At 36.9% G+C, this 121,896-nt stretch overlaps 1 protein-coding gene across 6 annotated transcripts; it reads left to right on the top strand.

Annotated features, from left to right (window-relative positions):
* The first annotated feature begins 317 nt into the window (after positions 1 to 317).
* On the top strand, positions 318 to 108,681 carry R3HDM1 (R3H domain containing 1). Of its 6 annotated transcripts, XM_081141869.1 has the most exons (26): positions 318 to 407; positions 1,759 to 1,969; positions 14,747 to 14,788; positions 15,248 to 15,337; positions 19,596 to 19,710; positions 21,196 to 21,274; positions 25,505 to 25,564; positions 25,649 to 25,789; positions 30,070 to 30,178; positions 30,269 to 30,364; positions 32,318 to 32,355; positions 32,439 to 32,489; positions 32,598 to 32,824; positions 35,344 to 35,598; positions 38,289 to 38,440; positions 41,956 to 42,057; positions 44,473 to 44,781; positions 50,569 to 50,692; positions 69,668 to 69,822; positions 74,214 to 74,365; positions 88,549 to 88,652; positions 90,658 to 90,827; positions 96,600 to 96,744; positions 105,439 to 105,521; positions 105,969 to 106,053; positions 107,338 to 108,681. In XM_081141869.1, exons 2-26 carry the CDS (start codon positions 1,799 to 1,801, stop codon positions 107,697 to 107,699), a joined length of 3,417 nt encoding a protein of 1,138 aa, XP_080997995.1. In that variant the 5' UTR covers positions 318 to 407; positions 1,759 to 1,798; the 3' UTR covers positions 107,700 to 108,681. The 6 variants fall into 6 exon arrangements, with proteins under 6 accessions (XP_080997995.1, XP_080997992.1, XP_080997990.1 ...); XM_081141866.1 differs by lacking the exon at positions 41,956 to 42,057 and having other exon boundaries at positions 35,344 to 35,412; XM_081141864.1 differs by lacking the exon at positions 41,956 to 42,057.
* Positions 108,682 to 121,896: the final 13,215 nt, after the last annotated feature.

Here is a 121,896-nt window from a genome sequence, read left to right as displayed (position 1 = left end):
TACTCTCTAGGTGGCCTCTGTGACTTACTCAGGCTCACAGAACCAATACATGTCAAAATTAGTTGAAACTAAGCCTTCTGACTCTTGTTTAGGACAAGAAAATAAAATCACCAACAGTAATGTCTTTAATTTTCAAATTGCTGTACAGTGATCCATTTTACTGGGCTATTTTGTTAAAATGTTTTCTTTTCATTTTAGGCTGCTGAAAGGTATGATATATTTGATCCACGACAGTTTATTTCAGTCCAGGAATCTACAGTGGTGACAAGGACATGGGACTCCTCCTGCCAGATTCCAGATGGTTCAATACAATTGACATCCTGGCTGACAACTGTGAAAAAGAACCTTGGATTATTTTATTTTATTTTTGTGGGACACCACAATCCAAAATCCACAGAACACATCAGGTAACCTCTCCTGTCACTTGAGAAAAACACCCCATTTTCTTTTAAAATCTTACATATAAAAAGCAAGGAGCCAGGGTATTTTAGGTAACCTTTTCCTCCTTAGTTAGCTTATTGTTTTAAGAATGAAACAGTTAACCTTGGTAACAGAATATGACCAAGGAAGATTTGTTCTTTATTCACTCGAGTCTACCTGTGACTTTAGAATTTATTTCTCTCTTTCTTTTTAAAAACTTTTCAGATGTATTTGCCCTCTCAAGGTTTTATCATGGGATTTTCTTAAATACAAAAAAGTTGAAAAAATTTTACAGTGAGCAACCATAAAACCACTCCTTGATTCTACCATTAACATTTTATCATACTTACTTTAACCTGTACCTGTCCATCTATATCCATTCCTCTTTCTAGCTGTTAGTGTATCTTAATTTTTTTGATGCGTTTCAAAATAAGTTGTCCTTGTTCTCACCACACAAAAAATTATAATTATGTAAGGTGATGGATTATGGTAATCATTTAGCAATACATACTTGTGTCAGATCATCATGTCACATACCTTAGACTTACACATGATTATAAAGCTAGAAAGAAAAAGTTGTTAACATCAACTTCTCTTCAAGTTCACATTTTTCTAAAATGACAGCTATCTCTCATACATTTCTATTTGATAGTCAATGTAAAGTCCCCAGTGTTTTCTTAAACTCACTAAAAACATGAAATATATCAGCATCTTATGTATTTGCTCTCCTAGGGAGACCATATACTAGACTGTCTTGTAATATGTGTTGTTTGGCATTGAATCACATAAGTCAGGAGAGTTTTAAATGCTTGATTCATAAAGCCAAACAATCCATATGTGCAACTGTGGTTTGTATAAAATATGGCTGTTTATTTTTTAAATTATTTCCTTTTGGAATTGCAGGGTAATTTAAGAAATTTGGAATTTTAGAAATCTAGATACAAGCTATGATAGGAAAATATTTTTCTCACAAGATGATATTTATAATGTCCCTTTATAGAAAAATTCTAATGTGTCTAAATATACATTTATCATACCCCAGCCATTGCCTCCTATCTCAATATGGCTCACGTTTCTTAAGAACTTTCACAAGTGGTCTGTGCATGAAAATCACCTCAAACCCTTATTGTAGTTCTTATCTCATTGTATTATTATTTTTCCTTTAATTTTAACTGGCCTACCACTAAACTGTATATTCTTTGAAACCCACAATTTTGCTTCTATCTGGGTATACTCAGCATTGTTTCTGGAACACAGAAAGTACTTAGTCAATATTATGTGGTAACTGAATATAAGAAATGTTTTGGGCTAAATCAAATTTTTTTCTTTTTTCCTAAGGCTTCAAGTTCCCTGTAGAATTCTATAATAACCTTTGCTGATGAGGATGTCTGATACTGTTACTGTAAAAAATGAAACTGAAACAATGAAGGATTTGGAGGCAGAAGTGAAAGATACAAACAGAGTTGAAAATCTTACCAAATCAGAGAACTATGGGAAGATTTTGGCAGAGAAGAATGAACATTGTATTGACAACAATATTGATTTTCAGGTAAACAGAATTTTTCTCTCTGGATACAAATACTGAATATTTAATATATAATTATCCTCTTCATACAAAAATCACTTTCAGAATTCTAAAAGGATAAGTTGACCCATTGAGACATGCTTATCAGCTGGTTTTTGAACCATCTGGACTAGCTTATTAAGTCTAGCTCTTTGATTTGCTTGTATCATGTAATATAATTCTTTTTATTTCTATGTGGCCAATACTTTTTTATTAGCTTTCTACTTTTTCATTCCATTCTGCACCTTACCAGTATTATGAGAGTTCAGAATTTAACCTCAGAGCTCTTATAGAAGAACAGAGAGGTGGAAACTGCAGAGCTCTTTTGGCAAAAACAGCCTTCAGGGGAAGCACTCAACCTTGCCTGAGAAAAAAGATTGGGGAGGACAAAAAAGTCTCTTAAGGCTTTTGATGCTACAGGTATATGATGACTAGAACTAATTAACCACTGAGAAGGCTTTAATTCCAGGTATAGAAGGAAACTGAGGAGTTGGTCAACTGATTCAAGATAGGTAAAAACTGTTTCAAGTAGTACTTATAGTACTTACTTCTGAGTGTTCCGGCAAAGGGCCAGCAATTTACTAGCACTCTATTTGTTTTATTTTTTAATATCTCATGATTTGTGAGTTGGAAAATAGAACAGGGCTTGGCTGAGTGCAGTTTCTATTGCACAAGGAGTCAGAAAAAAGGCCCTCACTAGTATTTAACTGGTGGATGGGCTGGCCTGGAAGATCCAAAGCTGTTTCACTTGCGTTTCTGGCACTTTGGTGCGAATGTCTGGAATGTAGTCTAGCTAAAACTGGGAACACCTACCTATAGTCCCTACAGCATGTAGGCCTCAGGGAAGTCAGACTTATTATGGTGACTCAGAGGTCCCAGAAAGAATGTTCAAGGAGCCAAGCACAGCTGCAAGGTCTCTTTTGACTAGGATCAGAAGTCCCAGGATGTCATTTCCACCGTTGTCTTTTAATGATGTCAGTAAAGCCAGTCAAGATTCAAAGAAAGAGGAATTGGACCCTGTCTATCAGTAGGAAAGACAATCAACCATAGAAAGTTATCTTCAAATACTATCTTTAACACTTCTGCTTTAGTTTAACTCTGTGAATAAAGAATTCTGCTTCTGGCAGAAATATTCTTTTTATACCCTAAAGACCCTCATGGCTACATGCTAAAAATTATACCTGCATTTTTAATGATAAGTAAAAACGGCTCTTTTTAGTTATTTCATTCAGTCAGTCATAAACTTTTTTTATTACCCATTATGTGCCAGAAATGTGTTAGAAAATGATAGCATCTCATACACTTATAAAAAAAACATTTAGGCCCTACTGGTTAAGTATATATAGTCAATTGGTAATTATCAAAGAAATTGGGAGGAATACTATGTATTTTTTTCTAGTCAGTTTTAATAATAGCACTTTTTAAAACAAAAAAATCGCCGTGCCTCCAATCAGTACACTCAGTGATGGCACCATGCCAGGATCCTGATTGAATCAGAGAAAATCTGCTAAAATTCTATTGCATTCGTGGTTGAAATACTAAAAGACTTTTTTTAGTCTCTTTCCTATACTTGTTCACTCTTCTACATTATGCTTATCAATCAAGCTATTAATTTGGGTTATTGCATTTCCTACCGTCTGTTGTGTTGCTCTTGTTAATAAGTAAAAAAAAGTTCTGATGACCACTTTCAGATGGACCACTATACTATGGCCCAGTTGTTCAAACTATAGGAAAATTTCATGCAGCCTCCAAACACTTATTGAAAATGTATTCTGTGCCAAGGAAATACTGTAGTAAGCAAAAATGAGCATGGTCTTTGACATTTTCCTTATGGTTCCATGTAAAGTTGGAAAGGAGAAACAGAGAATATGAAAATTCACTTTATGTTTAATCCATTGAATGCCATATGAATGGCTTATTCAAATGTTTATTAAGAATGTACTACAGGACACAATAAAGTTGGAACTAGATTCCAAGATAGCGGCAGATTGAGTGGAAGCTACACTGTAACACACTTCCAGGACCAACTGGAATTACAACTAAAATATAGAAAAACCATCCTGAATAATCACCTGCAACTGATCACTAGCTGGAGAGCACTCTCATAACCAAGGACGAAAAGTGGAGACTGCATAGATACTAGAAGGAAATATGGAGGCATGAGAGGGCTGGCTGGGCTCCCACAGGCAGCAGCTGAAGGTCCTGAGGGATATCTCAGCTATGGAGAGTTCTCACTGAGAACTCTGGGGTCTAAACTCCAAGCTGGGCTTCCCAGCCCAAAGCACCTGAAAGAAAGGAAACCACATATCATCTGGCTGTGAAAAGCAGCCAGGTTTCTGTCTGCCAGGGAGAGATGGCTGGAAATGCAGGCACCCTCTTAAAGCACAAAGTTTCCTGTGTAGTCACTCACCTTGGGCTCCAGCAGAGGGAGGGCACAGTGGACTAGAGCATTGTGAGGAGAGTCTGGGATTGCTGGCTTTGGGGAGTAGCGCTAAGAGAGCAGCCACCTGGATTCGTGTGTTGAGTCATTTCCCCAAAAGGCAGAAGATATCTTTCTCGGGCAGACATTTACCTTACCTGACAGCTTTTGCCTGGGGATAGGGGTTGAGAAGCAATTGCCCCACCTGGTAAAAACCTCTCGCCCCACCCTGTGGAGTTTCTACAGCCTGAAGCTCATTAAGAGACTGAATAACAGCCTCTGGGTGCTTTGAGTCTTTGCCTGATTTGCTTCTGGACCCAGGGCTTGGAAAAGCGGACCTTGGCACTCATCTTGGTCCTGTCCAAACACACCCAGCCCCAGCAGAGGAAACCACAAGCTGTGACATGAGGAAAACTTCAAACAGGCTACTCCAGGCCAGTCACAAACAGCGTCTGACATTAGTCTGTACCAAAGACCATCCAAAAGACTGGGAGAGATCCACCAAATACATAGAAACAACCCAAATAGGCAGCCAAAATGGGGAGACAAAAAAGCCTCAAATGAAAGAACAAAAGAATTCTCCAGAAGAAGAGCTAACTGAAATGGAGATAAGCAATCTATCAGATACAGAGTTCGGAATACTGATCATAAGGATGCTCAACAGCATGAGAAAAGATATGGATACTATGAAGGAAATTAAGAATAACATAGTAGAAATAAGAAAAGCATTGGAAGGAATAAACAGATAGGTGAAGCTGAGGATTGGATTAGCAAACTAGAAGACAAGGTAGAAAAAAATCACTTGGAACCAAAAAAAAAAAACCAACAAAAACAAGAAACAGGAGGGCAGTTTAAGGGCGCTCTGGGACAGCATGAAATGTAACAAAATATGCATCATAGGAATGCCAGAAGATGTAGAAGGTAAGCTAGGGTTAGAGAACCTGTTTGAAAAAATAATGGCAGAAAACTTCCCTAACCTTGTGAAGGCAAAGACACAAGTTCAGGAGAGAGTCCCAAGCAAGAAGAACCCAGAGAGGCCCACGCCCAGGCACATCATAGTTAAAATGCCAAGAATTCAAGACAGAGAATCTTAAAGGTAGGAAGAGAAAAGCAAGCTGTTACCTACAAAGGAGCTCTCATAAGGCTGTCAGCTGATTGCTCATCAGAAACTCTACAGGCCGGGAGGGAATGGTATGAAGTATTCAAGGTAATGCAAAACAGGTATCTGAAATCAAGACTATATCCAGCAAGGGTATCATTCAAAATGGTGAAATAAAGAGCTTCCCAGACAAAAAAAGGCTAAAGGAGTTTATCACCACCAAACCAGTATTGCAGGAAATGTTAAAGGGACTGCTGTAATAAGTTGAAGTAGAGAAACATAGACATAAAGAAATAAAATGGCAGTAGATAAGTACCTATCAATAATAACCTTAAATATAAATGAATTAAGTTCTCCAATCAAAGGACATAGGGTAGCTGAATGGATAAGAAAACATGACCCAAATACATGCTGTCTACAAGAGACCCACCTCAGAACAAAAGACTCACGCAGCATGAAAAAAAAAACAACAAACTTCTGGAGGACTTTAAAGGAGGGATCAACAGCAGTAGAGTCACAGTTGGGGACTTCAACACCCCACTGACTTTACTGGATAGATCTACCAGACAAAAAAACAAGGAAACAGTAATTCTAAATGACACACTTGATCAGATTGATTTAATTGACATTTACAGAACATTTCACCCCAAAACTGCAGAATATGCATTCTCCTCAAGTGTGCATGGGACATTCTCAAAGATAGACCACATTAGGACACAAAACAAGTCTCTACAAGTTCAATAAGTTTGAAATCATCAAGCATCTTCTTGGACATTTATACTATGCAACTGTAAAAACGAAAGATCCCTTACCCTTTGAGACAACATGGTGGAACCTGTCGGGTATTATGCTAAGCGAAATAAGCCAGTCAGAGAAGAACAAGTATCACATGATCTTACTCATGTGGAATTTAATGAACAAAATAAACCAGTGAACAAAATAGATCCAGAGACATAGAAGCATGGAACAGACTGAGGGATCTCAATTGGAATGCAGGGATGGGTGGATGGGGAGAAATTAACCTAAAAACTTATATGCATTTATGCATAACCCGTGGACGCAGACAATAGTGTGGTGAAGGCTGGGGGGAGGGGTGCAGTGTGGAGGGAATCAATGGGGGGTAAGAGGGTATTTGTTATACTTTCAACAATAAAGATAAATGTTTTTTAAAAAGTAATATGCATGTGGCACTAGTTACTCTGCTTGGAGCCTTTTGAGGTCCAAGATGCCTCCATGCCAGCTGTCTGGCAAGGGACTTAGAGTTGAAATAACTTATACAGAAGAGATTTAAGTAATGGATATTAGGAATGGAAGTAGAAAAAACTAGAAATTTTTTTTTTACCTAATGTAAAATAAAGTCAACCAAAATTACCTTTCAACTGGCTATGGAGTTACCTATTATAAAATGTCTTTTTTTAACATACTACTAGGTATTTCATCTTTCTTTGGTACCTCTAAGATACTGCCTAAAAGTTTAATTTTAAATAGGAACTATTCTTTTTACTCAAATTTAGATGTGCGTGCCAATTAATGTAGGTTTCCTGTTAAGAATTTTTAATAAACCAAGTATTTCTCTCCTGTCACTCCTGAAAGTCAGCTACCGTGAATATGACCTGTATCTGTTGTCTTGCTTTCAACATAATAATATTTAAAGTGATTTAGGATAATGGAAATGTTTTCCTAAAGAACCATCCATTTCATCCATTTCCAAGTCTTAATTTCATGACCATCCCCTTAGTATTTATTTATTTATTTATTTTTAGAAAAACTCATTTTTAAATGAGCGGTTGTGCTAGCTTCTTTTAATACTCTAAAGAAATCTTATGATTTTCTACTATCTGTTAAGGATAGCATTTACATAAAAATAATTTCTTCAAATGAGAGAATCCAGCAAACATTAGACATCACTTTGGATGGTTCCAACTAGAGATTATCTCGTAGAGCTTCTTGACCTTTTCTCTTATAAATAATTCAACTGTATGATGCTTTACTCTTTAAATATTAGTTGTCTTTTATATAAGTTTTAGGACTACTTTCCTAAGAATTTCTTAAGAATACTTTAGAGCTAATTTTAGAAGCCTGTATGTTAATGTCAAGAAGGTAACTTTCCCACATACTTGCTGTGAAGTTGTTCTAAATTGTTGATGATGGTCCCAATTAATTGTGAAAGGATTTTTGCTTAGTAACTTTTCCACTGCCGCACACTATTTCTATTGCAAATCTTAAGTTATGTGTTAGACTTTCTGTGATCATTAAGTATTTGGAATTTTGGGGTGGTGAGGTGTCAGGTTTCTAAATCCAGAAAAAAATTAATATTTTAGACTACTACTGATCTTTAGTATAGGATAAATGGGGCACGGATTGCTTTGTTTCCTTTTGTATAACTTACTGATTTTTCTGAGGGATAGATTGCTCAGATTAAATTTAGATAAATTGGTGATTTTTACTGTCATTTATTTGAAATACAAAATTAGGAATCTTGTGTTCTGCTTACTTATTAAAGATTCAAACTCAACTTTCCCATTTTTTTTTACAGTTGTAACTTTGTACTTGACAATTGTTTTGCCTAGGGGTATTCATATGTATATATATGCATATAAACACAATTCAAAACATACTTTGGAAAAATTCAAACAACAACCCCTCTCCCCATAAACTATTCATTGAACAGTAGGATGGCCAGTCCAAATTGTGTTGGTAACCCTTGTTGTGGAGGGAAAAAGAGAACTGATTTTTGTTAGCTAGGCTTTATGTGCCAGTATGCATGAACAACTTTTGATATGAGTAAATTTTCCATATATATATATATCATCTGTTGAAGTAGGTGTTTAGTATATTCTCAGTTTCTATAATGACCCCTTTGATAATTAAGATGAGACTTTTACATCTTAATATCCCCCAAGTTCTTTTGCATTTCTTTTTAAAGGGGAGAATAGGGCAAGTAAGGAGTAAGAAAGCGGTAGCAGTCCAATAGTATTATCAGAAAAACTGAGGGTACCCGCCACACTTTTCTTACAGTGAGGTAAATGGCCATCATATTCCTTAATTGATGAAACATACAAAGAAGTTTCTGTTTAAACGGTTGAATAAAAGTCTGTCTATATAAAAAACATCTATTTTCCTATTAGTCTAACTTGAACGGGTGGGGAACGTCTGGCCTAAGGGCCTTATATGGCCTTTAAAATCACTTGGTCTGGCCCTGCCAAGGCAACTGCAGGTGGGACTCAAAATTCAATAAATCTAGGAGCTTAAGTTGATAATTTTGTATGGCCCTCAAATGGTGTTATAAATATCTAAATGACCCTTGACAGAGAAGAGGTTCCCCGCCCTTGTCAAGAACAAGGCAAGGATGCCTGCTTTCACCACTTCTATTTAACATAGTACTGAAAATTCTAGCCAGAGCAGTTAAGAAAAAGAAATAAAAATATCCAAATTGGAAAGAAAGAAGTAAAATTAATTCTTTTTTGAAGATGACAATCGTATGTGTAGAAAACCCTTAAGATTCCACAAAAATACTGTTGCAACTAATAAACGAATTTAGTAAAGTTGCCAAGTACAGAGTCAACACACAAAAACACAGTTGCATTTCTCTACAACAGTGAACAATCAGAAGAGGAAATTACAAAAGCAATAGCATTTACAATGGCATCTGAAAGAATAAAATACTTAGGAATAAACTTTAATCAAGGAGATGGAAGACTTATATAATGAAAATTATAAAACATTGCTGAAAGAAATTAAAGATAGCATAACTAAATGGAAACACATTCCATGTTCATGGATTAGAAGACTTAATATTGTTTAAATGTCAATAGTACCCAAAGAAATCTACAGATTCAGTAAAATCCCTATCAAAATCCAAATGACATTTTTTGCAGAAATAGAAAAACCTATCCTAAAATTCATATGGAATCTCAAGGGACCTGGAGTAGCCAAAACAGCCTTTAAAAAGAACAAAACTAGGGGAGTCACACTTCCTGATTTCAAACTACAAAGCTACAGTAAGCAAAACAGTGTGGTGCTAGCATAAATACAGACATATAGACTAATAGAATAGAAAGCCCAGAAATAAACCCATGCATATATGGTCAGATGAAATTTGAGAAGGATGCCAAAAAGATGGAGAAAGGACACCCTTTTCAACAGATGGTGCTGGGAAAACTGTATATCCATGTGCAAAAGAATGAAGTTGGACCCTTACCTAGTACCATATACAAAAATTAACACAAAATTGATCAAAGACTTAAACATAAGAGCTCAAATAAAAGTCTTAGAAGAAAATATATGGAAGAAATTTTATGACATTGGATTTGACAATGATTTCTCAAAGGAGCTAGCCAGAAGGACTTTCTCAGTCCCAGGCCCCACCTCCAAGACACCCCTACCTCACCGGAGTATCTCCTATAAACTGCACACCCACAAGGAAAGGGGCCAAGGAGTCAGAGCTGCCAGAGCCATTTAAAGTTGACAACTTTAAGAAGGGCTAAGGAGGTAGACTGCAAAACTACAAAACACACTGAAGAAGGTGGGTGAGAACCTCCAAATTCTTCATCTCAACAAGCTCCCAGGTGATGCCCATGGTTCCCATTGGCAGTGGGCAGTACTTTGAACATTGAGGATGTAAGATGCCTAAGAGAAACGCAGCAGTACTGGTGAAGGAAAACAACCATTATTCAAATGATTAGGGAAACTGGATTCCCTGCCCCTTGGCCATCTTCCAAAAGCACAAGCCCTCTGTCACATGACAGCAGAAACATACAGCCAAGAGCAGTGACAGGCTGGTTGTGGCCCCACAGACAATGGGAAGAAAGCCACTGAGAGGGACTGGCATTTCCAAGAAAAGTCAACACCGAGGTCTGAGGCATGACCATTAGTGGGCTCCATACCTAGTGCCATACCTAGTCCTTGGGAATTAAAGGTGTGGATTTCCATTTGAAAACCAAGGACATCTGTGGAGGTTATCTTCACTACCATCACCTTTCATGGAAGAAGAACCTGAGGAAGAAATGCCACGACAGGAATGCCCTCTGTCGTTAATCCACCTGATGACATTTCTTCCAAAAAAGATTCTGAGTTGGCAAGAGGAGCTCAAGGTAATGATCAACCATTTTAGTGTTAGATTTATGGAATCTATCAGAGTCACAGCTAAAAAGTTTTCAAAGTTGATCTGAGCAATCCTTCCATTTTCCAGAGACCTGCACTCATAGAAGTGAATTGCCAAGATCACCTAGAGAGCCAGTGGCAAAACCAGGACTCAGTCCTAGCCTACCCTCCTTGTGCTTTTTCCAGAGCACCGTGCTGCTTCAATCATGACCTTTCCCAGCCTCATTTGACCTGACTACCCTAAAAGCAGCATCTGTGTTTCAGTGCATATTACAATAAACTCAAACTCTTTTTGCTGAGTCTTGTAGATGCTAAAATAGTTGCTGAAATCTGGAAGAGATATTTATACATCCATGTTCATAGAAGCATTACTCACAATAGCTAAAACATGGAATCAACCCAAATGCATCCAACAAATGAATGGATATTTCATTGTATTGAACATTATCCAATAATACTCACCTTCCAATATGCAATATTATTTAGCCTTAAAAAGGAAGGAAATTCTGCAGTATGGTACAACATGGGTGAACCTTGAGGTCACTGGGCTAAGTGAAATAAGCCAGTCACAAAAAGACATATATTATATGATTTGACTTATATCAGATATTTAGAGTAGTCAAAATCATAGAGACAGAGAGTAGAATGGTGGTTGCCAAGGCTTGGGGGAAGAGGAAAATGGGAATTATGTTTAATGGGTTCAGAGTTTAAGTTTTATAAGATGAAAAGAGTTATGGATAGTGGTAATGCATACAACATTATGAATGTACTTAATGCCAGTGAACTATACATTTGAAAATGGTTAAGATATTAAATTTTATGTTGTGCATATTTTTCCACAATAAAAAAAAAAGAGGAAAAGTGAAAGGTGTGGTTTAAATAATAAAATTTGTTTTAAAAATAATTTTATTTTTATTTAAAGCCAAATCTAGCTATCAAGTTGACATCAAAAATATAAAACAAAGGCTATTTTCTTTAATAAACTGAACTTGTTTTCTCTTCTTTATTGTGTGTGCAATGTGTATATAGTAAGTTTTCTGGTATATATTATGTAATTTCAGTTCTTTGCTATTTAAAATGAAATAATGTGACTTTTATTCAATAATGCCACTTTGGCAGTTTATACTTTACCTGTGTAGTAGTGTATTGGTTTTCTAATGCTGCATATCATATTACCACAAACTTAGAGGTATAACAATACCCAATTATCAACTCAATTGTAGATATCAGATCTGTAGATTAGAAGTTAGTTTAGACTCAGATAAGTTCTCTGTTTAGGGTTTCACAAGGCTGAAGTCAAAGGTGTTGGCTGAACCAGGCCTTTATCTGAAGACTGGAGAAGAATTTGCTTCTGGGCTCCTTCCAGGTGTTGGCAGAACTCAGTTCCTTGCAGGTGTAGCTCTGAGGTCCACAATTTTCTGACTGACTGTTGGCCCAAGGGCCACTGTGCTCCTAGAAGCTACCTGCAGCCTTCTCACACAGCCAGTCCCTCCATCTTCAAAGCCAGCAATGGTGTATCAGTTCCTTCTCACCCTTTGAATCTGGCTTGTCTTTAATGCTCCCAAATGAAGAATACAATCAGCTTTTAAAGGGCCCACTTGGTTGGGTCAGACCCAGCTGAATTATCCATGTATCTTATGACCAATTGACCTGGGACTTTAATTACATATTTGAAATCCGTTCCATCCTCACTTAGATTAGTGTTTAAGTAAATAACCAGGAGATTGGAGTGTTGGGAGGCTATCTTTGGAATTCTCTCTACCATAAGTAGTATTTGATCCACAAGAACGTTTTTATAGGTAAGTGATGTAAAGTGCACTGGGCTAAGATTCTGAAGGTCTTGGGTTCTGTTTGACCGTTTAGTAATTCTGAGCCTGGACTGGGAGGTTCTTGAAACCAGAAACTGTCTTATTCATCTTTATAGCCTCAGTACTGGTACAGTGTCTGGTGTATAGTAGGAACTCATAACATATTAATTACATAAAGTTCACGTTGAAATGATTTTCCCTTTCTGTCTTTTTTAACCTTCATTTTCATCACAGGCTTCTTATGAATTAATACTGAGGCTGTTAAATGCATGTGCAAATCTATTAAAATTCTAAACTATTACTATAGAAACAATGTACAGCATCCCCACTTCATAGATTTTTTTTTAAAGTTAAATCTCATACTAAGCAGAAGTGGGACATTGGTCTTCTGACTTACTAGGTGTCTAACATTTAACAACCTATTTATATAGTGCTTTACTTTTTACCAAGCCCTTTAATCTGCCCTTTCATTGAATCTTTTCAAGAAACTTGAGAATTAGTACAAATAGTATGAACTTTTATACAAATAAGAGTAAACTGAAATAACTTGACCAGGGTCACCTACTAATAAGAAGCAAAACCAGAAATTTAAATCCAGTTCTACATATGAATAGGGTTTTTACTTGTCAGTTAATCATCTCTTTTATTTTAAAAAATTTTAATAGAAAGTTTTGTACCCTTGATATTTTCAATTGTAAGGAATTAAAGCAGAAAATGGGAGTCAGTTGCAAATTCTCTTCCCTTCTGCTGCCTTTTTGGTAGCATTCATCTATTGATTTTCTCCCAACTTTTCTTCCTTTACATCTTTACTCTATGTAGCATAACTCTTTTCATTCTATTTTTGGATATGAGTTACGATTAGAAATTTTCTTGAACAGATTAGAGAATAAATAGAAATAGAAGACAATACCAACCTGCAAAAGCTCTTAGGCAACTTGGCTGTGCATATGTGTGTGTATACGAGCCATTTTCTTCACTGTAAGAAAAAGAAAGTCATTTTTCTTTATTTTTTCTACTTTCCTTTTGTGTTTGTTACTGCTAATTTGTATGTAGTGTGCGTAACCCAGGGTCAAAATCCCAAAAATACAATGCTTCTTATCTCAAGAACTTTGGGCTCAAAACGAGGCCCAGGACACACTGGTACTGCAGATTCTCATTTCTGTTGGTTTTTCAAGGAAGGCTCTTTTGGATGTTAGAGTGACATGATGACTTTTTTTCATATGTGAATCACACTAATCTATATATTAAGGACTTAACTGTTTTATGTTTGATACGAAACTGGCTCCCTGGCTTTAATGAGTATAAATGATAGGTATCTGGACCTAGTACTGTTTGGGATTGGGATTAGAGAGATAGATGTGAAGGACGCTGGAGGAAGGAAAGCGTGTTTAAGACCTATCTGGCTCTGGTCCACAGGCACTTCAGCTGCTTTCCCAAGCCAAAGCGTAGGATCACACACTAGAGCTTTTGCCCTGGTGGGTTCACCAGTCATGTGGTTGATGATTTGACAATCGTGTTGAATATGTGTATTGGAACTTTGACTTCTTTTCTTTATATCTGCTTCATTGCCTTACCTTAGACCAGGCAAACAGGGTTCTGTGACTGATAAACTGGTGATGAACTGCATACAGTGTTGAAAAGGGTCAGTCAATAGGTAGTTGTACTCTGACTCAGTGTGCATTTGCCACATTCTTAGTATATTTGGAACTTTGCTGAGCATAGCTACTTAAAATTCCTCAGGCCCAGCCTGGCGTGGCTCAGTGGTTGAGCGTCAACCTAGGATCCAGGCGATCGGGGTTCGATTCCTGGTCAGGGCACATGCCCAGGTTGGGTGCTCGATCCCCATTCGGGGGCGTGCAGGGGGCAGCCGATCAGTGACTCTCTCATCACTGATGTTTCTATCTCTCTCTCTCTCTCTCCCTTCCTCTCTCTGAAATCAATAAAAATATATTTTAAAAAAAAAAAATTCCTCAGGATTTTTTTGGGGGTTTTCCCTCCTAACTTTGCCTAAAGCGTAATATGTTATAAAATACTGAAGAAGTATATTGTATTTTGCTGCTACCTAAGAAGTTACCTTATAAGTTCATTTAGCTCAATTAGCACAGAAATTGTGGTAATTTGCTCACAGAAAATGCCAATCCACTGAAGGATTTTAGAGAATCTTCTACAGGTGTGCTTTTGGGAGAAATCAGTACTTTTTTATTTAAAACTAGCTTTGATTTCCTTGTTTTCTATTCTTTGTGCAGTTAGTTTCTCTGTGGTTTAGAATTATGAATTAAGAAAACTTTCCGTTTCAGTATGAAATTTAATACAAATCTTTCTTGTGTATTCAGCGGCCATTGCAGTCCTTTGGACAGACAGGAAAAAGGTCCAAGGTATAGTAAATATTTTGTGCTGGCATGCCAAGGGCCGTCCTTCATGCTTGATGAATCCTTGTTTTCATATAGCGCTGCATCAGTTTAGTTTTGTCATATTTTGTTTGGGGCAGAAAGCTTATTTTGTTTTATTTGGGGTTTTGCCTTGCCTAGTTGCTTTTGTGCATTGCTTTTGTATCTTTAATGGTTCTTTACAGAGAAAATGGCTTTCTCACCATTCTTTGGGTTTTGAAATTGGAATTATTCCCATTCTTGCTATCGCTGTAATTTTCAAAACTGCACTTGTTTGTTTTCCCTCTTAACAAAGAGTTTTAGGGGTAATTGATATATTTAACTTTCACATTTCACCTACGCCTGTATGTGGCAGAAACTACAAAGACTTAAGAAACTCTAGGGGGCTTTTGGATATACACCCTAGATTTGTGAAATGTAGTGTTAATTTTAAATACTTTTCTTTAGTCAAGCTCAAAGTTAAAGCTAGTACGGAGCCTTGCAGTATGTGAAGAATCTCCACCACCCCCTACAGCAGAGATATCACAGGAGAACCAGGTAAAAAAAAATTATTATTTACAGACATGGTGGAATAACCTGCCTCCTGGAGAATATTTTTTTCATAAGGTTAAGTAAAAGTTGTATGTGCACTCTGAAATCAGTTTTTTTTTTAAAAATGTGCGTGTGTGTGTTATATATGTTTTTACTAAGAGAACTGATTTTATAATACTTGCACCCAAGATACACATGAAAAGTGGGAAAATCTTGTCACATCAGTCTAAGGTTTAGTATAATGATTTCTCTCTGGAAAAACTTAGAGATAATATAATTAACTGGGAATATGGCTTTAAGGGAGTTAAAAGTTATTTTGGAAAAGTAATAAAATTGTATTTTCATTTAATGTAATTGTGATGAAATTTGCACTTTTGATTTTGGCCTTTATAAGTTTGTCAAATACCAACTTGTGTGTGAAGAGGAGAGTACCCAAGACTTCTGCTTGATAAATTATTTTACTTAAACCTAAATGTATGGTGAAGCCAATTCTCATATTAGCTTGGCTCTAATAGTTGTCTAAAACCTCTAATTCCTTTTCTGTCTATGCTTATAAAATATAGAATTACTGAGGTTCAAGCAGTTTGTTTTGCCTTTTGTATTTTTAATGCTATGACTACTTTTCTGTTAATCTTAGTGTGGATTGATCTTTGTTGTATGTTATATTTGGGCATTTTATACTAAATATGTTTGGACATTTTACCAGTGTTTGTGATGATAACTTTGGCTGTTAGTGGCTTGTTCTACTTTTTATGAGTTTAAACAACATAAAACCCCCCTATATCCCAACAATTAGTTTCCAAAGAATTGAGGCAAGTTTTTGGTTATTTAAGAAGTATGACTAAAGAAAAAAAAGGCCATGAGAGAAGTTGTATATTTTTTAAAATAAATGGCAATTGTATATTTATTGATTCAAGCAAAGACTTATGCTTAACCTTGATTTAGAAGATGATGCTCTTAAAAGCCTACTGTAAATATAGAAGATAGTTGTTACATATTTAGAATATGTTCTCTACACACCTTTGTTTCCAAAATGCACGAAGAGGAACGTTTTTAAAATAGATTATTTGTCAGTTAAAAATACCTAAAAATCAGTTTCTTTTGAACTGTGTTCAAGTGTCAGAAACATAGGGTTCAAAATTATTTATAATTTACCTAAACAGAAGAGAGCTATATATATTCTATAAAGTAGATATTTTTTAACAATAAAATAACAATTTTCTAAGACAAAGTAGAAATACAGTCAAAATATTTTACTAAGAACTATTGCCTGAGAACATTTTCAAATGTTAACCTTTGTTTTTTTCATGTTTGTTGATGAGGCTGAAGAGTAATGATACACTCTGAAAGAAATTCAATAAAATTGTTTTGGAAATAACAATTTTAAAAAGTTCTTTTGTACAAATCAGAGTAAAGAATATGCCTGTTCAGGGTGGAGCGGAGGACAATATAATGTGGGTTTTTTTTATTTATTTATTTCTTCTGTTGTCCAAAATGTTACACCGCCTTAGCCCCATGGAATAATTAGTCCAAGGAGATTGAGAAAATGAGAGGGGTCAGGCATTCATAAGACTGTTAATACTGAAAAATGCATTCTTTTTGAGAAAAATTGTAATGTGATTTTTTTTTTCCTAGTACATTTTACCTATCTGAAAAATATTGGGGTGACATTCTTACAGTGCTACATAAATTTAGCTAATGAAAATTTATATGAGAAAAAAATAATATCAGGAGTATATGTTGTAAATTAATGTATATACTATTGATCTCATATCATTTTTGCATTTATAGATCAAAGAGCTGTTATTCCATTTATTACATTCATTCTCAATTTCTCCTGAATACAGTCACTTTTTTCTTTTGGGATAATAACCACTTTTACCCTTACTGAACAAAAGATACTCCTTTTCAAAGTCTTGAGTTAAGTAAATTGCACCTGAATAGGAATAGGAAAATAAATTATTTCTCATGAAACATACTAGTATCTAATCCTTGATGTAGAGACACTTTCCAACTAATCATGCTTGCTTTAGATTTTTGAGGAATTAATCCAGAATAAAACCCATTATTCAAAAGGTTGAGAGGCAATAAAAGAGATATTACTTGTGTCTGATGAGCACTTATGAGAGGGAAGTGACCTCAGTAACAAATGTCAATGGCGGAGTGAAGAAGGGTAAAACATCTCTGTGGAGATGTTGCTTGTTTATAGTTGGAAGAATTTGTGAATACGGACCTCAGCATTTAAAATATGCCTTGTTTATTTGCTAATGAAAACAAGTTCTCAGTATCAACTCAAGACAGACCTCAATACATTAAGCCTACTAGATTTTTACATACAGTTCATCTTGATAAAATAGTTTAATGTCTGTAATTATAATGTACAACTGTAAGAGGAAAATGTAGAAATGAAACCTGATAGTCATTGGAAGTGCCTTTTCTGATGGTCTAAATGTAAAATCTTTTCTTCCAACCTGGATTTCATAGATTATCCTTGAGCATCAGGAATAGAAGCTGTAAGTCAGTAAAACTTCCAGTATTATACTTCCAAAACGTACTTCTGGGATTTGTTTGTAAATATCTACCTTAAAATTATTTTAAAAATAAGGAAAGTAGATTAGAAAATGAGTCATAAGACAACATGGATAGATCTTGAGAGTATTATGTAAATGAGATAAGTCAAATGGGAAAGGACAAGAACCATATCATTTCACAAAAAAGCAACAAACAGAAACTCTCTGCAGTAAACAGTGACGGCTCCAGGGGAGAGCCAGGACAAAGGGTGAAGAGGAACAGATAGACGGGGACTGGCCGGAGGAGACTAGATTTCCTGTGGTGAGCGCAGTAGAGAATACAGATACAAAGCTGCACACCTGAAATTTAGATCATTTTCTTAATCAATGTTACCCTGATAAATTTAATTAAAATAAAGGAAAATTAGTCATAATGAAAGAAATGATTTTCTAGTTGATGAATGTATGAAGTTTGGCAAGCAAGACAAAAGAGGGCATAAAGCAAGTTAAGTGTTCATTGTTTTAGTGAAAATTGCCAGTGTATAGCTTTTCCCTATATTCTGAGCACAAATCTGAACTGAGGTGGAAGGGTAAGCAGAATTGAAGAGATTAAAGTAGCAGTCAGCAACCCTATAGGAAAAATACTGTATTTGATATGAAATTTTTCTACCAATTACTATTTCAAATGAATTTATATGGTGTGGGGGGAGAGGATGTTTAATAGAAATCCTGGTGGCTGCAAGTTTAAGAACCCTGAAATTTATATTCCCTTTCATATTGACTTACTGCATTTACTACCACCACCAACCATCTCCCAGAGAAGAGAAGTAATTGTCTGATTGATGTTTTTCATCACTGCGGAACCACAGTATAACTTAGTCTACAACGAAGCTACACCTTTATCTTTAGTAGAAATGGTCTGGAAGTTATTCTACTTTTCTTTATTACTTTTACCTTTCTTTATGCCTTTGAATAAACAGAGCTATGTGACGTTTACCTTTTTAGGCCATATGAGTTAATTTTCAGTAATTCCTTTGGGTTCTGAAATTGCATGTAATGACATTGTTTTAAAAATGAAATGTAGAATTAGTTCTCATTTTCAGTCTTATACAGTATGGTTACTTTACAGTGAATTACTACATATCAGTAAGGAAAGCAATCTTTTCTAAAATCTTTCTAAACTTTGTGGTGATTGAGGAAGAACAGTGATATATAAATCTCAAGTAGGAAATAATGAAAGTCATGTAAATTTGGTTTTGGATATTTTGTACTTAGTTTTTTTATATGTCAAGAGAGTGAAGGAATATGAGATTATAGTGACTACTCAAAAAAAGTACTTTTTACCAAGTGTTGACTTCACACTTAATGTGTTCCTGTTGTAATGATTGATAATAATTATTAACCCCTTTGCTTGGCATCTCCATTGCAAAAATAGGTTAAGAAGACCTTGGTTATGATTCTCCAGGGCTTTTGCAAGTAGATACATTTAAACTATTATAGAAAACATTTATTTTCTCTAAAATAATTGTCAGGATATGTTTCAACTGATATATTCAACATTTTAACACATGCTATCTAGACTTTGATAAAAATGCTAAAAATATTTTTAAATTGTATTCTACTTTGAAAAATCTAACTTGATAAAATAATCTTTTTCTCTTTTTTCCTCCATACACTTTTGTGTTACTACAAATGTGTGGTATTAACTGAATTGCTTTATATTTTTATTTAAACTGATTTTTACCTTCCAACAGGAAAAAATTCAGATCCAGTTAACACAATCATTTGAAAAAGAGGAGAAGCCCTCAAAAGATGAAGCAGAAAAAGAAAAAGCCAGTGATAAGTTACCCAGAAAAATGTTATCAAGAGGTTTGCAATTTATTTTTGTTTTTTAAACAAAAGCTTAGTGTCACTGTTGGTAATTCTATCCTTTACCCCTCAAATAATCGTATATGTAGGATATCCTTATTATAAATGATACAGAACAGACTGAGGGATAATATAGTATTTGCTCATCCGGGCAAAATGGAATAACACAGTTCTGAACATTAATCAGTAAGACACTGTAGCTAAAAGAAACTGAAGCACATTCCGGAGTCACTGAGGAAGGTAACTGTCTTTATCTTTTATTGGTCTGTCTCATATTGAAATAATGGAATTACTATAATGTGAATATACTGATTTCACTAAAAATATGATTATTTAATTCCTTATAATACAAAGAACTAATGCCCTGGCCAGGTAGCTCAGTTGTTTGGAGTGTCATCTGGTTCACCAAAAGGTGGCAGGTTCAGTTCCCAGTCAGGGCACATACCTGGTTTTGGGTTCAATTTCCAGTCAGGGTGCATACGGGAGGCAAAACTCAATTATGCTGATCAGTATTATAAACAGCATAAGGGGAAGAAATAAACATGAATTTTTGGAGACATGTATTGAAAGCAAACCGTTAGTGATAGACCTGATCAAACCTAATTAAATTAATGTTCTTTCAGAACTAAAATTTCTGTGTACCTCTAAATAATTTTTTTCCACCTATGTTTACAACTGAACTAAGCTGTCTTAATTTGCTACCAATATAGTTAATTGTATAAATCGTTCTAATTTTTTACTTAAGCATTTTTTTTATTCTTTTTTTTAATATATCTTTATTGATTTCAGAGAGAGGAAAGGAGAGGGAGAGAGAGAGAGATAGAAACATCAATGATGAGAGAGTCATCGATCGGCCGCCTCCTGCACGCCCCCGACCAGGGATCAAGCCCGCAACCCGGGCATGTGCCCTGACCGGGAATCGAACCCCGATCGCCTGGATCCCAGGTCGACGCTCAACCGCTGAGCCACGCCCGGCCGGGCACTTAAGCATTTTAGAAAATGAGGATTATGGTAAGTATATAAAAGGATCTTTAAAGGATTCAGAGTAAATTAAACTGTCACGTTTGAGAGATAAGGTTTTTTTTTAACCCTCACCTGAAGACATGCTTAGAGAAAGTAAGGGGGAGAGAGAGGGAAAGAGAAACATCGAGCCGTTGCTTTCCATATGCTCCCTGACTGGTAATCAAACCACCTTTCGGTGCATGGGACAATGCCCAACTAACTGAGCCATTCCAGCTGGGCAAAAGATAAATTTTTTTATAAGAATGTTTCATGTACATGCAAGTTATATAAACCCATGTCTGTTCATTATATGGGAATAGAAAAATTGTGGCCATCTGAGTTCATCATAAATTTCCTTTTCCTACTTTGTTGATGTTTTTCAATGTGAGCCATCTCATTTTATTTAAGATACATATCGTGTGAAAGAAAAAGGGATTTATTTTCAAACAACTTTATACTACGTTTTTGTGTTGTTTTTTTTAGATTCCAGTCAAGAATACACTGATTCAACTGGCATAGATCTACATGAATTTTTAGTAAATACATTAAAAAACAATCCCAGGTAAAAATTAAATTTATAAGGTTTACATTGTTTCTGGAGTTCTATAATTTGCTATATAAGCTTTCCATTATGGAGTTAGAATATTAGAATAAGATTGCAGTATCTGAAGTACACCAGAAACATTGTAGATTCTTAGGGCTGTGATGTTGGCCTACTGTATGTACCTGTGTAAATATCTTTTTGCATTATGTATGTCACCACGATATAAAAATAATTTATGCTCTATAGGAATTTTGGGAAACACAGAATTACCAAGAAATTTTTACTCAATTACAGAGGTAATGTTAATCATGAAAAAAAAGAGAGAGAGAAAAATATTTTCACAATAATGAACTGAAAGGAATAAGAACTTAGTGTATTCATTCATGACTTTTTAAACTTGGTTAAACTCAGAATATTTGTTCCTTCTTTCTTAGTTTATAAACCTTCAACCCAAAGATTTTTAAAGTGCTTATTTGAGACACTACTTTAACTAATTGTGATGTCCTTTGTTTTACCATGGTAGTAGATAAGTAGATTTTAACTTTTTGGCAGGTCATTGACCCCTTTGAGGTATTTCCCCACAGAAAGGCTCGTCCACAAAATATTTTACCAGTGCTTTCATGAGGTACAAGACTCCCAGATTAGGAATCCATCCTCTAAATGCTAGCTTCCCAGAGTGGTATTTTACATGCATTGCAATAAAACGAAAACAGTTTTGTTGGGTATGTGCACATGAAAGAAAACATGAACAGCTGTTTAGTCTTCACTTAGACTTAGTCATACCTCAAGATAAACCTTTATTTTAATCCAGGATTTATTGTATTCAGTACCATCTTGATTTGCTAGTTTACATTTAAGATAAACCTCCAAAGCAGAATTTCCAAAATGAAAAGTGATCTCCCTGTAATATTGATTGAAGGAGAGTATAGGTATGAGTGAGGAAGAAGATAGTCAACTTTGCCTGACTTTTTTGTTTTAAGTTTAAGCTTATTCCTTTCAAAAGAAACATGAAGTCACTAGTCCATTAAACAGGCATTTTCCCCCCCATTTTCATTTATCCCCTCTATGCCCTCTTCCACCTCCACCCCCCCCACACACAGTCACCACACTGTTATCTATGTCTAAGAGTTCTCTTTTTTTTCCTTTTTTGCTCAAACACTCCACCAACACCCCAGCCCCTATCAGAGCTGTCTACCTGCTCTTTATCTGTGAGTCTGTCTCTGTTTTGCTTAGTAGTTCAGTTCATTAAATTCCAGAAAATTTTATCCTTTGCAACAGCATGGATACACCTGGAGTCCTAGTAACTATGGGATGCTACTGGGAAGTCAGAGTTGCTAAAACAACCTTTAAGACAGCAGTGAGCAATGAAAAGTAGTCTTACTTGAAATGCCAGTAGTGCTCCATTTGAGAAGTACTGAATATGGCATGTTGAGGAGTAATTAAGAGGATTTGAATGCCATAATCAGATTTGTATTTTAGAAAAGTTGTTTTAGCAGTGAGGGACCAAGATCATAAGCAAGGAGTACTGAGACAACACCATAGAAAAAACTAGAGGAGAAATGACACATTTGGAAGATTTTCAGGAAGCGCCATGGCAGAACTTGGTGATCATTTCGATATAGAAGGGTATTGGGACTGTAGAGTAGAACAGAGTAGCTCCTAGGTTTCTGGCTGCGCTGACAGCTAGTCTCATTAACAGACTAAGTAAATAAGGGGCAAGCCTGAATGGAATAGATCAAGTTCTGTTATAAATTAGTATAGCTTGAGGTGCTGGAGGAAAGCAAGAAGATGAGGTCTGTTGGCAGTTTAGTAAACTGAGAAGGGGAACTTAATTTAAATAGTAAGTGGTCCAAATAATAATAGAAAATCCTCTGCGACTCATAGATCGGGGGGGGGGGGTGCTGCTTGTATATCAATGGCTAGTAAAAGTGATAGATTTCGGGGGTTTTCATTGACACAACAGGAATTTTTTTCAATGGCAATACATTCACTGAAGAACGTATCACATATTTTATGCCTGCTGTTTAGGTCAGACATAGGAAACCAATTTAATGCACTGTTTTGTGAATGCTGAATAAGTTGCCTGCCTCAGATTCCTTTTTTTTTTTTTCCTCCCCACAATAAATGTATAATATATATCAGGAAAGTCACTGAAAATTATATCACCTCAAGACAAATTGACCCCTAAAAGTTAGATGAAAAAGAGGGTCTTATAGCTAAGTAAGTCATTTTGGGGGGGAAACCCTATGAGGTAAAAATCCCCCTTCCTTCCCCAAAAAATTTAAGGAAAAAATATTAGAAGACATTTTGGATGAATTTCATTAATTCCATGCAAATACATTTGTTGAACCTCCCCTATATAGTCCATATAACTATTATATAATGATCATTGTGATAAATGCTATTAAAGAAAAGTATGAAAGAACCAGAGTCTAAGGAAGAATATAAGAAGTTTTAAGCAAAGGAAACAGCATGTTCAAGGAAGCTAAGAAAGGAAGGAGCTTGACAGTGCAGGGATAAACCAAGGTGATGAGTTTTGTGAGGAAGAGGCAGGTGATGAGGCTAAGAAAGTGACAAAGACCAGACTATGCCTGCCTGGTGGGCCACATAACAGATGCTCAGTTCTCACCCAAGCAGTGGGGACCCTGTGGGAGTATTTAACCAAGGCGATGGCGTATGTTCACGTGTATTTTTATAAGATGATTACAGATGCTTTAGGTAGAATAGATTTGGAAGGGGACAAGGGAAGATACGGAGAGACAATAAACTACTCTTGTATTATAGTTAAGCCACTGATCCTGATTGCTTGGATCCAGGGTACTGGCAGTGGAAACAGAAGAAAAATAGGTAGAAGGTAGATAAAATTTGCAGTAGTAATTAACTGCATAGGAGTATTAGAAAAAAGGACTATAACAGGCCAAAAATACTTAAAGTACAATATGCTGGGTGAGAGGTGTTGCCACTTACTGGAGTGGGGAATACTAAATGAAAACCAGATTTGGGGGCAGAATTGAATGTTGCTAGAATTTGTGTTAAAATGTAATCCTGTATTCAGCTTTAGATTTGAAATCACCACGCTGGCATGTTTTTCTCTTGATTTTCCAACTAGTACTTTAAAATGCACGGTCAGATCGTACTCAGTTTTATGAGACTTCCTTTATAATCAGAGGGAGGATCAGACTCGGGCTGGTATCTGGACTTTCAGGCAACTTAAGCAGGGAGCATCCTCTCCTCTATTAGAATTTGGGAGGAGAACAGTAACCTCTCGGCCTAGTTTTATTGATCTGTAAAATTGCAGGAACACAATTGAATGATCTGTAAAGCTACTTCCAGCTTTAAGGTTCTATGAGTTATTCTTTTTGTTTGTTTTGCTCCCACATGTACATGAAATTTGTAATGAGCACAAGAGTACTCTCTTGAGCCAAGTTCCTGGTGTGTCAGCAAGGAAGTCCTTAGGGGAGGGGTGCCATTAATTTGTTACAGCCTAAGTGCACTAAATAGGTCCCTAGTAATAAAGGAGTACCATGCAGGTATTCCCTAGAGTCATTTATTTTACCTGTTTGAGGCTTTTGATTCATTTTTATTTTTATGGGGAAAATTCCCAGTCTTAAAAATACATAATAGCAATTTACAGAATGACTTAAAAAGTCCTATCCTTCTGAGTTAAAGTTAGTAATGTAGTGCATACTTCTCTGCTATAGTTCCATCCATATACTAGCTTTGGATTCCCATAGGAGTATTCCTGTTGTTACTGGCATTGCATGCTCTTTAGAGTACTGTTTCTATGGAGTTCTGCATGCCAAAGTCATGAGTCTAAAGATGTTTATTTTCCTGCTTCCACCTCTCAGCTTTAATGAGTAAGGAAGTGAAAACTAATATACTCTTATTATCCATATATATTTACAGAACAGACTCCAATACAGTGATACTTAGTAGATCAAAATCTATTTTAAGAACGACAACATGTTAATAGTTATTGAAGTTGGATGATGGCTATATTGAGGTTCATTACACTGTTCCCTCTATGTTTGTGTATGTGTGACATTTTCCATAATAAAAATTTAAACTAAGTCCTTTTATTTTTTAAAAACATTACTTTTTTTAGAAAGCATGTAAATATTCTAGCGTCAAGCTTGTGATAGTCCTCGATGTACAGTTTTAAGACAAATATTTAACAGTATAAATTCAACATTTATGATTGTTTCAGTGTTAAGTTTTACCTATAAAAGTCTTCATATTTTGTTTCAGGGACAGAATGATGCTGTTGAAATTGGAACAAGAAATTTTAGATTTCATTGGTAATAATGAGTAAGTCCTGACATTTAACACGAAAAGAAATTGTCATCACATTTCTCCTTGATTTGCTAAATTAGTTTTTTTTCCTACTTCTAGGTCTCCACGTAAGAAATTCCCCCCCATGACATCTTACCATAGGATGCTGTTACACAGAGTAGCCGCTTACTTTGGATTAGACCACAATGTTGATCAGAGTGGGAAGTCTGTCATAGTAAACAAAACTAGCAATACAAGAATGTAAGTGTTAAGAAATGTAGGTACATGTTGTATGTGTGTGTAACAGTGCTTTCTCTTCTTACAGCACCTTTTATCTGAAGTCTGTAACATTTTAGCAACCTAATTAAGCTCCATAATAACCTTACGTGATTGGATCAAACATACTTTTAGCTCACTAGGTTCAAAATGCACCATCCCTAGCTGGTTTGGCTCAGTGGTTAGAGCATCGGCCTGCTGACTAAAGGGTCCCGGGTTCTGTTGTAGCCAAGGGCACGAACCTCGGTTGCACGCTTGGTCCCTGGCTCCAGTCAGGGATCCAACTAGTGGGAGACGCCACCTATCAATGTGTCTCTCTCACATTGATGTTTCTCTCTCTCTTTCTCTCTTTTCCCCCTCCCTCCCTTCCTCCCTCCCCCTTTCACTCTCTGAAAAGCAATGGAAAAAATATCCTTGGGTGAGGATTAGGGGAAAAAATGCACCAGTGTAAACTAAAATGAGGTGGATGAATGAGGACTGGTTCAAAAATACAAAAGCAAAAATGCCCTTAGAGGTCATAGTATCAGTGATGTTTGATACCATTCTCTTATGATTTTTAAATTAATGTAATTTAGATAGCTATGACCAACCTCAGGCAAATTATGGGTCGGGGGGTAGCAGATTTTGACACCATCACCTTTGATCTTCTGTCTGTTCACTCTCCTTTCCACCTCTGCTTTTGCTCATTTTTTGCTACAAATTTCCAGATGAGCCTATTGGTTAATACACTATTAACCATAATGTTGTGTCCACCTTCTGGGCTATATGTAATTTACTGAGGACAATTTTTAAGGAGTTAGGAGAAGTCATTTCCTTTTAAAAGTGATAGCTCTGTACTATTGGTGAAATAGATCATCAATGCTAGCATTTGGGAGCAAAAGGCCCAATGCATAAAATTCACTAAAATTATAGCATGTACGCAACACCTCCTCTGCCTATTTTTAAAGCTGATCCTAAAACAACTAGTTGAGTTCAGCTAAAATTTATACTTTGGTGGTGGTCTGCCTATCAGTAGACTTTTCTATATCAATTTGTGTGTGACAGCAATGAATCTGTGGTATTGAGCAGCAGTCAACTTTGGAATCCATAAATAATGCTTTTCAATTCATTATTTTTTGCTTCTTGAAGCTAGACTTCGCTCAGGGTCTTATCTATGAACCATTCAGTTTGCATGGTTATATTTAATTCACTGATGTCCTTTCTGTTATAATGACCTTTACCTTTATAGCTGCCATTTTGTTTGCTGCAACTAAGTTGTTTTTTTTCTATTTTAAATAGGATGTATATTGATGGAACCTAGTATTTTTAAATGATTGTTCCTACAAAGATTAAATTAATGAAGATAAATGTCTTTGAAAAGGATCCTGTCTTTCTTTAGGAATTAAATTTTACCTGCAAACATGAATCTGATTTAATTTTCCTCTGCCCATCCCTTAGTCTTTTTAAAATATCCCCATCGATTAGTCTCTTCCTAATTAGTTACATCATGGCTAAAGTAGGATAGTAACCATAACATATGAGTTGAACTGAAGGTGAACAGAACTCTAATTAATCTAACCAGTACCTTACAACATTACTCAGAGATGCTGGATACCCAAGCACATGCACATTAGCAGGCATTTTGACTAACATTTCGACTGGTGACTCTCTAAGGTTTTCAATACAGTGTAACCTCAGTTATTTGAATGCTATGGATGATGTCAGAAAGCTTTAGGGTTCTCTTCATCAAGGTTGTCAAAAGTTTAGCTAAACACAGGTGTTTATGAAGTGCTAAAAGAAGAATGGATCAATAGCATAATTATAACTAGACATTTCGAATCACTGAAGTTACACTGTATTCTTGTATCTTCTGCAATATGAAGAAGGTTGTAAATCAGAAAACCTTAGAGATCTGCTACACATTGAATAAAAACAAACTTACCTTTTCCTCATAGGCAGATTACCCGCTCCAGCCTTGAACCAGTGGTGTTGTGGATGTCAACAACCCGGTGTCCACTGGGGTATGTGAATGGAGCGGGAAGTTGGCGATTGCAGGGCAATAAATTCAGGCATCTATAAAAGAAAGAGGTAAGACAGTCTTAAGGTTAGCTGAAATGCCTGCTAGCGCTATTTGGTGTGGGAATCCAGCTGCTCTTAGAAAAGTTGCCAGGCCCTTGGTTATACCTTATAGTTCACTTTGGAATAACAGTCTCTCGCCCAAATACAAACTCCTTGAGTAAGAAAATGTGACTTTAAATAGCTACAAAAATAGTTGATGTAAGTAAACAGGGTAATCATGTGACAGAAATAGCGACTTGCTGCCATTGTCAGAACTGCATAGATAATCTTTTAAACTACTAAAGAAAGCAGTCTTTTTCTCATCAGTTTGGTCATGAAAGTGTTTTTGCTCTGTTTTTCTCTGTACTGTATATAGTTTTATGTGGAGATCTGCTCTCTGTTTCACTTATCTAGTCTAGTACATTTTAAAATAGAGATTTCTTCAGCTTACTTAGATAATTCTCATTTTAACTCTTTTTTGCATGATTTGACAGGAGGTAGTTACAGTACTTTATTAAAAATTCACTAGGTTAAAACAAATATTTAGAAGTGTTACTTGAGTACCATGTACAATGAAATATCTGGTCAGTTTGGTGAAAATGTCATTATTCAGATTTATTTGGTTTAGAAATTTCCTTAATGGAATTCATAATATATTATGTGACTGTATAATATATTTTGTAACTATATGTAAAAAAAAAACTACCTGGGGGTTCAATTGGACTTCCTTTATAATCTCTAAATATATTTTTATATGTCATGTATTTCAAACGAGTAATTCCAATTTTGTGAGAGGATAATATTAAGCCAAAAGAGTGTTAGTGCTAGCCAGGTAGCTCAGTTGGATAGAGTGTTGTCCTGATATGCCAAGGTTGTGGGTTTGATCCCTGGTCAGGGAACATATAAGAATCAAACAATGAATGTATAAATAAGCAGAACAACAAATCTATGTTGCACTCTCTCTCTAAAATCAATAAATTGGGGCGGGGGGGAATTATTTTCCAGTGCTGAATGAATTAATTTAGGGAACTGAAATTTTACATAATTGTAGTTTTCCAGGGGCCACAGTCTTATGTCTGTCTTCTGGACCTCAGGAGAACTTGCAACATTTCCATAGAGGAAAGACCAATTAGTCATAAATATATTAAGATTTTATAATCATTACTTTAGGTTACAACATTAACCTCCAGTAAGAACTCTTTTGGCCCTATCCAGTTTGGTTCACTGGTCAGAGCGTTGGCCCATGGACTGAAGGGTCCCAGGTTTGATTCCGGCCAAGGACACATACCTGGGTTGCAGGCTCGATCCCCACGTGCAGGAGGCAACCAATAGATATATCTCTCACACGTCGATGTTTCTCTCGCCCTCCCTCCCTCCCTTTCACTCTCTCTGAAAAGCAATGGAAAAAAGTGTCCTCTGGTGAGGATTAAAAAAAAAAAAAAAAGAATTCTTTTGTAAATAGTTTCAGTTAACATAAAACAAAGAGGTACCCTGCTGTAATTAAGAATTCTTAATAACTTGGTTGCATTTTGAAGTAGTCTTTTAAGTTGTCAATTCAACCACAAAACATTTGATTACTTTCAATTGTATAACACCAAACCTGGTATTATAGGAGTGTAACATGATACTGTGTTATACTTTTTTCTTTGTCCCAGAATTTTCTCTTAAATTTAGAAGAGGCAGTGCAAAGAAGACATATAGTCTTTGGGTCTTACATACCAGGGCTCCAACTATGGCTCAGTCACGTACTTGCCCTTTGACCTTCAACAATTGCTTAAGCTATTTGAATCTATTTTCTAAGAAATATTTATAATAATAAACTTCTAGTGGGTTTTTACTGTTTTAAGTTCTGTTTATTAATTCATCTTCAGAATAGCCCTATGAAGTATACACATAATAATTACCAAATACAAATAAGGAAACTAGGGAATATTTTAAAAAGTTAAGTAACTGCAAGTCTAAAAGCAACTAAATTGGTAAAGGTGAATATTTGAACCCAAGCAGTCTGATTCCAGAGCCCACACTGTATTTCATATGGTCTTTCACACATAACATAGGATGGTTATTTTCTTAGAATATTATCATAAGAAATAAGCGAAATATCATAAATATTTATTAATGGTACCAGTGTCTTTTATTTATTATGTTACTTTTCATAAAATGTTATATTTACCTTTTCTATAAATATTGGGTATTATCTTTTTTGTTCCCTTGTTTTTGTTTTCTAGACCTGATCAGAAATTTAATGAACATATTAAGGATGATAAAGGTGAAGACTTTCAGAAACGATATATCCTCAAGAGAGATAACTCTAGCTTTGACAAAGATGATAACCAGGTAATCTAGTGTAATTAGAGCATTTTTATACATGCAGGACTTAAACCAGCAGATTATTTCCCCAAGAATTAATTGTTCTCTTTTCTTCAGATAAGAATACGTTTGAAAGATGACAGAAGAAGCAAATCTATAGAAGAAAGAGAAGAAGAGTACCAGAGAGCTAGAGACCGTATATTTTCCCAAGATGTATGTCTTGTTATATTTAGCTCTTCATGTTAGAATATACACTAATTGCATTACAGGGGCTCACTCCTCCCTTAATCTACTGATCACATTTTTAACCACATTCATTACATATCAAGTCACCTTTTAGAAATGTTGAGATCTGTTTTGTTCATGTTAGTAATTTAAGAGTGTATAAAATACTATATTGCAGCAGTTAAATAAGTTTTTCAAAAGTCAGTAGCAGATTAACTATAGGAGTAATATACTGAACTGAGTATATAGTCTTTGTAATATTTTTTTTCTTCCAGGCCTGAGATTTTTGTAGAACATTGGTCACTGTCTACAAAATCATGTATACTCTAAATCCTGCTTATTAGTGGAATTTTCTTGATAAATAACTTGTATTTTTTAAAATAAAGCTAATTGAATTTTTTTAGGTTAATATTTGTTTTCCACTTTGTAAGTGATCATATGAAAGAGATCTTCTAAGTGGTTAATTATTTTATGCATATATTCGAGAAGAGAATCGGTTTGGTTTTACTGATACCTGTTAAGCATCTGTTCTCTGCAGTGCTACTTACTGTTCAAGGATATATAAACATATGTAGTTTGTATAAACACTGCCAGAGATAGAAATTTCCTCTCTATTAAAAAAATAGTAAATGACATTAAAATCTAGGCTATCAGTTAAGAATTTATAATACTCATTCAACAAATTTTTGCTGGACACGGTAGAACATACCTATGGATAGTTACAGTAATTTATCCCCCAAACAGCTTTTATATGGTAGATACTATCATTGTTTTTATTTTATAGGTAAGGAAACTGAGGCTCCAGGAGACTAAGTAAAATAGCCAAAGATCATACAGCTAGAAAATGACAGAGGTGGGATTTCAACCCAGGTCTTCTGAACTCAGAACCTAAACAAGATGTATTTTTCTCTAGTTTCTAAGATAGATAAAGTCTCTACCTCTGATGAGTAGCCAGACAATGATGCTATGGTGTGTGATTTGTGTAGAGACATAAAGGTAAAATAAGGACACAACAGTGAAGCACCACAGAACAAAGCTAAGGAATGAGAGTTAGCTTCCAAGAGGAGACCTAACAGACTGAAATGATCGAGTAGAAGGAACAGTATTTGTAGAGGCCCAGAGATAAAGGACAATTTGACAATGAGGAACTGAGAGATTCCGAGTACCTGGATTATAGCTAGGTGACATAGGAAATAAGGGAAGTTTAGATTAGAAAAATAAGCAGGGGGCAGATGACTTGACCCTGAAAGCTAGTTAAGGTAGGTGACCTTTTACCTAGAGCAGGGGCAGCAAACTTTTTCTTATAAAGGGCCAGATCATAAATATTTTGGACTTTTTCAAGCCATATAGTCTTTATTGCAACAACTGAATTCTGCCTTTTCAGTGTGAAAGCAGCCGTAGGCAATACATAAATGAATGGGCATGGCTGTGTTTATTTGCAAAAAACAACAACAAACAGTTCTGGCCATAATTTAGTGACTCCTCATGTCTGGAAAAGTAGTTAGAAGACTGTTGTAATAATAATACAAGCTGTGTTGATGCATAGCTGCTTGTCCACTGCTACAGCCACAGCCAAAGTATAAGTGATCAAAATACTTGTTGAGTGAATGAGGTGGAATCTACAGACTGGTGTATATTTCCAATGTATAATAATAATTATGGGTTCACTTGTTTGGAAGATAATATTTTAATTTCGGATTAATTTGTACCACAAAAATGAATGGCTTCAAGATGCATATCTGTTAAAAGTAAGCATGTGTGTCTCCAAGCCAAAATAAATTCCATTATCATTTATTTGTATACTTTTACAACCATGTGGATTTGGGGATGGGGATGCTTTTTAAATATTATTACATATGACTTTTATAGTCCTCATTGGTTTACAGGTGGCATTGTTTATTTGACAAAAGCTCAACTTTTTGTATCTATTCTTTTTTCTAGTCCCTGTGTTCCCAAGAGAATTATATTATTGACAAAAGGTGAGGGAATTTTTAACATTTGTTTTGGTAACTGTCTGACTGATGCTAATAGAAATAAGAATGTCTTATTAAAATGCCAACAGAATCCAAGATGAGGATGCTAGTAGTACCCAGCAGAGGCGCCAGATATTTAGGTATCGTAAACATGCTTTCACGCAGTATTGAAAAATTAAAGCATCTTTTCTTTATTCTTTTTGTTTTTGTCTCTATTCGCTTTTCAAAGTTTTCTTTCTAAATTCTAGGGTTAATAAAGATGCTTCAGGGAGATCAACAAATAGCCATCAAAGCAGCACTGAGAATGAGCTGAAGTACTCTGAGCCACGACCCTGGAGCAGCACCGATTCAGACAGCTCTCTCCGAAACTTCAAGCCCGCTGTAACCAAAGCCAGCAGCTTCAGTGGAATTTCAGTCCTGACAAGAGGTGATAGTTCTGGAAGCAGCAAAAGCATAAGCAGACTTTCAAAAACAGGTATAAATATCTGTCTAGAACTGTGCAGTCCAAACATTAGTTTTCCTAATGTTGTCTGAGCTCTTTATGTTTCATATGGCTTACGTAATTATCCTAAAATATAAAATTCCTATCATAAGTGCATTGAGCACTTCCAGAGTACTTAAAAGAAAATGTTTATTGACATCACAGTTCATTCTCTACATGAGAGATATTTACAAACATCAGTTAAAATAGGAATTCTCTGTTATGACATAAACTTAATGATGTTGGCTCAATGAAATATCATCTCTCTTTTGAGTACCCAAAGATGGTTGGGAATTCTTCTTTGCCTATAGTTGGAAGGCATGGTTTCTCACCTAGGATTATTTAACAGTGATTGCTTTTTCAGCTAATACAATCAGTTATTGATTGTATTTTTTCATGATAAAGTTCTTCATTTGCCACTCAAAAATGAATAAAATTGCTGAGAAGTTTTTGAGGAACTTAAAAATTAAAGAAAAATAATATAATTATTGCGAATGAGTGGAAATTAATAACACCCTCATTCTCTTAGCTTCTTTGCATTTCGAGTACATAATATTTATGCTTATAACATTTTCTCTTTTTACTTTCACATACTGGCTTCAGTACTAAAAAAAGCTCATGTTTCTTCAGGATCCTTGTAGATCCTAGTTTTTATCCCAAAATAAACATCAGCAGAAGTGGCTCCCTCTTTTTGGCCTATTTGGGTCAGCCTACACATTTGGTGGTGTACAGAAAACAGTTGAAGGGAGAGATAAGAATTTGAAGATGACAGGGTTGTTTTTTTTGTTTGTTTTAAATATATGTTTATTGATTTCAGAGAGAGGAAGGGAGAGAGAGAAACATCAATGATGAGAAAGTCATCACTGATCGGCTGCCTCCTGCATGCCGCCGACTGGGAATGGAGCCCACAACCAGGGCATGTGCCCTGACCGGGAATCGAATCACAATGTCCTGGATCCTAGGCCAGTGCTCAACCACTGAGCCACCCCCGGCCGGGCGATAGGGTATTTTTTTAATCCCTGACTATAGTCAATGAGTTAAATACTAAGACTTGCACTTGTCACATTTTTAACTTATATTGTAGCTATTAAAAATGTCTTGGTGTATATGATAGAATATTGCTAAAAATAGGTAAGCTTTATGAATGTAAAAAATATGCATATGTACCAAATATGTATTTATTTGAAAAACGACCCCTTAGTCTTCGTAACAGAAAAAACTACTCGTGTCATGAGAACAACATTCAGACACTGCCAAATTAAAACATTTTTAAGAACATGTACTAATTATTTATTATCTGTATTATCTTTAGAGATATAAAAATAGTATTTAACTCAATAGAAAAAAATTATTTTTTTATATAGTTCTGGTCACATTTTGGCACAACTTAAAATAGAAGTTATTCTTCAGAGGAATTCTGTATAGTGTACTCATATTTATTTATTATTAAAGATTAATTCTCCATTTCAGAGTCAACTCTTTTTCAACCTTGATTAATTGTATACATTATCAAAATCTTCCCTTTTTTTTTATTATTCACCTTTAGCCATTATACTGAAAGCCTGTGACATTTTCTGTCTGGTGTTACAGAAAATGAAATCAACTGCAGTCATGAAAGCAGTTAAAAATAAATTATCAAATTAGCTTATTAAGTACAGTGAGAAATAAATTTTACCTGATGCTAATATAAGTACTTGGATATTTTTCTTCTTCTTTTTTTTTTTTTAAATATATCTTTATTGATTTCAGAGAGAGGAAAGGAGAGGGAGAGAGAGAGATAGAAACATCAGTGATGAGAGAGTCATTGATCAAGCCTGCAACCCGGGCATGTGCCCTGACCGGGAATCGAACCCCGATCGCCTGGATCCTAGGTTGACGCTCAGCTGCTGAGCCACGCCCGGCCGGGCAGTACTTGGATATTTTTCATGCTCTCTTTGTCCCTTGAAAGGTGACTTTACATTATAGGAAGATGCTGTGATTATGAGCTGAAAATGAAATTCTTCAGTGAAGCTTGACAGTTGTTTCTCTTGATAGAGGATTTATCTTTTATTTTTTATTCCTACACTATTCTTAATCTTTCTGTGTTCTTATAGATAAGGGGTTTCTGATATAAGAGGTTTGGGGCATTTGGCTGTGCTAAGTTCATTTTCCCGTGGGAAAATTATAATCTGTATATTCCTAGGTGTTATTCTGAAAGGTAAAATGTATATAACTTTGTTGTTTTGAGAATGTGGGAATGTGCTTTTTGTGACTGTCTGTGGCTAGTGTTACTATAAACGTGCTACTTGCATGCTTTGGCCATGACTTCTCTGACAACTTATGTGATCAGTTTGCTGTATTAAACTTGTTTATTGTGGGGTGGGAGAGCAAAATTGTACAGTAAATCAAAAATAGCCAATGCTTTTATGTGGTAACTGCATGTTATGCAATGTGAATTTTATTGTTACATATTTAAAACCTGCGTTTTTGTATGAGGTTTAAAAAATCCATATTTTTCATTACTCCTCCCCTAGGTTCTGAGTCTTCTGGTAGTGTAGGGTCATCTACGGGCTCTCTTTCTCACATCCAGCAGCCTCTTCCAGGTACAGCTCTCAGCCAGTCTTCTCATGGCGCACCTGTCGTCTATCCAACTGTCAGCACTCATAGTTCTCTTTCCTTTGATGGCGGCCTAAATGGGCAAGTCGCATCTCCTAGCACTAGCTTCTTTTTGCTTCCCTTGGAAGCGGCAGGCATACCACCTGGCAGTATTCTGATCAACCCACAAACAGGTTGGTATCCCGAAAAAGGTGTTTATTTCAGTTGAGATATCAGGAGTTATCTGAAAATTAAAGAATACGTGTTAAATGTAATGTCTGTGTATGTGTTGTCAGCTATTTCTCATACGTTATTAGCACTTTCCCTAGATCTTTAATAAAAACACTTATGCTAGAAAATGTTAAAGGACATATTTATATCAGAAGGTATTTTTCTTGTTAAATATCATCTCCTAGGCCTAACTGTAATTTAAAACAACTCATTTCCTAGAAATGAGACAACTACCTTTGAAAGAGCTTTATTTGATTAAACTTAGATAAAAATAGGTTTATTTGAGAAAAGATTTATTCTGGGGAAAACAGTATGCATTTCATGAAAAATGAGAAAGTGAACAGCTCTTACTCAGTATAGAATTAAGTGGAAAGAGCCTATAAATAATTGTTTTTCTGAATATGGTCATTGTTTTCAATTGAGGAAAAGCCAAAGGAGATCTTATTAGTAAAAGAAAATAGGTAGTCATTATGAATTAATATTGACAACACATTTGCAGTTAGATAATTGCATATACCAAGCATTTACTATGTGTCATATATTGTATTAGGTACTTTAAATACATTATTTGTAATCTTTATGACAACCCTGTTTGGTAGGTTAAATTCCCATTTACAGATAGGGAAACAGCCTCATTTCATTGAAAGTTCCATTGTCGTCAAAAATGACTTATATAGAAAAAATGTGATCTTTTAAAAGATTGCGAAAAGTATTGATCTCTCTTCAAAATGACATAGCCCAATCATTTGGTAAGATAATGAAAACAACCTTACATCATTTGATAACCTTCCTTAAACATTTACAGACTTAGCTGATATGGTAACATCAACGTGGTAGTAATAGACTAAGGTAGATACAGATGAAAGTATCAGGGTCTCTGAGTGTTCCTTTTGTTTGTTGTAGAGAAAACCATGGCTTTGAATTCATTGCCTTCAGATTTCATTTGCATCTCTTTTTTTTAAGATAAAGAATTCAAACATTTGTTTCTGTATAAGAATGAGTTGGCATAAATAACTGAATCTTTAGAAATTCAGTTTTTGCTTAACAGTTATCTTCTTAGCCCTCAGGTTTATTATATTATTAAATTTACTATTTCCTGGAACAGGGTATCAGGTGATTTAATATTTCACTGTTCCCTATTCTTTTTCATTCAAAACACATCATTTAATATATTTTTGGTAACATGAAGGATTCTGTTGAGTAGAGAATCACAGAGTGAGGAACTAATCAATCTGAAATGGAATTATATTCTTAATTTCAGTGAGTTCAAAAGTGACCTCTTTGCTTTTTGAGAAGTGGTACAGCACATCTAATTTTTTTTCAGACAGTCAAGTTACTTTTAAAAATGCTTTCACCCTAAATCTTCCTTACCATTTTATTTTTTAAATTAACAACAAATATTCTGCATGACTGGTTTTTAGTTATTTATAACCAACACATAAATTGTCAGGAAACAAACTGATGAAAATAATTTGACTTTGGAGGACTTTTCCCACTTGATAGCAATGGAGCAGTGGATTCTTCTCTTCCAAATATTATTATATGTCGTAAGTTTCAAAAACAATAGGAATTTATCATTGAAGAAAGGATATTTTGAAGGCAATGTAAGAAATTATTATTCAAACTTCTCTTATTTTCTTGTGTATTATTTCCATACTAATGGATAGCATAGTCAGTGGTCAGTTTATTTCACAGTCTTTTTTTTTTTCTTAAGTAATCTAGTGTATATTGAGGACCAATATTAATCTTTGAATCTATATGTGTATTGGAAAAAAAGTATCCAAATTGTTAACAATAAGATTATAGGGGATTTCTCTTTGATCTCTATTTGTTGGTTATTTTCTCATAATAAAAATACTACATTTTTAAGAAAGAAAACATTGTTTAGAATGTGTGTAGAGAAAGAGTAAAATTTACTGTTACTTAAAATATCCCCCTGACAATTAGTAAGCACTAAAAACAAGCCTCGAAATCAAATTAAAGTTCTCTCTAGTTTTCTCTCTTACCTATGACTAAATCTCACTGTAATTAAAAAGATTATTTTAGAAAATAATTTAGAATTTAAAAATTATTTACAACTTTTAACGAGTTGGAAGCTACACTGCCATCAAGCCCACATTTGAAATTTGAAGCCATCATCCATATTAATTTTCATTGTTTTAATTTTATTAATATTCGCAGTGTGACCTATAAATTAGCTATTTCCCACCACCTAAGAGAGGCTAATTAACAATGTTCCAGCATCCCAAAGTCAAGCATTTTGTTCTTGAAACTGAAATGCATTACAGCACTAAAGCACCATAGTCTTATAACTAAACTCTGGAGCAAGATGTATTCAGAATTCAGAGGTTTTTGGAAAATACTATGTACTATAAAATAACTTGAGTAGATTCTGGAGCAGCACCCTTACAGTAAAACACTGCAGCAAACTTTTGAACATTTACACTAAGTGGGAAAGATAAAGACTATTAATAGCTTCATATAAGGTCAGACTTTGCCTCCTAAGCTAGGAGAATCTTTTGCTTTTCAAAAACTTGAGGCTTTGAAATTGTGAATAAGGATTGTAGACATGTGCTTTAAATTGTTACTAGAATGACCTATTTTCAAACTCTATTGTAAATGAATTTTTTTCCTCCCTTTTTAAATTTTTTAGGTCAGCCCTTCATAAACCCAGATGGGAGTCCAGTTGTGTATAATCCTCCTATGACTCAACCACCAGTTAGAACCCAAGTGCCTGGACCTCCACAGCCACCTCTGCCACCCCCACCACCTCAGCAACAAGCAGCTAATCACATTTTCTCACAGGTGCACATAATCCACGATTACATAATGCTAAGTTCACCTGCCTTTGCATATTTGAGACTAAATTCACTAATTATAATTGAGATAGCCCACGTAAGTATCTCTTAGAACTTTAGTATTATCTACCAGTGATGTCCCACTCACTACTTGTAGGAAGAGAGGTTAACTTCAAGGGCTTTTCAGCTAATAAACACAGACTTTATATTGGAAAAGGTAATTTTGTGTATCATGAGCCTCTGTGGTGAGTATTTTATCCCTATGTCACAGCAACAAGAAATAGGCGAGGCATAAAAACAAAGCTAAGATCGATCATTATCCCAAAGTGCATTTTTTTAAAATTCAGCAGACCAGCAATTTGAAGAAACTGAGTTGAGTTGCTCAAGTTCTGCACTGTACTCTGTATCCCACCTACCCTACAGAAGATCGAATTCACAGAAGCACTCGGTATCTTGAATTTGTTTAAATGTTCAGGATTTACACATAGATTTTCACAGTCAGGCTTTTCCCCTGTAGATGTGTTACTCATCCTTGCAGACTTTGATTATACCAGTGTGAATTCTTATTTCATTTTGTCTTAAAGGTTGTGTAACATATCAAAGACAGTTTGTACAGTTAGTTACACCTCTTTTTTCCTGTATTACCATCTAAAAATTCCCTTGATGAGAAAATGCAGAATAATTTTTTGATGTTAATCCTTACCCAAAGATATTTTTTCTATTGATTCTTAGAGAGAGAGGGAGGCAGAGAGAGGGGAGGAGAAACAGAGACATCAATTGGTGCCGCCCACATGCACCCCGGGGTTTGGGATCAGGCCTGCAACCCTTCGATGCACAGGCCTACGCTCTAACCACAGGGCCAGACCACCCAGGCAGAGTAATTTTTTGTGAAAGAAGTATAGCGATAACTTCAACTGGAGAAATTTCATTAGTTTTGCCCCCAAGTTATATCATTTGTGTTGCAGGGGTGAAGAATGTATGAGCAGTTCGATAAAGTTACCAGATATTTTGAAGGGTATGAAAATAATTGTTCCTCTGGCAATTAACACTCCTAATACTGGGCAAGGCAGTTTATCTAAAGTAAATGGACATTGAGGTTTTTGATACATTTCTAAGACCATAAATATGAATTCATATATGTAGAGGAAATTGCCTAAAACTATTTCCAATGACTCCCATATTCACTTCCCAGCCCTATTTGATTATATACACTCAGTTACATAGTAGACTACATAAAACTCCCTGTTCTCTGCCTTCGCTTCATTCAACTTGGTCCTGAAGTGTTTTTCTTTCATTTTGCTATCATGTGGTTGTTTTTACAGCACTGTGAAATACATAATGTATTCCACTAGGAGCTTTAGACGACTGATTTTCATTTCATTTAATTCAGTGAAAATAATGTTAGTTGAGTAGCTTCAAAAAATTCTAAGGATTTATCTGTGGTTATATATCTCTTAGAAATAACTTTGATTTTGTTACAAGACAATTCTACATGAAGGTGTAGACAGTTTAGTTGAGAAGTAAATGCCTTTTTGCACTGTAACTTGAAATCTCAGGGTATGCATCAAACTCTATGGCTCATTTTTCCTGGCATTGCTTCAGATGTTTTTGGTAATTCACCATTAGTTACAGAAATAGAGAATTGATGAACAGATGATACTCAGTAACTATCTTTGCACATTGAGATAATCCACAAAATTTCAAATAACTTAAAGAATGCTATGATTTCCAAAGCCTGCAGATGGGCTACATTTCTTGAAACCAGCTACTAAAATGGGTGTTGTTTTGCAGCCAGTTGCAGTTTAAGTAGGAAAAGGAAGTGCTAAGGCTTTTTCTTAGTTCTAAGTCGTATCAAAATTTTACTTTGATCAGCCAGTCTTCTTAGCCCACATTTTTCTCATTACCACTTGACACCCTGGCAGACATTAATTCATATCCTTGGTGCTCATAGTGCTCTTCTTTATCCCTGAGCAGACTAAAACTTTTGTTTCATCCAACGCCTACATGGTAGATCGAGTTGTCTGGAAGAAAGTTATGTTTTAATGGTTGTCTGCCTTAATAACACATTGAATAGCCTGTACTTGGAAGTTCTAAAGCTACTATTCCTCATTTAGTGTGATATGTACTATTATCCATTAGGAAGCTTGCTAATTTCTAGTTGAGAGATCAGTGAAAAACCAGTGGCTACTTTATAGATCTTTCAGCTTTTACCTTTTTAGTACTTTTACTTTAATTCTAGATTTGTGTGTATGTGGGATTCTAAGCTAATATAAGCCTTTCATAGTTTTAGAAACTATTGCATTGATTTTGTGGTAAAAATGCAACTTACTGTTTATACATCTTAGTTATCATAAGAATTTCTTGTTCTTTAGATTATTCCCTGGGCAGTCTTATCCATTTAGTTGATTTTGCAATTTTAAAGTATTCTCTTTGGAAATATTCCAGATGGGGAGATTCATATATATACAATTTGACCAAAAGTAAGAGTTTTATTAGATAAAATTGCCTGGGTTTCTCCAGTGCTTGCTTGCATGACTGTCTATAGGTCACTTAACTCACCTTAGCCTGATTGCCACCTATAACATGGATTATGATAAGCTTTAAGCCAATATGTATATTACCCCCTTTGTAGTAAACTATGTAATTATAAGATTGGAAAGCTAAGTCAGATGTCAGTGTTAGCTTATAGATGGCCAGCTATGTTCTGTAAGATTTAGAAATTATTGAAATGTTTTTTGTTGGTTTTTTTTTTTTTAAACATCTGTTTTTTTAGTGTCCTTGGGAAACTTTTTTCCCTGAAATACAGGAGTATTCCATTAGTGAAAAAATTTCCAGAACTATTTTCTCAGCTTTTAATAAAAACTTTTAGTTAGAAGAAAAATATGTTTATCTTCTGTATATAAAAGAGTTGTGTTTGTGTGTCAGCATGTGCCTGTATGTATGTGTGTGTTATTTCTTTAGGCTGTTGTTCTTAATGGTATCTCCAGTACATTTTTCTTTAAAAATTGCTAAAATGTAGGCACTTTGGTCCCAAAAGAGTACCACATTGTGCCATATCAAATAAAGGGGTAATTGGCATAGATATTATCTAAGTTATTACTGTGTGATAACAAAATGAGTGAGGTTTTAATTAGTGTTATATAACTAAATAGAGCAGCCCTTTCATCAAATCAAGAAGGAAGCATAAGTGGTTTTGCTTTTACCAACTTAAACCAAGGGTCTTGGTTAGATAATAGGATTTGAATTACCTGTTTTAGTGAATCTAATAAATCTTTTTATGAAGAAGTTACCTTTCTGAGGTATTGTGTATTAAATTCACGCATAGGTATATTCTTAAACATTTTACTATGTAGAGTTTCTTCATTTAGCATTGTTTTTGTACTTTCCTATATTGTTGTGTTGAAGGTGATTTTATAAGTGTAGTTTAAGCTATTGCCAGCAAAGTGGAACTTTCCATTTTATACAGTTCTTCTAATATTTTATTCTGACATTAACATTGTTTACCAACCTGTTATTCCTTAGCCTGTTTGTCTTCTGCAGTCCTCTTCACAGCCTGTTCAGTACTCTACAGCCCCTTACCCATCCCTGCTCCTGCCAGTCTCACCCACCCAGCAATACTCTGTGGTACTATATCTCTATTCACCTCCTGCGTTGTTTCTGTGGGTGGGTGTGTGATAAAGTCTTGTGTATATGATTAATGTGGTATGATCTTTTGTGATTATTTTAAAGTCAGGGATACATACATACTGAAAAGTGTTTCTAACCTGTATTAGAAATAAAGTAATTCTATTCCATAAAATATTTGTTATATTGGCTTATCACAGTGATTGTATAAACCCTAAACTTTTCCTTCCTTTCATAATGAAATAATTTTCATGTTGACTATTCTAGTCCTAACATGTTTTAACTACTTTTCTCATTGAGGTCAATGCAGCTCTCTGCAGTCCTGGGTTGGCAACTTTCATCTGGACTTAGACTTTCTATTCTTTCCCCAATGCCATAGGCCCATAGACTTAGTACCAGTTACTAGGGTGAATTGAAGCTTACAACTGCAGGAGACATCCTCCTAAAGTAAATTTATAAGGAAGACCTCTAGATATTTCGTCTGTGACTATAAAGTTATGGTACCCCCTTTAATGTAAAGTATGCCCCAAGTTATACCTCTCCATAAGAGCTCAGGCGCACTACTGCCATGTGTTTTCTGTGTGACTTTCTATTGTTAGTAACCATATGAGACGGTGATATAAAGTACCTCCTGCATAGTATATAACATGAAATATTCAACAAATGTTAGTTTCCTTCCTTTAAAATGAATCTTCCTAACAGCCTACATTCTTTACCCAGTGATGCTGTTATTTCTCTGGCTGCATAGCCATCACATTTTCAAATTGCTTTCCAAGTTAAATTACTAGCTAAATCTTAAAATCATTCTACACTTTTTTAGAAAAGTTTTGTTTTATTTGGGGTAGCTTTGTTTTGAGCTGGGGGCAACCTTATTTACCAGCCTTGGCTCTGAATGATTTTCAAAAATCACTTCCAGTCTGAAAAAGTGAAGGTTTACTAGCATCAAGAAGGTTGACAACATTAAAAATAGCATAAAAGCCTCAAAAATGCTTTGAAAAATGACAGATCATTGAAATAATAAAATTGATTTTTTACTAAGGTAACTATAATGGTGGTGTGCAGTTACATTATCTCTTTTTAAAATATTGGCCATGTTACTTTGTAGTTACAGGTAGTATATTTATGTATATTTTTCCCTTTTGAAACTGCATTGAGTTAGGAGAACAGAATAGCCATTTGGGAGGAGTAAAACCATATATTTTCTTTTTTTTCTTTTTTTAAATATATCTTTATTGATTTCAGAGAGAGGAAAGGAGAGGGGGGAGAGAGACAGAAACATCAATGATGAGAGAGTCATTGATCGAGCCCGCAACCCAGGCATGTGCCCTGACTGGGAATCAAACCCTGATCGCCTGGATCCTAGGTCGACACTCAACCGCTGAGCTACGCCCGGCCGGGCAAACCATATATTTTCAACCATTAAATCAGTTTCCCCTTTTCAACTCCTTATCTTCTCTATAGCCTTAATCTACTTCACAAAAACCAGCAGACTATAGAAATTGCAAACATGTCAATTTTGATCTGACAAGCCCATTGCCACAGTTGTTTAAATAATTTCTTTTCACAGTCTTCCTTTTAGCAAAATGTGGTATATATTGTTGCCAATCTGCGACTCCTTGGGAGCAGGGAAATGCCGTTTTAACCCTGTTCTTTTCATTTCTGTGATATTATCTTGACTAGTTAGAACTGGTCTTCATGTTGTTGAGCCAGAGAAACATTTGTCAGGTAACATAAATCATAACCATATCTTGGCTGGGCACCATTGCCTGCTCACCGAGTAGCGAAAGCAGTAGAAAACTGTCGTTTGGATTACATTTGTCTGATATCACTTAAGGAACAGACTGAAACTTTAGGGAAGAATAGAATTTATGGCTCAGTTATTTTTGAGAGATTAGAGAGAAGACCAGGGTGGATAGATTTTAATTTTATTTAATTTCTGCTAGTATATTTGTTAGGTATGATAGGAGATGCAGAGATGCTTAGTGAACCTTGCCTTCTAGTAAGAGGGGCGATGATTTAAAGTGAAGATTAGTACTGTGCAGTGCTAGTTACCAGGTGTTTGAAGTCTTTTCCGTTTCACTTTCACATCCTAATGTGCTTTTAATCTTCATTTAAATAAGTATTTTTTCATTTTGTGTGTGTGAAATGTTATACCCTATTCTTCTACACGCTATGCATTTCCATTACCTGTATTTTATAGGTAATTTGCAATGGCGGCATTGTAACTTCCTGCCTTAGAGTTTTAATTTTCTAGAAGCTGTTCTTTTATTAAATCATGCCTGTTGTAGATATATGATTTCCATAATTAATATACACTACTGCAACTCATCTTAAATACAGAAAGTATTTTTCTTTGACAAGTTTGATCTGTTATTTGGAAGGCTTACTGACGTGACTTTTTCCTTTTTTTATCAGGACAACCTTGGGTCTCAGTTTAGCCACATGAGTCTTGCCCGCCAGCCATCTGCAGATGGTTCTGACCCTCATGCTACCATGTTCCAGTCCACTGTTGTTCTTCAATCCCCACAGCAGTCTGGTTATATCATGACAGCAGCTCCTCCACCACCACTACCACCACCGCCACCTCCGCCACCTCCACCGCCTCCCCCTCCCCCCCTCCCACCTGGGCAGCCAGTCCCTACTGCTGGCTATTCTGCTTCTGGTCATCCTGTCAGCCAGCCTGTGCTCCAGCAGCAGGGATATATTCAGCAGCCCTCACCACAGGTATGTCACTTGTTCATTTTTCTCCACCATGGAAGCTTCTCATTTAAGATCAGTTTTAGCGTTAGGGTGTTTATTTTTAATTTCATGGGGAAAGAATTTGTGAGAATGTGTAAGTAAAACATCATCATTTTCTTTTCTCTGGAGATTTTTAAGTGCATGCTAGACAACCATGATAGTTGAGTAAACTGTGTGATCTTGGAGTTTGAGAGGTTTTTATATATATAAAATTCGCTTGAGAAACACAATAAACGCACTATAAAAATGAAATACATTTCAAGAAGAAATAGGTCAATCTGGGGAGAGTTAACATCTTAACACTATTGAATTTTCCGGTGCAGAAACATATCTCTATTTGCTTAGATCTTCCTTAATTGTTCTCAACAGTATTTTGTAGTTTTCGTTATACAAGTATTGCACATATTTTATTAAATATAACCCTTACTTATTTAATGTTTTTAAATATTCTAATAGATTTTTTCCAATTAAAGTTGACTTTCAATATTATATTAGTTTCAGGTGTACAGCATAGTGGCTGGACATTTACTTATATAACTTACAAAGTGATCCCCTGATAAGTCTAGTACCCACCTGATACCCTGCATAGTTATTAGAATGTTATTGACTGTATTCCCTATGCTGTACTTTACATCCCCGTGACTGTTTTGTAACTGCCAATTTGTACCTCTTAATCCCTTCACTTTTTTTACCCAGCCTCCCAACCCCCCTTCTTGTTTGTTGATTTATTGATGGTAGCCCTTCTGACACATGTGAGGTGATATCTCATTTTGGTTTTAATTTGCATCTCTCTGATGATCAGTGCCGTTGAACATCTTTTCATACGTCTGTTGGCCATCTGTCTGTCTGTCCTCTTTGAAGAAATGTCCATTTATGCCCTCTGCCAATTTTTTAACAGATTGTTTAGGTTTTTTTGGTGTGAAGTTGTACCAGTTCTTTATATATTTTCGATATTAATCCTTTATTGGCTATATCATTAGCAGAAATCTCCCATAGAATCCATGTATTAACCTAAATACGTTTTGAAAGTGCATACTCTTCCCTTTTTCCAAGTTTAGGGAAAAGAATTCAGTCTTTAATCACTAATTGTAATATTATCTAAGGGTTCTTTCGTACATGCCCTCTATCAGCTTGAGGAAATTTTCTTCTGTTCCTAGTTTGCTGAAAGTCTTTACCATGAATGGATATTAAACCTTATGAAATGTTTTTCTGTATTTATTGATGTGATCTTGTGATTCCCCCCCCCTTTACTCCATTAACACAGTGAATTATGTTGACTGACTTTTGAACGTTAAACTAACCTTTTATTTCTGGGACATATTTATACTACCCCACTTAGTAGTCATGGTATAGTATCTTTTTTATGTATCTCTGGATTCAATTTGCTAATATTTTCTGAAGGATTTTTGTGTGTATGTTCATGAAGGATATTGGTCTGTAGTTTGCTTATGTCTTTTTCAGGTTGTAGTATCAGGGTGGTACTGGCCTCAAAATGAGTTGGATATTGTTCCCTTCTTTATTTTCTAAAGGAGTTTGTGTAGAAATAACGTTACTTCTTTCTTTTTTTTTCTTTTTTCTTTTTTTTTTTTAAAGGGAAAGCAAAGTTTATTGGGTACAGAAAAGCTCCCTGCAACAGGGAAGGGTCCTGGACAGGTTGCCTCCAGAGTTTCTTTGTCGAGTGGTTTATGTTTGCCTCGCTAACTTCCTACTGGTTATTACTTTAAAAACTTTTCCTTAGCAGCATCCACTCATTTTTAAATTCCGGGTTCCCACCTAATACTCCCACCCCACCCCCGGGCTCAGCCCTGGGTTAGGGTTCTTTGTTCCTGGATGTTATTTCTTCTTAATGTTTGCTAGATTTCATTAATGAATCCATTTGGAACCAGAGTGTTTTTTCAGAGATTTTAAAATTACAAATTCAATATTCTTAGTAGACAATAGCGCTCTTCCAGTTTCCTTTTACTTTCTGGATCAGATTTGATAGTTTGTATCAATTTCATTTATGTTATCGAATTTATTGGCATAAAGTTGCTCATAATATTCCCTTACAATACTTTCAGTATTATTGATACTTTCAGTTATGTTCCAGCATGTGTCTTGGGGGGGGGGGGGGGGTGACCCATGTACACTGAAAAAGAATTTGTGTTCTATCATTTTATTGTTAAGTAAACAGTTCTGTGGCATTTAGTACATTCACAGTGTTTTGCAACCATCACCTCTCCCTGGTTCCAAAACATTTTCATCACTCCAAAAGAAAACTACCCACCAATTAAGCAGTTGCTGCCAATTTCCCCCAACTCCCAGCCCTTAGCAACCACCAATATGCGTTCTGTAGATGGATTTACCTATTCTGGATACTTCATGTTAATGGACTCATGCAATGTGTTGCTTCTGTGTCTGGCTTCTTTGACTTAACATAGTGTTTCAAGATTAATCCACGTTGTAGCATTTACCAGTACTTCATTCCATTTTATGTCTGAATAATATGCCATTGTATTTATATATCACAATTTGTTCATCTTTTTCACTATTGATGGATTTGGTATGTTTCCACCTTTTGCCTATTGTGAATATTGCTAATGAACGTGTAGGTACATGTATTTATTCAAGTATCTGTTTTCATTTATTTGGGTATTTACCTAGGAGTAGAATTGCTGGTTCATATGGTAATTCTGTGTTTAACTTTTCGAGAAGCCACCAACTGTTTTCCATGATGTCCATTTTTAATTAGATTCTTTGTCTTTTTGTTGTTGAGTTGTAAGAGTTCTTTATATATTTCAGATATTAGACCATTATCATATGTCTGATTTGCAGATACATTCACCCACTCTGTAGATTGTCGTTTTACTTTTTTGATAATGGACTTAATGCACAAAAGTTTTTTAATTTTGATGAAGTCAACTTGATCCATTTTTTTCATTTTGTTGCTAATGCTTTTGGTATCATATCTAAGAGTCCATTGAAATATCCAAGGTCATGATTTATCCCTGTTTTCTTCTAAGAGTTTTATTGTCTACCTCCTATATTTAAGTTATTTATCAATTTTGAGTAATTTTTATATGTGGAATGAGATAAGGGTTCAACTTTCAACTTCTCTCTTTTTTTTTTTTTTTTTTTTTTGCATGTATGTATTTATTTGTTCCAGCATATTTGTCAAAGACCCTGGGGTTTTTTTTCCCCATTAAATAGTCTTGGTACCCTTGTCAAATATCAGTTAACCGTAAATGTAGTTTATTTCCGGACTCTCACTTGTACACTATTCTATATTGCTATCTTTATGCCAGTACTACACTGTTTTATTACTGTACCTTTGTAGTAAGTTTTAAAGTCAGGAAGTGTGTGTTTTCCAGCTTTGTTGTTCTTTGTCAAAATTGTTTTGACTGTTCAGATTCCTTGTGATTCCGTATGAATTTGAGGATTGACCTTTTCATTTCTGCAAAAGAGTCCATTGGAATTTGATAGGAATTGCATTGAACCTGTAGATTATGTTGCATGGTATTGCCATTTTAACAATATCAAGCCTTCAGTATTAATGAACATGGGATGTCTTTAATTTCTTTTTTATTCCTTTGTTTTTCTGCATTTAGTTTCTTTAAATCACTTGATATTGTCTTGTAGTTGATATTATCTGTGGTTGATGGTGTCTTTCAAATCTTCTACATCCTTATGTAATTTTTGTCCAGTTCTAGCAAAAATGATAGTGGGTCTATTTCTCCGTTAAACTTTATCGGTCTTTTTATAGAATTTGAATCTATATTAAGCAATTCATATTTATTATATATTTCTGATGTATTTATTGGCTCATATCATTATGAAATGTTTTTCTGTTTCTAGTACTATTCTTTGTCTCACAACCTCTTATCTGGCTTTGATATAGTGACTTCAGCATTCATTTGATTAGCAGTTCAATGGGATGGTTTTTTTCCTCTTATTTGCAACCTTTATACTTAAAGTGTCTTTTACATACAGTATATAGTTGTTGTTTTTTGCTGTTTTACCCGATCTGATCAGAGTGTCTAGTTCTTTTATCTTTTATGTAGGTATTGACATGGTTAGATGCAGGTATGTCACGTTGTTTTCCATTTGTCCTATCTAAAAATCAAATTGTATTTTATTTTTAAACAACTTCTAATGTTTCTCTCCGCCGCCCCCCCCCCACCTGAGAATATGCTTTTTACTGATTTTAGAGAGAGGAAGGGAGAGAGTGAGAGAGAAAAAAGAAACATTGATGTGAGAGAGAAACATCATTCGGTTGCCTCCTGTATCCACCCTGACCCAAAATCAAACCTGCCACACCCTTCGGTGTAAGGGATGTTGCTCCAACCCACTGAGCCACACATGCTAGGACTTTTAGGGTTTCATTTTATTTCTTCTATTGATTTTTTATCTACAGCCTTTGAATCTTGTTTTTGTGTGGTTTCTTTAGGGATTACTGCATGTATCTTTAGCTTATCACAATCTACCTCATGTATATATGAAGCTGCAAGTAAAATGTCCTAGTCACGTTAGCAGTATAATTCTTTTTACCCTCTCTCCATTGTTGTCATATATATTACATGTATATACATTATAAACCAAAAAAAATGATAATTTTTGCCATACAGCGATGGCCTTTGTTTAAGAGAAAAAAAGAGTATTATATACATACACACATACCGAAAAGTATAATACTGGATAAGATCTGAAATAAGGATGTACATATTGATTGCTGGTATCTCCAAGAAAAATTAAGGAATCACATCTGTGGTGTCTAATGTTTCAAAAATAGAATATTACAGTAAATATAGGGGATTCCTGGCTTATAACTGATCTAGAAATACTTTGCTTGACTGGTTTCCTAATGAAATGGGGGCACTCTTGAAGATCTCCATAGATCTCTGTCTTTTAGTAGTAACCCAATCAGAGGAGCAGAGCCTGAGAGCCCGTGAACCAAGTGAAGTACCACATACTTCTACCTCACTGGATTATTCTTCACCCCAGACTAGATGAGATTACTTTAAGAGAAATTCAAAGCTGATGTAAATAGCTCCAGAAGGAAAAATAAATCAAGCTAGTCTTATTGGCATTTTCTTTCCACCTTTATAAAGGTGTAATTGGCAAATAAAATTTCTGTATTGGTGTTTTAATTTGCATTAGAAACATAAGAATTACGGAATGGGACCAGCATGACTGTGCATTAATGTGGAAGTGGATAAAGTGTCTTATTTATATAGTGATTGCTGTTCAACATTTAAATTGATTGAGCTAGCAGTATATGTTTCAACCAAGAAAGGTCTAAAAAGCAATGTTAATTACAAAATAAGTTGCATGAAGTTATAGTAAAGTGCCATAAATGTAAATTTTTAAAATTCTCAACAATTTATATATAGGTAACAGATATATATATAATAGACATTTAAAACCATTTATATGAATAATATATTTTAACTATAAGATAATGGTTTTTTTGTGGAATGTAGAGCAAAGCAATGTTGGAGTGAGCCTTCAGCTATTTCAGTAATGTTTGGTTTGGTAAAAGAGGAAAATCTGAAGCATATTTGGCTGAAAAATTAAAATATACTAAATCTGATTGGTGGGCATCTTGGTAGGTGTCTTTTATACTGTATATTTGAAATTTTTTAAAAAAACACACATTTCAGTTCAAGCTAAGAAAACCAGTTTTTAGATGATTGATGTTGGAAAGAATTATTACTGATTACACTCTGATGTGCATTGCAGAAAAAATTGTATTGCAAGTAAAATTTATTTTTCCCCCCTCGATACTTATTCTAGATGCCAGCCTGTTACTGTGCTCCAGGCCACTATCACTCCAGTCAACCTCAGTATCGCCCAGTCCCTTCTGTCCATTACAATTCACATCTAAACCAACCACTGCTACAGCCTGCACAGCAGACAGGTGAGTAGTATTTCTGTCATTAATTCTTAGCGCTCAGGTATTGCTTTTTTTTTTATCCTGCCTTATTTCAGTTTTCCTTTTAAGATACTTCCACACTCAGTCTGTCAAGGGTCTCAGATATGTGCATACATATGAAAATGCAAACCAGTGATATTAAAAGAGTGGGCAAATCTTAGTGCCTGATAGCAAGTACCACACTGTCAGGATTATATGCTAAAGGGTTGGGAGCCATGATGAGAAGGTTGTACCAGGCGAAGCAGTATGGTGAGTGGCTTCCTGGTGCTCACTGCCCTTGTAGTTGAAGCCTTCTTTGCAGCATGGTCATCCACTGATGGTAACAAAAGAGGGGCAAGGCAAGTACAAATGTCTCCTGAGCCTAATTTGATTGACAACTCTAGCCTAGTGAAAATTTTTTTGTGTCTCAGTATCAGTAGGAATGCCTTTAAAAGGAATGATGTTCTTACACATCTGTTTCTGTGTTTTGTTTTTGTTTGTTGGTTGAATAGTGAAAGGTATTTTAAAACCAAAGGCAGTCTAATGCTAGGCATATCGAATATATTAAAACTCAAAAGATTACCTTTTTGCCCCTTTCAAATTTTCTTTAAGCATTTAATGAAAACAGTTGATCTCAGTATATAAAATTATCTTATTTTACTGAACTCATTTCTCTATGCATCCCACCTAGATATATACTTCTACCCTAGATGTTTAATAATGTGGGGGTTTTTTCAGCCTTTCATAACTAGGTGTTGAAGTAAAAATTTTATTGGTTTCTTTGGAGCCTTTTTAGCTGCTTGTCACCATTGGAAGCTCTCAGACTAGGTCAGCGTGACTCACCAGGGCCACATAATCCTCCACCTCCACTTAGACTGTTTCTTGCTCTTGACACTGTATAGAACTCTTAAGGGGTACTGCAGTTTCAGAAGGAAGACTTCTGCACTAGGCAATCTGATGAGAAGTGTTCTTGCTTGTCATCACTTGTGCAGTCTTCAGTGATCATTGTGACTTACCAGCTTCCTTTACAAGATAGGACTTAACATCCCTGCAGGAGAACTTCCAGTTCTTAATCTGTTGCTCCTAGGAGTTGTCTTGTACTTGGTATGTAGATTCTTCCTTTTTGTATGTTACTGGCCCTGCATTGTTTATGTGACAGATACTCTTCTAAAGGATGTTGAGCACAAACATTGGTCCTTTTAGCTAACCTACAATTTCCCCTCTGTCTCCAATATTTGAAATTTAACAATATAATCCACTTACAATGTAAACTAGTTTATGCTATGATTTTGAAGGGCATCAAAAATTGTTCTTTATACATAGAAACATTGGCTGTGACACTGCTCGTTAGCTCTAATACATTGTTGTTTTATTTTTATAGGAGTTATTTTCCGAGTTTTCGTAGAAACTCAGTAACTTCTCATATTATTTTTGTCTTGATTTTTATCTCTGAAAATTATAATGCAGATTATAGCTAATGTTATGATAATAATAAAGAAATTTACCTTCATGTTTCCCCAGTCAAGTACCTTGTGTGTGACTAATTAATATAGTTTGTTAGTGAGGCAATCAGAGATCCTTTGTTCTGTATTTTTGTGAGCTTATTAGTTTTGTTCTTTTTTCATGACTAAATTTTTGTCAAATTGCCTACAAAATTAAAACTTTTAATCACAGGTGGGACCAGTGTGCTTGTACAAATGCATCCCTGCAAAAAATATTTCCACTTGATGGAAAACAACTGAAAATTACATTCCTAATCGAAGGCCAGCATATGTGTGTGATAGCATGTGTTTATCATCAGTCATATTTTAATTTGGGGTTTTTTTCCTAATGCTAGTTATGGTGAGAAGGAAGAAAAAATAAGTAAGTTAGATTGCATCTGGATAATACAGGCACAGAGAGAATATATCTGAGTAGTTTTTGACATTGTGTGTGACTCAGAGTCAGTCATAATAAAATACTTGATAACTAGAGTTGATCCTTCCAGTTATTTTATGTAGCATCCTCTTAACTTACAGCTTAAGTTAGTTGAATCTCATTTAGTTTGAAGAAGAAAAGAGAAATAAATCCTCAAAGAATTCTTATCTGAAAGGGAAAGAAATTTCCCTTGACAGAAGTTTGACAGAGTTCAGTAGTGTCATTGCGTGTTGATAATTAATATTGAACCCTTTTATAGAATTTGTAGGATTTGGCTATTTTAAAAAGTTATAATCTAAAGGCTTCTGTAGTTAACTAATGGTAATTTTTCAAAGCCTACAGAAAACAAGCATTCATGTTTGTAGGTGTCCTAACATCAAAGTGAAATGTACTGGGGAAACAGGCAGTTTTTTGTTTCCAATTTTTTGGACAGATTTATAGCAATTTCTTTCTCAGTAATTTACAGTTTTATATGTAAACATACTTTCTGTATTTCTTTTTCTTACAACCTTATATTTTTCTACATTCTACCATCCTGATCTGATTGAAATTAGAAACTGTCACATCTTACATTTTTTTCTTCAAACAACATTTAAACATACTGTTTTCTTTTATTGCCTGAAAGGGTGAAACTAATTATTTAGCCAAATAATGAAAGCATTGATAGATTTGGAACAATTTTTCTTCACTGAGGCATAAGTAAATAATTTTTAAATGTTTATATAACTTTAAAGACATTTTTGCCATAAATTAACAAACCCAGTTGAATCAAGTATTCTTAGACCAGGTAGGGTATGGGCAGTAAAATATAGGATTTTCTCTTATTTTCCCTTTTGGAGAAAGAGAGAAAGGATTAAATGCTTTGGTCTTTTATCCATGTGTGTGCCAGAGGACCACAATAGTTATGGGTCTCCTTGACAGTAAACCTCCAGTCTGTTATGGGAACTGAATTGAAATCAGTACTGACATTACTGCTGGGGAATGACTATGCAATTCTTTTGTTATGAATGTGAAACTATCATGGTCATTCAAAACAAGGTACAGTCAACCTGTGTCAACAGAAGCAGAAGAAATTCTGGCTATATAAGGCTTTTTTGGACAATGTAGTATACGACGTGCAAGAAAACAAAATAGTCAAATCCTGGCAGCCCTTTATTTTTAACTGGTTTTAGGTATATCACTTAAGGCCTCTGGGTTTCAGTTTACTCATTTTCCAAGTAAGAGAGTTTCACTGTATTGTCTATTGAAGCCTCTGTACCCTAAAATTCCATGATTCTGTGTGTCTATCTTATGTCTAGTTCGGAAAGGTGGGAATATCGGAGACTTGGTTTTCAATAGTGGCTTACTGTCAAGAACTGAATCATATAAGCAACAGTTTCAAACAATATGGTTACTTGCTAGTTGAAATAATAAGGATTTGTTATCTTTTTATCATAAAATTTACAGCTTGAAGACTATAAAGTATACTACATATAAGGAGCTTGGTATACTTATAAAGAAACCTTTTTCTGCAGGTAGTGATTATAGCAAAGATTTTAGATTTATGAGGCCCTGGCTGTTTTCTATGTAGCTGCTTTCATTCTTATGACTCTTTTGAAAAGTTTGCAGCTTCACCATGTATGTTTAATATTTTGCAATAATTGGCCTTGTTCCTGAGCTGTTGGATTCGGGGCCGTAGCACTGTCTGAGAGGTTTACATTTCTCACAGTGAACCGGTCTCTTTTTCAGCTGCTTCCTGGCTTCTTTTTACTCAGGTTTCCACTGCTTTTTTTTTTTTCTTCCTTTCCTTTTCTTTTTCCTTTTCTTTCTTTCTTTTTTTTTTTTTTTTAATGCTGTATTAAGGTATTAACATTTGCTTGTATTTTCTTTTAATTTTAATGCCTGTTAATCATGCATCATACTCAGCAACAGGAATTTGAATTTAAATGACAACCTTGGCTTAATGTAATTAATATACCTTTTAAAAATTTGTGAAATCTATTGCTTCAATTTCTTTTCCAAAGCAGATTTAGAGTTCAGATTCAGTTCGGTTGAGAGCTTTTCTTAAAAGTTTAATGTCTTAAGTATGCCAAACTCATTAGCAAAAGTCAAATTCGTCTCTTTTCCAATTGCTACATAACTTTTTAGGATTGTTATGCATTAAAGCATGCCATCAAATAAGATACATAAAGGCATTTTAAGCTACTTGGGCTCCCACCAGGGATATAATTCCATGGGTTTTCCCCTAAACTATGATAGTGTATGCATGTGGGAAGCAAAAAGACTCTGTAAAACTAAATATCATTTTAGTTTTGCAACCAGTTGATAAATCAAAGAATATCAGTTTATTATATCTTCAGTCTCAGCTTTTCATATAACTCAGAACCATATGGTTCCAAACTGATTAAGTTTTATTACCAGCAGACTATGGTAGGGTCCTGATGAACTACACTGTGGGAGGAATGCTTTAGGATAAACAGTCTGTAAGATGCACAGAATATTGGCAGCATTTTAAGGTGCAAATTTAAAGTAATTAGGATGTAAAAGGCAAGCAAGGAAGAAAGGGCCCTGTTGTGTAAGCAGGGGAGGGGTGCTAATGATAAAGGATTTAGCTATGTCAAATAGGGACTCTGGGCACAAAGTCATTTTCTTTACTGACAGCTTTTGATGGGAGTAATAGGAATTTTGTATTTATATTACTAGGCTGGTAACCTTGGCTATCATTTTTCCATTGATTCTGTGAGCATTTCTTAGTATTGTGTGACCAGCACAGATTCAGACATTGTATAATACCTACAAATCCACCTATTTCCCTTTTCCCTTCTCCATTAACCTGCCGCCACTGAAATCTGGAGCCAAATGTATCTGGTAAGTACTCATAGACTTTCTTGAGTTGTGTAGACTCTTCAATAGGACTGTCATTTAAATAGCTGTGAGCTGTAATCTCTGTGGCTGTTTTTATTAGATTTGTTTTTTGTGTTTGTATTTATGTTTATTTCAGGCATAGAGGTAGGAAACCAGAGGGTGATAGAGGAGAAAGAATAGTGAAGGCATGCTGGCAACTGTGTCTTCTTCCAAATTCACCTAAGGGACTAGTTGAACTTGCCTGCTCTCTAAAATAGTGCCACAGACATCAGAGAGACCAGGATTACAAACTTGAGGTTTTGATCATATGGAAACAGTTCTTCTAAATTATCTTGTAAATACCTAGCTACCAATAAATTTAGGGTTGGCACAGTGGTTCCTCAAAAAAACTACCCTCATAGTGCTTCAGCTGTACAAGCTTACTCTGGAAAATTTTAATAATAAAATATAATAAACCTTATATTTATGGCTATTCTGACTAAACAGTTCTTCAGTTCTTTTTATCTTTCTAATTATATCTAGTCCATATTAAGAATGCTTTCCTTCAACACAAATGCTACTTCAGGTTGCCTGTATAAAGTAAAATGAGCCTGTTACAGCCTGGGCAATACTTTCTGCTGAACATGCTATTTCCTTCTTGCTCTCTTCTCTGTTAAAGTGAGAGAGAGTTAAAAATAGAATACTCTTTGGAACCCTCCAGGGATATACCTGGCCCATCAATTTATATTGTCCTAGTTCTCTCAGCTTGCAAAATCGATTGTGTTTTCCTCTGAAAATCCTGGAAGAAATGTGATAATATTGCAACACACAGCTCTTTAACAAAGGAGACTGACAGGGTTAAATCACACCTATAGATATGGATGTTTATTCTGTTTGGTATCACTTAAATTGGCATTGCTTGCTTTACAAAACAGATGTTTTCCCACAGTATTGACACAAATTTCTATAAAAGATATTCTGCTTTCCTCTAACTTCTGGTTAAATTCAGATATATCACAAGAAGGATTTTTTTCTTTTAATTCTGATATACTGAAACACACTTTTTATTGAAGAAAGAACAATTTAGGTAGTAGCCAAGTTGGTCATTTATTGAGTGTCAGAATACTGGAAATACTCTTCTTATAGTGCTTTTTAAATGTAATGGTACTTTTCATTCTCTAGGCATTTACTTCATTCTTATCTTCCAGCATCTTCCTCTGTTCCAGATCATTGGATTTCTTTTTCATACTCTTCAAACTATACTTTTGAAACTATCAGGACTCTGTCCCTCCCCTTCCTTTGTCTGAATAATTAGGTAATGATCCTGAAGCACCGTGCCACTTCTCTAAGTGCCACTGGAACAACTGATGCTCAGCAGCCTGAATATTTAAACACAGGTTCAGAGGAATTTGTGAGCAACTGGAACACTTCTTTAAGATGTAGATTTTATTAAGGAAGTGTGCATAAAGTGAGGCATGTCATTCATTAGATGATCTTTAATTTTATGTTGCTAATAATTTCATTAATGATTTTGTCTTACAAAGACAATAGCAAGGTTTTTCTTTAATTGGATTAGTGGAGTGGTGGTGTGGATATTTTGTTTCCTTTTAGTGCTTTCCAATTGAATATTTCTAGGTTTGCTAGTGTTTATAGTGACTTTAACCAGTGTAGATCCCATGGTCTTAAGTCATTTGAAAAGTTCTATAATCTTACTGCAACTTTTAATATCCTGCTCTTTAGAGAGTATACTCTAAAATTATACTTTTTAACCAGTTGCTGGGTTGGTTGTTGTAATTATTGGAATGAACAGTCCAACTTCTCATTTAATTGCTGGAAAAACAGCTTAGGTACGTGTCCTAATGCCAGTAGAATTTGCCTCCTAGGTGAGGTACCAGTTATACAAAGCATCAAATGTTAACTGATGGTATTTTGTGTGTTTTTTAAGCTGTGACAGCCTTAGAAAGATTCCTCAGGCCCTGACTGCTTTCTACTCAATGTGGGTCAAGCCTGGTGGGTTTTCCTGCTTTGAATGTAAAAACGATTATAAAGCTACTAAAAATGATTATAAAGCTACTTAGTGTATAGAAAAGAGCCATTGCTTCACAAAACTTCAAGACTTCACCCGTGATACAGAATATATCACCTTGTACACGAGGTGTCCATGTTAAAGATGGCATTGCCCCACTAGGTAAAGTCTGAAATCTTTTATATATATAACAACAAAAATTGTATTTCTCACAGTCTGGAAGCTGAGAATTTCAAGATCAAGGCACCAGCAGATTCAGTGTCTAGTGAGAACCTTCTTCCTGGTTTATAGACTGTGTCTTCAGGTGGCTAAGGGATCTTTTTGTTGTCTCTTTTATAAGAACACTGATCCCATTCATGAAGACTCTTCCCTCATGACCTAATCTCCTCCAAAAGACCGCACTTCCTCATACTGTTACCTTGGGGATTATGTCTCCCCCATATTCAGGAATTTGGGGAAGTCATAAACGTTCAATCCATTGCAGAGGTGTTTGGAATAGGAAGGGATGAGCGCTTCGTAGAACATGCTCTAACCCCCAAAGAGATTTAAAACAACTGTTTCCAAAGCTCTCCCTCACCTTTAACCATAGCTAAACAGTCTGAACTAGATCTTTGCACAATCAATGAGAATGCAAAAATCCTCCCCTCTGTTACTGACCGGAGACCACAAGAAGTAACTGAATCTGTTGATTAATTGCTTCAGAAATTAATCCAATATCAATTATGCAGAGACCCAGATCTTCATTTTCCACATACAAATTTCAGTAGCACTTAGAAAATATTAAATAATTTAATAGGTCAACTAATGTAATTATCTGAGGTTATATCTTTTTTCATTTTTTATTTTTTTGCTTTTAAAACAGGTTTATTGGCTCTCCCTCCCTGGAGCATGCCTGCTCCTTTCCCTTCCCTTTCCCCTCCCCATGTGCCTTACCATTAGTGCCTTATCATTAACTTCCTGACTCTCAAGCTCCAAGGGCCCTTCCTTTACCTCTATAACTTGTTTCCTCAGCCGTTTCTTCTACGAATTACTTCTCCCACCTCTATAATTTACCAAATAAATGTTCTCTTATAAAAAAATGAAAGAAAAAAGATTTACTTTCTCCTTATAAAAGTAATGCATATCATATAACAACTGGAAAGTAGGATTTACTTTAATTACCTATAATCCTGCCACCTCAAATACAGTACATTAATTTTTTCCTCCAATTTTTTTTACTTGTACCATTTTTTTTTTTAATTTTATAATAGTAAAGTCTGACTTCTTGGCAAAGCAATTCATATTGTGGAGAAGAAAGCCAAACTTATAAAAATTCTATTAGAGAAATATTCTGTTGACTCATATGGAATATGGCAACAGGGTATACATTGTGAGCAAAGGCAGCCTTTTGGGGCAAAATAGCAAAGCTAAAGCCCAAAGAGGAACAATGGAGTTTGACATGGCAATAATTAGGCTCAGAGGCACAGACCAAGGGACGTGGAACTTGAAATAAGTCACTGTTTGCACCTCCTCTTCCCCTTGCCAATTGTTTTATACACATGTGAAATCTAATTATAATTAGCCAAGGAAATGTGACCTTGAAATACAGAGGTCACACACCGTGGGCAAAATAAGTGAAGGAGAGTCCCTCCCACAGAGAGGACTGGCTGATCATATAAATAAACTCTTAGACACCTGGTCTTTTTTCAGCCTCCAAGTTCATATAGCTACCATCTGAACTGACTGTTCAACAACCTTTCACTTTGATTCCTGATTTGGATAACAATGCTTATCCTCACAAATAATCTTCAATTCAAATGAAAAAAGTTTCCTAGTTGATTATTATTTACAATAATTCTCTGTTTTCCTATGATTAAATTTATCTTGAGACTTAGGAGTGTTCAACTACAGTAAAAGTCTTCATTGCCCAGCTGGGCGTGGCTCAGCAGTTGAGCATTGACCTAGGATCCAGGAGATCAAGGTTCAGTTCCCAGTCAGGGCACATGCCCAGGTTGCAGGCTTGATCCCGGGGGGGGGCGGGGGCAATCAATGACTTTCATCATTCATGTTTCTCTCTCTCCCTCTCTCTGAAATCAATAAAGATATATTTTTTTAAAAAAGAAAAAGATAAATAAAATACTTATGTTTAAAAAAAAAATTCTTCATTAACCAAAATTCTCAGAAAATGGAAAGAGGCCAGGTGTTTAATGTTCTGCTAATTGGAACAGTATTACTGGAATATTCTTTCTACTTCAACACTTGTCCCTGAGAAAAGTAAAATTTAGAATCAGACTGCTGTGTAAAAATCATAGCTACAAAAGTCATCAGCTGGTGACCTTGAACAAGATATGAACTGCTCTGTGCTTTTGTTTCTTCATCTGAGCAATGGGGATAATTGTACCTGTTTCATGAGATTGTGAACATTAAATGAGTTAGCATGTGTAAAGTGCATAGAACAGTGCCCAAAACCTAATAAATGTCTTGTACCATCAAAGAATGAAAATTATATAGTCTAAATAAAAAGGCATAAGAATTTTGGGCTAAATTTTTGTTTGGGCTGAATTCCAGAGTGGACACAAAAAAACTGATATAGCTTTTTCTAAAATATTTAGTCTTTTGTCTTATTAGCTTCTTGAAACATTCCTTCTTAAGTGCCATAGAAAATTCAGATCAGTTGAGTTCTTTTTTCACCCTTTGATTGTTAACTTGAGCTCTAAATATGTTTTAAGAAAATTTACTTAAATACTTTCTTCCCATAGTCTTGTAAAATCCCTAATAATCACCTATTGAAGAGGCTTTCTTTTCTCCATTGTGTGTTTCTGGCTCCTTGGTGAAAAATTATCTTCCCATATATATGTGGTTTTATATCTGTTCTCAGTCCTGTTCCATTGATCTGTGTGTCTGTTTTTGTGCCAGTACTATTCTGGGTTTTGTTGTTGTTATTAATCCTCACCCAGGGATATTTTTTCCATTGATCATTAGAGTGGAAGGGAGGAGGAGGGGAGAGAGAGAGAAACATTGATATGAGGGAGAAACATCAATCAGTTGCTGCCCATACACAGCCCAACTGGGGATGAAACCCACAACCAAGGTATGTGTCCTTTCCAGGAATTGAACTTGCTACCTTTTGGTATGTGTGACGACACTCCAACCAACTGAGCGATCTGGGCAAGGTTCTTTGTCATCAATTTTCGACAGTTTTAATACAATGTTCCTTGGAGAAGGCCTTTTTAGATTGAGGTCACTAAGTGTTCTGTTTGATTCTTGGATTCAAAAATCTAGCTCTTTCCATAGGCTTGGGAAGTTCTCATCCACTATTTGTTTGAATAGCTCTCCATTCTCTTCTCCCTCTCTTGTTCTTCTGGTATGCCTGTTATTCTTATATTGCTCTTTCTGGTGGAGTCCAATAGTCCTCATAGAGTTCTTTCATTTCTTTTTATGCTCAAGCCTCTGTCTCCACCCCTTTTCATCATTTCTAGATTTCTATCTTCAATATCACTAATCTTTTCTTCCATTGATCCAAAGGAAATCTATTTCCTTTGCTTGCTAGTTCAATCTTGATTTCTTTTTTTGAGCTTTTCATCTCCAGAATTTCTATTTGGTTCTTTTTTAATTTTTTTTTTTTTAACTTGTCTTTATTGATTTCAGAGAGAGGAAAGGAGAAAGGGAGAGAGAGAGATAAAAAGGTCAATGCTGAGAGAGTCATTGATGGGCTGCCTCCTGCACACCTCCTACTTGGGATGGAGCCCACAGCCTGGGCATGTGCCCTGACTGGGAATCAAACTGTGAGTTCCTGGATCATAGGTCAGTGATCAACTGCTGGGCCATGCCAGCTGGGCTGTTTGGTTCTTTTTGAAAGTTTCAATCTCCTTGGTAAAGTACTCATTTTGTTTGTTAATTTTGTTTTCTGAGCACATTAAATTTCCTGTCTCTGTTTTCTTGCATCACATTGATTATTTTCAGAACTGCAGTCTTGGATTCTCTGTCATTTATATTACATATTTCCATATGTCTTTAAGTTTGTTTTCTGGATATTTTTCTTTTTTTTTTCCTGCCTCACTACCTTGGTTTTTCGTGGTATTTGATGGATATCTTCTCTGTCAAGGCATCTATGTATGAGTGGCATTTCTCTAGCAGGTTAATATGAAGAGGCCTTTTCTTATTTTCCAGTACGTGACTCTGAATCACAGTGTTTTATTGTTGTGATCAGACATCCATTTGTTGTTCCACCCATTCATGAATTCATTGGTTGATTCTTATATGTGCCTAGACTAGGGATCAAACCCACAACCTTGGTTTATCAAGACGACCCTTTAAGCAACTGAGCTACCCAGCCAGGGCTGAATAATAAGCTTTTTAGCTCTGAAATCCCAGTGCTGTCCTCTGTAGCCCTCAGTGTAGCTGTGCAATGTGTGGGGTTGGGGTGCACGGGGGGAACTGGCCAGCTTATTTGTTTTTTTGCCTTACTGGTAATGGTGACCTTGGACCTCCATGGGATCCCCCCTACTGCCCCAAGCCCAGAACCAGTTGCGGAATGCACCTTTAGCTTAGGGAAAAAGTAATTCGGTAGTACCAGTTCTCAGTTCTCAGTTTTGCAGATAATGTGCTCCACAACTTGGCACAAAGGGTGATGGGAAGCGAGCTCTGGGAGGCTACTGGGGGGCGGCAGGGCTCCATGGATTTGTTTCTCTGCCTGAAATGCTTATCACCCAACAACTGCGGTCATATTCCCATGCTATCCTCCCGGGTCTCTGGGCTCAGCTGCAGCTGGGACTGCTTGCACCTGCAGGAATGCCCACCTAATCTCTTTGCTCTGCCTGGCTGAAGGGAGCACCAGCTGCAACCTCTTCAGCCACAACCAGATTCCTCCCCTCTCCAGGTTGGGCCCTGCTGTGAGCTCCCAGCTGCTGAGCTGTGTCCATGGCTCATCTCAGCCCTTCTCCCTTCTCACCTTCCCCTTTGTTCGCACTTGCCCACCATTAGATGTTTCAGTGCGCAGATCTTTCAAGCGTGCTTTGCATCAAGCAAGGAATCCTTATTTAACTACAGCTGTTCAAATTGTTAGAACTTCAAGGGGAGAGACCAAGGGGACCTCTCACACCACCATTCTTCTGACGTCACTCCTGTATGTTTTTGTTTAAAGACACCTTTCTGTATGCAAAGTCTTCTCACTTGTCACTGTAAGTAAACCGCCCATGGTCCTCTGTAAAGGCAACACCTTCCCTTGTGCATAAGAGCCCATCCTCTATAATCGTTATATATTTGTTATGCTTTTAGTATATATTATTTTGATTTCATTCTGTTAAGAATATTTTTTATCTTTTTAATCAGTAATCAAATATTGAGTGCCCACTTTTTTGGCTTGGCTGTGTGATAGCTGATATGGGTGTTTGGGGGGTTTTTTGTTGTTTAATGTGTGTGATATTTATAACCTCACCCTTAAAAAGCACACCATATTTCAGGTTTTTTAAAATTTATCTTTTTTTTTTTTTAATATATCTTTATTGATTTCAGAGAGAGGGAAGGAGAGGGAGAGAGAGAGATAGAAACATCAATGATGAGAAAGTCATTGATCGAGCCCGCAACCTGGGCATGTGCCCGGACCGGTAATCGAACCCTGATCACCTGGATCCTAGGTTGACGCTCAACCGCTGAGCCACACCCGGCCAGGCTAAAATTTATCTTTATTGTTGAAAGTATTATAGATGTCCCCTTTTTTCCCCCCACCACACATCTACTCCACCCCCAGGCGTTGCCCATATGATTGTGTCCGTGAGTTATGGGTTATGCATTTATGCATATAAGTTTTTTGATTAATCTCTCCCCACCCCCGCTTTCCCCCTGAGTTTCCTCAGTCTGTTCCATGCTTCTGTGTTTCTGGGTCTGTTTTGTTCATCTCTTTATTTTGTTCATTAGATTCCACATATGAGTGAAATCATGTGATACTTGTCTTTCTCTGACTGGCTTATTTTACTTAGCATAAAACTCTCCAGTTCCTTCCATGCTTTCCCAAAGGGTAGGAGGAGATCCTCCCTTTTTATAGCTACGTAGTATTCCATGATGTAAATGTACCACAGCTTTTTTTATCCACTCATCTAGTGATGGCCACTTGGGCTTTTTCCAGCTCTTAGCTATTGTAAATTGTGCTGCTTTAAACATAGGGGTGCGTAAGTTCTCTCTGATTAGTGTTTCCGGTTTCTTAGGATATGTGGCCATGTCGTTTTTAATTTTTTGAGGAAACTCCATACTGTTTTCCATAATGGATGCACCAGTCTCCATTCCCACCTGCATTGTTACTAGCATTTTCTTTTCTCCACATCCTCGCCAGCACTTGTCCTTTGTTGATTTGTTGACAGTAGCCATTCTGGCAGGTGTGAGGTGATATCTCATTGTCGTTTTAATTTGCGTCTCTCTGATGATTAGTGACTTTGAGCATTTTTCATATGCCTCTTGGCCATTGTATGTCCTCTTTGGAGAAGTGTCTATTTAGGTCATTTGCCCTTTTTTAAAGTATACTTTTTTTTTTCTTTTTTTTTTCCGGGGAGAGGGAGAGATAGAAACATCAATGATGAGAGAGTCATTGATCGTCTGCCTCCTGCACGCCCCCTACTGGGGATCAAGCCCACAGCCCAGGTGTGTGCCCTGACCGGGAATCGAATTGTGATCTCCTAGATCATAGGTCAGTGCTCAACCGCTGGGCCACACCAGCCAGGCCCTTTGCCCATTTTTTAATTGGATTGTCTTCCTTTTAAGTTGTATGAGTTCCTTACATGTTTTAGATATTAACCCTTTATCAGATGTGTCATTGGCAAATATGTCCTCCCATACAGTGGGCTTTCTTTTCATTTTGTTGGTGGTTTCTTTTGCTGTACAGAAGCTTTTTATTTCTATGTAGTCCCATTTGTTTATCTTTTCCTTTATTTTTCTTGCCCAGGGTGATTTATCAACAAATATATTGCTACAAGAGATGTCTGAGATTTTGCTGCCGATGTTTTCTTCTAGTATTTTTATGCTTTCACATCTTACATTTAAGTCTTTTATCCATTTTGAGTTTATTTTTGTGTATGGTGTAAGTTGATGGTCTAGTTTCATTTTTTTGCATGTACCTGTCCAGTTCTCCCAAGATCATTTATTGAAGAGACTGTCTTTACTCCATTATGTACTCTTGCTTCCTTTGTCAAATATTGAGTATAATTGCTTGGGTCAATTTCTGGGTACTCTGTTCTGTTCCGCTGATCTATGTCGTTCTTATGCCAGTACCAGCCTGTTTTGATTACAGTGGCTTTGTAGCATAACTTGATATCTGGTATTGTGATTGCTTCAACTTTGTTCTTCTTTCTCAAGATTGCCTTGGCTATTCATGGTCTTTTTTGGCTCCATATAAACTGTTGAAGTGTTTGTTCTAGATCTGTGAAATATGCTGTTGGTATTTTAATAGGCATTGCATTGAATTTATAGATTGTTTTGAGTAGTATGGACATTTTAATGATGTTAATTCTTCTAGTCCATGAACATGGTATATTCTTCCACTTGTTTATATCTTCCTCTATTTCTTTTTTCAGTGTCCTGTAGTTTTCCAAGTATAGGTCTTTTACTTCCTTGGTTAAGTTTATTCCTAAGTATCTTAATTTTTTTGTTGCAACAGTAAATGAGGATTTTTTTCGTTTCTGCTTCTGAGAGTTCATTATTGGTGTATAAAAATGCCATCAATTTCTGGGTGTTAATTTTGTATTCTGCTACCTTGCTGAATTCATTTATTAAATCTAGTAGTTTTTTAGTGGTCTTTAGGATTTTCTATGTACAATATCATGTCATCTGCAAATAATGACAGTTTTACTTTCTTCTTTCCAATTTGGATGCCTTTTGTTTTCTTCCTCTCTGACTGCTGTGGCAAGAACTTCCAGTGCTATGTTGAATAAAAGTGGTGAAAGTGACCACCCCTGTCTTGTTCCTGTTCTTATGGGAAACAGTTTTAGTTTTTGCCCATTGAGTATGATGTTGGCTATAGGTTTGTCATATATGGCCTTTATTATGTTGAGGTATGATCCCTCTATTCCCACTTTGCCGAGTGTTTTTATCAAAAATCGGTGTTGGATTTTGTTAAATGCTTTTTCTGCATCTCTTGATATGATCATGTGATTTTTGTCTTTTAGTTTGTTTATGTGATGTGTATCACATTTATCGATTTGCAAATATTGTACCAGCCGTGCATCCCTGGAATAACTCCCACTTGGTCATGATGTATGATCTTTTTAATATATTGCTGGATCCAATTTGCTAATATTTTGTTGAGGATTTTAGCATCTATGTTCATCAGGGATATTGGCCTGTAATTTTCTTTCTTTGTAATGTCTTTATCTGGTTTTGGAATTAACCTAATGCTGACTTCGTAAAAAGAGCTTGGAAGTGTGCCTTCCTCTTGGATATTCTGGAATAGTTTGAGAAGGATAGGTGCTAATTCTTCTTTGAATGTTTGGTAAAGCTCCCCTGTGAAGCCGTCCAGACCAGGGCTTTTGTGTGCTGGGAGTTTTTTGATTACTGGTTCAACTTCATCAGCAGTTATCGGCCTATTCGGGTTTTCTGATTCTTCCTGACTGAGTTTTGGAAGGTTGTGTTTTTTAATATCTCCACTATCATTTAAGATCATGTTCCCATTTATTTATGCCACTTCTGAATGACATACTAATATTAATCATTTTTCTACTTTCACAGGGTTTAAAATCTAGAACTTCTGTTTCATTTTCACTGCTCTTTCACTTGTAAACTCTTTGCTTCTCTGCCAGTATGCTTTTTTTTTTTTAATATATCTTTATTGATTTCGGAGAGAGGAAAGGAGAAGGATAGAGAGATAGAAACATCAATGATGAGAGAGTCATTGATCAGCTGCCTCCAGCACGACCCCGGCTGGGGATCGAGCCTGCAACCCAGGCTTGTGCCCTGACCAGGAATCGAACCTCGATCTCCTGGATCCTAGGCTGACTCTCAACCACTGAGCCATGCCCAGCTGGGCAGTATCCTTTATTTTCTTCTTTTTTTTTCTTCTTTTTTTCCTTTTCTTTTAATTATCACTCAAGGATATTTTTTCCATTGCTTTTCAGAGAGAGAGAGAGAGAGAAACATCGATGTGAGAGAGACATATCGATTGGTTGCCTCCTGCATGTGCCCCCACCGGGGCCGGGGATCTAGCCTGCAACCGAGGTATGTGCCCTTGGCCGGAATCAAACCCGGGACCCTTCAGTCCACAGGCCAACTCTCTAACCACTGAGTAAAACCGGCCAGGGCTCTTCCAGTATTCTGTTGTGCCTTATCTTCTACTTCTCACTCCATATAGCGTATCCAGCCACTCCTAACTCTTGCCTATTCCTCTTTAATTCCAAGCCCAAATGTCACTACCTCATGTCAGTCAGGATTAATTTCTCCATCTTATTTTTATAAGACCCTATTTATTCTGCTACTCTGATATGATGTCATGGTTAAGAACACCTAATTATAAAGATAGGGACCATGTCTCATCTTTATGTCACCCACCAGACACAGCTTGGACTCACAGCATCCTTTTTACTACCCTCTGTAACAAATGACTAGGTACTGGAGTCAGCTGTTTCAGATGTCATGATATGTTGTCACATTTTCAAAATGTGCAGGATGTGTGTGTAGATATACACATTTATGTATATATGTGTGTGTGTGTATCTTTATTAGTTGTCATGGATATTAATGGAAACTCTCTTGTTTTCAGGAATCTGAAGTACCACTGGAAATTCACTGATGCTAATTTTATGTCATAGTATCCACGTGACTCTACATTGCACCACTATGACATGAAATCTGCAGCTATTAAAAAGCTTTCTGTGTCAGACTTTCTTTTCATAAGAGAATTTTAGTTAGAAGGCCTCCAAGGTGAATCTTCAAAAATTAGTAAAAAAAGGTTTCATTTAAAAATATTTTATTTAAATACTCATAACTTTAAAGTTTTCACATGGAATTTTTTCAATAACCGATTAACTATTAAATGATTTAGTTTTAAGTTTGCAGAATGCAGAGCATTTTTTTAGGGTTAGTAAATTTAGATAAAGGAAATTAGAAGCACATTTGAATATAAATTGCCATTTTTCAAAGTTTTCTTTTAAAGCAACCTATAGCTTTGAATATTGTGAATAAGCTACAAAAGTAATTTGAAAAACACTTTAAGTTTCTTAGGGGTTACATTATACTGAATCCTGCCAGCTGTCCACATTTTTCTTTTAAATTTTAGTGGACTGTAATTCTGACAAGTCCATTGTAAGAAGTTGCTTCCCCAGTCTATAAAGAACTAAGCCCAAATTCTAATGCTGCAGTATATGCGTGCGTGCGTGCGTGTGTGTGTGTTTTCAGATGTGGTGTTTCCAACACAAGAAAACATGTTATATTCGCATCCCATTTTCACTCTGGCTCTTTATTTTCCTAGGGGTGAAAGTGTGTTGGTGTATTTTTTACAGTGTTTGGTATTTAGGGTATGAATTTGAAATACTTGTCATTTGATAAACTGAAAATAGGGTTGAATGTTAATTATTACACTAAAGAGCAAGAAAGAAGTTTTCTTCTGCTCGTCCTTTATCTGCCTACAAGTTTAAGTATTATAGGAAATTCACAGGGAGAAAGGTTTAAGAAACAGCATATGATCAATCACTTACTACAGGTAAGGACTAGAATATACATTTTTTTGTACAAAGTTAGATTGGTGAAAAGAAATATGTCCCAAAAGCACTGTTGCTGTAGAAATAGTATCATTTTCCAAAACCCTTCACTATTAAAGGATTGACTATAACTGGAGTTTTAGTTTGTTGTTAATATGTTGCTTGGTTACCAGATATACTTTGTATTTACATCTTTAGGGAAGGTTAATGCTTAATTTTATTCAGTTATTTAGTCATTGAGTAGAATCGCCAAGGCTTCTGGTTAACTATAGTGATACTGTTGTCTACAGTCAATACATGAGATGGGAGCTTTGCCATTTCTGTTGCTTTAGGGATTAATAAGAATGAAAATGAAAACTGATATTTAGAAGATAGTAAAATATATTATGATATTATCAGAGAAATCATGTCACTGACCTTTAGTTATGGAAGTTTGTATACGCAATGCCATAATTTGGGTCATCTTTGTAGAAACTTTTAAATATCCTGAAGCTGGAAGGTTAGTTATTTATTTTTATCTGGTTTCTTTGCCTTTTCCTTTTCTTTTCTTTTTTTTACAAAGAATTTGTTGTAGCTTCTATAATTTACACAAGTCTTAAACTAATTGGTTTACCTAAAGGAATCCTCTTCGGATCAGGAGACAAAATACAATTCATATTCACTAGTCAAAAACTTATCATTGCTGATTCTTATTTAAATAACTGATAAATTCACTCAATAAAAAGTAAACTTTTACTCTTAACTGACTACTTACACTGCCAACAGCTCCTTCAGCTTAGGGGACAGTGGTCTTCTACCTTTTGATTTATAGCTTCTGGCAGATTAATCTCTTTAAGCATCTATTTCTCTGTTTAAGTGACTTTAATACAATAAGGAAGTCGTCTAAAAAATATTACTACATAACTCCCTTTGCTTGTGCCCTTGACCCATCCCTAATACAGGAATTGATAGCTTAGTGTGATTTTTTTTTTTTTTCTTTCTTTCTAACATATAACCATTCTGTAAAATTCTTTCCCTTTCCCCTTATGTTGGCCTCCAGAAAAGCCAGCTTCATAGACATGCAACCTCTGCAGTTACACAGGACGCCATGCTTGGGGCAATGTTCTATTATTACCAGTTCGAAATTCTCAATAATATTTTAGAAAGGTGCTCTGCATTTTGGGTGTTGTTGGGTTTTTTTTTTGCATTGGGCCTCACAAATTTAGCTAGTCCTGGTCCCTAGAAACTAGTTGTCATAATAGATTTTAATACATACTAAATAGTAATTGTCTGTGTAAACCAAGTCTGTGACCCTATAAATTTCCCCAACTGCAAAGGAAAACTTTATACACAAATTTTATTTGAATGTATTTTAAGGGAGAAAAAGTATAGCTGACTTGGGTTACCTATGTAGTAAACCTTTTAAATGTTAGCTTTCATAATAGAGGGTTGTTTGAGATTTGCTGGTTAAAACAAAATTCTGTCATTTTAGAACACAAATTACTTGCTTGAAGTACAAAAACATCCTACAAGATGAAATAAATTCAAAGCAGGATTTAACTCGTTGTGCCATTATTACAGGTTATCAAGTTATGCCCAACCAGCAGCAAAACTACCAAGGAATAGTTGGAATTCAGCAACCCCCGAGTCAGTGCCTCATTGGTGGCCAACCTAACAGCATTGGAAATCAGATTCAAGGAGTGGTCATCCCTTACCCTTCAGTGCCATCATATCAGGTATACTACCACTCACCTCCTTCGGGTAGAGATGATTTTGAATAAACAAAATGTATAGCTACAATGTATCACCTCTCTTAATATAGGGATAATGCTCTGTAATATATAACTTTATAGTCTTAACATATAGTCTTAGTTTTATTAGTCATAACAGTTTGTTTTATCCTCATTTTATAGCTTTATTCATTTCACTTCATTAATTTTGAGAAGAAATATATGAACCACTTTGATACTGATGAATAAATTTTGCCTGACTGACTGTGTTTCCAACTATATAAATATATAAGCAAGTGTCTTATCCTATAATTCAGCCTTTTAGAAAGTCTCTTTTGAGAAGAGAGTGGAATGGCGGGGGGAAATAGCGATGGAAGCAGATATTTGAAACAGAGTACAGACTGTCTATCAATATTTATAAAATAGAGGAAATTGTGCAATTGCCCATGGTGGAACTGATTTTTCCCCCACCTCAATCCCAAATGGAATGACATGTATTAAAAATGACATGGATTTTAATTTATAGCTCAGAAGTAGAAATACCTATTGTTTCATAAATAATAGTCATAATAATATAATATTTATTACATAATGACTAATATAATAATAATAGTTATATTTTTTAGTATAATATGCTACATTGTATCTCCATTCATCTTTCTGGAATAACTTGCAAGTGGGTTTGTTTTATTAACCTTATGGTTTTCCATAACTGAGTCTGATGTTAAGAAATCCAAAGATCATTTTCATTCATCTCCACAAGGTAAAAACAATCTAGTTGAGAAGGTAAATGCACTTGTATGTTATCTAAACATAACTAAACAAATTTGTGATAGTATACAGTCTGGTAACTGATGAATCATGAAATACAGCCATGAACAGATTAGGGACTTAATACAGAAGTCTCCTGGGAAAATATAAACCTTAAACTATCTCTTAAAATATTAGGCATAAATTGGTTAGGAAGACATTCTGGGGATAGAGAAGTATATGAGCAAGAGTGCTAGCATATTTCATTTAATTCCATAAAATTGAAATGTAAAATGTGGAATTGTCAAGGACTGTTGAGCACTAAAGAGTATGTCTAGTTTTGAAGCCCCCTAATTATAGAAAGCAACTAAGGAAAAATAGAAAAGATACATTATGACACTAGAAATTTTTTTAAACATATTTTTATTGATTTTAGAGGGAGAGGGAAAGAGAAACACTGATGTGAGAAAGAAACATTAATTGGCTGCTTCCCACACACATCCCAACTGGGATCCGAACCCACAACCCAGGCATGTGCCCTGACCAGGAATCAAACGGGCAACTTTTTGGTGCATGGAATGATGCTCAACCAACTGAGCCACACCAGCCAGGGCACGAAACTAGATTTTGCGTCTTTCTTTTCTCACATTTTCCATGCTTTTTATTTTGTATCCTCTGTGCATGAGCCTTGGGTTACGAGACTGCTCATCCCTACTTTCTTCATAGCTAGAGATTCAACAGGATCATTACCACACCAGGATCTCTCCCTTCTAATCCAGTACATTGAGCATCTATTAGATAAGATGCCCAAGGCACTATGTAAGTATGACTTGCCCTTGACCTTTAGTGGCTCACAGTCTAGTGCAAGAAATAGAATTTTTAAATAAAGTACAACCTTGTTGGTGTAATTTTGTGAAATGGAGCTAGATTTTAAAAAATGCTTCAGAGCTAAAACAATTATTTCTCTGACATACTTTTTTACAAGCTATAAATTATTTTCCCTTGGTATTTCATATAATCTTCACACTGGATGAATGATTGTGAGAAGTGTTGCTCTGATGAGCGATGAAGGACAGCATCTTTATACTTCCTTCTACATTTAGTAGATGAGCTGGGTGGTAATAAAGTTACCTAAAAAATAAGCCAGAGCCCAGCCGGGCGTGGCTCAGCGGTTGAGCGTCGACCTAGGATCCAGGAGATCAGGGTTCGATTCCCAGTCAGGGCACATGCCCAGGTTATGGGCTCGATCAGTGACTCTCTCATCATTGATGTTTCTATCTATCTATCTCTCCCTCTCCTCTCCTCTCCTCTCTCTGAAGTCAATAAAGATATATTTAAAAAAAAAAAAAAAAGCCAGAAAAGTCATCTGTCCTCATAGAGTGTATTCTATGGCTGTGTGTTCTCAATTATTATTCTCTCTTTTTTGTTACTTCAGTTTTTTTCTTTACCACTAGTTACAGATTTATTCCATAGCTTAAATCATCTAGATTTGAGCTGTGTCAGTTTTCCTTAATCTGCCCTGTGTATGTATTACTTAGATACAATCAGAAATAATAATCTCAGAATATTAACACTGCCTCCGTAGACAAAAAGACTGAAATATATTGTGTTATACAGAGTTGGGCACATCAAACCAGTAACTTTCTCTTTGCAATGATTGAGCCAAATTGAAAGTAATTAAGAGATTACTGTGTATTTTGAAAGGACCAGTTACATTTCAAAAACATGCTGTGTAGCCAAGACTTAGAAGTTAATCATTAATTTATAAATCACTGAGCCCAGGTATAGAGAACAGCACAAACTGAGGCTCTGGAACCAGATGCCATGGGTTCAAATCCTGACTTCCCTACTTACTAGCTATGCAGCCTTGGGCAAGTTACTTAATCTCAGTTTCCACATCTCTAAAACAGGGATTATAAAAGTATCTTATTAGGGTTGTTAGGAAGACTTAATATGGTAATACACAAAGCATTTGGAATAGAACCTGAACATGGTAGTAAGTACTCAGTATTGTTAACTTTCATTGTCGTCACTGTTACTAATACTGCTATCATTGCTGCTACTATTGCTAACATCATCATCATATCATCAAAAGCTTTTATATTGGCTTTATTTACCAAAATCACTCTAATCCAACTGTAATGTTGTGGCATATTTTTAAATTAAGAACCCATTGTGCCTAGGTAGTTTCTATTTTAGAAGCTATAGAAATTAGGGAATTGAAGTACAGAATCGAAGAATCTATTACGTTCATGTGGTTTTTATGTAGTTAATATAGAAAACAGAGAATTGAAAGATCCACTGTTCACCAAATGCCTACTGTGCTAGAACCTGTAAATGGATATTGTAATAAAGATAGTACCTCCCCTGAGATGGAGGTGGCATCCCTTTTTTTTTTTTAGATAAGCAACTGTTACCTCAGAATAGTAAAGTCATTTACATGATGTCATGTAGATAGCAAAGTGATAAAGCTGATACCACATCTAGATATCTTATGCTCCGAGGCTCATACTCCTTCTGATCCAGTGTATCTCGCTGGTGCCCTACCTGAGTGTTAGTTAGCTCTACCAGAAGTTAACTGCATTACTCTTTCCATATCAAATGGTCATCCTTATTAGAAAGTGTTTTGTTTTTAATAACTTTTACTTAGGGACATGAGTCTTATTCTTTTTTTTAAATAATCTAATGCATCTAGCTTACTGTACAATTGATAAATGCTAGTGAAAAACAATAGCTATCAAAAAAGAACATAAAGTGGTAGTGTTATGGCTAACTTGTCAGGACAGCCTATTGGCAGTTTTAGCTTATTCCTAACTGGTTGTACAATAAAACCTCGATATAACAGACTAATTCAGGCAAGGGGCTGTCCGTTAAAGCTGAAAGTCCATTTTATAATAAACTAGATTTTCCTAATGCATGTTTTTAAAAATGACAAATTATTTTACCTGTTTTTACTTATGTAGACATATTTGTGTAATTAAAATTAAGTATGTATGAAACGTTTAATTTCACAGAAAATTTTTCTTATATGTATGACAGTAATTTTAAATTTATACTAAATAGGTCTAGTAAATGTGTGCATTCACCAGTCACCAAGAGTAAACAAATGCACATGGATGGGGTGTGGCTTCGCACGTGTGGGAGCATGGTGAGGTGGGGCAACAGGCATTGAAACTGCTACAGAAAGTCAGGACGAGACAACAGAACCTATTACCTCGTGCAGTATGGTGTGATCACATGCTAATCATTGGCTGAACATTGTTTACGAGCAGTGACTCTTGGGTTTAAATATGTAGACTATAGCTGTAGATATGTAATATTTATGTCAGGGAAATTACTACAGTGTTTTTTCCAACATATGGCCTATTTGCTAAAATTTGTCAAAAATAACAGTGAATTAATAACAAAAAGTAACCTGTTAATTTAATTGTAAATCTTGGTTAAAGGCATTTTAAAATTAACAGGGTGTTAATTTTCACATATGACATACAGATTGGAAATTTTGTCCATTAAATCCAAAGTTTGTTAAATCAAGGTTCACAAAATCAGGGGTTTACTGTACTTGAAAAGTTTGTGAAGCCTAGAGATATTAACATTTGCAAGGTTTTGAAGAACCTTTTTCCTTTAAATTGTCTTTCAAATTTTAGGTTTCACTGCCTCAAGGTTCTCAAGGAATTGCCCATCAGACTTATCAACAGCCTGTTATTTTCCCTAATCAATCTAATCAAGGATCTATGCCCACAGCAGGAATTCCAGTTTACTATAGTGTCATTCCACCTGGCCAACAAAATAATTTAAGGTGAGTATGACTAAAGAAACCTATTCCTATAGCTTGTCATTTTTTATCAGAATTTTGGTCTGTTGCTAATTTTAAAGTTGCCTCAGGAGCATTACCTGAGATCATTCTCTAATGTAGAATAGAAAAACTATGATACAATCAATTTCTCTACTATTTCTTTTAACAAAATTAGTATAAGCAGTGCATTCCATATATAAAGAGTCAAATTTGCTCTTAAAACGAGTCTTTTACTTAAGTACAATAAAATAGTTGGCCACAAATCTTGGAGTTTAGAGCATTTGTTTAACATTTAAGGATTTTGCAGGAGTTTGATGAGAATATATTTCCTTTATATAATGTCAGCAGCAAAATATCATACTGAAATTTGTCAGACTCATTTTTTATCAGTAAAGGGAGGGAGGTATATAAGAGAAGCAAATGATAGCAGCTCTCTGTTAAAGCAAGTCCTGAAGTATTCCTTTAGCTCCTTCAACTTGGAAGAGCAGAAGCTTCTCTGATAAGCCTAATGTGTTAAAATAGTAATCTTCCTTTGAATTGGGTACCTGTAGTTTGTTGTTCAGAGTGTATTACAGTTCTTCATTTAGTCTCATGACATCCCTGTAAGGATGTCAGAGGGGGCCTTAGTGCTCTTAATAAAAAGGAGTCCTTAGTTATAATTGCTGGTAAGAGGTTGCCACCCAGTATAGTTACAGGTGGTATTTTGGGGTGAAGAGGGGATTGACATTCTTGCTTCATTGAATCTGCTTGGGAAATAGGGACTTGGCTTTCATTTTATGTGTTGTCAGAAACACACATATACACACACACAGGGACTCACATGGCTCTGTGGCTGCCACAGATTGAAGAAACACAAGTTGTTTGGAATCTCACAGGCATCTGTGGAATTTTAATGAGCCCAGCTTTTTTGAGATAGAGCTGCTACACAATAAAAATAGAAATGTATACTGCACTAGATTTCCCATTTGTTGTGTGAATTTAATTTCTATAAATAGGGAGAAAATACTCTCAATTTGAGCCTCTTTTTCTTTTTTTCAGTCCTCGCTCGAGAATACATTTATTGATTTTAGAGAGAGAGGAACATCGATGTGAGAGAGAAACATCGACTGGTTGCTTCCCATACACGCCCCTGCCCCCATCAGGGATATAATACCTGCAGCCTAGGTATGTGCCCTTACTGGGAATTGAACCCTCAACCTTTTGGTGTACAGGACAACGCTCCAACCAACTGAGCCACCGCCAGGGTTCAGCCTCTTTTTCTAATGTCTGTAAGTTTGGGATCTATAATGCCAGTTCAGTTTCTGAGTTGTCAGCTAGAGACAGGATTCTGTGCTAACGCAGGTGGAATGGATATTGCAAAGATTGCTGAATATATCTGCTTTTTGAGCCAAAGTGTAACCTTTCATTTACCTGAGAGAAAATTACCAAAGTAATCATTCCTTTGTAGGGCAGAGGCTGAGAGAAATAGGTATTACTTAATACGGAGACCAAAAGACACCTGTTTTTATGTTACTTCTGTATGCCTACATGCAGGGTAGAAGGGCTTTCATGAAGGAGGAAAATGAAGCCTTTGAGAATCTGTATAACATGTTTCTTATATTTATCAATCCCTTGAAACAAAAAATCATCTTGTCTATGTACTTCTGAGGGACCTGGCCCTGGGAGTATGTGTGGAGGTGAGAGAACACAATTCTGGACCCCTCCACCCCCTTTACTTTCAGCCCTATTTTAAGCATGATGGCAGAATCCAAAAGCTGTCAAGTACATGCTGGTGACTACGCTCTGGAATGAACTATACCTACTTTTAGTCCCTGGGCCTGCTTTTCCAAGGAAAATAAAAATTTGAGACCTATTCTTGGCCTGAGGAATTGCTTAGAAGCATAGCAATTAAAAGATAAGAGATTCCTCAACAACCTCCTACTTGAATCTTGAGGAAAAGTCTTTGAAATTACTCACAGATTAGGACCATGACCTAGATGAGGCTGATATATTTGAAATAGCTAGCTATAAATTGACAGTAGTGATTGGTTACCAGGTAACAAACTGGCATTGATCTATTCCAACTACAGATGACCAATGTTAGAAATAGAATGTTTTGCATATAAAGCAGGAATGTGTATCCTGTCAGACTTGTATCCTGGTACCTTTTAGACTAGTTATGTGATAGAAAATCAAGTCATATATGGGATTAATTAAGGACACCTTTGGGTGAAAAACATTTGTTAACTAAGGACTTTTTTCAAAATATAATAGCAATCTTTACAAAAATTTTATTTCTAGTTTGGGGCAGTATTTAATGAACAAATTGCCATAATATTCAGATTTCTACTTAAAGATCAACTGTTGGCATTTATTATTAATCAGATCATTGAATTACCATCTATGAGCTAATATATAGACCATCCCTTTATAAGTCTAGGTGTAGTAGCTTGTATAAATTTTATTTTACATATACCAGTGTATTTACATACAGAAGAGAGGTTTATCTGAATTTACACACCTAAAACAGGCCTGACCCAGAGTAGAAGCTTGGTACATTTATACTGAATGAAAACACTTCTTTAATGACAAAGGCCAACTTACACATATGTGTTTGTACACATATATAATTAATTCTCATTTATATATCATATTATTGGCATTAATATTATTTTATTTCTGTAACTTCTATATACTTTTTAATTTTTTATCACAAAGTCATGCTTGTTGGCACAGTGAAGCAATTAACATAAAGATGTGTAAAAGGAAAGCTAACCATCATGTTCCCACTCTACCCCTACCTCCAGGTCACCAGTGCTCACAAGCTGGTATGCATTCCGTTGGTATTGGCCTGCTCAGACAGACATGTGCACATATAAATACACACACATTGGAATTAGTTGGCAGGTTCTAATGAGGTAGACATTACCTTGCATTTTCCCTTATTAATATATCATGAATATCAGATGAGTATTAGTCTAAAACATTCAGTTGTGGGTTTTTCGTGGAGTTTTTTCCTTCTAATTTCTTTACAAACATAATTTTGCATAAATGGGATCATGTCATACAGACAGTTTTTTGTTGTTCTGACCTCTCCACCCGCCTCATCCCTTCTCCTTGGGTCATTTCCCACAGGTGCAGTCTTGGTAACCCGTGTTTCTACCCTAGGTTGTGTCCTTTTCACTTTTCCCTTACACCTAATTGTATACTAACACAGATGTGGGTGTGCAAACATGACGAGATTCATTAGCAAGGACACATGAAATGGAGTTTATAAATAATTTTACATGTAAAGTAATCTAAAACTTGTTTTATTTAATGTGGTTTTGTGTGTTTATATATATGGTTATGGTATTGGTATATAGTGAGAATTTAGTCCATTTATTGTTAGTATTTAGTAATATAGTATTACAACTGGCACAGTAGTTTTTTTTTCTGCCAGCTTACATTTGTTTATGCATGTATTTATTAACTGCATGCCTCATTGGTGGTTGTGCCATTTTATCAGAAGCCCAAATGTATGCCATATTCCTTGAGGCTCTTCATCATGGAATCTCACTGATCTGATATCGGGGCATGAGATGGTCTAAATTGTTACTTTTTTAGATATGTGTATCTTGTGCCATTAGGCATTAGTTATCATGTGGCATGGTGTGGTTATAAAGAATAGGACTTTGAAATCAAACAAAACCTTACTTCAAGCCCTAGCCAGTTTGGCTCAGTGGTTTTTCCTAAGTCATCAATCTTTTTGTGCTCAACTTCATATAATAGAACTTATTTGTGAATACCTTTTATATATGCATAATTTTTGTCCATTCTCCCATTTCCTTGTTTGTAAACAGCATTGTTGAGATAAAATTAACATGCCATAAAATTTACCCACTTAGCCCTGGCTGGATAGCTCAGGTGGTTAGAGTGTTGTTCTAATATGCCAAGATTGTGAGTTTGGGCACATTACAAAAATCAGCCAATGAATGCATAAATAAGTGAAACAACAAATCAATGTCTCTCTCTCTCTCTCTCTACCCCCCTTCCTTACTCTCTCTCTCTCTCTCAAATCAATTAAAAAACAACAGTAATTCACCCACTTAAACTATACAATTTAATAGTGTTTAGTCACATATGTCACCATCACCACAGTCAATTTTAGAACGATTTCATCACCTCAGAAAGAAACCTGAGGTGAAAGCAAACCCATCAACAGATAAAGTATGGTGTGCACATACAGTGGAACGTTACTCAGCTTTAAAAAGGAACGATATTCTGACACATGCTGCAATGTGGACAATCCTTGAAGACATTATGCTTTATGAAATAAGCTGGTCACAAAAGGACAAATACTGTATAATCTTACTTTTGCAAGGTACCTAAAGTAATCAAATTCATAGAAACAGAAAGTAGGCTGACAGTTGCCTGGGTCTGGGGAAGGGAAGAATGGATAATAACTGTTTGATGGGCACGATTTCCGTTTTGCACCGAAGGGTCTTGGGTTTGATTCCCAGTCGGGGCACATGCTGGAGGCAAAAGATCAATGTTTCTCTCTCCCTCTCCCTTCCTCTTTCTTGTTAAAAAAAAATCACATATTCGCTGGTGAGGATTAAAAAAAAGAACGAAAAGTTACTTCTGTATGGCTCTATTCTCTTTTACCCCTTTTTGTGGTATTGTTATACAAATGAGATTAATGCTATACACAATACATTGTTATAAGTATTACCTTACCATCTGTAGGCATTTTGTTTACTTAGCCCAATACAGCTTTGGTTCCTCCCACCTCCTTTGTACTGTTATTGGCAAATATATTAGACTTCTATAGGTTATATATCCAATATTACATTATATACATATTTTATACAGTGGCTTTTTAAATCAATTAGAAAAAAAGGAGGAAATATATTCATTTCTACTATCTTACAATTACATAATTACCTATACTTATTGTATTAGTCTGTTCAAGCTGACATAACAAAATACCATAGACTGCATGGCTTAAACAACAGAAATGTATTTTTTCACTGTCTGGAGACTACATATACAAGATCAAGGTGCCAGCAGGGTTGGTGTCTGGTGAGGGCTCACCCTTAGGGTTGCAGACAGCCACCTTCTTGCTGTGTGCTCACAGGGCCTTTCTTCAGTATGTGCAAAAAGAGAGAGCAAGCTCTCTAATGTCTCTTCTTATTATAACCCTAATCTCCTTAGACCAGAGGCTCACCCACATGACTTCATCTAACCCTAATTGCCTCTGAAAGGCCCATCTTCAAATATTATCACATTGGGGTTATGGCTTCAACATATGAATTCAAGGGTTGAGGGGGGTGCAAACATTCAATCCATAATCCTAGTACTCTTTATCCTTTCATCTGGATTCTCATTAGTATTTATTGTAAGGTATGTCTGCCAACAACAGATTCTCTCCATTTTTCACTTTATTCTTTGAAACATAGCTTTGCTGCATATAGAAATATTGGTTGGCAGTTTTTCTTTCTTTGACCACTTCAAATATATTATCCCACTACCTTCTGGCCTCCATCATGTCTGTTGGGAAATCAGCTGTTAATTTAATCTGTTTAATTTTATTTAATTAAATTTATCTACCAATTCAAGATAGATTATTAGGGTTCCATTATAAGTAAGTAGTCATTTTTCTCTTGCTGCTTGTCTTTGACTTTCAGCATTTTTATTTTTACTATGATGTCTCTTTGGGTTTCTTTGCTTTATCCCACTTAGAGTTCCTTGAGGCTTCTGAATATGGTTAGGTTATTATTTTGCAACAAATTTGGGATGTTTACAGCCTTTATCACTTGATATATTTTTTTCGGCTCCTTTCTTTCCTCTCTGATAATCCCATTTACACATGTTGTTGTGTTTGATAATATTTCACATTTTTCTGAGGCTCTTTTCTCTCCATTTTTTTGTGTGTTTTTTTAATATGTTTTTATTGATTTCAGATGGAGAAAGAGAAAGGGGGAGAGAGAGAGAGAGAAACATCAATGATGAGAGAGAATGTCCATTGGCTGCCTCCTGTGGATATCGATCCCACAACCAGGGCATGTGCCCTGACCTGGAATTGAACAGTGATCTCCTGGTTCATAGGTTGATGCTCAACCACTGAGCCCCATCAGCTGAGCTTCTTTCCAGTGTGTGTTTTGGGGGTTTTTGCCCTCCTCTCTGTTCTTCAGCTTATGTAATTACTATCAATTCAAGATAGATCATTTCTGTGTCTTATAAATATTCTGTTTGTTAATGTGACATTGTTACCATACCTTCTTTACTTCCTTAATCATAGTTTCCTTTGGTTCAGTCGTGGTCTTTTCCTGATAAACATGAAAATCTTTTCTTTCTCACAGGGAGTTTCTGTTCCCTGCTTTTATCTAAGGTATGGTTCACACTTTCCTGTTTCTTTGCATCTCTTATTATATACTGTCATAACTCTGGGTACTTCCTAGTGTTTGCTTGTATACTTGTTTATAGTGACTGACTGGGTTATTTTAGCGAAGTCAATTTAAACCTCCCTTCCCCTCCCCCCTGCCTCATCTCCAGTGTTCAGCCTCTAATGCTGTTCCCAAGCACGGAAAGTTTTGGGTAGTCTCATAGTAATCCTGAGATAACAGTGGTTTTGGTGAGGCTCTGTTCCTCTCTTCCTTGACAACACACAACTCCACTTACTGCCAGCTGATTGCTCTGTTGTTTTCAACAGTGCCCTGATTCATAAATTGTTCTACAAAGTATTCCAATTAAAATCTGGCTCCTTTGAATGAAAAACTTCTAGAGTCAATGTTTGATTTTTATTCTGACCTCAGGAAGGTTTTGTCCAGCTATCTTTTTACCTGGTTCCTTCCTTCAAACTAAGTTTAGCCTAAATCTTTAGTCTAAATCTTGAATCATCTCCCAGTTATCTTTACTATAACCTGTACTATTCTTGAGAGCACCTGTAGGCTTGAACTTCTTCCTTCTCTGTTGCAATTGAAGATAGTTCTTTTGAAAAGACATTAGGTGTTGTTTTATTGCCTGTTTTATCCCCAGAAAAATTTCTGGGCCAGGTACCTGGAGCTGGGGATGTGGACAATGGTAAGCTTCTCTCCAAGTGGCAACCTTTTATGAGTTGAACACTTGGAGGGTGAGGCGACCACAGCCTACAGTCCTCAGCTTACCTCTCCTGACATGGAATCACCACTTCAGGAGCTGGGGCAAAAGTAATCAGGCCAGGACCCCAGTATTCTCAGTATGTCATACAATAGACCTTCTATTACACAAGTGGAGGTTGGGGGAAGAGGAGTTCCCATCTGTCAACGCCATTCACTCTGGATTTAGCTTCTCTTCTAGGAAGAAATTCCTTTACCTGTGTGCTGTGGGGAGAGGGAGCTCTGTGTTCTTGGCTGCAGTTGTCTGGAGTAGACTCTGTACCTTAATAAAGCTGGGAGGAGACAAGAGAGAGCAGTCTTAGTTTAAATACCAGACTCACCTTTCTAATCATGTTTTGAAAGATGTTCTTATTTGCTGTTCATCCCCTGGACCTTTCCAGAGGCTTTAAGTAGTTACATTTTTATAGTTTTCAGTAGTTTCAGTGGAGTGCAGGTTAATAAGACTCATAGTGTCATGCCAGAAGTCAGTCTGTAATAGGTGAAATTTTGATTCAAAAAAAAATAAAATTATAGTATTCTGGCATCCTGTCTTTTAAAATTGTACTTAAAAAGATTTGATGAAGTTGTTTGGGGAATTGGATCTGTGTTCTTAGCTATATCGTATAGGTGTATAAGCATTGTCCTCAGTGCCAGTGCAATTTTATGGTCTTACTCAGGAGATGACTTAATAAGTAGCTAAATTATTTCCAGAAGAACAACTTAGCATCAGCTATACTAAAACTAAACTTATTGTTTGACAGATGTTGTCCACTGACAGCTGCTTGATGATAGCTGGTTTGTCCTACTGTGTCCGTCAGAATGTGGCCCTTCTCGAAATCCACCATTCTCCCAGGACCACCAGGGATATCATTGTGGTTGAATGTGTTTAATAATAGCTGCCCTGCCCTGGCCAGTTTGGTTCAGTGGTTAGAGCGTTGGCCAGCGCACTGAAGGGTCTCTGGTTCAGTTCCCGGTCAAGGGCACCTACCTGGGTTTGATCCCCGGCCCCAGTTAGGGCCTGTGTGGGAGGCAACCAATTGATTTGTGTCTCTCACATCGATGCCCTCCCCCTCCCATCCCTCCCTCCTTTCCACTCTCTAAAAAAAATCAATGGGGGGAAAATCCTTGGGTGAGGATTAATAAAAAATAATAATAGCTGCCCTTACAGTTCTCAAGCTAAAGGCATCTTTTTTGTGATATGTATAGTGTAGACCCTTGAGTCTCACACAAGTATTTGACAAATACAAAGTTCATTTTTAAGGAAAACATTAGCTCTTACTGCAGGTATTTCTGCATTCTACCTATTTATCTAATAGGAGATAATCTTCTCTTCAGGCAAGATTTCCACCTCAGCCCCTCAGGTTCCTAGTAAATTACGAACTGTGTCTTATATCTTGTATCAAAGGACTAGATTCCTCTATAATTAACTACTTGCTTTAAATTCATCATAGAATACAGTTGGGATATGTATACAGTCCAGCACCTGCCAGAGGCTTAAATGCTTTCTTGCTTTATCATTCTGGCAGAGTTGTATAATCCTCTGGGTTCACCATTTTATCTTGCCTGCCAGGAAACACAAAGCTAGATTGGAGCTCTCAATAAAAGCAACAATCATATCCCACATATCCCAGCTCCTTTTTTGTTTTGTCTTAAATATTTTTCTGTTTTTACTCTTCCATTTTTTAAAATATTTCATATTTGGGAATAGATGAGCTATAAATAAATATGTCTATAAATTTGAGCATTTAACTGGAAAGCCCAGAAAAAAAGTCCATTTGCATATAAGGGAAAACCCAAAATTTTGTCCAATAAAAGTGTCATTTGACGTTGAATTTCATTATATTTTTTAATAGATACCCTTATCACAAATATATATATTGTAGAAATCACCTTGATTTGCAAAAAGCTTATAAGGCAGAAAGCTAATATTTTCTTCCAGAGACAGCAAGCCTGGCTGAGCATCTGACCTTCAGATTAACTGAAGATTTATATTGCAGAAGATTAGTATTACTCTCCTGGCCTCATTCCCTGACATCTGTTAAAGATTTCTGAAGGAGATTCAGATTATTAGTTAAAATTAAATCCCTGATACAACTTTTCAAAGTCAAACTTTTCAGGCAGTTATCAAAGAATATTTTTAGTGTTTATTTTTTATAATTACAAAATGCATGCACACCTTTTTGGAAAATAAAAAAACATAAATTATCAAGAATAAGCCATAGTCCCACAACCCTAAATTGACTACTGTTTGTTTGTTTTGGTAGGGGGAGTTGGTTGTTTTTTAATATCTTTTTATTTATTTCAGAGAAGAGGAAGGGAGAGGGGGATAGAGACAGAAATATCAATGATGAGAGAGAGTCATTGAGTGGCTGCCTCCTTCACACCCCTACTGGGGATCGAGACCACAGCCTGGGTATGTGCCCTGACTGGGAATTGAACCATAATCTCCTGGTTCATACGTTGGTGCTCAACCACTGAACCACACCAGCTGGACTTGACTACTGTTTTCATGTTCATATTTTTCTGTTAGTTTTTTTTCTTTTCATATATAATTTGAAAATAGTTGAGATTCTATTGGGTGTATTTTGTTCACTTGATACCATGGTTTTCTGTGTCATTAAAATTTTCTTTGTAAATTTTTAATGATCACTGTTCAATTTTATGATACGCAATAATTTGTTTAGCCTGTTATAGACATGTAGATGATATCCTTTTTTTTTTTTTTCCACTTTATTGATCCATCTTGAATGCAACTTGAATTTCTTCCTTGGCATAGAGTCGTTAGAGAGCAATTACTAGGTCAAAGACATGACTGGTTTTAAAAAATTATTTTTTCTTTCAATGTTATTTTGTATTAGTTTTAGGTATACAGCTTAGTGATTAAACAATCATATACTTTACATAGTGTTCCCTTGATACTTCCAGTACCCTAACTGATACCATACAGAATTATCACAATTATTATTGACTATATTCCCTATGCTTTACTTATATCCCTGTGAGTGGTTTGAAACTATCAATTTGTGCTTCTTAATCTCTGCACCTCTTTCACCCAGTCCCAGACTCTCCATCCCTCTGGCAACAACCAGTTCACTCTCTGTGTCTTTGAGGTTTTTTCAGTTTTGTTTGTTCGTTTATTTTGTTCTTTAGAGTTCACATACAAGTTAAATCATATGGTATTTATCTTTCTCTGACTGAGTTGACTGACTTATTCACTGAGCAAAATACTGTCCTCTAGTTCTATCCATATCATCTCAAACAGTAAGATTTCATTCTATTTTATGGCCAAGTAATAGTCCATTGTATATCTGTACCACAGCTTTTTTATCCACTTGTCTATTGATGGGTTGCTTCCAAGATATGACTGTTTTTAAGATAGGACTTGGTTGGGGGTTTTTTGGTTTTGGGGTGTTTTTTTTTTTTAATTTATCTTTATTATTGAAAGTATTACAGATGTCTCCTTTTTTTCCCATTGATCCCCTCCACCCTGCATCCACCACCACCCCCAGGCCTTCACCACACAATTGTCTGTGTCCATGGGTTATGCATATATATGCATATAAGTTCTTTGATTACGATGTTCTAATCAAAGTGGCATCAATACTGCCCATAAAAGGCCAATTTTAGGTATTCATAAAGGGTTGTATGATATTTTTTAAAAAATTCTTCACACTTTGGTAGACTGCAGTAGGTTTCTGATTTTAAAAATGTGTAAAAATATGTAATGTGTTTATCATTTTTTCCATCATGGTTTTGACTCCAAAATACAGTAAAAATGAGGAAATAAATGACTGGAGCAAAGGGGAATTTCTACCTATGAATTATCATAGAAGATTATAGGTGAACATTATAGAAAACCCAGAAGAAGAAACTGGTTGGATATTTGTATATCATTTATCAGTCTCCACTGATCCTGTAGAGGCATTTTGCTACAATTTGATTGGCTGTTCCATACACTGAGAAGAAGCAGCTCCTAAAAAGTATGGCAAAACAATTGGTGTAAGTGGCAAGACTAATTTTCGTTGCAATGACATTTAATGCCTTTCAGAGTTGATATTATTAATGAGTTTTAATTTACACATTCATAGGTCTAAGTCAGTATTTTTCAGAAAGTTTCAGACCAAATGTGTTCATGAGACTGATAGTTTATTTTTCTGTTCAGGGTAGAATATGAACTTCAAGGATTAGGCCTGGCCTTTTATTTTTCAAAGTCCTCTTTTTTCTGTTTCTGTCTTGTCCTCCAAAGGAGAAATTTTTGAAGTTGCTCCCTTTTGGGTATATTATATATTTGGGTTTGTTTGTTTGTTTTGTCAGTCCTCACCTGAGGGTATTTTTCTCACTGATTTTTAGAGAGACTGGAAGGGAAGGAGGGAGGGAAAGAGAGAGAAAAGGAAACATCGATGTGGGAGAGACACATAGATTAGTTGCCTCCTGCATGTGCCCCTGGATGAACCTGCAACCCAGGTATGTGCCCTTGACCAGTAATTGAACCCTCGACCCTTCAGTGCATGAGCTGATGCTCTTAACCACTGAGCCACACTGGCCAGGGCCATAAAGTGAGAGTGGTATTTAAAAGCTGACTTTTATGCTTTTCTCTGATGTGTTAGATTTCTGCCTTTGTCAAAGGCAAATTAGATGATAAGTGAAAATAGAGCATTTAAGAGATTTAAGAGGGCTGTTTATTGTCCAGTCTGTGTTCCTTAAAGTATCTTTTTCTCTGTTGGGAGAGATTAGTAGTCTTGGAACTCAGTTTTGTAATTCATTTACCTAAGGGATAATCTAATGCTAGAATAATTTATACTAATTATAAAACTAAAACCCGCTAGAGTGGTAAACTGGAATAACACTTTCTAATTTAGTAGTGTGGGATATATCACTCATCTCAGTGACCTGAATATTCTGGTCCCTAATCTAGGTGGCTTCCTGTCACCCGTGTGTCTCATAACTTAATTAAGCCATTAGGATATTCTTAGCGAACAAGATCAGGGTGGGAGCATTACATGGCCCAAGGGTACATTTACTCCAGTTAGAACCTAAAAATCCTTTTACCCTGTGGTGAAACTTTGTATTCTCCCCAGTAATGGCACATTTACAAACCTTGTCTTAAGCTGCTGTATTATTTCCACACGTAGCTAATGCTCACATAAACATACTCCGATCATAATTAATATTACTTTCAGAAAGCACTATTTTTACATTTTGTCATATGGTCCAAACTTACTTTTTATGAAATCTTCCCTTTACACTTCTTTCTTTTTCCCTTTTATTGAACCACACTGAGTTACTGCCACTAAAAAACAACAGAATTTTAATTGTTACTAATTGAAGAATTGTGAGCTGAATCAGAGAATCATTTTATAACTTTTGTGGACATTTTTAAGTATTTATAAATGTAAACAGAGTGTACTCATTCTCCATGTACCCATCACTTAGTTTCTACAGTTATTAACTACTGACTAACCTCTTTTCATCTAAATTTCTGCATCTTCCGTATTATTTTGAAATAAATCTACATATCATAATTTCATTCATGAGTATTTCAGTTTAAGTATCCCTAAGAGGTGCGTGTTTTTTTAATTTTTGTTTGTTTGTTTTAGAGGTGGGAGAGCAGAGAGAGAAAAACATCGATTTGTTGTTCCACTTATTTATGCATCCATTGGTTGATTCTTATATGTACCCTGATCCAGATCAACCTTAGCGTATCAGGATGACACTTTAACCAACTGGGCTACCCGGCCAGGGCTACTAAAAGGGTTTTCCTGTGTGGGTTTTGGGTTTGGGTTTTTTGGGGGGAGGGTGGTTTTGTTTTTTTTAAACTTACATAATTACAATACTATTTCATATCTTTAAAATTTTAACAGGTTTTTTTTTAAATATATCTTTATTGATTTCAGAGAGAGGAAGGGAGAGAGAGAAAGAGAGAAACATCAATGATGAGAGAGTTGTCATTGACCAGCTGCCTCCTGCACGCCTCCGACTGGGGATCGAGCCTACAACCCGGGAATGTGCCCTGACCAGGAATCAAACCAAGATCTCCTGGATCCTAGGTCGATTCTCAACTGCTGAGCCACGCCGTCAGGGCTAGTGAATTATATCAAATATGCAGTTGATGTTTATATTTCCAACTGCCCTATTAATTGCTTATATTTTTACACATTTGTCTTGTAGAGTGTCCCATAGTCTGGTTTTTCCTGATTGTGTCATCATAGTGTTTAATGTCTCCCTGTATTCTCTATAATTCAGTAATTGGATCTAATGTTGTAATTTTAATGCATTACATGATATATAAGGGTAAAACGTTGTTAAAGCTTGGTTAAGAAATAATACTATGTAAAGAAAGTTTATTTAAATTGTGAAAAAAGACTGGTAAATAATAGGGTTTTATATTTAAATTAAGGTTTCTGATTACTTGAGAATTCTCAGAGAGAATTAATAGTATCTCTCTATGATTTGAAACTATTTTCCTGAATGAATTTGCCAGAAAGAGAAAACTTTAAAGGCTTCTTATGACAAATTTCATATTAGACTCTCAAAGACTTACAGTTTACAAATACAGCAATAACTTGGGTTTATGCTAGCAGCCTTTTTGTTTTTAATCAGCATTTAGGTTAGAATATGTTAGAACCATGTTCTGTTGTTTCCTTTATTCTTAGATAGTACATTTTTAAGCAATATGATATTTTTTTCTGAGTCTCATAATTGTCAGACTGCATATTCTATTTTCTAAAATACAGCTTAGTAAGATCCAAATAAATTACCTTTTTATTTTATGAAGTTAGTGAGTTAGTTTTTAAGTAATCATTAGAACAATACAAACATATTTAGAATAATTTGTAAAAGAGTAAGAGCAATGGAATTAGTTGTTTTTTTCGCTGGTTTTAAAAATTAGTATTATTGCCATAAACATAAGATAATTATCCAAAAGATAATTATTTATAACTCACAGAGAAAAGAGTGACTTTTTTTGCTAATCAATTTGAAGAATAATTTATTTAAATAAATTTGTAGGAGCGTTTGTTCAAAGTATCTTTATAGTCATCTCCGTCTCATTGTGCTGTGTTTTGTGTGTGTTTGATTTTTCCCCCATAGCTCATCAGTAGGTTACTTACAACATCCAGGATCAGAACAAGTACAGTTTCCTCGAACTACTTCACCCTGCAGTTCCCAGCAGCTTCAAAGCCACCAGTGTGCAGGTATGAATAGACAATCGAACAAAAGGTTGATGGTTTTTCCATTTGAGAAATAATGAACTTAAGTTCCTTAGGCATTTCTAGAAAAAAGTTTTCAACTTGTTATGTGCTGAGATATATGTACCCAGGATATTTAGGGCACCATGCAAAAATCAGAGCTAACAGGTTCAGTCTACTGCCTTTACTGCCGCCACTACCACTCCACTCTCCTTTTTCTCTTCCTCAGGCTCTTATTCCTTCCTCACCTCATAAATATTGATGTTCTCTAGGATCTTTTCCTAGGCACTCTCATTCTTCTTCAAGGTCTTCCTAAGTAACCCAGTCACCTCCTAGGCCTCAACTGCTGCTTTTTGCCAGCACCTCCCTAATCTTATTTCTGCTGAGACAGGACCATATAACCAACTCTCCACTGGACATTCCTACCCAGATGTGTCAAAGGGACTTCAGATTTACTATTTACTGTTTTTTCCTCTTTCTGAATTCCTTACCTTGCCTATCTAGGAACTAAAACAAAATTCAGTCATAATTAACTTTCTCTGTTCTCCCCTTTCACGGTCATGCCCTCACCATTTCCTCAAATCTGCTACTTTCCTTCCCCACTGCTGCTACTTTTGGTCAATTCTTTTCATGTCTTATTTGTAGTGATCTCAGGTGCTTTTGCTTATTTCATGTTTCCCCTACACCCAACCTTTCTTCTCCCCAATACACAAGCACATACATAGACAGTTCTAAAATTACTGTCCTGAAACAGAAGTCTCTTCATGTCATTCCTCTGAATAAAAAATTTTGCATGAATTCTCTATCGAAACTAGCAAGTATGCCTCTTGTTTATACTTATATGCTCAATTCACACAGAACTTTGTTTCCAGAATACACTATGCTTTTTTATGCCAAAGGCACTTTTGTACCTATTCTTCCCTCTGTCTGGAATGCCTATCCACCATCCTATGTTGGCCAAAAACCTGCTAATCCTTAAATTTTGACTCAGAAATTACCTCTCCTACAAAGGCTTTCCTAGTCCTTAAAACAGAGTATGTTGTTTTTCTCCCTGCTTCCCTGGTGTCTTAAACAATCCTTTATCAAAGCACCTTATTTTATTGTAATGATTTATTGACATACAGTCTATGAGAAACAGAGAAATAATAAATGATTATTAAATAAATGACTAATAGTGGCTGTATCCTACATGGGCTACTGTGGCTGAGGAGAACTTTGAGATGTCCCTAAGCAGTCAGCCCTCTCTGGTTTGCCTAGCCAGGTCAGGTTGGTTCTGTTTCCAGGGAACTGGGAACTACCATGGTTACTGCAGTGCAAACTGTGGTCCTGTTGGCAGGGCATAGGATCCTTCTTTACCTTACACCGAAGTGGTGAGTGGTAGGCAAGGTATATGCCTAATACCAGCAGTGCTGCAGTACTGGTACACAAAAGAAATAAGTCAGATGAGAAGATAGATATAATACTCCACTTATCTCTACTGTACGAAGTGTTTTGACATACATGTAAGCATCACAGCTCTTTAAAATCAGCCAAGGAGGTCTTCCTAGCCTCCTTTTTCAGATGAGAAAACACAATAAAAAAGCTTAAGTTTTCCCAGAGTCATAGGGCACTTCAGGGTACTAAAGTTGTGCTTTGTTAATTCCATTCTCATGTCCCAATCTCTTCCACTGCATGAAATTGAGTTACTAGAAGATAACTTTTTACTGTATGTCAAAGTTTCTGTAGGATAATTTTTCCCAGTTTTTCTTTGTATTTAGAAAAATGCCTGTTTTAAAATTAATTCATTTTTTTAAATTAAGCACTTTTATATATATATCAATTGTGCTATAGTTTCTGCAGTAGATAATTGGAACAATACACTTTTAGCAAGAAGCACTAGAGTTGAAATCTGCCTTACATATATAATAGTAAAATTTTGTTCAGAAATGTAAAATTGTTGCCATTATCTTGGTGTTTAAAGATGCTACCTGCTAAAGTATACTGATTGTAGTATTCTAATTCTGATTTTCAGCTGTGCCACCTCCACCAGGTGGAGGAATGGTGATGATGCAGCTTAACGTACCAAACAATCCACAATCTCGTGCCCACTCACCCCCACAGTGGAAACAAAACAAATATTACTGTGATCACCAGAGAGGACAGAAGTGTGTGGAATTTAGCAATGTAGACAATATTGTTCAGGTAAGATGCTTAATTTTAATACTTTCAATATTTTAGTCACAGAAGATTGACTCAAAAAGCATGACACTGAATTTGAAACCTGAAACAGATTAGTAAAGAAGTTTGAATATTTTTTATATCCAGACAATTTTTTCAATATTTAAATATTACTTCCCAACTTTTGCATGTTCAAAAAAAATATTTTTAATCAGAAGGTAAACTAGGTCTAAAATTTGATAAAGAAAAATAATTAAGCAGTTATCCTACTTTTTTTCATATAAACTATATTTTAGTGTAACCAGAAAGTTGATGAGGAAACACTCTTTATCATAGAAGAAATACAATTAATAAATGTAAAAGCAATGGTAGAATTTAAAATCACCATTTTGGAATATTATTAAAATAATGGATCAAGGAAAAATTATAAGTAAATGCCAGAAACATTAGGAAAAGTTTCATGGGGAACTTTAAAACGGATATATGAAGCAGCTGATCAATTGTAGCATCACTAAAAGTGGCTCAACCAAACATTACTTTCCTTTTGATGCGGTGTAGAGGAAATGAACAGTATCCCATGATGTACTCTTGCAAAAAAAAAAAAAAAAGATTGACCCTTAACCTAGTCAAGCCTCTAAGTCTAGAAAATCCAGGAAGGAAAAAAAACAACTTATATAAATATCATGACCTTATTTTCCTGGACAGATGCGCCCCATTTCTTTAACAGATAAATAGCATTTTGAAATGAAGGCTGTCTGTTATAGATTAAAAGAGACTGAAGAGATATAATAATCAGATGCAACATATGGATCTTTCTTGGATACTGACCAACCAGTCAAAAGATGTTTTTGGACAAAAAGTGAATATTTAAATATGTTAATTTTTAATATGGTAATGGTGGTGGGGTTTTTTTAGTTTTATCTCTTAGAAATATTTATATACTGAAATATTTTCAAGTGAAATGCTGTGATATCGAGACTTGCTTTAAATACTTTAGAGGAGAAAAAAGCAGGGGAAATCACAAAGTTGGATGATGGGTAGATGGAAGTTTGTTATACTCATATTTTTTAAAGATATACAAAAAATATTTACAATTCACATGACAAAATCATAGCAAAATTAAAAGGTCAACGGTCATTTATAGGCTAGCTCACAAACTATATCTAACCAATGGCCATTAAACAGATGACAATGTAAAAAATATTTTTTTATTTATATGATTGGGAAAACTTAGAAAGACTGTTCATTTGCACTGTTGACAGAGATATGAAATTACACACTCTTGTGCACTCCGGGTGGTGCTGTAAATTACAACTCTTTTTGGAGTGCAGTTTAGTGACATTTTTCCAAAATGTAGAAGGTAAATAGCCTTTGACCCACAAATTCACTTCTTATAATTTTGTACAGTGAAAATTGTGGAACAAGCATACTAAAATATGTGTACAAGGATATTTCTTTTTCCCTGTTGTTACATTGAAAAACTGAAAATAGTCTTGATATTCAGCACAGACTCCATACAACCCTGAGAAGACTTTAAAGTTAGATCTCAGGTTGACCTTGGCACAGAAACAGCCTGCAACAATCAATAAACAAGAACAATAACAAAAAATCCCAGGAAACCCTAAGAAAATGGGAGAATCTAAGTTCCATGCTTAGCAGATTACCAGATTCAAATATCCAGTTTTAAACAAGCAAACCCACAAGACATACAAAGGAAAAGGAAATTATGGCCTATTCGAAGAAAATAAATTAATCAACAGAAATTATCCCTGAAAAAGACCTGATGAGAGATCTCTTAGACAAAGACTTTAAAACAACTGTCTAAAGGATGCTCAAAGAACTAAAGGGTGATTTGAAGAAAGAAAACAATGTATGAACAAAATGGAAATCTCAGTAAAGAGATAGAAAACCTAAAAAGAAACCAGCCCAACTGGCTTGGCTCAGTGGTTGAGCGTCAGTCTGTGAACCAGGAGATCATGGCACATACCCAGGTTGCAGGCTTGATCCCCTGTAGGGGGTGTGCAGGAGGCAGCCAATCAATAACTCTCTCATCATTGATGTTCCTATCTCTCTCTCCCCCTCTCCCTTCCTCTCTCTGAAATCAATAAAAACATATTTTTTAAAAAATTAAAAGAAACCAGAAATAAATTCTGGAGTTGAAAATACCATAATTAAAATGAAAAAAATCACTAGGGAAATTCAATGGCAGATTTGAGCAGACAGAAGGAAGAATCAGAGTGCTTGAAAATAGGACAGTGGAAAGTATCAAGTCAGAGGAACAGACAGAATAAAGAATAAAGGAAAGTACACAGAGCCTAAGAGACCTTTGGGACAACATCAAGTGGACCCACTTACATATTGTGAGCATACAAGAAGGAGAAGAGAGAAAGGGACAGAGAGGATATTTGTGGTAATAATGGCTTGAAACTTTCCATGTCTGATAAAAGACATGAACATAAACATCAAGCAGCTCCACAGGCTCTAAGATGAAGTCAAAGAGACCTACATTGAGACACATTATAATCAATCATTCTAAAGACAAAGACAGAGTGTTAAAAACAGCAAAAGAAAAATGACTTGTCACATACAAGGGATCCTCCAAAGGATTATCAGCAGATTTCTCATCAGAATCTTTGGAGGCTAGAGAGAGCAGGTCAATATATTCAAAGTGCTAAAAGAAGAAAAACTGTCAGAGAAGAAAAACTGTCAATCAGGATTTTGCATCCAGCAAAACTGTCCTTCAAAAGTAAGGGGAGCCCGGCCGGGCGTGGCTCAGTGGTTGAGCTTCGACCTAGGATCCAGGCGATCCGGGTTCGATTCCTGGTCAGGGCACATGCCCTGGTTGCGGGCTCGATCCCCAGTTGGGGAGGGAGGGGGATGCAGGAGGTAGCCAATCAGTGGCTCTCTCATCATTGATGTTCCTCTCTCTCTCCCTCTCCCTCCTCTCTCTGAAATCAATAAAGATATATATTTAAAAAAAAAAAGTAAGGGGAAAATTAAGAATTCCAAATAGCCCAGCCGGGCATGGCTCAGTGGTTGAGCGTAGACCTAGGATCTAGAAGATTGCAGTTTGATTCCCAGTTGGGGCGCATGCCCAGGTTGCAGGCTCGATCTCCCAGTCGGGGATGTGCAGGAGGCAGCTGATCAATGGCAGGTCTCTCACCATTGATGTTTCTCTCTCTCCCTTCCTCCTCTGAAATCAATAAAGATATATTTTTAAAAGGGGGGGGAAGAATTCCAAATAAAAGCTGAACCCTACCCTGCAAGAAATTCTCAAAGGAGTCCTGCAGAGTGAAATGAAAGGACCCTAGACAGTAACAGAAAGTCATATGAAGAAATAAAGCTTTCAGTTAAGCTAATAGTATTATATCAATGGTTTGTAACTCCACTTTTTGCTTTGTACATAATTTAAGAAACTCATTTTTTTTATTATCTAAAAGGTAATATTTTTGTAACTTTGATTTGTAACTCCACATTTTGTCTTCTACAAAATCTAAGAGAGTAATGCACTTAAAAGAATTACTAGTTTACAGAAGGCAACTGATGGATCTCTCTCCTCCTCCTCCCCCTCCCCCCTTCCTCTCTCTCTAAGCATATCCTTGGGTGAGGGTTTTATAAAAAAGAAAAATTATTAGTTTGCTTTGGGGCACATAATGTATAAAGATGTAACTTTATGACACTAGCAACTAAAAGAGGTGGGGACAGCTGTAAAGGAGCAGATATTTTTGTTGTTATATTAGTGAAGTTAAACAGGTATTAATTCAGATTAGAGTATTATAACTTTAGGACATTAAGTGTAATCCCCAAAGTAACCACAAAGAAAAATAATCTATGAAGTATATACAAATGAAAATGAGAAAAGAATTTAAACATTTTACTACAAAAAATCAGGTAAACACAAACAAAGACAGTAGTGCAGGAATTGAACAAAAATATAAGGCATTTAGAAAAATAATAGCAAAATGACAAAAGTAAGTCCCTCTTTATCATTAATTACTTTAAATATAAATGAATTAAACTCTCTAATCAAAAGACAGACTTTAGATCGAAAGAGTTTGCAAGATACAAAGGAGTTCCAGTACAGCAACAAATGTAACAAATACAAACATGTACCTAATAGGCTATCAAAATACAGGAAGCAAAAACATACATTTGAAGGGAGGAATAGACAATTCTACAGTAATATCTGGAGACTTGAGTACCCTACTCTCAATAGTGGTTAGAACAACCAGACAGAAGATAAGTACAGAAGTGAAGAACTTAAGCATAGTAAACCAATTAGATCTAACAAACATATACAGAACACTCTACTGGACAACAGCAGCATACACATTCTTCTCAGGTGCACATGAGACATTTTCTAGGATAGACCATATATTAAGCCATGTAATAAGTCTCAACAGATTCTAAAAGGTAGATATCATACAAAGTATCTTCTTTCAACCAGCATCAGACTATAAGTCCTACCCAGAGCAATTAGACAAGAAAAAGAAATAAAAGATATCCAAGTTGGGAAGAGAAGTAAAATGATCTCTGTTCAGAGATAATATGATCTCCCCACAGCATACAGTTGTAACTAGAAAGGAAAAAATAGGAACTTCACAATGGAGAAACCTACCAAACAGCACCTTAACCAAGCTATTGAAATAAAAACATCACCAATACTGTGATGACAAATGGACAGCATGTTCCTCCTCCTATGATGCACTGAGGAGGAAGCAACATCACTTTTCTGGTATTCCCTCACCAAATGTATGTCATGAACTTTTTTATGAGAAAACAGCAAGCAAACCAAAATTGAGGAACATTTCACAAAATAGCTGATCTTCATAGTGACCTTCAGAAATGTAAAAGTCATGAAAGAGAAGACTGAGGCTCTCTTCCAGGTTAGAGAGGGTCAAAGAGACATCACAACTAAATGCAGCACTTCACTTGATTCTAGGTTGGATTCTGGACTACAATTTTTTGTTTGTTTTTTGTTATAAAGTGTATTAGTGGGACTTTCTTGTTTTTAGGAAATAGACAAATTATTTCAAGATGGGGGTATTGTGAGCAACTGATTCTCGTATAGCTCAGGAAAAAATAATAGATAAATCCAATATAATAAAATATTAGCATTTGGGAAATCTGAGAATTCTTTGTACTATTTTTGCAACTGTTCTTCTGGGATGGATTTAAAAATAAAATGTTAAAGTAAGTTAATGTGAAAAAAAGAATGAGGTTGATGTAAATATTCTCTCATCCAAAAGTATCTACAATATTATTGTCTAGGTACAAAGGCAAGATCCAAAAATAGGATATATAGCCCATCTTGTGTGGCTCAGTGGTGGACCTTCAACACATGAACCGGGAGATCAGGGTTCGATTTCCGGTCAGAGCACATGCCGGGATTTCAGGCTCCATCCCCAGTAGGGGGTGTGCAAGAGGCAGTCAATTGATGATTCTCTCTCATCATTAATATTTCTTTCTCTCCCTCTCCCTTCCTTTCTCTGAAATCAATAAAAAATAAAATTAAAAAAAACACTTTTTTTTTTTAAGTAGGATGTATAGTCTTTTCATTTTTGTAAAACATGGATGTACGGATGCATATGCATAGAAACAATCTGTTACTAGTGTTTATCTTTGGGAATTGGAAGTTATAAATTTCCATAAAGTTTTAATTTTATAATAATGTATGTATTGCAGTAATATAACAAGTACATGTTTATAATCAAAAAGAATAAAAATTGTTGTATAAAAGGAAATTTGCAAAACTCCTGACTAAAATGCTGTCCCATTTTCTTGATGTAATTACAGCACAGCCCTCAACTTAGTAGTCCCATTATTTCACCAGCTCAGTCGCCAGCACCAGCTCAGCTGTCCACCCTGAAAACTGTTCGTCCTTCTGGACCACCACTTTCCATCATACCTCCATTTTCTAGACCTTTTATTCCTGGGCAAGGTAAGTGTGCATGAAACTCATCACAGCGTCACAGAATTTTAAGACATCAGTCCTAATAACTTTGTACCTTACCTGGGTATTGCTATCTTTCAGTTTTCCACAGTAATGTTTCATCACTAATTAATAAGTAATTACTAACTTAGTAATTACTTACATTCAATAATTACTTACATGACAGAATTAAAATGGTTATAACTTATTTTCCTTAGACTCCATTCCTCCATACAAAATGATCTATATTTGTTTTATATTTCTAATTTCTACATTAGAGCAATATGTGTCAAGAGTTTATTCAAAAATTTATTCAGCGAACATTTATTGAGAACTTGCTATGCCCCTGATGTACAAAAATGAGTAAAATGAAGTCTTCATCCTCATGCAAGACTAGGTAGAGGAGCAACACATGAGCAATGATTATAAAATAATATGGAAACCATTGATTTTATTTCCTGGAATTTATTTTAAGGATAAATGCACATAATCAATGTAAACTATTTATGCAGAGTTTATTCTGTACTAAAAAAAAAATTTTCAAAACCTAAATGTCCTTCAATAAGGATCAGATCATGATATATCCATGTAAGGAATACTATGCAGTTATCTAAAAATCATGGGGTTTTTTGTTTTTGTCTTTTTAATCCTCACCAGAGGATATTTTTTCCTTTGCTTTTTCAGAGAGAAAGGAAGAGAGAGAAATATCCATGTGAGAGAGACACATCTATTGGTTGCCTCCCACATGCTCCCAATGGGAGTCAAGCCTGCAACCAAGATGTGTGCCCTTGGCTGGAATCAAACCCAGGACCCTTCAGTCCGAGGGCTGACACTCTAGCCACTGAGCAGAACCAGCTAGGGCAAAATCATGTTTTAAAGAATCATTAAAAGGGGAGATTCACAGTATAGTGAATGATTTTTAAAAAGATGTTACATTGCCCTGGCAAGTGTGGCTCAGTGATTAGAGTGTGATCCTGTGCACCAAAGGATTCCGTTCCCAGTCGGGGCACATACCCAGGTTTCGAGTTTGATCCTAGGTCAGGGGGTGTATGAGAGGCAATTGGAGGCAACCGACTGGTGTTTCTCTCCCCCCCTCCCTCCCTCTCCCTCTCCCTTCCTCTCTCTAGAATCAATGGGAAAAACATATCCCCGGATGGGGATTAAAAAAATAAATTTAAAAAATTAAAAAGAAGTTACATGGACATTTCAAAAAAGAAACTGACCAGTAAGACTTTGAAAAAATGTTCAACATTATTATTCATTGGGGAAAGGAATATTAAAATCTGAATAAAATATCGCTTTTCCTCCACCAGAATGGCAATAATAAAAAAGACTAGCAACACCAAATGCTGTTGAACATACAGAGCAACTAAAATTCTCACACATTGGCAAGGGAATGTAAAATGATAAAACCACTTTAAGATTTGACAGTTTTTTACAATGTAGCGATTGCACGCCTAGGTATTTACCCCAGAGAAGTGAAAACATGTTCATGAAGACTTACACAAGAACATTTATAACAACTGTAATAGCCCAAACTGGACTGACCCAAATGTCCACCAGTGGAGACTGGGTAAACACATTGTAGCGTATCCTTGCAATGGAACACTGCTCAGCAGTGAAGCTTAACAAAGCAAACTGCTGACATGCAACAACATGGAAGAAGCTCAGACTTATGTTAAGCAAAAAACAGGCCAGACACACAAAGAAGACATACTCTGATTCTAATTATATGAACTCCAGCTACAAGCAAACTAAACTATGTTAGAAATCAGATACTGCTGTGGATGGGATATGGAGTTGACTGGAAATGAGCTTGAGGGAACTTTTCAGGAAACAGGAATGCACATTATCTCTTTTGGGTCATGGTTGCATGGACTTGTACAGTTGTTAGAAGTCATCAAACCTAACACTAAAGGTGTACATTTTGTTTTATGCTAATCGTCTCAAATTTTCTTAAAAGAATTGTAGCCTGGCTGACGTGGCTCAGTGGTTAGGGTGTCGGCCCGTGCACCAAACGGTATTGGGTTCGATTCATGGTCAGGGGCACCTTGCTTCTTTCTGTTATGAAACTGTTGAGAGAAAGGGCATACATTTCCTGAAGACACTTTCCTAGCACCTACCTATCACCCTCTTCCAAACACATAATGTACTAAATTTGGGGACTTATGGTTAAAATAAAATGAGACTATAACAAATGAAAACATTCTTCTCCAGGGGGAAGTCTTTGCAATCAACATTTATTAAGCCCTTTTTTTTTTCTTTTTTTTTAAATATTTCTTTATCTTTATTGTTGAGACCATTACAGATGTCCCCCTTTTAACCCCACTGATCCCCTCCATCCCACATCCATCCTACCCCAGGCCCTCCCCACACCAATGTCCACATCCATGGGCCATGCCCATAGACGTTCAAGTTCCCTGATTAATCTCTCCCCACCCACACACCCCTCCTTGCCTTTCCTCTGAGATACCTCAGTTTGTTCTAAGCTTCTATGTCTCTGGATCCACTTTGTTCATCAGTTTATTTTGTTTATTATATTCTACATATAAGTGAGATCATTTGGTACTTGTGTTTCCCTGACTGGCTCATTTCACTTAGCATAATACTCTCTAGTTCCCTCCATGCTGTGCCAAAGGCCAAAAGGTCCTCTTCACAGCCTCATAGTATTCCATGGTGTAAATGTGCCACAGCTTTTTTATCCACTCATCTGCTGATGGGCACTTGAGCTGTTCCCAAATCTTAGATATTGTGAATTGTGCTGCTATGAACATAAGGGCACATAAGTTCTTGGCGATTGGTGTTTGGGGCTCCTTAGGATATATTCCTAGAAGTGGGGTCACTGGGTCAAATGGCAGGGTCAATTTTAAATCTTTGAGGAAACTCCATACTGCTTTCCATAGTGGCTGCACCAATCTGCATTCCCACCAGCAGTGTACCAGGGTGCCCTTTTCTCCACACCCTTGCCAGCACTTTTAGTTCATTGACTTGTTGATGGTGCCATTCTGACAGGTGTGAAGTGATACCTCATTGTAGTTTTAATTTGCATCTCTGATAATTAGCGACATTGAGCATTTTTTCGTATGTCTCTTAGCCATTTGTATATCCTCTTTGGAGAAGTGTCTATTTAGGTCCATTGCCCATTTTTTAATTGGATTGTTTGTCTTCCTTTTGTTAAGTCGTATAAGTTCCTTATATATTTTGGATATTAACCCTTTATCCAGTGTGTCATTGGCAAATATGTTCTCCCATACAGCGGGCTCCCTTTTCGTTTTGTTGATGGTTTCCTTTGCTGTGCAGAAGCTTTTTATTTTGATGCAGTCCCATTTGTGTATTTTCTCCTTAGTTTCTCTTGCCCTAGGAGATGTATCAGCAAACATATTGCTATGAGAGATGTCTGAGATTTTACTGCCGATGTTTTCCTCTAGGATTTTTATGGTTTCATGCCTTACATTTAAGTCTTTTATCCATTTTGAATTTACTTTTGTGTATGAGGTAAGTTGGTGGTCCAGTCTCATTTTTTTGCATGTATCTGTCCAATTTTTCCAACACCATTTATTGAAAAGACTGTCTTTACTCCATTGTATGTTGTTGCCTCCTTTGTCAAATATTAATTGACCATAATGGCATGGGTCAATTTCTGGGTTCTCTGTTCTGTTCCACTGATCAATATGTCTGTTCTTGTGCCAGTACCAGGTTATTTTGATTACAGTGGCTTTGTAGTACAACTTGATATCTGTTATTGTGATCCTCCAACTTTGTTGTTCTTTCTCAAGATTGCCTTAGCTATTTGGGATGTTTTTTGGTTCCAGATAAATTTTCTAAGTGTTTTTTCTAGATCTCTGAAAAATGCTGTTGGTATTTTAATAGGGGTTGCATTGAATTTATAGATTGCTTTGGGTAATATGGACATTTTAATGATGTTAATTCTTCCAATCCATGAACATGGTATATTTTTCCATTTGTTTATATCTTCCTCTATTTCTTTTTTCAGTGTCCTGTAGTTTTCTGAGTAAAGTTCTTTTACATCTTTGGTGAAGTTTATTCCTAGGTATCTTATTTTTTTAGTTGCATGGGTAAATGGGATTATTTTTTTAGTTTCTGCTTCTGAGAGTTCATTATTGGTGTATAAAAATGCCATCGATTTCTGGGTGTTAATTTTATATCCTGCTGCCTTGCTGAATTCATTTATTAAATCTAGTAGTTTTCTGGTGGAGTCTTTAGGATTCTCTATGTACAATATCATGTCATCTGCAAATAATGACAGTTTTGTTTCCTCCTTTCCAATTTGGATGCCTTTTATGTTTTCTTCTTGTCTAATCGCTGTAGCTAGGACTTCCAGTACTATGTTGAATAAGAGTGGTGAAAGTGGACACCCCTGTCTTGTTCCTGTTCTTAGGGGAAACGGTTTTAGTTTTTGCCCATTGAGTATGATGTTGGCTGTAGGTTTGTCATATATGGCCTTTATTATGTTGAGGTATGATCCCTCTGTTCCCACTTTGCTGAGAGTTTTTATCAAAAATGGGTGTTGGATTTTATCGAATGCTTTTTCTGCATCTCTTGATATGATCATGTGATTTTTATCTTTCAGTTTGTTTATGTGATGTGTCACGTTTATTGATTTGCGTATATTGTACCAGCCTTGCATCCCTGGAATAAATCCCACTTGGTCATGGTGTATGATCTTTTTAATATATTGCTGGATCCAATTTGCTAATATTTTGTTGAGGATTTTAGTATCTCTGTTCATCAGGGATATTGGCCTGTAATTCTCTTTCTTTGTAGTGTATTTATCTGGTTTTGGAATTAGGCTAATGTTGACCTCATAAAAAGAGTTTGGAAGTGTTCCTTCCTCTTGGATTTTTTGAAATAGTTTGAGGAGGATAGGTATTAATTCCTCTTTGAATGTTTGGTAAAACTCCCTTGTGAAGCCATCTGGGCCAAAGCTTTTGTGTGCTGGGAGCCCTTTGATTACTGCTTCAACTTCATCAGCAGTTATCGGCCTATTTAGACTTTCTGATTCTTCCTGATTGAGTTTTGAAAGGTTGTATTTTTCTAGGGCTTTATCCATTTCATCCAGGTTTTCCAGCTTGATGGCATATAGTTGTTCATAGTATTTTCTTACAATCCTTTGTATTTCTGTTGGGTCAGTTGTTATTTCACCTCTTTCGTCTCTGATTTTGTTTATTTGGGTCCTTTCTCTTTTTTCTTGATGAGTCTGGCTAAAGGTTCATCAATCTTGTTTATCTTTTCAAAGAACCAGCTCTTGGTTTCATTGATCTTTTGTATTGTTTTTTAGTGTCTATGTCATTTATTTCTGCTCTAATCTTTATTATTTCTTTTCTTCTACTTACTCTGGGCTTTTTTTGTTGTTCCCTTTCTAAGTTTTTGAGTTGTAGGGTTAAAGAGTCTATTAGAAGTTTTTTTTTATTTTTTGAGGTAGGCTTGTAGTGCTATAAACTTCCCTCTCAGGACTGCTTTCATTGTATCTCATAGATCTGGAGTTGTGTGTTCATTTTCATTTGTTTCCAGGAAATCTTTTATTTCTTTCTTGATCTCTTTGGTAACCCATTCATTGTTTAAAAACATGCTTTTCAGTCTCCATGTGTTCAAATGTCTTTTAGTGTTTTTATTGTAGTTGATTTCTAGTTTCGTGCCATTGTGATCCGAGAAGATGCTTGATATGATCTCAGTCTTCTTGAACTTATAGAGACTTGTTTTGTGTCCTAACATGTGGTCTATCTTTGAGAATGTCCCGTGTGCACCTGAGAAGAATGTATATTCTGCAGCTTTGGGGTAGAATGTTCTGTAAATGTCAATTACATCCATCTGATCTAGTGTGTCATTTATGGTTGCTGTTTCCTTGTTGATTTTTTGAATGGAAGACCTATTCAGTGAAGTCATTGGGGTGTTAAAGTCCCCGAATATGACTGTATTGCTGTCAGTCTCTCCCTTAAAGTCCTCTAGAAGTTTTTTTATAAATTTAGGTGCTTCTATATTGGGTGCATATATGTTTATCAGGGTTATATCCTCTTGCTGGATTGATCCCTTTAGTATTATGTAATCACCTTTCTTGTCTCTCATTATGGTCTTCATTTTGAAGTCTATTTTGTCTGATATGAGTATTGCTACCCCAGCTTTTTTTTTTTTTCATTTCCATTTGCATGGAATATTTTTTCCATCCCTTCACTCTCATCCTGTATGAGTCTTTTCTTCTGAGGTGTGTCTCTTGTAGACAGCATATAGTTGGGTCATGTTTTCTTATCCATTCAGCTACCCTATATCTCTTTATTGTGGCATTTAATCCATTTACATTTAAGGTTATTATTGAAAGATACTTATCTACTGACATTTTGTTTCTTTATAGCTGTTTCTCATTCTCTTCATTTCTAAGTCTAATTATAGCAGTCCCTTTAACATTTCCTGTAATGCTGGTTTTGTAGTAATAAATTCTTTTAACCTTTTTTTGTCTTGGAAGCTCTTTCTTTCACAATCTAGCTTGATTGATAATCTTGCTGGATAGAGTAGTCTTGGTTTCAGATCCTTCTTTTGCATTACCTTGAATACTTCATTCCATTTCCTTCTGGCCTGCAGAGTTTCCGATAAGAAGTCAGGACAGCCTTATGGGAGCTCCTTTGTAGGTAACAGTTTGCTTTTCTCTAGCTTCCTTTAAGATTCTCTCTTTGTCTTAGATTCTTAACATTTTAATTATGATATGTCTGGGCGTAGGCCTCTTTGGATTCTTCTTGCTTGGGACTCTCTGTGCCTTTTTCCTTTACCAGGTTAAGGAAAGTTTTCTGCCATTATTTCATCAGACAGGTTCTCTAACCCCTGCTTACTTTCAACCTTCTGTGGTACTCCTATAATACAAATATTGTTACATTATGCTGTCCCACAGCTCCCTTAGACTGTACTCTTGTTTTTTAATTTTTTTGTTTTTGGGTCTCTGATTGAGTGATTTTTTTCTACCCTGTCTTTTAATTCACTGATCCAATCCTCAGCTTCTTCTAATCTGTTTATTCCTTCTAATATATTCTTTATTTCTGCTATGTCATTCTTCATTTCTGACTGGTCATTTTTCATAGTTTACAAATCTTTTTTCATGCTGTTGAGCATCCTTACAATCAGTATTCGAAACTCTATATCTGAGAGGTTGCTTATCTCTGTTTCATTTGGCTCTTTTTCTGGAGACTTCTCTTGTTCTTTCATTTGGGGTTTGTTATTTGGTCTCCCCATTTTGGCTAAATGTTAGGTAGATCTGCTAGGATTCTCAGTCTTTTTGGAGGGTCTCTGATTCAGGCCAATGTCAGACACAGTTTGTGACTGGCCCTGAGTACCCTGTTTGGGGCTGTCAACAACCCCAGGCTTGAGGTCTCCCCTGCTAGGGCTGGATGCATTTGGACAGGACCAAGATGCACACCAAAGTCTGCTTTTCTAAGGCCCAGGTCCCAAAACAGATCAGGCAAAAACTCAAAGCACCCTGAAGTCTGCCTCAGTCTGTAGTCTTGTTAATCTGATCCTCTTAATGAGCCTCAGGCTATAGAAGCTTCCACTGGGTGAGGCGGCTAGTTGTTATCAGTCTCTTCAGCCTCAGGCTGTAGAAACTCCTCTGGGCAGGGCAAGAGGCTCTGCAGCAGGGTGGAGCAATTGCTTTCCCCCTCAGGCAAAAGCCGAAAGTTCGCCTCCCAAGAAAGATGTCCCCACAGTCTGGGGGAATGACTCCCTTTTCATGTGATGCTTTTAGGCATTCCTGAGTATAAGAAAATAATTGGAGGATCTCCATCCTGACTACCCACACACTTGTTGATTCAGGAAGAGTATACTTGCTCATGAATAACACTTATGAATTGTGCCACTCTTTCTAAGCAAGTTAAAAAAAAAATTTTTTTTTTTAGGGTTTTTTTTTTTTGTTTTTTTTTTTTTTTAATCCTCACCTGAGGATATTTTTTCCACTGCTTTTCAGAGAGAGTGAAAGGGAGAGAGAGAGAAGCATTGATGTGGGAGAGACACATCCATTGGTTGCCTCCCACACATACCCCCAACCGGGGCCGAGCCTGCAACTGAGGTATGTGCCCTTGGCCAGAATTGAACCCAGGACCCTTCAGTCTGCGGGCTGACATTCCAACCACTGAGCCAAACTGGCTGGGGCTAAGCAAGTCAAAATTATAAATACAAACTCATTTAAAGAGAGCTTATAATGTAAATATATCTACAACGTAAATACACCTATTGGTTAAGACTCTAAAATGTTTGTATACATAAATATATATATATACATGCATGTTAATAGTGACTTTGGAGAGCTAGGAAGCTTAATGTTTTTCCAGGGTCTTCCTTCCCCTGAAATGTAAGTTACATTCCTTTTTAATCATCAGAAAAAATGTGGATTTTAGCATCTTAAGTGGTTACAAGGGGGTATTATAGTTATTTTGATGGGTTTCATATGGAATGTTAAAGTATATAGAGAAGTCTCTCTTCATCCTTTCCCCTGTTGACCCAGGTCCCACCACTTACCCTCCTTCATAACCACTGTTACTAGTCCTTAGTCTTTTGAGTTTACCCTGGCTCTTTAAAGGATATTTGGAACTTTTAATTCTTTTTAAAAAGGTCAGTACCTACTGAACTGAGACCATTTAGAAAACTCTAGGAAGTACTTTGTAACTAAGTAGGGAAAAATGTAAAAATGTTTCTGTTGACTTTCAGGAGATGCCAGGTATCCATTGCTTGGCCAGCCACTGCAGTACAACCCTCCTGCTGTTCTGCATGGACACATGCCAACCCAGCAGGTGAGACAGCCGGCCGGCGCACCTCCTAGGCATTGTTGCCAGAGCATCAGACTTCCGTTGCTGAGTGCGTGCGCCCTGGGCCTCCTGTTGGCACTGCGCAGGGAGAGCCTTGTGCCTCAGCTTATTCCTTTCTTGATGTCACTGGCCCCATTGAGAGCAGATCAAGGGAGAAGGTGGAGCACTGCTTGGCTGTGCAGTAATTCACTTGTGCTAGCCAAAAGTGGGTGTGCTGGGTGTAGGGCACCCTTTCTTATGAAAGACCAGCAAGTGACTGGTCGTAGTGAGGGACAGGAGTGCCATTGCCACAAAGGCAGAACTCAGAAGGCCTGGCGTTGAATTTTTTCTGCTGAAATACAAAACCCGTATTGAGTATGGTTAGGTGTTAAGTGTTTAAACATTGCAAACACATTTTTCAGCATTATTTCTCATCTCTTTGTGTGTTTTCAGGGTCAGTCTGGTAGCAGGCATGGAAACCGAGGACGGAAACAAGCTAAAAAAGCTGCATCCACTGACCTTGGTGCAGGAGAAGCAGGTGTGTCCCTGAGAGGCAACTGGATGTGGTTCTACAAACTATTGAGTTGGACAGCCTTTAAAACTATACCACAGCACAGAAATGGGTTTTCTTCTTCCTAGAGTCCTGCAAAAGTCATAGAACATTATGCCATCTATAACGTAGGGTGCTTGAATATGTTCTGGTTTTTTGTTCTTGTTTTGGTTCTCACACAGGATATTTTTCCCATTGAATTTTTTTAGAGAGAGTGGAAGAGACAGGGGGAGAGAGAGAGAGAGAGAGAGAGAGAGAGAGAGAGAGAGAGAGAGAAACAATGATGTGAGAGAGAAACACATCAATTGATTGCCTCCCGCACACACCCTGACTAGGGCCAGGGATCGAGCCTTTAACGAGTTACGTGCCCTTGACTGGGAATCAAACCCACAGCCCTTCCGTCCTCGAGCTGACGCTCTGACCACTGAGCCAAACTGGCCAGGGCTTGAATATGTTCTTTTCTCTTTTTTTTAATGTTTTTATTGATTTCAGAGAGAGAGAAAAACATCAATGATGAGAGAGTCATTGATCAGCTGCCTCCTGCCTGCACACCCCCTGCTGGAGATAAAGCCCGCAACCCAGGCATGTGCCCTGAACAGGAATTGAACAGCAGTCTCCTGGATTATAGGGTGATGCTCAACCACTGAGCCACATTGGCCAAGCTGTTCTTTTAATGCTATTTCATCTGAGGTTTGAGAGCGTAGTATGGTAAAGGTTGCATTTAGGAGGGGTGAAGGACCAAAAGGAAAAGACGTGTGTGACAGGAACAGGTAGAGTGAAACTCTTTGCCTCTGTTCTTTGAGAAAGGAAGTAATCCTTATACCCATATGGAGATAGAGCAAATGAACAAATATGTCACCTTTCTGTCACAAAGCACTGTCAGGTATGTACTTTAGCTTTCTACTCAGCCTCCTTGGGGTGGTGAGGGCAAGTGCTGTTATCTTTATTTTACTATGGGAACATGAGGCTCAGGGAACTGTTTGCCCAGAATCACACACCTCATTTAGAGAAGCCACTGTGCAGAGCTGGGTTTTGTATGCGCAGCTGTCAGTGAAGACTGTGAAATGGGTAGTTTAGCACCATTAGCTCTCCATTCCTTGCCTAGGGGGTAAGTAGGAATGATTTGAAAGACGGCCATAACAGTTATAATTTTGTGGATTTGAGTGGTTTTAGAAAATTCTGTTCATTTTCTCTGTCATATTTGGGTCTACAGTACTTTTTCCTCCCTCTTCAATAACAGGGATTGTTAATTCTACACTTTTTCCATTCTAGTTGTTGGGAAAGTCTTGGAAATTACTGAACTACCAGATGGAATAACTCGCATGGAAGCCGAGAAGCTTTTTGGGGAACTCTTCAAAATTGGCGCCAAGATCCGGTGGCTGCGGGACCCCCAGTCCCAGTCCCAGCCGCGTCGTCACCCCCTCTGCTGTGGCAGCGGAGACAGCACTGTCAATTCCGAACGCTCTAAACCCATTGACTTGGCCTCCACTTACACCGTCTTAGCCACATTCCCCTCCATTTCAGCTGCGCAGAATGCATTGAAGAAACAGATTAACTCGGTTAACAAATTTAAACTGAGAACAAGCAAGAAGCACTATGACTTTCACATTTTGGAAAGGGCAAGTTCTCAGTAACAGCCACCTTGGACCCTTGGCCTTTATGATTCCCCTGTCCTCTCCCATCTTTAATTGGCTTGGTATTTGGAGTTTCTGTTAACATGATAGAGACTCCTAGGATGTGTGGTCATGGCATAACAGCTTTTGAAGACAGGCCAGTGTTCCAGCAAGGGGGCAGATACACACTGCACCCCAGACTGTAGGAATCCACATCAGAGTCATACAGAGTTAGCAGCTTTTTCTGAGGAAATGCTGTTCCAGTGTCCCATGACTTTTATAGTTATTTTGTTTTATATTTCTGAATTCTTGTATCAGATCCAAAGCTCTATTGTACAGCAAATGATTCTTCAAAATTATTACAATTAGTCGCAACCTGTATTTCTTTTTTGCAGCCAGCACAGTGTTATCCAGCATAGAACTGGGGGAAAGAATACAGGAGTGGAATAACCAAGTCAGAACCATGTGCTGTCTTTTTGAGGGGCCAAAGGATGGCTACGGAGAGCCCACAAATAGATTACTCTTCCCCTGTATCTCTAAACACAGAAGCAATTTCCAGAAAACACAGTTCCCTCATTGGGTGCTTTCCTTACTCATTTAGGTAGTATGACCATTAAGTATAAAGCAAATTATGTTATGTTCTTAAGGCTTCTTAATCAAACCACTTAGACTCAAAGGGGAATAGGAATCATTCTAGGCAGGAAAATACTTACAGGTTTTTGTGGGGATTTTTTTATATCCTTCCAATAACTAAATGCCACTTAATTGCAGTCCCCTCCTTGTGGATTTTTTGTCACCTAAGGAAATGCATTTGAAGAGTGCTGGAAACTTCTTAAGCAGTTTAAAGTTTGTTTTCATTGTTTGCAGCAGATCACTGGACATCAAAGATTCATTGCACTTATTACAAGGAACCTTTTTTCAATTCTGTATAATTTGAAAGGCTGTACAATGTGTGCTGATGCAAGCCTTTTTCAGTTCAAGAGAATAAATGTTTACAAATATAGACCCACTTTGTCTTTTGTAAATTAAAATTGCCTTTTTAAATGAGTGCCAGTATTAAAGACTTTTCCTAAAGATTTTAATTTCAGACTTAAAGAAGGAGAAAGACAGTAAACCCCTCACCTTTGGTTTTTTTTCCTTATTTATTCATTTATATTGAATTTACTGTGGTGACATTGGTTAATAAAGTTATATAGGTTTCAGGGGCACAATTCTATAACACATCTGTGTACTGTATTGTGTGGTAAACCCCTCATCTCGCAAAACGTTTTACGGAGCATCACGTTCTCTGTCGCGGTGATTCCAGTGGGTATGACTTGGGTCATTTTTGCCCTCTTATAAAGTTAGTGCCAATCAACTAGAGACAATTCTCAGTATGAACATATTTACATAACAAAAAACATTTGGTTAGATAAAGAATTTGTGTTCTTATCCAATATATTGATCACCCAATTGTCCATTTTAGCTCAAATGCTGTATAGAAAGCTTTCCCTATTTGTTAGGCAAATAAAGTGCTGGGAAGCCCAAAAGGTAGGAGGGTGTGCCACGTGCAGCTTCCCTGGAGCCCAGTTTCTTCCAGCCCAGAGTACGTGCAGCCCAGGAACAGCAGGTGTTATCAGATTGGCACAGATGTTCACGGATTCCAGAGCAGTTGCAAAGTCACACTTGGTCCCTGGGAATCCCAGGCCTCCCTCAAGCTGGTGCATCCCAATTATAAACATTGTGCTCCTGGGGACAGAAGTTGGAGCTGCCTATGAACCATGTCAGATACAGGAGCCATACACAGGAAAAGGTAAGGACTATGAAAATCATTTCCAAGGCCTGTTGAATTTTTATTACTTTTGACTGGATATGTAATTAGGGCCAGCATTGCAGCAAGAATTATTCAACCATTCATGTGGATGGAGACAGCCCACAACCCTGTGGTTTATTTCAGTTCTCTGAATATTTAACTCCTGCAGTAGGAATCCTAGTAAACCTAAGTGGAGGTTTAAATTGAGGTATAATTTACATAACATTATATTCGTTTCAGCTGTACAACATAAATATGATATTTGTATATATTATGAAATGATCACAAGTTTAGTTAACCTCAGCACCTCACATAGTTATCAACTTTCAAATATACAATACAGCATTAACTATAGTCACCATGCTGTATATTAAAATCTAAATTTTAGCTTTAGATTTTTGGTTTGCCCTGTAAGAGTTGAAGACTGCCCAGAGGAAATAGGTAAGAAATCAGAGAAGGCTATTGTTTTTTGTTTGTTTTTGTTTAAAATATTACAAATGTCCTTTTTTCTCCCCAATGACCCATTCCACCCCATCCCACCTCCCTCCTCAGTCCCTCTACACACCATTGTTCGTGTCCTTGGGTTGTGTTTATATGTGTATGAGTTCTTTGGTTAATCTCTCCCCCTCTACCCACCCGCCCTCCTCCGTCCCCCTGAGATTCGTCAGTCTGAGCCATGCTTCCATGTCATTGAATCTATTCTGTTCATCAGTTTATTAAGTTCTTTATGTTTGTCTTTCTCTGCCTGGCTTATTTTCCTTAGCATAATATTCTCCAGGTCCATCCATACTGTCCCAAATGGTATGAGATCCTTCTTAGAGCTGCGTAGTATTCCATGGTGTAAATGTCCCACAGCTTTTTTATCCACTCACCTACTGATGGGCACTTGGGCTGTTTCCAGATCTTAGCTATTGTAAATTGCGCCGCTATGAACATAGGGGTGCATATATTCTTTCCGATTAGTGTTTCAGGATTCTTAGGAAATATTCCTAGAAGTGGGATCACTGGGTCAAAAGGCAGCTCCATTTTTAATTTTTTGAGGAAGCTCCATACTGTTTTCCATAGTGGCTGCCCCAGTCTGCATTCCCACCAACAGTGCACTAGGGCTCCCCTTTCTCCACACCCTCGCCAGCACATGTCCTTTGTTGATTTGTTGAGGGTGCCATTCTGACAGGTGTGAAGTGATACCTCATTGTGGTTTTAATTTGCATCTCTCTGATGATTAGCGAAGTTGAGCATTTTCTCATGTGTCTCTTGGCCATCTGTATGTCCTCTTTGGAGAAGTGTCTATTCAGGTCCTTTACCCATTTTTTAATTGGGTTTTTGTCTTCCTCTTGCTGAGCAGTATGACTTCTTTGTACACTTTGGAAATTAGCCCCTTATCAGATGCATCCTTGGCAAATATGCTTTCCCAGACCGTGGGGTTCCTTTGTACTTTAAGGCTGTTTTCTTTTGCTGTGCAGAAGCTTTTCCGTTTCAAGTAGTCCCATAGGTTTATTTTTTCTTTTGTTTCTCTTGCCCTAGGAGATGTATCAGTGAAAATTCCACTACTTGGGATGTCTGTGACTTTATGGCCTATGTTTTCTTCCAGGATTTTTATGGTTTCGCAACTTATATTTAAGTCTTTTATCCATTTTGAGTTTATTTTTGTGCATGGTGAAAGTTGGTGGTCTAGTTTCATTCTTTTGCATGTATCTGTCCAATTTTCCCAGCACCACTTATTGAAGAGACTGTCTTTACTCCATTGCATGCTCTTGCCTCCTTTGTCAAATATTAACTGACCATAATGGCGTGGGTCTATTTCTGGGGTCTCTGTTTTGTTCCAATACCAGGCTGTTTTCATTACAATGGCTTTGTAGTATAGTTTGATGTCCAGTAAAGTGAGCCCTCCTGCTCTGTTCTTTTTTCTCAAGATGGCAGCAGCTGTTCAAGATCTTTTTTGGTTCCATATAAATTTTCAAAATGTTTGTTCTAGTTCTGTGAAATATGCTGTTGGTATTTTAATAGGAATTGCATTGAATTTATAATTGCTTTGGGTAGTATGGACATTTTAATGTTATTAATTCTTCCAATCCATGAGCATGGTATGTTCTTCCACTTGTTTATGTCTTCCTCTATTTCTTTTTTCAGTGTCCCGTAGTTTTCCAAGTACAGGTCTTTTACATCCTTGGTTAAGTTTATTCCTAGGTATCTTATTTTTTTAGTTGCAATGGTAAATGGTATTTTTTTAGTTTCTCTCTGAAAGTTCATGTTGTTAAGTCAGCTCTTAGCTGCCACCATCACTACTCCCCATTCCCTGATTCACTTCCCCACGTGGGAATAGTTAAGAAATTGTCCAAAACCCCCCATACAAACATTATAAAAATAATGCACACATTCCCTAGACTATATTCCCCTGTTCTTTTTGTGCTAGAATCTGATTTTACCTGTAGAAAAATGGTGGAAGGAGGAAGCACACACAAGGAAGCATTTAAGATGGGATTTGACCCAGACTTTAAATCTTTCTAAGGAAAGCTTCAAGTGTCCCACAGCCCTGACTGTGGTTTTTCCCAGAGCACTAACCATATTTAGGGGCAGATAGTACTTTTAGAATAAAACGGGCAGTTCTTAACCTGTGCCAATACAGAATGTGGCGAAAGTAGGTCTACAGTTGTGCGTGTACGAAACACAGTCTGTCCTTGTATTATTATTAATTGTGTCCTTTCCCATGTGAACAGCTGCGAGCCTGCTTTCCCCCTCCTCTGTATTAGCAACTCCAGCAGCCCCTCCTTTGGGACTGACAAGTCACTTAATAACTTTCCACTTCTGCTTTATATATTAGACATCTAAGGTTATGGCTTACAGTTCTTACATCCTTGTCCCAACAACAAACATGACTATATTGGGTGTATGTTTGTGAATCTAGAGCACAAAGTGCCATGATGCTAACAGTAATTAAAATAACTAGCTTGTCATCTGCTCTGATGACAAAGTAAGAATCTGATCCGTGCCCCCCCCCCCCCCCCCCGCAGGCTAAAACATTTTTTTCTGATCCCACCAGGTAGGGACATGTGGCCTGTGCATAGTATGGAAATAGGTCTCAGTAGAACCCAAATGCCGGAGTGGCCTGGGAAGAGGCAAGCCAGCACATCAGCACCTACCTCAGCCACTGAAAAGTTGGGTTCTTCATTTGTCAGCAACAGAAAAAAACGGAAGTGTAAGACTTCAGCAGACCAGCCACAGGGCCTTTGTGAAAGTGGCCAGATCCCCGGTCCTGGTCTGCTTCCTGCCCAGTGGATAACGAGATGCATGTATAGTTTGAAAGCACATCAGATTCCATCGTCCGGTTCCCAGTGTGAACCTGGCATAAAGGTGCCCTGTACATGGTGGCATGATTCAAAGCTGGTCCTGTTGCGTGGAATTCTGGGAGTCTTTATGGACTGACCATAAAAGAACCATAAGCTCAGGTACAGCCATTCAGCCCACAGCCCTTCGCCAGCATGAGAAAGAGTCACGCTGCCCTTTTTCCCAAGCCCACATATGCGCAAACTGCACATTGCATATTTATTGTTTTCCTCTTTAGTGTCTATACTTGGATTCATTTTGGTTTGATTTCACCAGCATAAGAATATTGGAGGAGTGTAAGGAAAAGACAGTAGAACCTTCTGAATTAGAAAACTGGTAAAAGTTGGTTCTTTGCAAGGGAAGGAAAAGCTTTGAAATAGATAAATCATTAGCTACATAATCCACCCCCTCCCCCGCAAATCAGGACTGTTTCAGTTATCTTGCTGTTTAACAAGCCACCCAAATTTAATGGTGGTTGTTTTTTTTTTTTAATTTTTGATTGGTTGATTCTTTTCTGTGCCCTGACTGAGGATTGAACCTATGGGGGCGAAGCTCTAACCAACTGAGCAATTTTCCCAGCACCCAAATTTAGTGGTTTAAAGCAATACTGTGGGTCCAGAGTTCGAATGAGGCTCAAAGAGGATGGCTTGGCTCTTCTCCGGCTGGTATCAGCTGCTCCAGCTGGGGCTGGGCTGGCAGTTCCAAAATGACCTCACATGTCTAGTATCTCGAATGTGTGGGGTCCAGGGGCTGACTCTCAGCTGTGATGCCTCAGTTCTCTACCTGAATATGGACACTCCCAAGGTACCTCATCCTCCTAGGCAGCTCTGCCTGAGCAGCAGAGTAGGCCCGATAAGCCAGGGTGATCTTTCCTCTCCTAGTTTATTGCTGGCCCTGTGGTTTGGACTCTCCCCCGACCATTCCTCCCCTGGCACGTCCCTAGTCATGTGGTAGACCCCCTTAGAGGAGGAACAAGGGGAACAGTACAGCCTCTTAGACTCACTTGCACGACCACACCCTTAAGCATTAAGCCCTCAGGATGAGGTTCTGACCCACATCATATAATTTTAGAAACAAAGCCTTGGGTCCTTGACTGGAGAGAGAGTTCTGGTCAATCTAGAGGTAACATCTAGGCCTCAGTTGTATTTCAGCTACAGTCCTGGAAAAGCAGCAAAACTAGGTGACAAAATGAGGCCATGGTGGACATCAGGACCAGCTGCAAAGACTAATAACCCCCTACCCTAGCGCTGACCAATCAGTAGGGACCACGACCTTGAAAGGACACACCTGGAAAGCTGATAAATATTCTACTGAGATCCTCCCCTGAGACCTCTGCTAAGATCCCAGCCTTTAGAGAAGCAGATAACCCTCAGATGTGCCCGGCTGGGCGTGGCTCAGCTATTGAGCTTCAATCTAGGATCCAGGAGATCGTAGTTGGATTCCCGGTCACTGCACGTGCCTGGGTTGTGGGGTCGACCCCCAGGAGGGGGCATGCAGGAGGCAGCCAATCAATGACTCTCATCATTGATGTTTCCCTCTCTCTCTCCCTCTCAAATCAATAAAGACAAAAAGGAAAATTACTTTGACATTCCAACGAGATGTTATCATAGAAGCAAAAAGACAATAGGCTGTTAAGGTAAAGATTGACCTTTGTCAGGGAAGATACTGGCCTAGGACATGACTACCTACCATAAACTGCTTTTAGTTAAAAAAGTTTTCATTTCAGACCATCCTTTGTGGTTACTTTAGGTCTCTGAGTTTGCAAGGCCACCACGCAGGCCTCCCCTGAGTTCATCGGGTTAGCTTGTGGCCCCCTTTGGTCCACAATTGACTTACAGAGCTCAAGGTGACCTAGGCCTACTTACATCTCTGATCTTACACCACCCCAGTACATCTGTGCTTGCTGTTTCCTCTACCTGGAATGCTCTTCCTCAGAACTTTACCTGACCAGTGCCTTTATCTTTCATAGAAATGTCACTTTAGTGGCGAGGCCTTTAATTAGCCACCAGTCTAATGTAGCTACCCAATCACAATCTTCTATATCACTTTATCTCAGTTTTCTGCATATCATCATTATCAAATCTTTTCTTTATTTTCTGTCGCCACAACTAGAATGTAAATTCCATGAGATCAGAGATCTTATTTTGCTTGTGGCTGTCTTCTCAAGTGCTCACTAGTTGTTTAACAAATATTTGTTGACTGTTTAATAGCAGGACCAGGAGAATCCCACCTGGTTTCCAGATCTGGGTATTTCACTGGTCTGGAGCTCTCCTGAGTGATATCTGCAGATGGGAGGGAGCTGGAGTAGATGCAAGATTCAGTTCCTTAATGTGTGGGACTAGGGCAAGGTGGCTGGTCTTCAGAGACAGGCTGGTTGATCTCAAAGTTAAATGGAATAAAATGTGCATATGGATCCCCTCGACAATCTTGTCAAAGTGCAGATCCTAATTCGGTAGGTCTGGGGTGAGGCTTAACATTCAGCAAGTCAGTGATGCTGCTGGTACTCAGACCACATTCCAAGTCACAAAGCACTAAGGTATCTCCATTTTCAGAGAGAGCTGGGGCTGCCATAGATATCCTGACGAAAGGAGGTTATTATAGTAGGCTATGAGACCATCATACAGCTGTGACCTATCATTAGCTTGATTAACCCCGAGTGAAAACAAATCAAGCTTCAACTAACTCCAGGACGAAAGCCAACAAAGCACTCATTTTGTAGCCTGGCCCTCAAAATGTCACATCGGAACAAATATCCATGAGCCAGAAGTGCTCTGGTTGTAGCCTACACCATCCTACACTCCACCCTCCCCAACACATCACTCTCCCAAAACTGGACACCTTTTACATACCCTTCCTACATTTGGGGAAAGTCTGTCTATGCCAAAAGAGCAGTCAGGGTGACTCAGCCCCCAGCGTCCCTTTCTCAGAAAAGCTGCTTCCCAGCATGGCTGTGACCCAGGCATGTGGTCTGGGCCCCACCAGCCACATTCATGCCCAGGACAAGCAGATCAGAACGGGGCCGGAAGCCGGCGCTACACAATTTCTGTTGTGTGAGATCCCAGCTTTCAAAACTGCTCAGCCTCAGCATCCAGAGAGTTTGTGAGCAAAGAACCTTTAATAAATCACGCACGTTTCTGCTTAAACTGGAGCTTGGCCAGTAGATTCTGCCGTTTGCACCACGATTCTTGTCCAGGGGTGAAGAAACAGTATAACCTAGTACACTGACAACCTCCCCCTCTACCAGAATTCCATTTTACTTTCCCAAATTTGGGATCTGGGGTCTCTTGAATCCTTTCCTCACCATCATCTGTAGTTCAAGCCCTTAATGTTTCTCACCCAAACTATTACAATAGCTTTTTGTCAAGTAGAAAATTTTGAACTTGAACTCCATTTCTTCCAAACCTTTAACAGTTTCTATTTCCCACAGGACAAAGCTCAAATCCCATGTACTCTGGCCAGAGTTTACCTTTTGGCTTCATGCCCCTGTACTCTGCCACGTGCTCTGCACAACTATTGATTCTAGGACTTGTTATACTCATTTCACTGAACATTCAGAAGCAGAAATGGGAATGTCTCTGCAGTATGGCTTTTCCAGAAGTTCCCAACAAATTTCACTCGAGCACTAGAATTACATTGCATGCCCCTGCCTAAAGAGATTATTTGATAAGGGGAATGAGAGCATTATAATTAGTTAAAGCAATTAAAATTCACCCCCTTGCCCAGCCAGGCATGGCTCAGCGGTTGAGCATCGACCTAGGATCCAGGAGACCAAGATTCGATTCCTGGTCAGGGCACATGCCCGGGTTTCAGGCTCCATCCCTAGTTGGGGGCGTGCAGGAGGCAGCTGATCAATGACTCATCATTGATGTTTCTATCCCTCTCCCTTCCTCTCTCTGAAATCAATAAAGATATATTTAAAAAAAACAAAACAAGGTTGTTAGCAGAGTAAAAGTAGGTGACTGAGCACATAGGTGCTCAGCAACTGTTTACTGAATGAATGAATGGATGCACCAATGGATTATGCCATGATCTCTTAATTTTGTAACCCATTCCTATTCTTGCTGCCACCACTCTAGTTTAATCCCTTATCATATGTTCCTTGATTACTTCAGTAGCCTCCCAACTAGTATCCTTGACCGGCAATTTCTCCTCCCATCTCTTCCACTCCATCTATCCAAATCCTATGCATGCTTCATCCATAAAGACTTACCTGATTACTCAAGTCAGGAGAGTCTACTGAGATAAAACACCTGATGCTTATTGAACACTTATGTGCTAGGCATTATACTAAGGGCTTATAAAGCTTAAAGTTATTTTTTTAAAGCCCAATTCAAAGGGAGTAAAGCAACCAAGGGAATTTATTGGCTCACTGTAATAGAATAGACCAGAGATAGATGCTTCAGGCATGGCTGGATCCAGGAGCTCTGCAATATCATCAGAATAAACTGTCTTCTTTGGAAGGCTGTTCTATCCTGTGTTGGCTTTATTTAGACAGATGCTTTCCATTAGTTGACAAGATAGCCACCAGCAGACCCAGCTTACACTATTCTCTTAGCAACCAAATGAAAATAGTTCTTTTCTGTAATTCCTACAAAATCCCTGAAATCGAGTATCACTGGTCTGGTTTGGGTGAAGGACCCTCCCTAAACCATCCTGGTTGTCAGAAAAAAATGTTTGACCAGCTCTGTTCTTGTGCTTGCTTCTAGGGGACGGGGTGAAGGCACCACCACCCAGACCACACGGACTGAGAGTGACTACCCAGGTGGAGAATGAACACTGGATAGGCAGAAACGCCAGATGCCTGTACTATATACATGACATCTTTTTTTTAATCCTCACCGAGGACGTGCTTAGAGCGAAGAAGGAAGAGAGAGAGAGAGGAGAGAGAGAGACATCGATTGGTTGCCTTCCACACGCGCCCTGACCGGGGGTTGAAACCGAACCCAGGTATGTGCCCTGAGTGGGAGTCAAACCGGCAGAGCCCAGGACAACACTCAGCCACCTGAGCCACTCCAGCCGGGCGATGTAATTTCATTCTTAAAATAATCCATTGAGCCCTGCCGGCCGTAGCTCAGCAGTTGAGTGTCAACCTGGGATCCTAGGTGATCGGGGTTCGATTCCCGGTCAGGGCACATGCCTGGGTTGTGGGCTCAATCAATGACTCTCTCATCATTGATGTTTCTCTCTCTCTCTCTCCCGCTCCTTTCCTCTCTCTGAAATCAATAAAGATATATTTAAAAATAAAATAAAATAATCCACTGATGTCAGTATCACTAGCTACATTTTAATGAAGCTTGGAGAGATTAAACGACAAGCTAATAAGTCATTTGATCAGGTTTACAACTCCAGAGAGTATACCCTAACTCTGTATTCATTTCTTAATTGCATATAACATAGTTTATACTATACTATGCGGCATATTTGGTTTTGATCACGTACCGTCAAGTATTGTTGGTTATCCTCTCGTGTGAACATTTTATTCCCACTCCTGAAGCTGTGCTATCCAAAAATGGTAGATACTAAGCCCTGACTGGGTAGCACAGTTGGTTCGAGTGTCACCCCGATACACCAAGATTTCGGGTTCGATCTCTGGTTAGGGTACATACTAGAAGCACTCAGGGATCAATGATGCATCAATAAGCAGAACAGCAAGTCAATGTTTCTCTCTCTCAAAAAATTTAAAATGGTAGATACTAGCCATATATAGCTAGTAAATTAATTAAATTTAAATTTAAATAAATTTAAGTGAAATAAAATAGAAACAGTTCCTCAGTTGCACTAGACACATTTCAAATGCTCGGTAGTCGCATATGGTTAGTGGTGATCATATGGAACAGAGCAGATACAGAGCATTTTCTTCATTTTTGGTGGGTGAAGACCTTTGGAGCCACCACAGGAGCTGGAGCTGTCATTCCCCTCCACAACCAATAGAGGGTGTAGTCTAAAAAAAAATCATTCATTGTTGAAAGTTCTATCAGACAGCACTGTCCTAGGAAACGGATATAAAGTCTCATGTATCTTTGATGTCCAATAGAACCTTATGTACAATAGACTGAATAAATGTTGATTAACATACTACAAATATAGTGAAAATCAAGTGTGAATCGTATGATTTAAAAGTCTTAAGTTCAAAAAGGTGCAGAGAGGTGGGCTAGAATGGTCAACTTGTCATCTTACCTATCTTTGGTAGCAAAGGAGGGCAGTTCAGTGTCTAAAATCCTGTCATTTTTTTTTTTTTTTTTAGTATATCTTTATTGATTTCAGAGAGAGGAAGGGAGAAGGAGAGAGACAGAAACATCAATGATGAGAGAGTCGTCATTGATCAGCTGCCTCCTGCACGCCCCCGACTAGGGATCGAGCCCGCAACCCAGGCATGTGCCCTGACCGGGAATTGAACCGTGATCTCTTGGATCCTAGGTCAACGCTCAACCGCTGAGCCACTCCCGGCCGGGCTAAAATCCTGTCATTTCTTATCTGGACAACTGCAATCGGTTCTGAACACTTTCTTTACAGGCATATTCCCCTTGCCATCCACTCGCCACTCTGCAGTCTGGGTGGACTTTTTAAAACACAAATGGAATCATGTCATGTTCATGTTTAATACCCCTCAGTGATTTTCCACTGTCCAAAATCTTTAACAGCATCTCCCAGGTCTTGCATTCTCTGACCCTTGCCTACATACCTGTCCAGGCTTGCCGGGCACTTGACCTCTCCCTTCCTAGGTTCCAGTCACACTAGATTCCCTAAGTTCCTCAAACAAGTCATGCTGTCTTGTCTCCAGGTTCTATACAGTGGTGATCTTCTGGCAAACACTGGTGGGTTTCTTCCCACCTGTGGCAGAGATTGATCAGTTCTTCTTTTAAATCCTTACCCGAGGACATCTTTTCCCACTGCGTATCAGAGAGAGTGGAAGGGAGGGAGAGAGAGAAACACCGACGTGAGAGAGACACATCAATTGGTGGCCTCCCGAACATGCCCAGACGGGCAGAGGATGGAGGCTGTGACCATGGTACATGCCCTTGGCTGGAACCAAACCTGGGACCTCAGTCCATGGGCTGATGCTCCAACCACTGAACCAAGCTGGCTACGGCTGGTCAGTTCTTAAGCAAACTTTGGTAGGGGGTGGGTGTATCTCTTTCCTAGCACATTGTCAGACTAGGTTTTCCAGCCCCCTACACCTAGGTGGGCCGTGTGTCTGAGTTTTGGTCAATGAAACGCAAGCAGAAATGATCCATGCTCCTTCATGACTGGCCCTTAAAACCTTCTAAGTGATTCTTCCTGCTCTTGCTAATGGGGGGGGGGGGGGATCGGGGGTTGGGTAAAAGCCAGTAGTTATCAGTATCACCAGAGAGCTTGATACAAATGCAGAATCTCAGACCCCACTCCAGACCTATCTGAATCAGAACCTGGCTTTTTAATAAGATCTTCAGGTGATCTGTAGACATTGCAATTGACTTGTTGGCTGCATGCAGAGGATCTAATGGAGATCTGTGGGGTGTCAGGAAAAGGAAGGGCCACTGGATGGGAAGATTCAACAGTTCCTGAATGACTGTGTGGAGCAGAGCCTCTTGTACCAACAGCCCTTACACCTCTGACTGGTATTAGTCTGTGAAGCGAATGAGAAAAAACCTTTTTGGGTTAAGCCACTCGGGTTTGAAGATTATTTTTTTTCCACATGTAACTTACCTTCTACCTGGAACAGTTATTCTTCCCACCCTAACCTCCAAAGTCCGGGTAATTTGTTTTGTTTTTTTGGTTTTCACATTTTTACTGGGGGCCACGGGGGAGGGGACCTCCTGCCTATCGTGGTGGACGTGCTCCCACCGTCTCCCACAGGCACTGGGTGGTTGTAGGGTGCACCTGGGTGTAGGGGCCGAAGGCGGGCAGAACTAGAGGGGGGCTCGGTGGTGAAGGACACGACGGCACCAGCTCTGGCCCAGGCGCCCTGGAGGAAGGCAGCGCGTCTCCCTGCAGCTCAGTCTCCCCGGCTGTGGCCCTTCTGGTTGATTTGTGCTCACACTTCAGATCTCACCTATTACTGCCTCCAGGTAGCCTGCTCTTCCTCCAGATGAAGTCATTTCTGCTAGTAATAACTCTAATAATATCCTGTACTTTCTCCTGAAAGCATTAATCACGATGGTAATTACATGAGTAATTGGCCAATTAGTTGTTAATGTTGTCTATCCATCAGTGTGTAATCTTCAGGGCTCGGGAAATGTCTATTGCTTTTGTTTACTAACACATCCTCAGCTCCCATCAGTGCTTTCTCAGTAAATATTTGTCCAGTGTTTAAATAAATAAATGATCTGGCTGAGCCAAATGCTTTGAATCCTGAAATACAAATATATATATATGGTGTTAGGAGGCAGGCAGAAATAACAGCCAACATTTGTAGAGCAGTTAATTACAGTTGACTCTTAAAACAACAGGGACTTGGACTGCATGGGTCCATTTATATGCAGATTTTTTCAAGAGATATTCAGTTGGCCTTCCTTCTGAGTGGGTTGTATATTCTGGAATTTAACCAATGGCAGGTCAAAGACAGTATTTTTTGATCCACAGTGGGAATCTGCAGATACAGACTGTATGCATTGTTTTATACCATTTTTTTTTTTACTTTATCTTTATTGCTGAAAGTATTACAGGTTGTCCCATTTTTTCCACCCAATTGACCCCCTCCACTTCACTCCCACCCACACCCCAGGCCTTTACCCCGTTATTAACTGTGTCCATGGGTTATGCATATATGCATATAACTTCTTTGGTTAATATCTTCTCACCCTCCCTCTCTCTTTCCTCTGAAATATGATAATCTGTTGCCTGCGTCAATGTCTCTGAATCTATTTAGTTCATCATATTCTTTTGTTCATTAGCTTCTTGTTAAAGAAGACTCTTCAACTTTTCCTGTAGTGCTGGTCTGGTGGTGATGGACTCCTTTAGCTTTTTCTTATCTGTGAGCTCTTTATTTCACCTTCAATTCTAAATGATAGCTTTGTTGGGTAGAGCAATCTTGGTTGTAGTTCCATGTTTTTCATCACTTTGAATATTTCTTGCCACTCCCTTCTGGCCTGCAAAGTTTCTGTTGAGAAATCAGCTGACAGT

The sequence above is a fragment of the Miniopterus schreibersii genome (genome assembly GCF_964146895.1).
Source record: "Miniopterus schreibersii genome assembly, chromosome: 7".
NCBI classification, from domain to species: domain Eukaryota; kingdom Metazoa; phylum Chordata; class Mammalia; order Chiroptera; family Miniopteridae; genus Miniopterus; species Miniopterus schreibersii.
This window is presented reverse-complemented; position numbering and strand designations above follow the sequence as displayed.

What these genes read in the sequence shown, in the direction of transcription:
- R3HDM1 (XM_081141869.1), top strand. Translation starts at nt 1,799, where the DNA reads ATGAGGATGTCTGATACTGTTACTGTAAAAAATGAAACTGAAACAATG. An exon ending in ACAGCCTGCACAGCAGACAG is followed by an intron (nt 50,693 to 69,667) that starts GTGAGTAGTATT and finishes CCATTATTACAG; the next exon opens with GTTATCAAGTTATGCCCAAC. An exon ending in ATGTAGACAATATTGTTCAG is followed by an intron (nt 90,828 to 96,599) that starts GTAAGATGCTTA and finishes ATGTAATTACAG; the next exon opens with CACAGCCCTCAACTTAGTAG.